This window comes from Calypte anna, chromosome 4A, assembly GCF_003957555.1.
Source record: "Calypte anna isolate BGI_N300 chromosome 4A, bCalAnn1_v1.p, whole genome shotgun sequence".
NCBI classification, from domain to species: domain Eukaryota; kingdom Metazoa; phylum Chordata; class Aves; order Apodiformes; family Trochilidae; genus Calypte; species Calypte anna.
In genome coordinates this window covers 1,670,752-1,801,676 of record NC_044248.1, presented here as the reverse complement: position 1 = coordinate 1,801,676, position 130,925 = coordinate 1,670,752, and the positions used below count along the sequence as shown (strand labels likewise).

General features: G+C 45.0%; 7 protein-coding genes across 11 annotated transcripts; 3 read left to right on the top strand and 4 right to left on the bottom strand.

Annotated features, from left to right (window-relative positions):
* The first annotated feature begins 11,938 nt into the window (after positions 1 to 11,938).
* CCDC158 (coiled-coil domain containing 158) lies at positions 11,939 to 31,543 on the top strand. The gene is made up of 16 exons (XM_030449921.1): positions 11,939 to 11,962; positions 12,150 to 12,259; positions 12,515 to 12,830; positions 13,191 to 13,267; positions 13,832 to 13,930; positions 15,002 to 15,116; positions 16,716 to 16,835; positions 17,961 to 18,158; positions 19,166 to 19,648; positions 20,397 to 20,586; positions 21,433 to 21,585; positions 22,019 to 22,131; positions 22,908 to 23,066; positions 23,896 to 23,988; positions 25,274 to 25,409; positions 31,476 to 31,543. Exons 1-16 carry the CDS (start codon positions 11,939 to 11,941, stop codon positions 31,541 to 31,543), a joined length of 2,454 nt encoding a protein of 817 aa, XP_030305781.1.
* A 4,454-nt stretch (positions 31,544 to 35,997) lies between these two features.
* Positions 35,998 to 37,650, bottom strand: STBD1 (starch binding domain 1). The gene is made up of 2 exons (XM_030450090.1): positions 37,398 to 37,650; positions 35,998 to 37,253 (listed from the first exon to the last, which is right to left on the bottom strand). Exons 1-2 carry the CDS (start codon positions 37,630 to 37,632, stop codon positions 36,469 to 36,471), a joined length of 1,020 nt encoding a protein of 339 aa, XP_030305950.1. The 5' UTR covers positions 37,633 to 37,650; the 3' UTR covers positions 35,998 to 36,468.
* Positions 37,651 to 52,722: 15,072 nt separating this feature from the next.
* SCARB2 (scavenger receptor class B member 2) lies at positions 52,723 to 72,159 on the top strand. 3 transcript variants are annotated; one of them, XM_008497399.2, is made up of 12 exons: positions 52,723 to 52,955; positions 58,163 to 58,320; positions 61,450 to 61,597; positions 63,014 to 63,202; positions 63,782 to 63,873; positions 64,407 to 64,526; positions 65,437 to 65,615; positions 66,157 to 66,275; positions 67,621 to 67,694; positions 68,700 to 68,751; positions 69,388 to 69,546; positions 71,045 to 72,159. In XM_008497399.2, the coding sequence occupies exons 1-12, from the start codon at positions 52,839 to 52,841 to the stop codon at positions 71,084 to 71,086; spliced, it is 1,449 nt and encodes a 482-aa protein (XP_008495621.1). In that variant the 5' UTR covers positions 52,723 to 52,838; the 3' UTR covers positions 71,087 to 72,159. The 3 variants fall into 3 exon arrangements, with proteins under 3 accessions (XP_008495621.1, XP_030305890.1, XP_030305891.1); XM_030450030.1 differs by lacking the exon at positions 71,045 to 72,159 and adding an exon at positions 69,688 to 69,767; XM_030450031.1 differs by lacking the exon at positions 52,723 to 52,955 and adding an exon at positions 53,067 to 53,304.
* A 1,573-nt stretch (positions 72,160 to 73,732) lies between these two features.
* Positions 73,733 to 85,927, top strand: NUP54 (nucleoporin 54). The gene is made up of 12 exons (XM_030450183.1): positions 73,733 to 73,863; positions 78,138 to 78,221; positions 78,357 to 78,491; positions 79,199 to 79,428; positions 80,280 to 80,467; positions 81,435 to 81,631; positions 82,565 to 82,619; positions 83,162 to 83,255; positions 83,722 to 83,829; positions 84,207 to 84,326; positions 84,659 to 84,769; positions 85,117 to 85,927. The coding sequence occupies exons 1-12, from the start codon at positions 73,812 to 73,814 to the stop codon at positions 85,243 to 85,245; spliced, it is 1,503 nt and encodes a 500-aa protein (XP_030306043.1). The 5' UTR covers positions 73,733 to 73,811; the 3' UTR covers positions 85,246 to 85,927.
* Positions 85,928 to 86,819: 892 nt separating this feature from the next.
* Positions 86,820 to 100,951, bottom strand: PPEF2 (protein phosphatase with EF-hand domain 2). Its single transcript, XM_030450182.1, is given in 17 exon segments — positions 86,820 to 86,998; positions 87,603 to 87,690; positions 88,349 to 88,512; positions 89,629 to 89,735; positions 90,244 to 90,386; positions 91,021 to 91,206; positions 91,887 to 92,225; positions 92,993 to 93,142; positions 93,233 to 93,287; positions 93,289 to 93,339; positions 93,341 to 93,516; positions 94,028 to 94,074; positions 94,833 to 94,947; positions 95,815 to 95,990; positions 96,669 to 96,726; positions 97,254 to 97,381; positions 100,891 to 100,951. Coding segments are annotated over 17 exon segments (2,223 nt in total).
* A 3,642-nt stretch (positions 100,952 to 104,593) lies between these two features.
* Positions 104,594 to 115,632, bottom strand: NAAA (N-acylethanolamine acid amidase). 3 transcript variants are annotated; one of them, XM_030450237.1, is made up of 11 exons: positions 115,348 to 115,632; positions 114,441 to 114,605; positions 112,765 to 112,891; positions 112,026 to 112,116; positions 109,704 to 109,780; positions 108,315 to 108,487; positions 107,489 to 107,551; positions 106,892 to 106,958; positions 106,334 to 106,362; positions 105,710 to 105,791; positions 104,594 to 104,954 (listed from the first exon to the last, which is right to left on the bottom strand). In XM_030450237.1, the coding sequence occupies exons 1-10, from the start codon at positions 115,530 to 115,532 to the stop codon at positions 105,716 to 105,718; spliced, it is 1,053 nt and encodes a 350-aa protein (XP_030306097.1). In that variant the 5' UTR covers positions 115,533 to 115,632; the 3' UTR covers positions 104,594 to 104,954; positions 105,710 to 105,715. The 3 variants fall into 3 exon arrangements, with proteins under 3 accessions (XP_030306097.1, XP_030306098.1, XP_030306099.1); XM_030450238.1 differs by having other exon boundaries at positions 104,594 to 104,951; XM_030450239.1 differs by lacking the exons at positions 104,594 to 104,954; positions 106,334 to 106,362 and having other exon boundaries at positions 105,709 to 105,791.
* Positions 115,633 to 116,910: 1,278 nt separating this feature from the next.
* Positions 116,911 to 130,334, bottom strand: SDAD1 (SDA1 domain containing 1). Its single transcript, XM_030449676.1, has 22 exons — positions 130,169 to 130,334; positions 129,950 to 130,054; positions 129,750 to 129,848; positions 129,517 to 129,627; positions 128,983 to 129,054; positions 128,785 to 128,885; positions 128,471 to 128,528; positions 127,573 to 127,647; positions 126,741 to 126,842; positions 126,256 to 126,325; positions 125,456 to 125,559; positions 124,845 to 124,902; positions 124,212 to 124,270; positions 123,781 to 123,857; positions 123,428 to 123,525; positions 122,957 to 123,033; positions 122,444 to 122,576; positions 120,959 to 121,056; positions 120,351 to 120,544; positions 119,813 to 119,897; positions 119,265 to 119,426; positions 116,911 to 117,226 (listed from the first exon to the last, which is right to left on the bottom strand). Exons 1-22 carry the CDS (start codon positions 130,256 to 130,258, stop codon positions 117,176 to 117,178), a joined length of 2,079 nt encoding a protein of 692 aa, XP_030305536.1. The 5' UTR covers positions 130,259 to 130,334; the 3' UTR covers positions 116,911 to 117,175.
* Between the last annotated feature and the right edge of the window lie 591 nt (positions 130,335 to 130,925).

Here is a 130,925-nt window from a genome sequence, read left to right as displayed (position 1 = left end):
AAACCCAAGAGGAATTTCTCAGCTGAAAGTGGAAACCAGGAAACAGCTCTAGGTGCTGCACAAAACCAGAAAGCAAAGCCTTCACATGAGAGCCACTCTCCAACAACAAAATGCTAACACTGAGAGCACAAACCAAGCAGGAGCTACAAGTTAAAGAAAATAACAAACAAACAAACAAAAAAACCCAAAAAACCACCACATTTTTGCAGTGTTGTTTCACTAGAGGCAGGCACAAGTCATGCAGCTCCCAGTGGCACTATGCACACTCCATGCATGTCTGACATTAAGGGGTCTGGTTGTTGTGGAAACCAAATCCCACAGATTAATTAATGTTCAGCTGCCAGAGCCATCTTTCTGCCTTCCTGCCCCCACTTAAAAAAAAAAAAAAAAAGGATGTCACTTTTTAAATCACAGAGGACTGTCAAAGCAATAAGAAACCTTTTCCTCACTAATGCAGAACACTACAAAGCAAAGTGAACAACCTGACTGACGAGTTAGTTAGCCCCTCATGGTTATTAAAGAAAAAAAGGGACTGGTTTTGCTTTATGGGGCTGTGCCAAACTATTTCCAAGTAGGTCCTGCATGGAAGATGACAAAGAAATTTCTAAATTCCCTTTATGATGAAAGAACTGCTGTGGAGGTCCCCCCTTTTTTAACTTTTGCCACATGGATGCACTACTTGCAAATAATTTCTTTCAGGCAAACTATCCAAGTGACTGACAGTCTTCCTGTGAACATGTTGCACAGTGAGTTGCAGGATTTGAGTAGCACTGATTCTGAGTTGTCAGCATTTTCTTCTAGCTGACACTTGGTCTGATCCTTTGAATTGCCCATATATGTCCCAATTTACAGGAGGGAGTAAGATTTGAGACTTAAGCACTTACATGGAGCTAGCAGCTCAGTATGTAAATGCACTCTATGAACAAGCAGAATGCCCCAGACAGATGACACAGAAGAGTAACTAAATCCTATCCCTAAATCCTGTTTTCCAAACAACTCTAGGGCCATGGGTCAAATACTGAATCATAGAAAAATATTTTTGATGTTCATATATTCAATTTGATGCTTTTGAAAATTCATTGCTTTCAGTATCTGCATCTTGAGGTACCCGAGTACTTCTAATAGCCTAGTTCTCAAGAGAATAAAGAATACTTTTTCCCTTTTTTTCCCCTCAAAACATCCTTCTGGGCTATGCTACTAGTTGTTTGTTGATAACATTCAACAGTGAATAATTTAAATAATGAAAAACTTGGAGGCATACCATACTTAATATTTAGCAAGCAAGGAATACCTAGGTTGATAAAATCTCTAATGTAGTATAATATATATACAGAACAAACAGGTGCAAGTGTTTATGCTTCTCTTTCTCAAAATGCACTTCTAATTAGCCAGCATCACCTCATGTGACTTAAACCATTTGCTTTCTTTTCAGAAAAGGTGGTGATGGATTACTGAACATGCTGAGATATGCTCTGACTTTATCCCCACTCACCCCAATGCACAGCAGTGAAATAAACAGAGCCAATTTCTACAAGCCAAGATACTTCCTGTGGCACAAAACTGCACTTTGATAGTTAAACAGTGCTGAGAGCTCTCACGTGTTGCTCAAATACACAGCTCCTGAGCAAATCTAGTCTTCAAAACCAAGCCAAATACAGTGTCAAATATAACATTTCAGTGTTATTTTACAACTCGTGCCTTTTAAAGCCAGCACCACTCCTAACTTGTTTGCATTTCATTTAAAATAAGAACAATACCTTTGAGATGATTAATGGCTCCCCGTGCTCCAGTCCTCCTTTCAGAGTGAATCCCCATGGAGCACCTCCTTGGAGCAGTGCCTCCAGGTAGATGTATCTTCCTTTATGGGTGATGCTGGGCTCTGAAGAGGATATGCTGGTGTTAATATTGTCTAACATCCTTGTCTGTCCTATCACACACCCAGTCAGATACAAAGCCCACTCTCAGGCAATCACAGAACAAGGAGGTTGCAAATGAAACTCCCCAGAAGCCCACCACAAGTCACCCCTCAACATCTGAAACATGAAGAGTCCAAGACAGAAAATTTTTCTTCAGAGCTGGAGTCCAAGGTGATGGGTTGGAAAGGTTCCCCACCAACATTTCAGCATGCTGTTTCTCCTGCAGAACTCTGAGGTTTTACTGGTGTTTCAGCACTGTGCTTTCCCTGTGCCCAGGTAGTCTGGGCTTGATAGTTTGTAAAGATTTATCTTCCTGTCTTCAGTATATCAGACTTGTACTGGTAAAGATGAGGGTAAAAAGAGAAAAAGTTTAAAGATTTAAAAGCCCTAGGCCAGCAAATTGCCAAAATCCAAACGAATGCTTCATTTGTGATTGATTATCAGTCTTTTCTTCCTTTCTGCATGTGATTTACCATTACAATGGCCTTTTTGCCTCAGCCCACTGCACTAAAAGAATGGCAGCGTCTTCTCCCTCTCCAGCTCTCAGTTACTCTGGCTGCTTAGTTCACAATTTTCTGACTTGTCAAAAAAAAAAGAAAAAAAAAAAAAAAAAAAGGCTGGGGGAGGAGGAGGGAAAGCCCATGCCCAAGCCTTATTTAGAGGGCTTTAAAATGTGAAATTAACTCCATGCTTATTGGAATAAAAAGCGCAAAGAAGTCTGCCAGGAAAACTGGAGAAGCAGGTGAAATGAATCCTTTGGGAAAGATGTTAAAACGATAGCTGAGCTCCTTTCATTTTCTGTGCTCTCCCCGATGATCTGCCAGAGCTGCAGCAGAGGCTGCTGCTGTAAGGGAGGGTGAGGAAGAGAGGGGGAGAGCTGGATGGAGGCAGGGAAGGCAGTGCTGCCCGGCTGTGCACATCAGGCATGCAATTATAAAATGCAGAGTGAGAGAGCTGGGGCTCACCCTGCCATTGTGCCCCCGGAAACCACCAGCTTTCTATTGTCCTTGCCAAGGAATTGTGAGAATCCAAACTGCCAGTTGCTGAAAATACAATGGACCTGTTCCAAGTCAGCAGAGTGAGGCACTGCTAATAACTGTCCTCTCATAAAGTGCTTTTCCTCCACGTGTACCAGCTTCCCTGGATGCATTTATTTCCCCCATTTATATTGTCATAAAATGTCAATTCTTTCCCAATATAAGGAATAAGAAACAACACAAAGAACTTAGGATACTTTATTAATGTAGGTAGTTGCTAATGGCTACTGTAGAACTTGTAGCTGTGCTTCTGTTCTTACGTATTTGCAGGTAGGCTCAGGCATTTGACTCGTTGCTTAAACAGGTACAAACTTCATGTATTGCTGAAGGCTTTAAAAACATTTTCTGGTTTTTATCTGCCCTTGAGGAGGATGCTAGAGAACAAAACCCACAGACCCCTCCCTCTCCTGCTGGCATAACAGATAGTAGTGTCTATGCCTCTAAGGTGCCCACTTTTGATGCTAGGGTGCCTGGAAGGTGCAATATTTCTCCTTCAGACTTTAAGAGCTGTGAAGAACTTGTGTTAACAAACACATAAGGAACTGTGGGGGAGAACCTTCAGAGCTGTGACTAAATCCAGAAATCTTTGCTTTTGTTCATGCCCTTCATACTGCTCTAAGATGTTAGACTTTCCCCAGAGAGCTCATACTGAGCTCTGTCCCCTCTGCTTCCCTCCCAGGGGCTGAGTTTTCATTAGCCTCACATCCTGGTCAGGCTCACAGATTGCTTTTATCCAAAACTCACCCTTCAGCCTGACTCAAATCAGATTTCTATAGTTTTACACTCCTAGTGTTTCACTGTAAAAACCCTCATTCCAAGTCACCACAAAGAGCAATTCATTCCTGTCCCTCCACAGGCTTCCAGAGACAGGCTAGGGCTCCAGGAGCTGTCTCCTGGGGTCATCCATCCTCCTATCCTCAGTCATCAGGACTATTTAAGCCAGTGTAAGAGCCCAAGGGATTGATTTGGGTTATATCCACCTCCAATACAGTATGGTGGGCACTACACCTGATGTCTGCAGACACCAGGATTTCAATCAGAAATTTATTTCCCACCATGCCTACAGTAGCTGATAATTAAGAGTTATCAACACAAAGTCTGAGTTTTCCTCCTACTCCAGGACTACAATTCATTTCTGGTGCTGAACACAACATACATTTTGCCAATAGCTCCATCAAATTTGCCATATTCCACACAAAAAAAACCTGCCAGGTGCCCACAGAACCCTGTTGCCATCTGTGTCATTCATACATTTTCCTCAAGAAAACTGTCTGGGCCATCCTGACAACATGAACCTCTTTGGCAATGCCCAAAGCAATCACAGGATTTTTGGAATGCTTGAGTTAGCAGCAACTCCAGCCCACACACATGGGATTTAACTTCCTGCCAGACACAATGCAAACAAAACCAGTGCAAGATAAGGTAAGAGCACACAGCAACTATTGATGCAGAAAGTGGGATTAGCAACATGCAGATGAGCACTGCTGTGCTTTAGCTGAAACCCAGTTCTTCTGTGATGCATACCATTAAAGCAATATTCACCACTCAGTTACATATAAAGATCTCCAAGTATTAAATACAAACCTTTTGTTCTCATTGTGCCTCTGGCCAGAACCTCATATAGCACAAGTATCTCAGCACTGTGTGCTACAAGAAAGGAGCTCCTCTCAGGACAGTGCTGAAATACTCTGTTGGGGGTGCAATAGAGGACACCCGGGTTCAGAAAAGTGCTGTCTGCACAGAATAATATTTTTTGAATTAAGTTTTTGCAGTTGCAATGTAAGAGAAAACAAATTTGTAATAGACCCCTGTCAGAACCCTTCTCATCAACTGCCAAATTGCTAATTACACTTTGAAATTACCACTGACTTCACTTTTCAGAGCTCACAATCAAACCCTACATTTATCATCAGGAAAGGTACATGCCTCCTTGCTGGTGGATGCTCTGATTTTTCCTACATTCCTTCAAATATTTCTTTTTGTAAATGGAGTTCATCAGAACAATACTGCCCCCATCTGCTGGCAATATCAGGTCTCACAGTTTAAATTGACTGATTAAATGCCAACGTTTTACAGTTTAATTACTAGGCACTTGCTATGCTTTTCCCTTTCAGAAAGGAAGCAGAATGTTCACTAAGTATTCAGAGTGGTATTTTGGATCTTACCTGAGTTCCTGAGCTGGCAAGTCACTAGGTCAGATTAAAGGTAAACCTAGAAATCAAAGAAAGGAAATTCAGCTAAGTTTTATAAACTGGGGAATTAAACATTATTCTTATTTCAAGTGTACCTGATGTTAGTTATAACCTTGAAGTTCAGAACAAGCAAATTACACAACTTGTCTCTAAAGAGAAGCTTTTTTTTTTTTTTTTAAATAAAGTAGTCCTCATCTGTACTGAAGGAACTTCTGAGGAGGAGTAACATGCCAAAAGTGCTCAGAGTTGGACAGCACCAGAGCTGATGTGTAACTGATCACCAAGTATGTTGCATTTGGCAGAAAATCCTTATTACAAGCAGGAGGGCAAGAAGTTGAGGATAAGGAGGGGAGCACTGATCCTCTCACATTCCCTCCTGCTTTTGGGGTCTCTAGTATTTCTAGTTATGCACAAGCTGCTTCTAAGTAAGGAAAAGGCTTGAAACAGCCCTGTTTGAGATAATCTGTGTTTTAAACTGGCAAGGTGGACAAAGGGGGATAGAAACGTGAATCTTTGTACCTCTCACAGATACAAAGAGAGGGAAGGGGTGACCTGCTCTTGGTCACACATGAAACACAAAAAGGCTTCTTTTTCCTAGCTCACTGCTTTTAGAACAGAGCAACCTGTCTTTTTCTTCCAGGCAAGGCTCTGTATAAGATGAAGAACTTCAGGAATTTTAAATAATAATAGATGGCCTTCAAGCATCAGTGGTTGTCCCAGCTTCTTCCTCTCCCCCTGAGTCCTAAAGCCATTCACCTAAAGCTGCAGTAGGATGGAACAAACATAAATATTAAAAGAGAACAGCCCAGGATCCCTTGAATTTATTCTATTTAAAAAATCAGAAACAAGTAAATAGAAAATATGGCTTTTCTACACTTACCTCCAATCAGCTTGAGCAGACTGCAACGTCTTCATACACCTAAGTCTGTAAAATGTCAGTCTTGCATCTAGAAGAAGAAATTACAGAAAGAAACACATATTAAGCCTCTGTGTATGGCTTCAAAGGGATTACAACCAACTACCAATGCTCAAAATTTGTTTCTAGACATTCCTAGGGAAGTTTTGCTCAGATTCCAGGTTGGATTGGAGTTCAGGCCACAGAATAAGCCTCCTTTTCTGGACATGAAAACATGTCCATGAGGTAAACATGAAAAATCAGGTAGAAAAAAAGGAAAGAAAGATCCGGGAGCAAAAGGAAGGAACAAAGCTGAGAAACAGAAGTAAGGTGCAAAATCCATGCATATGAACCCTTTTTGTGTTGGAAAAGGCACTTGTTTCTCTGGCACAAAATCACTCTGGCAAATCAAAGCAAACTGAAAAGCAACAAGACAAGGTGAGGAATAGATCTGTCCCTCTAAGGAGAGCAAAAGTGCTGTCACACTAAAGGAGGTAAATTCAGGATATATGAATTCAGAACTGTGGGGTTTCTCTCTACATCTTAATTTTCACCTGGAGAATCATCCTGTCAAATCAGGAAAAAGGATTCAAAACAGTCATCACAATGTATCACCTAAACCTTACATCATATAGGTTGTTACACAAGCACTGTAACAGCAACAACACTGAGGCAGCAGTAACAAACTTTAATTTTCCATATATTACTATAAGCTCTACCAGAGAAATGGCCATTTTGCACTCAGAATACACAAAAGCAGGGATATAAATGCTAAGTCCTCATTCTAGTACTGAATTAATAAAAGATTCCATGCTTACCTGGAAATATCCCACAAAATTATGCAACAGCTAAAGGGGATTCCCTAGATGAGACTCACACATTTTTAAAAAAAATAAGGAAGCACAAAATGCTCAGGGCAGCCATCACCTCATTTAACAGTTGTGTAATATTTATCTCTGTCTCAGCAGGCTGTGTGCACAAATGGGCAGCTTTCAGCTCAGCCATCTGCTGAGACCAGAGGTTTCTGTGCAAATCTATTTGTTGCAATTGTTTCTTGCAAGATGGATTACAGCTAAAGTCACCTGAGGCACCCCAGCCAGATGCTCTTACTGTAAAGCTGGGCATAGCAGAGCTCTGAAGAGGTGGGTATATTTTATAGACATGTTTGATATGTGGAAAATGAAGATACAGGGAGGTTCAGACAGACTAATTTCCTGTGGGGTTTTTTTCCCCCTAAAAAATTAGGTGGTTATTTAACAGTAAATTATTGGCTTAAAGCAATCCTGCAATGGCTGGTGGCCTGGTATTTTAGAAGTAGAGCCTCTACTGGTAGGAATTAGGCCATTACTACCTTCTGAAGCTCCTGCACAGCTCCTAGCATCCTCTGTGCGAGGAAATAATTAGTTTAAACACAGTAAGTTTATATCAGCATCTTGCTCACAAACCTGTGGTGATTCTTAGGCTTTTCTTCCCAGAGATATTCCCCAAATAGGAGCAAAGTTATCATGAAATTACATCCTATAAGAGTTATTCTGATCCTCGGGTGTAACCAGTGTTTCAGGAGTGTCGGAGGGAGTTAGGGTGCTCATGAGCCGGACTGCCACGAAACACCAGACAAAAAAAAAGACCCTCCCACCGCCCTGATGGGGAAAAGCTATCAAGTTTCCCGCTGAACACCTCTTTGCAGCGAAATCAAGCAGTGGATGAGGCGTTTATTGGCTCTCCTTCATACACATGACCAGCTCCAGAGGAGGAGTTTGTTCCCAAGGCTACCGAGTCGGGCAAGGGGGTCGGAGTGAGGAGCAGGTGGTTCCCAACGGCGCTGGAGGGCTTGGGGAGCTGGATACACAGCACAGAACGGCAAAAAAAAGGGGAAGAACGCGAAATGATCACTGCCCCCCTCCTTCCCCAGCCCCAGGGCAAGGAGCAAAACCTCAGTGCTGCGTTTAAAACACAGGAGACACAAACCTCATCAGTACCTGTCCGAGGTAGGTGGTGGCTGACTCCCCAAGGAGTTCCCTTGCTTTGTCTACACGCCAGGCTGTTAGAGCATTGAAATCTGGCTTCAGGAGACGGTATAGCATATTTACTTATAAACTCCTTTGCTTCTTGTTCTATGTGGATAGAAGAAAAAATGTATCCTTTTGCTGCTGCCTGTTTTTCCAGCTGGTGCAGTGAAAAGTCCTCCTTTCCTCGAGCTGTTTTACATCTTTTCTGTGTGTTTTTTGCTGCTGATGCTCTGGCACCTCTGGAGCCTGCTGCTTGAGTTCTGCTTGTTACTTTTCTTCTCTCCGTCTGCACTAGTCCACCTAAAACCAATTCTTTGTAAATTAAGAGTGTGTTCTCTGTTGAGGAATGGTTATCTGTTTTTCTTCTTAGTCAGGTATTTAAATCCATAAACATACAAGTCTGCCTCCCGAGTTTGCTCTGACTTAAGTTCTATAGCTCTGATTTTGGTTTAGGCCGAGTTCTTACACCTGTTCCTGAAAATTTGTAACATGATGTCTGGGATAAGGTGTTGGCTGTCATTTTGTGTAACTTGAAGAGAGGAGCGACCTGTTAATTGCTGTGTATTCACTCCTGAAATGAAGATCTAAAATGGGACAGTCACTTTTAAGGTGACTCTGATGTCTCTCATCAAGAACTGAAAATACCAGTCAGGCAATCACCTCTTCAAAAACATTTCGTGCTGTAAATAAAACGAGGGTTTTGTTCTATTTTCTTAACCGGAGTTTTGTGAAGACTTTTGCCTCAGCGGCCTTCTCTGTCAGGAGGAAGCCTCCTCACCACAACTTCAGTCTTGAGTCAATTCACAGTGACCCTTCCCTAAAAGCTCACACCTTGCTGGTCTAATACCACGAGGAAAATTATCAAGGCCTTCTATACACGAGGATTTTAATCCCCAACCTGGACCACAGCACCACGAACTCCCCATGCAGAGGCCGTGGGGCCGCCTTCCCTCCTCCCGTGCCCCCCGCCATGAGGGGACACCCGGAGCGGCCATTTTGAGGCGTTGAGGGCTGAGCGCTCACGGGGGAAGGGAACCGGCACTGCACGCTCTTTTCCTCCAAAATTACCCCGAGGCCACACCGGGATGAAGCGGCCGGCTCCCGGAGGATTGGGTGTCAGCCGCAGCAGAGCCTTTTCCCGAGGGGGGAGGAGGCTGGAGAAGGGCGGAGGCTGGAAAAGGGCCGAGGCGGCTGGCCTCACCATGATGGAGCAGTGTCTCTGTGGAGGCAATACCGGTTGCACGCCCTCGGAGACAAAAATCCTCTCAGCAGCGAGGTGTCGGAGGTTTATAGCGGCCAGAAGAGCTTCGTGACGGACCTGCGTTAGGTGGGAGAGACCCGTGGAGCGCTCGTTCCGCGGCAGGGTAAGGCAGGTGGCTGCGTGCGGCGGCCATTTTGTGCGCCGCCATTTTGTGTGTGCCCGCTTGTTAATGGCGTTAATGGGTGATTATGGTGTTAATGGGTGTTAATAGGTGATTATGGTGTTTATGGTGTTAATGGGTGTTAATGGTATTAATGGCTGCAGCCGCAGGTCTCTGTCACACCGAAAATGTGGGCAGGAGAGTGATGGGGACCGTCCCGGTTTGGGGAGAATGGTGCCATCTTGGTGGAGCAGTTTATTCAGGGGTTGATGTGTGAGTGCTGATGAGTTCGCGGTCAGGAAGCGGTGGTGGCAGGGTCTGGTGGAATGGCCTCCTCTCCTCTCTGGGCTTGGAGGAAGGGCTCGTAATGGGCTTTTTAGTCATTATGTTGGAGCTGTCACGTTTTCCGTGCTTGGGAAACTGCTATTCTTGATTCTACACTATATTCCCATAAAGACCAGTCACCCAGGAAGATCCAAGCAAGGCAAATAAAACTCCATTAAATACCATCTGGCTCAAACCTACGCCTGAATATGACATTTTCCTTCATTTTTACTTTTTTATTTCCTCCCCCCCCCGAGGAAAAGGTTCACAGAATTTTCCCCCAAGGGCCATAAATAGCAATCGCGCTCCCAACACTCACAAGTTACGATTTCTCTACCTTGGGCTCACTCCAGACTGCAATTTTTATTTTCTTTTGGGCTCAAATGTGCTTCTGAGTTCATTTTTTAAAAGTCCATTTTTAATCAGATGCGGACAGACAACATTTGTGGATCAGATCAAGGCAGTTGTCCATAGGAATCTTGTCTTCAGTGCTCCTTGTAGGAAAATTCTGTATCCAGAGACATCATAGGGACATGGTAGTGTATGTGATTTATCACCTAACTGTTGTTGCAGATCTTCACAGGCAATCTGTTTTACAGTTTTTAACAGTGTTTTACAGTAACTTATAAAAGCCTGCATCTGTGTTCATCCTGGCAGAAGAAAGTGTGTGACTTCAAAAAGGAGAGAAACTCCCTCAATGTCCTTTAATTCCCCCTGCAGTATTAAAATTAGATGGGCAAAGTTAATTTTTATTACCTAAGTTTGATTCTTAATAGTTTAGAAAATAAAAACTTCTTTTTCTTCACAGCTGCTGTTACAATGAGCAAGACTATCCAGGAATTAAGGTAGTACATATGTTTTGTTTGTTGTTGTAGAAATTCTTGTACCTGCTATCAGTTACTGCAGTAAACATCACACTCACTGGAAATGGAAGCCAGCAGATTCCTAGAGTTTATCTGTTATATTGAGGTGACAAGAAAGACATGAACACAGTATTTAAGGATATGGGTGCCAGAGGCACTCTACAATGAATTACATGGATCATTGTGTGCCAGGATAATAGCTTCAATTCTGTCCCCAGTGGAATGAGTTCCAGCAGGCCATGGAATTTCTGCACAAATAGCAGAATATAGTATTACCCTTTGATAATGAGTTTGCAGGGTTATGCTTACTATTAAACTCAGAATCATTCAGCATTGGAAAAGTAATACTTGTGAAATCCAGGGAAAAGTGATATTTTTGCTTAGTATACCTCAGTATCTGGGGAATTAGAATGGAAAGACTCACAGAATCTCATTGTCTGCCCCAACTGTCTATTAGTCCCCTGGATTTGTTTAGTCATTCTTTAATCTTTTTATGCATTTGGGTTATACTCCACAGTAACAGGGCAGTGTTGATAAAACCTCCACCCTTGCCTGTAGGTGATGCCCCTTCTTCCCACTTCCAGAGTAACAGACTCCTCAGGATGCTTTACCCATGCTCTGCAGCTCAGCTGGCATCTGTGGACTCTCATCTGTTTTTTCTCAGTCATATCACTAAATGAAACTCCAGGTTTATCAGGTTTCATTAATACAAAAGCAGAGAGGCAGGGTAACAAGTTCAGTGCCCAGACACAGGGACTTGTTGACAAAAAATTGTCAAAAAATAGTGCTGCATGGGCAGAAATCAACTCTGTGTGTTGTAACTGGGTCATTTGAGAGTGTCAGAGTCCTGCTAGGCACACACAGCCCTGCTGATGCTAAAGCTGCTCTCCCTGCTGACCTTATATTCAAATTTATCTGCCTTTCAGGTGCTGCTTGCCTGTTTCTCTGCCACCAGAATGTTTTCACTTCTTCCATTCTCAGCACAGCAATGGAAAACTTACCCTCTTCTAGTAGCAGTCCACCCAGTAGTGTCTTCTGTGCCAAATACAAACTGATTCTGAGAAAAAAAAAACTGTGTGGTGCTGGCAAAGAGCATGTGGAAAACATTCTGGAAGAATACTTAGAGAAACATGGAGTTGTGCTGGAATGAAGTGAGTTGCAGATTTGGGGCAACTTCTTAAATATAGCTGAGCTTTTGTTAATTTTGTCATTGCTGAGTCTTTGGAGAGTTTCCCCAGTGCTATTCTGAGCAGCCTCTTGGCTGTTCCCACATGTCCCTGACAAACAGAAATAGGTGATGGGTAATAATGTTGGCAGGATTGCTGTAGCAGTGTTCCATGCATGGGCAGTCCACTGCAGCACACTGTGAGTAGCCAGTTAATTAAAAAGTATTAAAAAAAGCCAACCAACCAAACAGAAAACCACAGAAAAGAAAACAAAAAATAACCAGGTAATTCCCATATCCTTGCTGGTTTCAGCCTCAGGTCTCTTAGCTTATGGATTCAGTGTTTTGGTCAGTTTAGCTTGGTTTTTTTGGCTATTTCTCATTTAGACCACTGAGCTCCATGAGCAACAGAAAATCAGTTTCAGACTGATCATTGCTGATTTGCAGACCAAGCTGATGAAAGTGCAGTTGGAAAGAGATGCCCTTCAGGATGCCAGGTATGAAGGCCAAAACAGACACGTTATGGGGAGTACCTAAATGGGCTTTGAGAGGCACAGCAGATCTCCTCAGTGAGAATGTTGCCTTCAGGAGTGAAGTCAATGAGACCATCCCACTTTGGTGTAGGAAACAGCTTATAATATAGCTGTAAAAACCAGCAGTTAGGCAACATAAATATTACACTTAATAGTCAGGATAAAAATCCATGTTACGATTCCTGTTTTATAAAATATTTATTTGGTTTCCACATTCAGACAAAAGGAATCCCAGAGCCAAGAAAATATAAAAATACAGCTAAAAAATACCATGCCAGAGCTGGAAGCTGCCAGCCAGCTGCAGGAGGAGGCTGACAACCAAACTGAGCACCTGAAAAAGATGGTACAGAGCCATGAGGAAGTACTTCTGGAACTGCGTGGCATCCTTAGGGACTATGAAGACAGCACGGGCAAGAAGCTCTGTGAACATGAGGATATTACTACCCTGCACATCCACAACCTGAGCACTGCATTTGCTGATGTCCTGCAAGATTTAGACTCAGAGGTGTCACACCTCAAAGCAAGGGTTGTCCTGGTATGTGAAGAAGGTGCTACTTTTCCTTCCAACATGTATGCTGGTTTTATAGAGAATATTTTTGAAAACTCCATGAGCTCTCACCTAAACTGGCCTAAGGAAATGGTTATGGCATTTGTAGATTTTTAGATTAACATTTGTAGAGGTACAAATGCTGTTTTGCAGTTGAGGTGCCAGGTGCCAGGATGCCAGCCTTTTACACCCTCCAAATTAAGATGGGATTTATTGCTAGAATTTAACCTGTCTTGTGCACATCTTCACAGTTCAACGTGGAGGTAAACAGAAGGAAATTACACTTTGGAAACTGCTTTTTAGGCTTTCTTTTCTTTATGGGTTAGCATTGTCATCTGTTTACCATAGGTGGAAGGAGAACTTGAGTCACTGAAAAAAGATCCACAGACCCAAAACCTACTTCTGCTTCAGCAACCTCAAAATAGGTACCTGTTTTCCATTTATTTATTCATAAAACATAAATAGACATTTTTCACATGCCACGTACAATTCTTTTCTGATTATGATGGTATTGGACAGGTGGAAGTGGCTGGGGGGCAGCAAGAAATGGTTTTGAGAACTTAATTGTTCATTCCAGGTGTTCATTTGCTCTTTACTTTTTTCCTTCCATGTTGACAATTTATTTTATTCACTGCCTTTAAAAAATACCACTTGGGGAGTATCTGTACACCTTACTTTGGTGAAGTGTCACTGGTCACTGAGGTGGAATTCTAGAATTTGTTGGGAAACTAGTTCCACTGTTAAAAGGATGGACTGAAAGTAATCCCTTTAGTGGTTATGTCAGCTTTTTCTTTCTAATTTCACTAAGAGCTTTGTCCTCCCTTGTTCTACAAGCCTTCATTTCCCCAGCTGGCCACCTGAATTATGCAGTACATAATATTTCATTCACAATAGAACATCAAAATTACTACGTTTCTGACTACTGACCTATACCATGACCTCTCTAGTGCCAAGACTAAATTAGAATTAGGGTTTCCTTTTTGCCACAGGGTTGAGCAGCTAATAAGTGAGCATGAACAGGAGGTGGCAGCACTAACTGCTGAATCTAACAATGCAAGTGGTATCCAAAGCCAGATGCAGATCATTCAGTATGTTTTTTGATTCCAGTGTAGAAAATGTTAAATGTAACCTTCATTGGAGAGAAAACTTACCCTGGTAGCACACTCCTGTGCTTTTGGTTTCTTAGTGTCTTTGTTTAAAGAGTTAAGCAGTCCTTGCAAAAATAATGGGATGGAATTAAAAAAGGGAAAAGGTGAAACCATGGCAAAATTGCCATGCATTAGGCAGACTGAGAATCAGGAGACCCAGGCTGGTTCTGTTCTTAGGCTGCTGCAGCTCAGAAGAAAAGCAGGGCCAGCAAACTCAGGGGAAATTCCAACTTGCTCAAGCCTTCAGCTCTGCTCTTGCCACCAGTGTTTGGAATGATGACTCTCCCAAGTTGTGAAGTTTCTGCAGAGTATGTGGTGAGAGTTAAAAGGATGAAAGTTTGTAAGCCAAGAGCTGTGGCTGATTGCAGTGGTGGGTGGATACAAAATTAACTTCCAGCAGCTGAATCCCAAACAAGAGTGGGTGAACAGTTGGGTGGCTTCAGACGTTTACAGAAAGTCATGAATGGTAATTTTAAAGAGTGGCAACCTTATATTTGGGATCAATAGCTATGTCAGTAATGGGACTTTGGTAATAGTAAGTGAGAACAAAAAGCTGCTAACTCTCACCTGCTACTTGATGTCTCAGAAATCAGTGCTCAATAAATAAGGTAAATGAGGACATGGCATACACTGTTGCAGAATTAAAGATGAGGCTTTAATATCAGTGTATGTTAATATCTGACTTACACAGTTGAAACTGAAAAGCTGATGGCAAAATACTTCTCAGTTCTGCTTGTGGAATAGTTGGGATGCATTTAAAGGCAGACTTAGCTTGCTTGGAACTCGTTTGGGAATAAACGAGTTATCATCAGCAATAGGAAGCATCAAGATTTATCTGAGATGGATATTGGAGAGCAAATCTAACCAGTGAGAAGCTGTGATTTTCGTGTGATCCCACTGTGAATGATAATTTTACATTTCAGTGGTCATGCTGATTGTAGTGAAAACAGCCCCAGGTGTGTTATGCTTTCTGGGTTCTTACAGTTTATAATTTCTCCACTCATAACTTAGAGAACAAAGAAGCAGCCCAAATGCAGTGCATGCACATCAGATCAGTCACCTGGAATCTGCAGTTTCTCACCTGGGTTCTGGATTAGGAGAAGCTCAGAGGATGTTTGCAGACAAGGTGTGTATGGATTTGTGTGTTGGAATCAGTGCCAATGAAACTGGGTGTGTGGATAGCTGAGATGTTCTGGATACATGAGGAAAGTCATGTCAAAAGGGATTGCTTCCCAAAAACTGTGTGGACAGGTGAATTTGATGTGGAAAGATAAATTCTTTTACCTTGAACTTTATATCCTTTTTGAGAACAAGTTGTCTTTCTGTCAGACAAAAGAGGTGAACACAAAATAGATTTGTTGAGTGTATTGGGAGCATACCATAAATTATGCCTTCTGGAAAGACATAAAATGATTCTGCTCTACAAACATCACTTACATGTGCAGGAAAAGAACATTGTTTCACTATACCTCTAGAGAATATATCAGCAGAAAACAGACAGTAACAATTACAATAACTGCTTATTAAATGATTTTCCTTAGAAAACAGTTGCTCTCCACCCCCTTTAAAAGCCAGTGGAGCTGACCTATGGAGAAATGCTCAGTGGAGCCAAATCTGTCTCATATTACAAGTCAGGAGGATTTAGGCATCCCTCTCTGACGTGCTCTTGGAAAGGGAAATTCAGTTCACAGGAGGGCCATGAAGTAGGGCAGAGCTGACAGTCTCTGATCCAAAAAGATCTGAGAATGGAATGGCAGGGATGTGCAGGTCAAGCCTGGGGAGCCATGCTGTACATAGACTTGCACTGTAAAGCAGAGCAGGAAAGGCATTGTGTTTTATCCTTTCTGTAGCTTTCCACTCTTACCAATTCCAGGGATTCACATGTATCAAAACTCACACTACTGAGTTCTAAAGTGACTTTACAGCATCGTGACAACTGTGGAGAACCTGCATTATGGTGTTCATCCTCAAGGAAGAGTACTCTATACAGAATGCTTTCCATGGCAGGTCTGTTTGCCTGAATTGTGAGTGAAATGATGCAGTGCCCAGCAGAAGGTCTTATCACATAAATAGCTGTAACTGGGGTGTATGTTCCTTAAGCACATCCCCTTTCATAGTATTTCCCTCCCAACAGGTGTTAAATTGGAAACTGGGAATCAGTTTAAGGCTGGTTTTCACAGTCTGTCAACTCCAAAAGATGTTTGGTTTCTGTCTCTGTAGAAGAGTGTAGTACTGAGTCCAGTGAACATGGCTTTTGAGTAAGAAGTGCAATACACTGAGTTGCTAAGGTAGGCTCCAGTGAGAGACAAGCTGATAGCTGGAGAGCATTTGATCTCAGGCTGTGGAGTCATTCCTGGGAAGGTGTGAGAGAGAATCTAAATAAAGCTTTTACTGTACATCTCCCTTTAAAGCAGGCATTTCTCTGCAGCTTCCCTGATAGGAAAACACCTTAGCAATGACAATATTCAAGGGAGTAGTTAAAACTAAAGTTGGTGTAAGTTGTTCTTGCTGGAGAGTTTCAGCAGTCAGAACATCTGATACTTAGTGGGTATAAATGTAAGTATTCTGTTTGGATGTGCCTGTGTGCAGAGAGCTCAGAGTGCATTCTGCTGAGCCAAAAGATGACAGTTGGACTTGTTTTGAGTAGAAATAGAAGAAATCCAATGTCCTGTTTAAAATAAAATACATTAGGAAAATTTTTAACTAATATTTATCTATATTCTAGGTCAAAGATCTTGAGAAGCAGTTGCACTTAGCTCATTTGGAGATTGCAGCAGCTAAGGCAGAACAGGATCAGCACAGCCAGGAATCTGGGAATCTAAGTCACCAGGTTCATCAGTTGTTGGTAAAAACAAATAATTGGGGTGAAAAAAATCATGTTTCTATAAAAGTCTGTTGTTACTGATGATACTCAGAGCTGCACATTGCTTGTTTCTCAAGTGCAGCAGCCACCTTATAATTAAGTTTGAAGGAAGTTGTGAAACAAAGCTGTGAAGGAAGTTTCCCTAAGGCCTATTCCATTAGCAATGCTAAGAATTAAGATTAACATTGTCATAAATTGAAAATCCTTGAGTCCTGTGCAAATCATATTAAAAGGTGCTTAGCCACCTTCACTTCAACTGACAGTTTAGATCCCTCTGTTAAGGACCTTTGGTCCCTTAACAGGTATTTTGCAAGACATATCCAGGATTTTCCTGACAGCATCAAACATTCATTTGTAACTACTAGAAAATATTCACAAATTGAACATACAGGGGGGAAAAAATGCTGTATAGCCTTGGTTTCATCACAGCTGGCTTCATCTACTATAATTAGCCTTGCTTTTCTTCTTATATAAGATTATTCCATAATGACTGAATTTTGAGCTATTAGTTTGTGGTTTCATTAGGTTTGTTTGCCCAGTTAGTGTCAGAAATGTGTATGTCAGTATGTTAGTAGTATTTACATTTTACATTCTCATATATCATTTCAATTCTGTGCTTTTAGGATTGTGTCTGAGGTGCAGAAGGCTTAAGCTCTGGTGAACATGTGACAATTGACTGCAGAGAATGAAGCCAGCAATTAACAGTTGTAATTAGTGGCAAGGATAGGTATTGATGGAGAGCAGCCTTCCTTGGCATGGGATGCAGTGCTTGGTTGGTTCCATTTGGTGTCAACACAATGCAGTCTTTTTTCAGTTTGTAGTTTATACTGGGTTTGGAATAGATAGAAATGACACAGAAGACTGCAGCACTGAGGTGTTATGTGCTTCAGAATAGTTCTAGCAGCAGTATGGAAAGCTGAAAGTTATTGCTTTGGTGGAACATAATGTGTAGAGGCTGTGTCAGGGTGTCTCAGACAATTTGTTGCCTTCTGCTAAGTGTAAATCCAGACAATAGTCCCTGTAACTGAGTGTTGGTAATGCCAAGAGAAAGAACAACAAAAATGCTAACTGTGATTCAAGGAGGGAGATGACTTTAATTTCTTGTAGGCTGAGCTGCAGAAAAAGGAGATAGAACTAAATCTAGAAAAAGAGCAGAGCAGGAGATTTTGTGATCAGAACACAAACAACAGCATCACCATTGAGCATCTAAGGAGAGAACTGGACAACAAAACCCTGCAGCTGAGGCAGATGGAGAGCAGGGTGATGGAGAGGAGGGCTGAGTGTCAGAGGCAGCTGGAGCTCCAAGTGTGTGAGCAGGATGTGCCCTGGCTGGGAGCTGAGACACAGTGAGTGCTGCCTGTGACTGCAAGGCCTCTGGAGCTCATGTGCCAAAGTTCTCCTTCCAGAGGTGCAGATACATGCCAGTCACATTTAGCTTTTTTTCCCCTATAGATCTGACTCTGCCCAACCTTTGTTTCTCTTTAATGATGAGGAAGTAGAAGCATTATTTTTAATTTTGATGTAGAAGCCTTAGGAGAAAGTAAACATTCTGCTGGTACTGTGTAAGATTCCAGAAAGCCTGATGCTGCCAGGTGTAACAAACAAACTGCTGAAGGGAGGAGTTTTGCTGAGGAGCACTTCTGTTAGAATAATTAGTAAATTAAAGTCATTGATAGAGCATTACTTTATGTAGTGCTTAATTAAATCATTATGAAGTTTGTGTTTATAACCCTAAGGTGAGTGCAGTGCCATGTCAGAAGAATGACTTGTGACAGTTCATAGCCACTGACTGGTAGGCCATGGCCCTTTCTTCAAGATTTCAGCCTCTCAGACAATGTGCTGTAACCCACTTTGTACCACAAGTAAAGATCCTGGATCACAGCATTTTGGGCTTTATGGGGTGCACATTGGTGCCTGTAGGAATAAAATCAGTAATAAATTATCCATGTGCATACTTTTCCCCCCCCCAACTTACAGTGCAGTCTGTTGATTTTTAAGATTTAAAGTTCTTTAGACCCAACTCCTCAATGTTACACCAATGTTGCCCCTGTATTTATTTATTTTACATCAGTTTAGCAATTTTCATTTTCTGTGATTAAAAAAAAACAGTATTCAAATAAATACTTCATTTACTAGAGGTGGAGGAAGAGGAAGGAAAAGCAGGATAATCATGTAGTCATTGTAGACCAGACCATGCTGACCTAATTTTGCTCTAAACCCAGGATATTTAAGGTGAACTGTAGAAGGACAGGAAATTGTAAGTGCAGAAATCAACTCTTACCTTGGGCTGTCCTTACATTGTTATTAATCAGGTGGCTGCAATTAAGGAAAAAAAAGAAAGCATTAGCAAGATCTCCTCTTTGACTCTCCAGCTGGAGTCAGCCAAGGATACACTCCATAAAGTTCAAGAAGATCTTGCAGCCAAACAGATGAGTTTGGAGACTGCTGAGAAAACAGTGTCAGATCTGACAGCTCAGCTGCAGGAGAAAGAGAGAGCCCTTGAGGTTACCAACAGGGAAACTGAGAAGCTCCATTCAGAACTCAGCAGAAGGATGCAGGAGCTCCAGCATCTGAAGAAAGAAGAGGTCTGTTTGCACACTGTGCAGTCAGAGTGTGGGACACTGAAACTGCAGCTGCTGGAGAAGCAAAGGATTATTGAGATTTTCCAAAACCAAATGGCTAACATCACCCAGCTTGTGGGGCACCACAGTCGAGCTGCTGGAGCAATGGAAGTTGAGAAATCTCAGCTTATAAAAGAAATAAATGGCTGGAAACTTGAAGCAGAAGGACTTAAGGTAATCCTGTATTATGTTTTTGTAAGGCAGTTAATGTTTTCTGCTTTTCAATCTGTACCTCAGTATGCTGATTCTGTGGTTTTAAAGCAGGTCAGACAATGCACCTTGAATCCCAGCAGCACCAGGAGAGTTGGTGAGCAGAGAAGAGTAATATTACCACATTATCACCAAAAATGAATAATTCAATGGTGCAAAGCAGTTGCCAGAAGGTTTGTGAAAGCTGGAATGCAGCAAGCTGTTCTGAGTGATACAGCTGTCCACAGGAGAGAACCAGAAATGCAAAGTGTTGCTGACAAGTAACAGGCAGGGAGTGAGCACTTAAAATTCCCAACTGGAGACACTTTAGAACTGGTTATTGGTCAGACAGGAGTTACAGGGTATGGCAGTTTTATGCAGGTCAGCATCTTGAAAAAATTCACTCATTTTTCATCCTCTTCTGTAAGAACACAGTTGAGCCTTAGTAGTGATTATATAGAGGAAGTGATAAGAGGATGGGAGTAATTTTCATGTAAGCCTGGTAAGGTTAAACATGCTGTGAAGCCATCACATCAGATTCTGTTGTAACCTCTCTGCCTGGATTAGCAATTTTCACAGAAGGAATTTGTCTATTTTACTCTGGTTTTCTTTTTCATCCCAAACTGTTCTCTGAGATTTAAAGCAGTGATGATGTCTGCACATCTTTCTGGTTCTTCTGTATAATTATGTGTATTACATGTAATTACTGATACATTTTTGTTAATGTAAATAGGTTGCAAAGGATGAGACAGAAGCCAGACTACATGAAGTGGAGGCCAGACTGAGTGGGCTGGAACTAGAAAAGGTTCAACTGGTGAACACATGCAGTGAGAGGCTTCATGCACTTCATGCTATGAAGCTGGAAAAAGATCAGCTAATGAAGGAGCTCCAGGCTGGTCGGAGTGAGCTGGCTGGTCTGGCAGGTAGGGAACCTCCACTCAGCTCAGCTCCCATGGCTGCTAAATTGGGCTGGTGTTAAAAATAGAGAGCAGCTTGAACCCAAATATGGCTGCTGGTACAGCAGGAGGTTCCTGGCAACAGGGGGTGGGCAGATTGCTAAACCCAGGGTTTGGGATTCTGGCACAAAATGATGGGAAAGCAATCTTTGTAGCAGTCTCTCACTACTCTGAGCAAAAATAATAAACCTCCTGACTCTGGAGACTAAAGAATAAATCACAGAGTAGAAGCTTGACCAGTTTTTCCTGGGTGTTACTTAACAGCACCAGTGGATCCCATTATCTGTCTGTGCTCAGAGGTTTAAGTTCTAACTCCAAGCACTGTTTTCACAACGAGTCTGTGGGGAAGGTGGTTGAGGTAATACTTAAAAAAAAATAAATTAGGGGCTTGACACAAGGCAACCACCAAAACTCAGGGAGATCCTCTGTGAAATTAGGTCAGCTCAAACCTAAGTGGTTTTTAGTGTGGCTGGAGAGAAGAATGACAAGGCAAAATGCTGTCTCACTGATAGCTTTAGCTTCCACAACATGCAGTTGGTTCTAGCAGCGGGAACTCAGAAATGGGGATTTATATCACTTGAACTGTTGTTCTGGTGAGCAACCAAAGAACACATTTGTTTCTGGTGATGCAGAAGCCTTTGCTGACATACAGGACAAGAGTTGTGCATTTATTAGCTGGGGATGTTACTTGATTTATGACTTAGCTATTTGCAAATCTAATACTCCTGTTAAGAGGGCAGGCAGCAGATCCATAATCCTATTCTAGGGGGATATGACTTTTTCTCACTGTAACTTCACCTTTATTCTCACCAGAGGCATTTGAAGATGTGAAGAGGGATTATCTGGACAAAATCAGGGAGGTGGAAAACAATGCAAACAGATTGAAGATGAAATTGAAATCTGCCCAAGCTGAACTGGAACAGACCAGGACTGCTCTGAAGACTGTGGAGGGATCTGATGGGCATGGTAATTAGGGATTGAACTTCCCACCATACTTGTCTTTTTTACATGAGGATTTTTTAAAGTATTTATCCCTCAACAGATACTGTAATAACATTCCAAATATTTTGTGAAATAAATACAGTATTGCAGATGACAACTTATTTTTATTTTGCTGGTTATTGCACCCTGTAAAACTGAGACCATGAGTTGAGTTTTCTCAGGTGATCTTTATGCAGATTTCCAGGGAAAGTCTTGTCTTGTCTTGTGTGTGTGATGGGCCTGGTGCTACCACTTAGGACAAAAGTCCAGTTGATCCTAATGGGTGGTTTGCAGAGGAGTGACTGTAACATCCTGGTGAGTCTGACACATTGCTGATAGCTGACTGCCAGGGTTTTCTGTCAGAACTCAGAATTTATGATCAGTGTTGCTCAGTGAGAATTAACCTTGTGTTTTACAGCTATGAAAGTTGCAGTGGGAATGCAGAAGGAGATCACAGCCAAGAGAGGACAGATAGATGCATTAAAGAGCAAGATTAAATTCTTGGAAGAGGCAATGACAAATGCAGCTAAGGTCACAAAAGCTCTGTGTGAAAGTGTTTCACTGTACCTAAAGAGATGTTTCTTTGGAGAAATGAATGGCCAAAAGCACAGCTGGGATGAGAAGGTCAAAACAGGACTGTGCTTGATACAATGGGAACCTTCCCTGTCCTGCTAAATCAGGCTATAAGGGAGTATCTCCTCCACAGTAAATTAGCATTCTGCTTTGAGGCAGGTTTTAATTCATATTTGTTCTCTGTGAAAGAACAGCAGCAGTTTCAATGAGAGTCAAGCTCTTACACTCCAGTTCTTTTTAAAAATGCTAACTAATATGTTCTGTATCTTTTTGAATTTGTCCCACATTGCTCTCATTCTCTATATTCTGAGACAGTTCTTTGCACTTCTGCTTGTAAAATCTGCTTACCATATCAAGGTCATTCTAGCATTTTCCTTGACAAGTCACTGTTACCAATAGCAGGAGTTTACTGAATGATCATTTGTATCTTTTTGCTGTAACCTTTCCTCCTCTGCTGCCTTTGAATCCTGTGGATCCTGAAGGCTGAAATTTCCAGTTTCAAATGGAATCTAAAATCTGAGATGTTACTTAATCAGGACCAGGCCAATTGTACTTTTCTTTATAAAGACCTATGATCTTGTTAAGAAACCTCATCTTTCTGCAAGATGCAATAGCTAGGCTGCTGAAAGGGTTAACTCAGATCTTTCAAAGTGAAAAAAAATAGCAAAAGAAGTATGTAAAATATGTGTATTTACAGCTTCCCAACTCACACTTTGTTCTCATCTTCAATTCAGGAGAAGCATTACCTCAGAGAAGAAAACAGTAAAGTCAGGCAAGAATTGAGTTACATGACAGCAGAAAACAGTAAGATTGTTGGGGAACTGGAACTCCTGAGATCACAAGACAAACGTGTGAAAGAAAAAATATCTAAGATGGAGACAGCTCTTGATAAGGTAATTTTAAGTAACTTTACAGTTCTGTGAGACCTCTGAGTGCTTTTTCTTGGGAAGAGAAAATGTCTGACCTCTTACCTAGGTTGTATTTAGTATCTCCTGTTCACATGTGCCCTAAGATACTGACCTGGAGAGATGTCTATAGGTGAGTCTGCCATCTGTTTTTCTAATGGCAAAAGGCTTCTGTTTTCATTAAGATAATTCTTAATTCTTTTTTTCCCCTTACTTGCTCAGGGAGATACAAACTGCAGAGGATTTAAAGCAGATTGATCTTCCAGACCTTCCAGTGGCTCTTGGCACAGCTGCTTGCCCTGGCCAGAGAGTTATTCCATGTAACAGGGGCTGCACTGGAACCCAGTGTGGGCACACACTGACTCAACACACTTGTCCCACTTTCTGGGACCTTGGCTGGCCAGCTGGGGAGCCCTCAGGTTGAGGGAAGTTTTCAAGAAGACACCTTTTTAGCTGAGGTTTCTGTTGCTGACATACCTGCCTCTTGAGAGTATGTTCTACTTGTTGCCCTGTTAATCCCAGGTGCCCTGCAAGTCAGCTGCTGCTCTTTCAGAAGGAAGAATCTTTCCAGTTGCTCAGGATTTGATCTTTTCAGGATGTAAATGTGCATATTAGGGCTACTAGTACCATATCACCACTTAGTTGCTTTTGTAAGCCTATCAAGAAAGGTCTCTGGTCACTTTGGAGTATTTCTGTGCTGACAGCAGTAGATAAATCCAGCATCTGTACATGGACCTTGTTGCTAGTCAGAATAAACCACAAAAGAGTGTAATCCACAGAAAGCTGGCAAAACTGCCCCTTCTGTCCTCTCTTCCAGGCATCCATGCAGTTTGCAGAGTATCAGTGCATCATCCAGTGTCAGGAACAAGAAGCTGTGCTCTTCAGGCTGCAGCATACTTTAAATTTAAAAGTAAGTGCCTGGCTGAGAAACAAGGCTGTGAAGCCAGGTGCATTTTCTTTGTGTCCTGACTTTGGGTTTAGCTGTATTTATTGCAAATACTCTTTATTAAAAAAAGTTTGTGTGCTGAAACCCTTTTTGTATAGAATGCCTTTTTGCTGCACAGGCTGTGTCTATAATTTCAGTTATTTTACAGTAAGCTCAACAAAAATATTAAACAGCCACAGGAATATTGGTGCATGTGCTTCAGCTGCTTAGCTTTGGTTTTGGTGACCATTTTCCTGTGGTCCTAGGCAAATAAAAGCTAGAAATGTTCATGGTATTATTATGAAAAATGGATTAAGAGAGACAAGGTCTGTGGGGATGCTTTAGAGATAGAAAGCACTAACAAGTTTTTGGGCACCTACATCCTTCTTCAGGCCTCAAATAAACCCAGCAACATTACAGCTCCATACAGGCTGGAAACAAGGGCTTTGAGTTGAATTTGATTATGCTGATTGGTTCAGAAACATTAAAAAAAAAATCACTCATTTTTAAGAAGCAAAGAGAGATGTTAGCAAGGGGAATGGAAATATGGTCATGAGGCATCTGTGCAGGAAAAGGAAAGCCTGGAGCTGTACAGGGAATAGGGAAGGTGATGCAGTGGGGCTATAAAGTTAGTATCTCTGCTCTAGAGGCCAGAATGAGTATTGCCCAGAGGGTTCAATCTAGCCTCTGTCCTTACTGGTGTGTGGAATAGAGAATACTCTTCACCTTTGCCTGATTTATAACCACAGACTATTAAGGCAGCAGTGAAACTACTACTATAAACACATGGCACACTTGGAACAATAGCTGGTGCAAGGAACTATCAGTTATTTTAGTGACCTGTCCCAGCTGCTGGTTTTGAGTGACAAAAAGGAATGTTATATCCAATATACAAATCTGCATGAGCAGTACAAAAAGTACTTCACATGAACAGCAGCAAAGGTGAGGGAATCTCATTGCAGTGAAACTAATTCTCCACCAAGTGGGGAAAAAGAAGGTACAAGAACAGTGGGATAATTTTATTTTGTGGTTGCCCTGAGATGCCCTCCACTGGAATGGAAGTCTGAAAATCTGTATAACTGCCCCTCCTGCATCCAGTTCTGACAGTAGAAGGGTTGTCTGAGCACACCTAATAAACACTAAAAAGTGTTTTGAGAACTGAGTGCTGCAGATTATAAAAGATTTGGCTAGAAGAGCTGCCCTGCTACAGGGAGCATGCTGTCCATACCCAGTTGTTCTCCTTGGCTCTACTTGTTCTCTTTTTCCCCAGGAGCTGCAGGGCCCAGGCTGCTCATCAGCTGCTGCTCCAGGCAAGCTGCAGCACTCTGTGTCTCTCTGCTGCCTGCATCCCAATGTCCTGCCACCTCCCCTCACCTGGCCCAGCTGCCTCCCTCCTGTGAGTACCTGTGAGTATGGAAACAGAGCTGTTCCAGAGAGGAGAAACAAGGTGACATTTCTAAAACGGAGAGCATCTCCTTTAGCAGTATCCAGGAGTGAATCCTTACCACCAAAGGTGAAATCACTTTCTGCAGCTTCTCATACACCATGGCCTTTCAGATTGTCTGGTTTGGGTTCCATTTGCAAAATACAAGTGGAAACCAACCAGACAATAAGAAATACTATAGATTGGATTAGGAGTTTATCTCACCTGTGTCACCTGTCACATTTATAAACTAGATTTTTTTTAGCTTTTTGCTTGCTGTAAACCACTTATATTTGGCAGAGAAAATAGACTTGCACATAGTCCCTGATAAATTTCATTGTCTGATTCAACTGTGCTAGCTCTTCATACTTACATCTTTCTCCAAGTTGGTCTTCATTGATTTTGAACAGTTTATCCTAAAAGACAGGTCACTATCCTGCCTTCCTTTTGTTTTTATACACCTACATTTAGATTTAAGTTAGATGCTGGTGTTGGAATTTTTCATTACAAAAACACCAACTCTGATCATTCTTGAAAAAAAAAAATCTTTTGGTATTTTCTGTGCAGATTTTGCATAACTTTCCAAAAGGGACCTGGTGCATCTCTCACAGAAACTGGTGGAGGTCTTTTCAAAATCTGTAGGAGGCTGCAAGTTAGTTCAGTTGTTTTCTGGTTTCCTTTCTGATGTGGTGACAGACATTTGCATCAAGAATCAAAGGACAGCTAAGTCTGTGGAATCCCTGCAGCATCAGGCACTCACATCCTTTCTTCTTTGAGTTAATCAATTTGTATTTCTGAGCACAAAGGGAAAAGGACCCATTTTTAATGTAACACCATGGTAAAGACTGAACATGTTGTAGGAGAACTTGATTCAAGGTCTACTTGACTCTTTTTCATCCCTGCATGAGTAATTACTGTACAAAATGAAGCAGCTCCAGCACCCCAGGTGACCCTACCAATCCAGCAGCCTGGCTGCTTACCCAGAATGTAGGAAAGGATTGGATTACACTGACCCATTACAAAGCTGAGGATTTGCACTCCATGCAAGCTCTGCTGAAACTAGTGTGTTCTCATTGGAAATGACCTTTTTTTTTTTTCCCAATGAAAACGTGTTAGCAAAATGTTTCCAGCCAGTTCCATCTGTAGGTGTAGCAAAAGGCAGTGGGAGCTCTCAGTGCTTTGAACTCCTGATGTGCTGAATTGTCTGAAAAATCCAGTTCTGCACCAAAAGAATGATTCTTTGAACCATGCCTTTGCCTCGGGTCTTGATCAGTAAAATGAGAATAATATTGCACTTCATCTCAGAGTAGGGCTGTGGCAATGAAGTGGTTTATATTGGCAGACAACTCAGCTGTTACAAAGTGAATGCCTAGAAAACACAACTGATACTCCAGGATTTCTGTCTCCAGAGCTGAGCTTGTGTGCTGTGTCATATTACCTGGCATCCCAGGTTGAAAGTGAGGAAACAACTGTCACAGAAGCACTGATGGTTGGTTCTGAGTACTGAAAAAGGTAATAATTTCGAAATTAAAGGCTTATTTTAACATTCTTGACTTTGAAACAGTAGTTGTAACCTTTTTATGACATTTATTCCAACTCCAGCTGTTAGCCATGTTCCCCCTCAATAAGCTATGGCAGATGCCTTGCCAGATAAGAGTGCAGTCATAGTCAGAGAGTATTTTGACAGTCTTCAAGTTCCCATGATCTAACCCCCACCATTTCTTAACTAAAATTACAAAAAATCCACTTTTTCTGACTTGGAAGACAAGAGTAGAGGGAGAGAAAAATCCATGACTTAAGATGGGGTTTACTTAAGGATTGAAAACGAGAATCCTTTAATAAATACTTTGTAACTGGTTTTATTTCAGATGACTTCCAAGCTGGGGGTTTTGAAGGAGGAGCCCTTGCAGGATCTGAAAAGGATTCTTCAGGAATTAACAAGCTCAGAGAGTGGCAGTCCCTCCGTGGGTCTTGGCAGAGATGCCAGCAGTGATGGGAGGAGATCCCCTTCAGCAGCCAGGAGGAAGGCAGGGTAAGAGTAATAATGCTCTGTTATTTGTGTTGTGTGCTCTGTACCCCCAGGTGTCCCTCAGTGCTCTCACTGAAAATGAGTCCTGCTGCTTTTTGGGAGTTATTGATCCATTATTGATCCATTTGCTTTCTCTCATCAAGTATCTCTGTACTCTGAGAATTTACAGTGCCTCAGAAAAGACATCAATCCAAGCTTGGAAAAGGCAGGACTTTATGTGATGCTACTCATTTGATACTATCAGGTGAAATATGGGCTAAAAAGTACCTAATATCTAAAGACCCTAAATAGAAGCCCTGTTGTGTCAGTGACCAGAGTGCAGATTGCAGTGGCATTAGTTGTCTAAAGCAGAACTTGTGTCTTTTTTCCATCTTTATAGCTACCTGTTGTTCACAGCAAATCTACCCTCTATTACTTCAGTGGCCTAAATTCACTCCAATAGACTTTTTTTTTTTTTCTGTGAATGGATATAACAGTTGTGGTTCATTTTCTTCTCTGTTACCAAGTCCTGCCACATTGAAATAAATAAACAAGCTTGGTAAAACTGAAACCTCTCAGTCCTGGCACATATCTGCAGTAAGAGTTTTTTCCACACAGGGAGACTCTGCTACTGAAAACATTGTGGGTACTTCAGGGTGGTGAAATGTGCTTTCACTTCTCTGAGTAACCTGCTTCTTAAATGACTCCTTTAAGGTTTGGCTTTGAAGGTTTTTTTTTAATACAGCCCTGAGCTTGTCTGTATTGTTTTATTCATAGTGCTGAAGGCTTGCTGGGAGTCACAGAACAGAGCTGTGATGTTACTTTCATCCCTCTAGGAGTGAGCTCTGGGACTCATTTTCTTTTAACTTACATGTATATCATCTGTGAAGGCTGTGTTACCACAGCTGAGCATAATGCTTCCAAAATGCCAGTTTTGCCATCATTTTGCTTGCAGGGACTCTTCATGCTTCCACACTGCAGGTCTTCAGCCCCAAGATGGTACCAAGCCCTTCACACCCCTTGGTAAGTTTTCTCCATCCACTTCTGAGGATGAATGTGCCCTAGCAATGCTGAACTGGAACCGTACAGAATGTTAAAAAAATATAGTTGAAATACAGTATATTTTATTAGATCATTTACTCAAATACCTCTCAGCAGGTGCTGTTACAAAGTCTGTATTGCACTTACTGCAAATTCTGTTGCAGAGTAGCTCCATGGAGGCTGATAGCAGCACACCTACAGTGAGTATCTTCCATGGTAGTTACTTATGGATAGTGATAGCCTTGTGTAATTAGCAGGGATAATACTGTCAGATTTTTGGTGCCTAACTTGTAGCTCCTGAGTTCTCTGTTCTGGTAGCTAAACATGGATGTGCTTTTGAGAGGAATCAGTGAATTGCAGATTCTCTTGATTTCCTTCCAGGTACTGAGTGCTCAGTACCTTTTGAAAGGCAGTGTCATGTGTTCAGTAACCTAAGCAGAAATATGAGAATATGGCTTTGAGTGTCAGGGTTTGAGGGCCTTAGCTGCCTTCTGCTTTCTTGTCCATAGATGATCTATTCTGTGAATTTTCTCTGAAAATTTCCTACAGATTCTGATATATTTAATTGTTCTCTATTAGAATTTGGGCCACTGTCCTTCAGAGATAGGCTGGATCTCCTGTTTGTCCTGAGGAGTAACTACTATGGGTCCTCTTCTTATATTTCTGAGTATTCAAGAAAATCTCCTGGGTAGTTACTGTCACCCTCCTAACAAACCCACTGCAACATCCAGGGAGTTTTCCAGCTTCCAGAATAGCTGCAAGGAGTGTTTTTTACACAGAGAAGTAATTGAGCAAGGGAGCTTTGTTAGAAACCCTCCGGATTATTTTCAGGATGTGTCAGGAGGGAGTAACAAAACAGAATATGGGAAGAAAAAAGAGAGGAACTGTAGTAAATCTTCCCCTCACAAGTTGCATGCAGCACAGGTGTGCCATACCTGTGCAAATATGCTATTTAATCTGCTGATTCCATATTTCTCTGCATATCTTCTCTCTTTTCCTCCTGACCCTCTTATCTGCCAGAAACCCAAAGCATATCAGTTATTGATAAGGAAGGAAATGGCAGAACACAGGTCCTGTTTCCTCCTAGGCAGGTTCACTTGGCCATCCTTCACCTGACCCTCACTTCAACAGAAACAAGAAATGTTTTATGGCCTCCTGCTGCCTTGGCTACTAATAAGGAATGGAAAGGGTGAAAGAGTGCAACAAAGGGGACCCAACCCTCTACCTGTCACAGAGCTAACATCAAACCTGGCACAGGGGGCTCTCTTCTGGTGTGTGCTCACTGCTCTTTGTTGGATATCTCCTAGGAGGTACATCCATCTTCTCAGCAGCTCCTCATTATGTAGCCTCTCCCAAGAAGCTCTCCCAGAGGCACAGACCCAGAGAAAGGTCTCCAGTACACTTGCTGTTAACTTCTCCACCTGATGACCTGGCAGAGCACAGACTGTCCCCAAGGAAGGCTGGATCTCCAGAGGGTGCAGCCACAGTCCCCCAGATAAGTAAGTCCAGTCCCATGTACTGATCCAAACAGCCTGGCTGGGTCTCTTCCCAGCCAGCACAGTGTGTTAGAAACTCTAACATAATTTAACATAAAATCATATACAAATGAAACATAAATCCAGCCCTTCAGCAGTTCTTTAGAAACAAACCAGTGGAGTCCCCCCATCACCCACTGGTGCAGTGTTCTGCACTCCCTGCCTGTGGTACCTGTACCTCAGACTGCAGTATTTTTCTGTGTTGCTGACAGAATCAGTTGATGTTTCTCAGGGTTAACACTCACAGTGCTCACATGGACAGGCCTGGCATTAATTTTCCATTTCAAGCCCCAGCAGGTGTAATTACAGTATGCAAACTGATTGAACTATTTACTGATGGTTCCTGTGAAAGTGCTGCTTTAGTGGTTCTGGCCCACCTGTGCTTGCTTAGATGACACAACCTTTGCCCTGTCACAGTTCTGTTCAAGCAGAGGGATTTTCTGTTTTCTGTGAGTAAAACGTAGCAGCTGATTATTGTCTGGATCTTCAAAGACTTGGAATTTCTGGTTTTATTCCTGGCTTTATTAATTTACATCTTTCTGTACTTTGGTTTTCCATCTGCAAAATGCAGTGGACATTACAGTACAACACTTGCAGGTCTGCTGGCAGAGGGACTACAAGATGTGTTTGTAAATACTGTTGCAGTGTCACCACTTTTTTTGGGGTAATTTATAGGGAAAATAGAAGTGTGGGTTCAACAGTGTTTCTTAAACAGAAAGACTGTTAAGTATGAATTTCTGTTAATAACCTTCCCTTCTTACTCATTTTCTTTGCTACTGGAAGTTTAATTGTTTGAAATGTTATTTTCTAAGAACTCCCTTTCAGAGGGAATGTTTAAATAATCAATAATTAATTTAATTTTGTAATCTCTAGTAGCATATTGCTGAATAATTCTCTCCCTAGCTCCTCAGCCTGTGGAAACTACTGAGAATAAACCTGGGAGGCTACAGAACAAGATGAGGAGCCAGCAGAACCCGGTGGAATCATTACAGGCAAAAACCCAAGGTGCCAGAATTTACAAAAAATATTCCTATTTTATTTAAAATACCCACATTCTGGAACTGGATGATCTTTAAGGTCTCTTTCAACCCAAACTATTCTGTGATTCTGTTGAAGGAGGAAGCCTTTGATGTACACAGTAAGTAAACCAGGTTCAAAGAGCATTGGATCAAAGGTATTAATTTCACCCCATCCCATAAGAGCAGTTCTGGAATCCATAGCACTTCACCACTACTCCAGCATTTGGTGCTTTGGCTTCACAAAGCAGGTGAGGTGGTGAGGTTTCTCTTTTCTGCTAAGGCACTGCATCTAAGGAACTGTACATTAAAACTTGCACTTGGGAGGGCTTAATAAGTACAGCATAACATTGGGGAGGATGTCAGAAAGCTTCAGGTGTCCTCAGCTGAGGCCTCAATCCTTTTAACAGAGGTGGTGGTCTGATAATTGTTCATGCTGCTCTTTTCAGCCACATCATCAGTGAGCAGAAGGCAGGAGATGAAGATAGAGAAAGCAGAGGAGGAGAACAAGCTGTGAAGGTGCTGCATTGCTTTAGGGGTTACTTGCACCTATGGACATTGTGGTTAAAATACATTTTTAAAGATTTAATAATAAAAGCTCTTCCAGTTTTGTAATTCTTGTCTGGAATCAGGACACTCTTTACAGATTTTACTTTTAAATGAGTGGGAAGTACAGAGAAGTAAAAATCCACCTAAAACCAGACCTTTTCCCTGGCACACACATCAGTAGCTGTGTGCTGGAGGCTCACTGACCACAGAGCACTGCTGACTGCTTCTATACTGACTCTTTTTGTCTTGTAACAGTCAAGTTACAAGGTTTGTTTCAAGTTACGATTTGAGCAGCAGGCTCCACCACCCGTAGTAAGAGGTTTGCTAAAATAGCTGGGCACACTGCTTTCAGTTGGTCTCCAGAATGCTCTCCAGTTGAGTCCCCAATAAAGACAAACTTCCCTTATACTCAGTACCTATAGTGATGTTTTCAAAGGCCATTCCTGAGGTAAGATTTAGGAATAAACAGGAAGGTGTGGTTAGCATAGCTGGCATACAGGCATTGGTTTTAAAACCTCCTGTGTCTTCTGACATGGAGGACTTTGCAGCAGTGGACTGCAATTAAAAAAGAGTATCCAATGCTAAAAACAACTCCAAAGTAATTATTGCCTTGGATTTGTGGCAGAGGGAAGGCCACCCTTGCACTCAAGGGGTTTACCAGGTAGTTTCATCCAAATGAAATGATTTGTAGCTAGGGCTCAGCAAAAGTAGCTCCAGGAGCACAAGCCATGCAGATAAAAGCTTGGTTTTACTGTCTTTAAAGCTACAGAACTATATTCAGAATAGAACAAAGCTATGAGGTGTTTTTTGGTTTGTTTTTTTTTTAGTTTGAGGTCTTCTTGTGTGGGAAGCAGGGATTAGTGAGTTGTTCCTAAGCTGCCCTGAGTTATTGTCAACAGTATTCTGATTTAATTCAATATTTTCCATATTTTCTAGTAATTTCTTTTCCATTGGGTGTGTCATTTTTTACAACAGTGTTGCAAGCTTAGTAAAAAATGAATAAAGGCATCTCCCTTGCCTAGGAAGGGGTTACACTGAAAATGAAAGGATCAGTTCAGGTGGCTTGTGTGTCACAGTTTGGATTTGTTACACATATTTGACCAATTGTACTGAAGTTTTCACAGGAAAAAGGTGAGGTGTGGAGAACAAGAGCATGTGTTCAGCCCGTAGCAGGTTGGACAAGGTCAGTGCAAAGTGCACACTCAGTTGTGTTCAAGGAACCAAGCTAAAAAGAGTCTCAGAAGACTGCAGCCCTGTGAGAATGGAAGGGAGCAGGTGGAGAGGTACAAATAGCCAGAGAGAAGGGAGATGTGCCAAGCAAGGAGGCAGTTCCTAGGGCTGCACAACCCAGACCCAAAAAACAGCTCTGGGCCACCAGCAGAGGGAGAGAATTGTCCCAGGGAGGCAAAAGTGTCCCAGTCTGGTGACAGGTTGGGCTTTGCAGCACAAACAGCACTTTTGTTATTCCATATCCTGCAGGTGGGTGACAGGAGCACTGTCAGGCACATCTTGGCTGCAGCAGGACACCAAGCCCCCAGAGAGAAAACCCTAATGCCAGGCTCATATTTTTGAATGGATCATTTGGAGAGACTCCCAACAGTAAGTTTTAATTCCCAGAGAGAACATGGGATGGGCAGAGGGAAAGCAAACAAACTGCAATGCAAGGCTCTGTGTGGGACTTTAAACTGGGTTATGCCCAGCAGCCACTCCAGCCCCTGGCTGTCTGCTCAGCCTGCCTCCCACCTGCAGCAAACTGCCACACAGAGAGGTAGAAATTGCATTTCACCTGAAAGTAATCAAATTGCCTCATTTGCCAGAGGTTTGTTAGCAGCAGGACCAGCAGGTGAACTTAAAAGGAAGCTTTTTGGCTTTCTGGCTTTGCCAAGCTGAGGGACACATTACTGTTTGCTTTTTGATATCCTCAGCCAGTGGCTGCCAGGCTGTTCCCTCCATGGAGGAAGGAATGTCAAACAGGAGCTTGTTTCTCAGGGAGCTGCACAGTCTCATGGTGTTAGACAGCTATCAACCCATCCTAACATAGCCATTCTTATGCAGCAAGGCAACTTTAATATCCCTTCATTCTTGAGTGAAAAGATCATTCAGGTATGAGAAATCAGCTCTGTGAGCTTGGGGAACACACTAACCAGTTCCTCCTGTAACACTGAAATCCAGAGTTTGTTCTTTCACCACACAATTAACATTAATTTACACAGCACAGGCCCTGCTGGGCAAGTAGGGATGTGAAAGGCATGATTTACACATAGTAAAAGTGCAGTGCAGGTCTTGTAGAAACCTTGCTTGATCATTCAGCAAGGAGATGCAGGTGTGAGGACTCTGCCTTGTCTGTGGGATCAAAGTGCAGGGTGCTTAATTAGAAAAAATGTTCTTAACTTGAGACTTCTCAGGGTTAGTCTGTTTGAAACATGTTCATTATTGCATTAGACAATCTATTCTAGTTTAGGTTAAGTGGCTTTCTAGTGAATATCTTAATCTAATACCACAGTTAATCTTCTCAGACCAGCCTGCAATGGATGTATAAATACACTCAAATGGCAGCAGCTGGTGGACAATGCTTTTCAAGTTGCTTTAGTGGGAAAAAGAATTGTAAACAGCTTGAAACAGTGTGGTTTGCTTTGACTTCAGTGATTTCTGAAGACCAACTTCTATTTCAACTGCAGCTTTGCATATTAAAGTGCATTACTTTATTGTATAAAAAGCTAAGTGCAAAACCATGCAGTTAAGGTACCAAGCTATTAGTTCCAGCACAGTTTTTACCAGTTGAAGCTCTAAGTTAGTGACTGAAACACACAGAAATATTGTGTGTACTCATTGGTGATGCACAGGGACAGAGCTGAAGAGCTTTCTGTTCATACACAGAAAGCAGAGGCATAACTAAACAGCAGAAATATTTGTTTCAGTGAAGCAGCAGCCCCTAGAACAAACTGAGCCTCATGTTAATACTTATTTTTCAGCCCAGGTGTTGCTAACTATGTCCTGCTTGCCTTTTCATTTCATGCAACAAGTAACTTCAGTTCACATTAGCTTCCAGTTGAGAGCTGGGGACTCGTGTGCCCCTCTGCAGGTGTTCAACACCACTGGGGCAGCACCAGCCCCCTGCTGAACTGTCACCTCCCTCCTCTCCTCCCCAGGTCAGTTGCCAGAAGTTACCCCTCTCCCCCCAGACCTGCAGTGCTTCTCACACAGCAGTCCCAGAGGTACTTTCCATCCTGGAAAGCTTGCAGCCAGCCTTGAGTTCAGCCCCTACCCCCAATTCCTGCCTTGTTCTTTTCTACAAAAGCTCTGAAAATGAAACCTTCACCTGAATCCTTAGATTGTCCAAGACAATAGAGCTGCTGCCTGAGCACAGCAGCAGCATCACCTAGGCAGGCTTTCTTGCACTTGAGACCACAAGAAGTCCAACTTGCCAGTGCAGTTGTCCATCTGCCTTGCTTTCCACCCTCCCCTCCTTATTCCCCAAGACTTTCCATAGCTGTTACCCACTCTGAATGGATTTGTCTCATGAAACTGCTGGTACTTAAGTCTCAGTAACAACATTTCAGACACTTGCTCTTCACAGCAGCTCAAATATTGCCCCACCAACCATTAACCATTAGATGCAGGGGGAGCTCTGAAGCTCATTTCCACTTTATCACCAAAATCCATTCCATTCCACAACCTCTGACTGTTCTACAATGCAAAGCAGGAGAGAATTAGCAGAAGGAATTAGTTCAGCAATGTGCTTTTGCAGCAAGTGTGCCTAACCCAAGTGCTGATGAACTTGCAGAACTCCTACAAAACTCTCCTCTTCAGACCAAGGTCACTCCAGGGAAGTGAGGTTCCTCATCACAGAGACATCAGCTTGCTCAAGTGTCATCCTGTGTTTGTAACCACAATTACAATGAGACAAGCAGAGCAGCTTTATATTTATATATAAAAACCAACACCTCAACATCAGCTCGTTGGAGCTGGAAGAACATTATCTGGCTCAATAGAAGGCCACAGCTTGGAATGATTTTTTTCCTTGAAAAGCCATGTGAGTTTAAGCTATTTGCTAACAACACTAGGATACTGTTCCCAGGTAGGCAGAATATGCCACTTCACTGTTTCAGGAAGAATCCTATTCCCAAAGCTGTCACAGCAGTCCAGGTTTTTTTTCAATCCTGCTCCCACCAAAGTAATTCATTAAGCCCAGACAGCCCTTTCTGACCTTTGCTCCCCTCAGCAGGATGATCTGACTAAAAGGGACCTGCCTGCCAGGCCTCTGGGGAGCTGAGGAGCTCAGAGAATGAGGTAGTCAGGGGTTAAACCTTTGTTACTCCAGGGAACTCCAGACACTTTCTGGAGATTCTTTTGCATCAAGACTTCAGGTCAAGCCACTCACTCTATCCAAGTTACTGAAATGAGTCAGTTCACTGGTTGAGCTGTCAGGGACTGTCAGGCTGAAAGTGTTTATTATTTACTTAATACACAAGTTAAAACACTGAAGTTCCTACTACAGTGGAAGTACCCACACTGCCCAGAATGCTCCAAAAGCCCTAAGCCCAAAGATGCATCCCATAGCCCCAGCTCAAAGCAACACAAACACAAGTCCAGGGTCCACCTTTCCCTGGGCAGGGAAGCTGCTTGGAATGCTGCTCATGCCTTCATAGCCTACCTTGCACATCTTCAGAACACATTTGAAGTTCATTTTTTTAGGTTGCCCAATGATCTCCTAAAGGGGATGGCAGAGCAGATCGCAGAGTTTAACCAGGACTGATACAGAATTTAAAGAGCTCTGCACTTACAAAGGTCTTCTACTGAAGAAGGGGTGAAGTTTAGGGGCTCTGTGATTCATCTAAGCTGGTTTGCCATTTAATCAGTAGCTTCCAAAATCCCATTAATGGTGGTGGGACATTAATGGTGTCCCCACCACCGATGAACAGTTTGATCTTCATGTTCAGTCAGTAGGGTCCTGTTCCCACATTCTTCCCAACGTCTCACCTTCCCATTCTCCACCAAGATGAATTTCCACTCTACTCTGGTGTCTACTGGCAGAGCAACGGATGCAGACCAGAAGCCATCCTTGTCATACTTGAGGGGGACATAGCTGTGCCACTGGCCAAGACACTCGTGGTCACCAGTGATACCAATCTGGTGGGATTCAGAGTGGGTGATGTAGTGGACACGGAAAGTCACGTGGATATTTTGGAACATGGGAGGCACAGCTGCAACCCTCTTTGCTTTGGAGTCCCCATCGGGGCAGTCTCCTTGTTCCAGTTCCTTGCTCTCAGAGTCTTCCACGCTGCCGTTCTTACCAGCCTCCCCCCAGGCCAGGTGGTCAGAAATAACCTCCCACTCTTCATGGTCCAAGTCCCTGCTCTCAGCTGGCTGACCAGACTGCTGCTCACTCCTCTCCTTACCAACATCACCGAAGGCTCCCGCCAAGTCCATCACACACCACCCATCACTTGCCTCTCCGGTTTGCGGTCTCCGTTTGCTTGCCTGCCCCTGCAACCCGCCGGCACCTTGCTTGGAGAGCAGCTCCTCCCTCTTCAGAGCTTCTCCCGAAACTCCACCGCTCGGAACATGGTTGAGCTCTTCCCTCCTCGCAGCCACCCCATCCTCTCCTGGCTGCCTAGAGCCGCGCAGGGCTCCAGCTTTGCCCTCCGCCCGCACTTGCCCACCGCTCCCCAGGAGATCTGAGAGCAACAACAAAAAATAAAGACATTTCATTAACCGCAGAAGGCTTTGGGGCGGGCAGTGCCGCTCAGCAGTAGCAGCACACCCCAGCCCTGCCTCCGCCAGACCCCGGGAGCCCCGCCGCTCCCCCGGAACCCCGCTACCTGTGGCCGCCGCCTCTGCCGCCTCCCGTGGGGTCCCCCGTGGGCTTCCTCCGCCGCCTTCCTCGTCTCCTCCGCCGTACCAGAACCATGCCAGGAGCGCGGCCAGCAGCCCCACCACCAGCGCCGGCCACAGCCCCGCTCCCAGCCAGCCCCAGCCGCGGGCCTCGGCCGGGAGAGCGGCGGGGAAGGCGGCAGCTGGGGCGGGCAGAACGGGGGGACCGCGGTCCCGGGCCATGGCCGAGCGCTGGCAGCGGGGCCGCCACCACTCCCACACCCCGCCCACGGACCCGCTTTAAAGCGGGACCCGGTCCCGGTCCCGGCCCCGGGGAGGAGCCGCCTCCCGCCGCGCCCCCGGAGCCTGACGGAGCCGCCCCTGGGGCGAAGGGAGGGGAAAGGCTGAAGTTGGGGGGGGGAAGTTGAAAAGGTCGATTCTTCTCTTCTTACTTCTCCCCATCGCTTTTCTGACACATTTCCCTTTTCCCCCTTCTTTTTCCTCAGTCCCTGCAGGGCAGCCAGGCTGCAAGTGTTTCACACCCCGCGGGTAGTGGGAAAAGTGAAGGGGGGTGACAGCCAGAAGTTGAGGGCTGGATGCTTGAGCTTCCTGGTTTGGGATGAAGCAAGCAGTGGAGCTGTACTAAGTGCAGAAGTTTGTGGAATTCGGTTCTAGAAGTATGGGTGGACTCAGAGCTAAGTGTTCTCAGGGCTGTGCTCAGGGTGACTGCTTTGCTTGTGCTTGTGCTACCCAGGACTCCTTTGGTATCCGTGAGAAGAGAGGTGAATTCACTACTCATTTTGTAACTTCTGCATCACACTCTAATGACTACAATTGGATTTCCTAACGTTGTCCTGCAGTTCTGTCTGCTGTACTAAACCCTGGAAGCTTTTTTTGGACTACCAGGGCTTCAGAGTTCATCTGTGCAGAGAATATTTGCTGTTTAGTTTGATTTACCTTCATGGTACTACCTGATTTTCCTCTTGAAGTGATGACTTCAAATTCTGATTTTGATCATAAAAGGTTAGACAGAAATTGAGTAAATGGGACTTAAAACTTTGTATTTTGAATTAGTAGCTCTGGAGCAACAAACTGTACAAACCTGTATCAGTGCAGTCTGCTGACACTAAAGATTAACACCAGAGGAGGAGTTAGGGCAAGCAGGTCCTTTCAGTTTTGACAGCTGTCCTTTTTTAATCCACTCTCTTTATCCAAAGGAAGGTGTTGTCATGACTTGATTTCTAAAGCCCACTGATGAGATTTTATCTGCTATCTCATTAGAAAAGAGAATGGCTAAGTGGATGTCCCAATAAGTCTTTTTCCAGTGTGTGAACTTCCTAATCTTTCAGTGTCATTTAGAGCAGTGCTATCTCAGCTTAACAGGACAGTAAATGTCATTTGAATTTATAGAAGCACAAGTGTGCAGTCTTCACAGTGAAGCTGCCTGGCTGAGATGGTATATGCTGGCCTGTGCAAATACACAGAATTCATGATCTAAATATTTTTCTTTGCTTTGCTTACCACAGTAACTGAGACACATTAAGACCTCCTCCAACAAAGTGCTGAGCTTGTGCCTAGGTAAAAATATCTATTTTGGTTCTTTGATGTGTGGGATGTGTTCAGGCATGGGCCAAACATCAGATTTTCTGCTCAATAATAGAGTGAAAGAAAAGAGCTGAGAAGCCAGGACCTGCCTGAGCACTTTTCAGTGCATTTGGGTTTGGGTGCAGTCTCTTTTACTACAGTTGATGCTTCAAGGTGCAGCTTAGCCTTGCTACTTAAAACAGACACTTGACTGTAATGAGTTGTGTTGTCTACTGAAGCTCCTTGCCAAGTAGATAATATTTTCACTGTTTACTTACATTCCTCTTCTTATAGCCTTCAAAACAGAGACAGCCCTGTGGACACCACTCTGCTCAGCTGGGATTAGCAGTTAGAGCACCTGCAGACTGCTCTTCTTTGGGTAATTTGTCTGTGCTGCATTTTAAAACTCTCAGTCACCTCCCTGAAACAGACCAGACAAAAATCTTTAGTTACTGTATGATTACACTAAAAGAGCATCCAACTCTCAGCAAAGATGAGTAGGTGGTGTTTGCAGGATTTCTTTTCTTAAATATATTTGATAAAACTGATAAGGAAGAGGCACCAAAGTAGCACATCTTAGAAGTGACTATTACAGACATCCTTAAGGAGCAGTTTATTTTGAAGACACAGAAATGGATGTGATGAAAGGCAGGGTGCTGCTATAAAGTGAAGAGCAGAGGTCTCCTCTGGTTCTATTCATCACACAAGCCTCTCTGTTGCCAGGCTGTTTCACACAAGATCTGCAGAACAGACCAAAGCAAAGCACAGGGATTGCTTGGAGTGAGAGTTATTCCAAGAGTAATTATTACAAGCAATGCATTTGAATGCTTACAAAAAGAGGGAGTCACAAAGGACCGAGGTGCCACCTGACACAAGCTTGCCACATTGCCAGGCAGGAAAGGACAGTTCTGGAACCCAGTTCCCAGCTTTCTTGCCAAGGTTCTTGGCAAATACTAAGGCTGAAGTTGCTGAGTCACTTTCCAAGTGTTTGTAGAGCTGCTGGACAGTGAGAGAAGTCACATCCCAGGATGCTGAGGATCCCTGCAGGTGGTACCATACCCCTGGGTTTTGCTAGCCCTTCCTCTCTAGGAATTCCTGAAATGATCTCATCCCAGGAGACATGGAGACCTGGGGGAATTTCCAAACAAGATCAACAGAAAAGCTCTAGAACTGATTATTTAAAGCTTCCACTGGAACCAAACAAAGCAACAGTACACTAAAGGGGCAAGGAGACAGTTTCTCAGACTCTCAGGGACACGACCAATTTAATTCAAGCTTTTAGTTTATTCATGCAGGCATTGCTGATGTGGCTCTGGTTTGAAGGTTCTGTGAGCCCTAATAATAATCCAGTGTTCATTCAGTCAGTGTGATGGCAGTTGCTGGGCCATATTTTGAAAAGCTGCATAGGCCTTTCCAGAATCACCAGCCAGATCAGGAGGAGCCTCAAACCTGACACCTCTTCCCCTTTCCAGCCCCGTGGGGTGCGTGTTTATTCTTACAGTTCCACGGACACCTCTACAGCCTCAGCTGCCCGAGTCCCTGCCCCAAGCACACCATCTCCTATCAGCTTCCCGGGTTTCAGTCTGGAAGCTGTGCCATCTAGTGTGGTGCCGGGGAACCTCAGCTGCAGCCGAGGAGCCAGCCAGCAGCAGAGCCCGGCTGGATCCGAGCAGCTGCCCGGTTCTGGCAGCCGAATTTAGGGAGCTCTTTGGAGGGCTGGCTCCATGCCCTGATGCCCACAGCTGCTGCAGGAAGGATTGGGGCAGTACTAATCATCAACAAACCTGGAGGGGCTGTGCAGCACCTCAACAGTTACTTTCACAGCATAAAGTGTCAGGATGAACAGGAAATCCAGCTGAAGGAGCCCTGGTCCTGCCTGCAGCTCTACTGTCGGGGAATCTGGGAATTCCACAGCCAACTCCAGAGGGAGAGTTTGGCAGAGGAACCTTTATGGAGGTTTGCAGGGAGCTCTTCCTGAGTGTAAGAACAGCACGTGTGAAAACACCCAGTGGGGCTTTTAGGGAGCTCTGTTGAGGAGGGGAGGAAGAGCAGGCTGCAGGTGAAGCTGCAGGCAGGGAGCAGCTTTCTGACAGTGAGATCTGTCAGTGCTTGCCAGACCTTACACACAGATCCTTGCTGTCACAGAGTGCAAAACACAAGCAGTCATTGTCACCAGCCTGACATGTCTCTTGCTGTCACTGCAAGTGGTGCACAGGGACATTCCCATAGCTCACAGGCCTTGTAGCCATTTCCTCTCCCCAGGCTCAGTGTTTGTGGTACCACAGTGTTTGTGGTATCTTCTTGTCTGGTGGTGGTGTAACAGTGTGAACACCATTGCCTGTTCCTTTGGCATCCATTAAAGAGTTGCCCACATTTTGCTTTTTCCATGTTTTAAGGGCCAAGGTACCATATGTACTTTTAACAGTCTTGGGCTAGCATGATTCCTAAAAAATACAGGAAAATGTGTAGTAATTCTCTTAATCCTATTGTCTATTGATAGAGCAGATACCACCTACCAGTGCTGCCCAGGTGTGCTTTGGTTGTTACCTGGTAGGTACAGGGAAGGGTAACCATGCTCAGCACCACAGATTCTTTTAGTGTTAAGAGTCCTGGACAGAAGATTTTTGCCTACTGCTCTTGCTAAGTTTCCTAACAGAGCCATTTGCTAGGGAGCTGGTTTTCTTTTTCTTTGAAGCCAAAGGAATAGATGGTTTAACTGGAAATGGTGACATTTGCTTGAGAATATAGCTCTGCAGTAAAGGAGGGGGCACAGTGGTGAGGAGGAAGGCAAACAGGGGACAGAGTGAGAAGGCAGAAGCACAGCTGGAGCTGTGGAAGCAAGTACAGAAGAGATTTTGTCCTCCTTCCTCTCCACAGGGAGATGTAGCTCAAAGGCAGAGCTAAAAGGAGATGTGAAAAGGAACTTCATCTTATAAATATCTTAACCAGGACTCACAAAGCTGAGGCTGAAGGAGCTTTCCCTAGAAGGTTAAAAATCTAAAATTCAAGCCTGTGCTGCCATGGAGAGCTGGCAGCACTTGGCAGTTTCTTGACACTTCCTGCCTTGGGTGACCAGGTAAAAAGGTTGGAAGGGCAAATTATTCATAGACTTGGGAGCTTCAGGAAGAAACCCAAACCCTGCCTGCCTTTCAGCACCACCTTTTTCCCTTGCTGAGCTGCCACCACCCGATGCTCTGCTCTGTGCAGCATTTCCCAGCATCCAGCAGATGGCTCATGAGGAGTGTGTCTGACACTAAAAGCTCTTCCTTGCCCGACAGAGATGAGATGGTTTCTCTCGGGTTCTCTCCCAGCTTTTGGAGAGGAAAGTTTTCCACACCACCTTCCAGACGGCTGCATCATGCTGCAGGAAAGCCAGGCACCATCAGAGCCTTTCCTCTGCCCAAAGGATGAAAGCCAAGAGGATGAAAGGGACCTCAGGAGATCAGTTTGGGTATTGATTTTTAACCTCCTCCCCTCCAACACACACAAGGATGGAAAAGATGTTTCTGCCTGGCAGCAGGCACAGGTGCCAGTTAGTTACAAATGTCAATGTTTATCATTCTAGTAGTAAAACCAAAGTATTGTAAAACAGTAAAGCTTCACTACATCTTAAGGGCTTTTTTCTTCATAGACACCAAAATAATTGTAAAAATATGAGGTCCATGGATTCTCTTTAAGAAAAAAAACCAAACAGCCAGCCCCAAAACATTTTCATGGTTGGTGCTTGGTGCTTTTTATCTCCTTCCAGGTTAGAATCAAATCCCTTTTAAGGATTTGAAAAAGGGAGAAATACAAGACACTGCAAGGCAGAATAAAAAGAAACACTGAACCATCAGAAATCTGTTCTTGGAGCATGGAATAAAGGGATCATAGTTGCAGATCTATAGATCTCACTCAATTACAGGTATAACACTGTGCAGTATTTTAACCTGCACTCTTCAGAGACATCCTGAAAAATGCCCAAAAAATGAATGCCTTTGTTGGAAGTTCTGCATGCAGGATCAATATAATGTACAGGACTAGACTGAAACAATCATATGACATTATTCTGTTGTATTATGTTATTCTGTCAGTAATGGGGAGCAGCAGAGACCCCAAAGCATAAAGCAGTGTAATATATTGGGCTGAATTCTGTGAATTGTTAAGTGTCTCAAGGTTCAATGAAGTTGTGGTATCCAGTAGCTCTTAAAAATCATAAATAAAGTGTTCCAGCAAATTCCTGCTGATGGACTCTCCTAATTAACTGACATCCCAGAGACATTATGCTTTGGCTTCCACAGAGATTCTTTGCATTGTCAGGCCTGTAGAAAAATGCAGAATAAAAGATATCCAAATATTTATTTTCCAGCAACTTTTAACACAGAAATTCATCCAAGTCCAAAGTCTGAAGAGCACTGAAAGAACAAATACAAGCTTGAGTTTTGTGGTTAAAGAAAAAGGACACTTGTGTTTGTAGCTGGTGGGTACAATCTTCTGAGCTGGAGAGAGAAAACAGTTGATTCTGAGAAAGAACAAGAAATATGTGTTTAGCTCCTGGAAAAGAACAGCTTCTGAGAGGACACTAAGCAGGCAGCTGGTGTAGAGTTTGGCACCACTTTAGATTCTTTCTTACAGCCTGTTACCTGTGTTAGCAAGCTTTACAGGCAAAAGGCTTTGTTTTCATCTGGAGCATCCCATGTGTGTTCTCTGAGCCCAGCTGGGATGTTTATTTAGGGTGGAAGGAATTTCTTTGTCATCATCAAAGGGGGCTTTAGAGCCATGTCACTGGTGTCATCACCAGGCTCATAGAAATACAGCTTTTACCCCATCTTAAATGTTCCCTGGGATCTACGTGTAACAATCTGCCTTGCTGAGGAAGGATTTAGCTGAACTTTGTCTGAAGTTTATCTAGATGAAGTATCAGGTGAGGCAAGGGCATGTAGAGAAGAGCAGAAATAAGCCACAGAGGGCTCAAGGCAGCCTTGGGGATTTTTTTTGTTGAGCAATTTTCTTCCCCCTCAGCCTGGCTGTATCTTCTTTTGCATGTCATGAATCACTAAAGACAAGTTATTTCATTCTCAGGGGGTTGAGATCTTCAGCAGATGGCTTAGGCCAAACCTTTATAGAATTTCTGGATATGGATGTTCATGCCCCCTTTGTTTAGATGATGCTTTCCTGAAAGCTGCAAACAATTAAGATGTTTTATAAAGCATGATCACATTCAAAAGGAAGCTCTCACTTCCCAGAATTTGCCTTTTTTTTCTGTGTTTCCTGGCTACCTACCATATGGGAACTCTTGACAACTGTCCTAGGAAAGGATTCTCCCAAATTGTCTATAAGCTTTGGTGGTAGAATGTTTATCTTCACAACTCAGACAGTGGTGATCACAGCTCTGCTCTTGCAGACTTGCATGGGGTATCTTGGTTGATATTTCTCCTCCTTGAAATAAGAAGCCAGGAGTAGAAATTAGGCAGCAGGAGGAATCTTTCATGTGCCTTGAAATACAGTTTTGCTGACAGCAAGCCTGCATGCCCTGTTCTGAAACTGTTCCCACAAGTTCCTTAAGAGTTAAGTTCCTTAAATGCTTGCAGGAGGATGTCACTGGCCACTTAGTCATGTGCTGCTTGGGTCTGGTGACAGGAGAAAGCATGAAGTCCTTTCCCACCCACTCATGTTAGAGGAAAAGGCAAGCCCTGAGCCAGTGATTTGTGCTCAGCAGGGCAGCACTTGCTGCAGTGACTCCATCCTGTGACTCGTGTCACACACTACTGCCCACCAGGGGGATGATCTTTTTTTACTTTTTGCTTCCCCAAAGTATTCCCTGCTTTGCTCTGACCATGGGGTCAAGGGTTATATATCCCTACCCCAGGTACTGCAGCCTGACCTTGATGGTTCCCACCTTAAAACACTTACAATTGAGGCTGGGAAGCACACCAAAGTGCAGTGTTTCACTGCTGCCTGGGGTCTGACCAGGAGTGAGGACAGGTGAGCTACATTCTGCAAGGGACACGGGGCTACAAACAGCAAGATGTTTGCCTTCCTGAGGGAGGTGGAGGTGGGCAGGCAGTGCAGGAGGGCTTGGGGCAGCATTGGCTCTCCCCTTTCCCACCAATACTTCTTCCTCAGTGCCACTTCTGTGTTGAAAAAACGGTGCAGATCACTGGATGGGGCACAAACACCAGTAAAGAGCTGTGCTGGGGAGCTGCTGGTCTTTGCTTCCTGCCCTAGAATAAAATAAAACCCTGCCAAGCACGGGCACTCAGCACCTCGTGGTGCCAAAGCTGTGGCACACCCCCAGCAGCCCCCTCATCTCTTTAACTCCCAGCCTGGGCTCTTTGCAGTTTCCTCCATCCTTCCCCTGCACTTGTCACATCAGACCTCTGCCATCCAGGACATTTCCAGGGAAGCAAGTGCCTCTTGTGCCTTTAGCCAGTGTTGCTCTGCCCCAGGACAGGAGCTGGGGGCTGTCACACACAAAGCCTCATTGTCCAAGCTGCTAAACACGAGCTCTTTGTGCCCAGGCTGACTTATAAAGCATTTGTTTACCAGCAGCTGCCCCTGCCTAGCTGGAAGGATGGCTGGGATCTAAGAATGACTCATTCTGGCTTTAATTCTGGGCCTACTGAGTCTGAATTTAAGTGCAACAGACACTGGGAATCAGGCAGAGACCCCCAGTGTGAGCCATTTGGGGCTCTTTCCTCATCTGTGCCAATAAGTGCAGTGAAGTTGAGGACTGAGAGTGCAGGATTTGTGCCTGCTGAGGCTCCAGAGTGCTCAGCTCTGCTGATCTCACTCCCTGATGCTGCCTGCTGCAGGATACTTACAGTTCAGAGTTCTAATTAGAGTTAGTTGATCACTTGAGTAAATAATAATGTGATGCAGGCTGGCAAATTCATCTAATTGCAGCCCTCGATACCTGTGTTTATTCAGGGGACAAGGGAAGATATCAGGCTTAAAACAAAGCAGATGCTGATGCTCTCCCTCAAATGCACAGGCACTGCAATTAGCAGAGACTAAAAAAATCCCTTTCTTATTGTGCAAGACTTCCACTTCTTAGGAAAAGAGTCTGTAGAGGCAGGGTGCATTTCTACACAGCAGCATACATTTTAAGCTCCAGAATCTGCTCTTGAGTTGTTTCAGATCAGTAAGAAGTTGAGCACAGGCTAACAAGAGGAAAAAAACAAGACTCCTGGAGCATTGCAGTGGACCTGTCCTAGTTTTGGTCCTGCTCAATAACTGAGCGTGGGGGCTTAGGTGATGGTCCATCTCCTCTGTGAAATCCCTCCTGGCTTCCTGCTTTGACCTGAGCTTTTGTTGAGCCAGGTGAGTTCTGCTCTGTAGCAGGATGGAGTTACAGATGATGATGATGTTATCACATGGAGGAAATAAGCCATTCCTGAAATCATCCAGACCTCTTTTTAAGGACCCCCAGTGCTGGCCATTGTGTGAGTCTGAGAACTCTGGTGGTGTGTGCTGGCAAGCATCTCTAGAACAGCTTTTCCTTGGACCTGCAGCCAAAGCCCTCGAGTTAGAGGGCTTCAGAAAGAAGTTTATTTTAAGACTGACTTTGCTTTTATTAAGTAGGTTCCCAGGCACCTAACTCAGCCCCAGGCTCTCTCTGTTTTCTCTGCCCTGTCCTTGGGACACGTGCCCCACATGCTCCTCTGGCCTGTCCCCATACTCCCAGGTGACCCAGTGCCTTCACTGCTGTGGCAGATAAAAAAGCTGAGCTGCACCATGACTGCTCCCTTCCCATGACTGCTGAAATGCCAGCACAGCCAGGCTCTCCTTTTTCCTACAGCTGTGAGCAGTGTGGGCACATCTCAGCTGTGCTCTCAGTTCCTCCCTGGCTGCTCCTTGCCCTTGTCCCCTGGGCTCCCCATATAGTCCAGGGCTGTTTGTACTGCTTACCAGCAACAAATGTGGTCAGTCCTGGAGCTGCTTCAGGACTGTATGGAAGACTGGGGGTTTGGAGAAGTCCTGCTGGTCTCTCTGGGCTCCAGCTGGCTGGATCCTCCCATGAGCTGAGGTGTCCTGAGGGGAGAAAGCAGATGGAGAGTGAGACTCGGTGCACCAGGCTGTAAGATCAAGCACTTGGCTGGTGACTGTTGCAATCTCTGCTGGAGGAATATGCAGTTGAGCAGCTCTAACTTGATTTAAGGAAATAAAACATGGGCAGGAGGAGATTCAGTGTTTAGATGGGCTTGGCACCACCTCAGCAGTGTTGTCACCCTGTGGAGGTTATGCCAGAGTCTCCCATGCATCCCAGTGCATGCCCTGCACCTTCCTCTCCTTCCTTCACAGCTTACTGCAAGCCATAGCCTGGCTTACCCAGCCCCTGGGGACATTCTCCCACCCCTCAACACATTTCCTAGCATGGTTCTGTGGCTGTGCTCAGCTGGGAAGTGTCCCAGCTCAGCAGGGAGAGCTCCATCACTGCTGGGTGCCTGGGCTGAAAATCAGATGTGCAGCTGAGTAGGGAGGAGCTGGCATGGGGAGTGCTGGAGGTGGTGGGGAGAAGAAGGAGATGGGGGGTGGTTAGGTCAAAGAGTGGAGCTGAGTGAGGAAAGAAATCTGGGTGAAAAGAGCAGCAAGGAAAAGGTGTCCTGAAGCCATGCTCTGTCCCCCTACACAGGTGGCACTGTGCCACTTCTGTGTCACCAGGCTCTACAGGCAGGAGCAGCTGAGGGGTCAGGGAAGCAGCAACCCAAAGCAGAAGCAGCTGATGGGTGTGGGTTGCTGCCCTTGCTAAATTGGTACAGCTCAGACTGTGAGGAGAGTGGTTGTGTGTGTGTGTGTGTGTGTGTGTGAGTGACTGTAAACCTCACTACACAGCCTATATGCTGCCTGTGAGGTGCAGGTGGGGGTGTTTGTGTGGGTGTCCTACAGCTCCTGAGGACTGGGGCTGTTTAGCTGCAGAGTGTCAAACACATAGAGTCAAACATGACCACATTTCAAAAAGAAGGATGTTTTTGCTGCTGTTCTCTTAACAGTTTCAAGCATTCATCTCCTCAGAAACAAAAAACAAATGCTGTAGACAAATCTCTCCTCTCCTAAGAACTCATCATCCCAAATCTGGAAGTCAGAGTGTTCAAAACACAAATCCCAGCCCTACCTTATGGGCATCCCAAGGGCAAAGTTACCCAGGGAGGAGCTTTGTTCAGACCTTTCTGAGGTTGCTGTTGAACCTAGTAATTTCAGGGAGCCCTGTAGTGAACCACTTCCCTGCCAGCAGTTAATTTCAGCTGTGTGGGAAGAAGAAATTAAAGCTTGAGTACAGTGAAATTTAATTGCTACCCACTGACAAGCCTTTCAGAAATTTCTCAACTCTCATCTGAAATCAGTATCTTATCATTAGATTACTGTACTAATTATGCAGACAGTTCTAGAAACATGCATACTCCATGTGAACTCATTGATGACAAGTGTGTGTTTTACCTGTGCATGAAAGGCAGAAGAACAAAGTCTCTGAAAACATTGTCCATGGATATTGCTGATGCAAACTTGGCTGTTTCCCAGGAGCTCTTCCTCCAGGATTGGGAGTGCACTGTGTGTAAAGCTGCTCCTGCTGTTCTCCTGGGCCCAGCCACCCAGCAGAGCTGCTTTGTGGTGAGCTCTCAGGAAACAAAAATGTCAATGACCTGCAAGTTCCCATCTGCTGAGGAGCTGGGCTGAGCTAAATGGCAGCCAGGGGTGAATTTCCTGCCAGTATGCAAAAGAGAGGTCTGCCCCACCTTCCTAAAAGAACTGTGCCTGATTACTAGAGGATGTCAGTCTCTGTAATATTTACCTCTGAATTTATTCAGTTGTGAATCCCACAGGAAAATAAAGGTAGGATTCAGAAATATGGAGATGGAGATAAACAGCACCACAGGTCCATGGAGGAAAAGGAAATAAACAGCACCACAGGTCCAGGGAGGAAAAGGAAATAAAACAGCACCACAGATCCATGGAGGAAAAGGAAATAAACAGCACCACAGATCCATGGAGGAAAAGGAAATAAAACAGCACCACAGATCCATGGAGGAAAAGGAAATAAACAGCACCACAGATCCATAGAGGAAAACAGACTGCAGACATCATGCAGCAGAGGAGATGAGCTGACAAGTCTACCAGAGTTTTAGGTAAGAGAACCTGGCAGACTATTCATTAAGTAAAACACTCTTCTAGTAACAGTAGGATTCTCAGTGCTGAGCTGAAACTGTTCTTGGTTTTGGAAAGGCTGTTTCATGTCTCTGTATGCCTGCAGGTCAGAGTCCCAAGGGAAGCCACGCCAGGTTTGGATCCAGTTAGACCTGGTGTGAACAGGTCTGTCAGCAGAGACAGAGGGTTGGAGTGCTGCAGCCTGAAGGAAGGACATGCCTGATTCCTATCTTGGGTGGCAAGGACCAGAGATCCATGAAGAGATGTGGATGTGCACAGGGACCATCAAAAATATCCAGCCCTTCCTATCTGCTGTTCCAGCCCTCTCTTGTAGTCAACACAAATGAAAGGACCAAGAGTTACTGAAGTGCAGGAGTAGGATTAAGGATTTCTGGGATCAGTTCTGATGGGGCTGATACTGTGCTGTATAATTTCCTAATTCTTGCCCTGACAAGTCTTTTCCTGCCTTATGTAAATCCCAAGGATCCAAGTAACCAGTGTTACACAAACTGAAGCAGCCCCACTGACAGACTCATATGGAGTAACTTTTCATATTTTGTCAAGATTATCCCAGTGCATGGGACAGGACTATTTAATCCATGTCTTAGTTTTTAAGAAAGGGTTCTCTGGTCATTTTAGCACATGGAAATCATCAGGAGAGGCCCCAAACTATTCCCCTGGGAGCATGAAGCTCATTTTAGTTGTGGAAGACCTACAAGATTATCAGGTCCAACCATGAAGGTTCCTCATGCAAAACCCAGAGCAGCTCAGCAATGTGTGTGAGTGATGGGGCAGAACAAGGCACAGCAGCTTTCTGGGGCAGACTCCATGCCTCACTTGATGGATTCTCCTGCAGCTCTGTTTCTCCAGACCCCAACAACTCAGTGTTCTCTGATTTACCTGCCCTTCACTCCTTGCAGCTCTACATTTCCAAAGGGAACCTTGGCAACACCCATTGTAATGTGCTTCTCTCCCAAAGATCCCAACATCATCCCTGCAGCCCCATCTGCCATCAAGCATGAGGAATGGCACATGACAGGGAAGGGACAATCTGTTCCAGGTATCAGTTTGCCTTTGGCTTTTTGGGTAGTTGTAGGCTGAGGTCCCAGCTTGGCAGTTGGCTGTTTCACAGAGCAGGATTTGCCTGTTATTTTCACTGTATTTATGGTGTTGGTGCAAGTGGCCACCAGAGCTGGGATCCCAGTTGTGATGGGCTCTGTACAACCAGAGGTAAAGAAAGAGAAATAAATGTCCCCAGGGATGAGGATGGAGGTAAGACAAGAGTGGAGCAGATGAGCAGAGTGACTTTCATGAGCTTCTATAAACAACGTGGCAGAGATTCTTGGGAATGGCAAATTAAGCAGTCAAACAGTGAAAGGAGTGGGGACAGGGAAGATTAATGGAAAGGAGTAAGAAAGGAAAAATAATAATTGACTTGAAGACTTCTTTGGGTAAAGACATGCCCATGTTTTCCTGAAAGTGGGCCTTACCTGCTTTTTCCCCTTGTCATGTCACTGGGATTTTGCAAGGGGAAGATTTGCCTCTGCTTGTTCCAGGGATCTGTAATTCTGATCCAGTGTTGTGCCCTGAGCCAGCACTGCACCCACTGCATTCCCATGGGGCACTGCAGAGGGGGAGTCACTCTTCACAGGATTGGTTTAGTGAGCAGCGTCTTGAGTCCCAAAGGTAAAATAATTTGCCAAAAAAAGAAAATTATTTACACTGAGAATGTAGAAAATCAGTGTGGAGAAATGATGTGGCTCTATGCATCACACAGGGAGATTTTTATGAAAAAAGAAACACAAAGCCTGAATGAAGCAAAACTGAAATTCTGCAGAAATCATTGTTTGATCTAGAAATATTCACACCAGCATTCAGCTAAAAGAATTTCAGAGGTGCCATGGGCTGCAAGAATCCTTTATCCATTGGGTTAAAAAGCCAAATTTAGCCTTTGTACCTCCCATTTAAAATATTGCTGGAAACCCTTAAGTATTCCTGCCTTTCTTTTGATTTCCCAGGGTTTCAGTGCTCTGACAAAACAGCATGCTCTTTAACTTCATGAATAAAAAAGAATTCATGGCTGTGAAACGTGGCTATGATAAAAATGGCTTTGCATAGCTAGAGAATTGCTGCCTAATCTTGTTTTTCTGTATTTATCACTGATGTAGAGCCAACAGACCTGGTCAGCTTCTATTGCATTGGGATACCCTCCCTGAAGGCACAAGTGACAGGGCAGTCAAACTGTGTGAGGTGAGATGAGAAGGAGGTCTCTGCTTCACTGCTTCAGCAGGCATGGAAAATATATTTAATATGCTGCAGGAGGAGACAGCTGCTTGTAAAAACTGTCACTGCAGCTGCTCCCTACCAAAGGAAATGTTTATGGTGTTAAGGAAGGTTTGTGGTTTCAGAGAGAATTCCCGTGGAAGAACTTTTTGATGGGAAGAATTCCCTTGCTGTAGTTAAATTAGGGTCCTTCAAAAATGTATTCTAATTGTTTACTCTGTTGCTTGCCTTCTGGAGAGATGATGATGAAACAGAGCTAAGAACACCAGTTTGGAATGGGAAACGAAACAAAAAAATGATTGCCAGAACAATTTTTTTTTTTTCCTGCTGCATGGGTGGAACCACAAAAATTCTTGTTTTCCAGACAACTGTGAAATGTGGCCTCATGACTTTTCATAAGAAAAAGGGTACACACTGCTACTGCAGCTCCACGTACAGGAAATAGTATTTGTAAAGAAAAACACCTCAGCCCATCCAAGCAGGAAACCCACCTGGATCTTTCCCTCCTGCAGGATTCTTTCCCTCCTCCTAGCAGTGCCCCAGGAGGTGATGATGATGGATGGGAAGCTGGACCAGTAGTGCCCATGGTCTTAGAGGAGAAATGGGTGTATCAGTGTCTTCCTGAGGAGTGGATAGCTCTGTTAGTGGACCCTCAGAGTCACAGAAGGGTTTAGGTTGGAAAGGACCTTAAAGCTCATCCAGCCCAGCTTGCTCCAAGCCACATCCAACCTGGATTCCAACACTGCCACGGATGGAGCAGCCACAGCTTCTCTGGGCCAGGGGCTCAGCTCCCTCAAAGTAAAGAATTTCTTCCTTTTGCCTGCCCTAAGCTGAACTGCATTAAACCGTAGTGGAACCTGATCCCTGTGACGCTTACTTCAGCCTCCAGGCCGTTCGTTTTCCTCACAGCTTTTCCCCTCACCATCCTGCTGAAGAACAGCTGCTTTTCCACTGCTTTTTTGTTTATTTTTTTTCTTCCCACGACGCTTTCTGAAGATCCTAGATTCAGGGACAGGCACACACTATCACTACCCCATCCCCAGCACAAGGGAAGGGCAAAACCTCCCTCATCCCATGGCTCTCGACACCGGGAAGCGGCTCCTCAAGGACCTTCAGGGGCGGGAAACGGCTGCGCCCGACCCATAGGCGGCTCCTTTCGGGTCCTCCCGGGCTCCTCCCCGATGCCCTTCGGCTCCTTTCGGGTCCCTTCGGCTCCTCCCCGATGCCCTTCGGGTCCTTCCGGCTCCTTTCGGGTCCGCCCGGGCTCGTCCCCGACGCCTTTCGGCTCCTCCCGGGCTCCTTTCGGCTCGGCTCGGCTCCTCTCGGCTTCTCTCGGGCTCCTCCCTGTCCCTGGGCGGGCGAGGCGGAGCGAAGCGGTCGCCCTTCCCCTCAGCCCGTCCCGGATCCCGGCGGTGGCGGCTGTGTGGGTGCCGGGGTTTGTCCCTTCTCCAGCAGCAGCCATGAAGTCTCTGTGCCTCGTCACGGTGGGGGTCCTGTCCATGACGCTGCTCATCGCCAGCATCTCCTTACTGGTGGCACACGTCTTCCAGAGAGTGGTGGATCTGCAGGTGAAGCAGGTGAGATCGCGGGCTGATCCCCCCCCATCCTCCTGACTGGTTTATTCCCTATCGGAATAATCCTGGGAGGAGGGGGAGGGCGGCGTTTTCTGTCTCCTTTGCACCAACTGTGGGTGAAGCAGTGAAGCCCTCCCTGCCCTGCACCTCCCAGCAGGGCTCCGGCTGCACGGAGCTGGGTGAAAACGGAGTCAATCCGAATCAAGAGATGGCTTCACTGTCCCTGGAGCAGCAGGTGTGGTGAGGAGGCCTCTCCGGAGCAGCAGGGACACCTAATGCCCACCTCCTCTTCTGCCATCCCTCTGCAGTCCCATGGATTTCTCCATGTTCTGCTGCTCCTTTCCTGCCAGAGGTGCCAGGGGCTGGGACACGGGGTGGCTTCCCGGGCTGGGTGGTGACAGCCAGTTAGCTCAGCCTGCTGGTAAGGGCTGTTTGTAGTGTGCTTTGGGGACACCCATCCCAGCCTTCTTGTGAATGCAGAGCCCGTCGCTGTTCATGCTCTGCCAAAGGTTTTGTGGCTCTCACATCCTGGCTCTTTGCATTGATCCAGTGAGGAAAGTCAACTGCCTCACTGTTAGTGTCCCAAACTTCACAGGAGAAATGCTGCTGCTTGGCTGTTTTGTCTTAAAATAGCTGTGAAGCAAGTAAATGAATAATTTATCTACCTAGCCTGAGGAATATATCATCTTCTCTGTCATTCTGACTGAGAAGCCAAGAGAGCTAACAAATGAAGTGATTTGACCCGTGCTGTTGTCTTAACTGGTGACCCAAGTCTGCTGTTCCCTCGTGATGTCCTCACCAATGTACTGTTGGGGTACTGACAGGGAGCATTTCCTAACATAGAAGCTGTATTGTCTTCACAGAATGTTTAGGAAGAGACCTCCAAGCTCATCCAGTCCAACCTTTGACTAACACCAGCCAACTACTAAACCCTGTCCTTAAGGACCAGGTCCAAATGCCTTTTAAATGCCTCCAGGGATGGTGACTCCACCACTGTCCTGGGCCATTCCAATGCCTGACAGCCCTCTTAGTGAAAATATATTTCCTAACAACCAGCCTAAGCCTCCCCTGGCACAGCTTCCATCCATTCCCTCTGCTCCTTTCACAGTTTACTAAGGAGAGGAGGCTTTTTCCCTCCTCCACTTAGCAGTTTTAGGGTGGCAGATAGCTTAAAGCAAGTTGTGACACTTTGAAGCGTGCCTGGAAACTTCAGGGGATAGCCAAAAAAAAAAAAGGTTACCATGAGATAAGGTGTCATGCAGCCTGCCAGCATCATCTGCTCCTCAGAAACTGCTCCCACAGCTCCTCCTGCAGTGTCTGTTCTCAGGTAGGAGCCTCTGCCATGCTGGAGAGTAGCTTGGGTAATGGAGGGTTTATCCTGAAGTCATTTGTTTGGCAGTCTGAAAGCCAGGTGTGAAGTGATGTGTTAATGTATGCAAAGCTGTGTGCAAATCAACCCATATCACTGCAGCATTGCATTGGTGTGTGCAGTTCCATCTCCCTGGGCCTCTCCTCTAAAGGAGTCTCTCACCTTCTGCATCACAACAGAAGTTCTGATTTCAAGCCTACCTCATGCTCTTATTAAAAGAGCAGTAGGGTAAAAAATAAAAGCTTTGGTGGGAGTGTAGAACAGTGAGGAATTAGATGTGATCCTCCTTACACATGTGATCTCCTAGCTGCTTTCTCCTCAGCCCTGGTGGTTGCTTACATAAGGCTGAGTTGGTATTCCCTCAGCAGAGCTTTCAGTAATGCAGGATAAAGTTCCCAGAGCTCAGTCTTGTTCTGCTTACCACTCTTCAGCTCGTGCTGGTGGCCATCTGGATTGCATGGAATCAGGCATCCTGCTCCCTGTGCCAGCCTCTGACTCCTTCCTGGCCTTCTCCAGGAGCCACACACACACGGACTGCAGAAGAACAGCTTTCAGCCCCAAAGCAGTGTGCTCCATTCACTCTGTTGATTCAGCTGCTTTCCACTTGTGCTTTACCCCACATGAGCATCTCCTCATTTCTCTGTGCTCTAGAAAAATGCTTGTCTCTTGTGTAGCCATGGATGCAGTTTAGAGTATCTCATGCAAATAGACACATTTCAATTTGCCTTTGAAATGTGGCTAGACTTGAGCTTTTCCAGCTCTCTGCAGCCCAAGGCATCTGACATGAAATGTTGTCTCAGCACTCTGGCCCTTAATGTTTAGGAGTCAAAAGGCCACAGAGGAGATTTTGTCCCTTGATTTAGTTGATGTGTTGATGTTTTCTTGTTGTTCAGTGTGAAATACTACAGCTCTCAGCACAGTTTGGTGTGGAGGGTTAGATGAAGGATCAGTTGAGATGCTCCCAAGGTGCAGGGTCAGAGAAGTCTGCTGGTGTTGGTTTGAACTGTTACCCCATGACTTCTCTTAAAAGTTGTTATTAAGTTCTGTCCTAGATTAACTCGTGAAACTGTGTCCTGGGATTAGAACATTTTGCAGCTCCAGGGGAAAAAACTGATATTTAATTTCCTGTGTAGATTCCAAATATCTTCAGTACCATTTCCCACCCCTGCTGTCACTGTCAACAACAGTTGTGTTTGGGAGGGGAGGCTTGATTTTTATTTCCTCTGTGTGAAGCCTGGTCAAGACAGGAAAACACTAAAGAATGAGGCAGCTGCAGACTGAGGGCTGGCATGATAAATAAAGTCAGTGGGAAGGATGCTTTGGTACACTTGGAATGGGCTTGGAGTCCATGTGGGAAGGAGAACCTCTGCTGTGCTTCTGAGTCAAGGCAGGGGATGACACTATCCACAGCCTGAGGTTGTGCTCCTGCAGCAGGTACATCCCTGCATCTCTCTGGGACAGGAGCTCTGAGCCTGATGCTTCTCCAGGCTGCTCCTGCAGGGCTGGTGTCTGACTTGAGCTTTCTAAATACTTTTAATCTGTGTCTCTTGTTCTTGCGTGTAGTTGTATCAAAAGGTCTGATTCTCTGGCCTGGTGCAGCACAGCAGCAATAACTACTGAGGAGCTGTATCTTTCACATACTTCAGTTTAAAGAGCAGTCCAGTGATCTGATATCTGATACCTCAGCCAAAGCTGATAAAAAACCCAAACAGTCCCAGTCATGTAACATCAGAGACTGCTCTGGTGGGGAGGAGGGTCAAACTTGAGGGGTGCAGACATATCTTTTGCTCAAAAATACGTGCTTATGTTTTTCTCTCTGGTCCAGGCTGTGTCATATCATGAGATAGACCCAAATATCCCTGGTACCATTTGTTGAAAAACAGAAAAGAGCTTACTGTGTTTTGTTACTCAAGAGTTTCCTGGGACTCTATCTGAATCCAGCCCAGAAGTTCATGGATCTGGGTTTACGACTGGGGCTGTCACTGCACAGAGCTATAGACATGTCATTTCTGTGGGAAACCCAAATGGTGGTGTGCAGATCCAGGGAAAAAAATAATCACTGGATGACTTGGTTTCACTCCCCCTTTTGCTCTGTAGCCCATTTCCCAGGGCATCACTTGTGATTTCAAAATCTCAGTTCAAATCTTTGTATTTAAACCAACCTGCCAGAGAAAAGCTCTTGGGTTTCTCTCTGGCTAGTGCTGTAATCTGGTGCATGGGTGTGTATGTAGATGGTGAGGCAGAAACCCATATTAGATTTAGGGCTGCTGCTTTGTCTTGGGGACCTTCTGGTTTTCAGCTGAGCTCAGGAGAGGGAAACAGCAGACCTGGTCTCCCTGCACATCATAAACATGATCCCTCTGTCATAAAGCATGGGCTGGAGCCTGAAACTGGGATGAATATGACCAGAATGCATTTGTTTTTATTTAAAACATTGCCCATTCAGACTGAATAATAATCTCTTGGTTTAGTTGCTTCATATGAGAGATATATGAGCAAGAGATGGGTGTCCTTAGTAGCTGCCAGGGAACAGGTCAGATTCCAAGGTATGGATGGTTAGGGTCAAGACAGGCAATAGTTTTTGTTTAATTTTGTTTAATTTTGTTTAATGCCTGTTCAACCACTGTTATGTTTAACTGTGTCAAGCTCACACCTGCTGTGTTCAATGCATGTGAGAGGTGTGAGTTGTTGACAGCTTAGGAAAGGAGCAAACATCAGCAGTTCAGAACACCAGCACCTCTGAAATAATTGACTTTGTAATGTGGTTATTTGCAAATGGAGAAGAACTATCATGGCCATCTGTAGGTGAGTTAAATACCTGGCTGCCTCACCCCCAGCCCTTTATGGTGGCATCATGGGAATGCTGTGCCTGAGCTGGGGACAGTTTCTGTTCCTCACCCTACAAACCAACTTCAGGAGGGCTGTGTCTCAATGCAGGGCTGAGCCTCCTTGGCACAGATCAGGAGAAAACAGGATCACAGGCATGAGGCTGCATAGGGAATTGTACATAAGAGGTGCTGCTAGATCCAAAGAAATGCACAAACCTCCTGAAGCATGCTTAAAATACATTATTTTTTGTGATGTGCACAGAATACATGGTTTGAAATTACCAGAGGAGAACGGGCTGTGAATGCAAAGTGCTACCAGCTGGGCTGGCTTCCATTCCTGCTCAGCAATGCTGCTGCATGCTCTTACCCCAGGTTAGGTTTTTGCTGGCACAGGATCACTGTTTAATAGCTGCTAAGCCTTCACTCTGAGAAATGACAGGCAGAAGGATTTGTGGGAAGAAGTGGAACAACAGACCCAACAGAATGTATGGTCCTAATCTGCAAGACATTGTAACACCTGTCTGATCTTGTTGCTATTTAGTGAGATGCTCCAAAGTAAAAAAAGTATTTATAAACATTTATAGAAATGGGGTCTTGGCCCTGAGTGCCTGTGCTTGTTCTGAGGGCACTGAATTCCTGTGGGAAAGCTGGGGAGGGGCTTTTCATCAGAGGGGGTGGTGACAGGACAAGGGGCAATGGTTTGAAACTGACAGAGGGGAGATGTAGGTTAGAAATCAGGAAAGTAATGCTCACCATGAGGGTAGTAACACACAGGGTGCCCAGAGAAGCTGTGGCTGCCCCATCCCTGGCAGTGTCCAAGTCCAGGTTGGATGGGGCTTGGAGCAACCTGGGCTGGTGAGAGGTGTCCCTGCCCATGCAGGGGGTTGGGACTGGATGAGCTTTAAGGTCCCTTCCAACCCCAAACAGTCTGGGATTCTGTGAATTCCTCTCTCTCCTATAAATACCCTACAGCAGCCATCATTAACAGCTCACCTGTCTTTCTGTCGTTTCAGGGAACAGTATTGAAAAATGGCACGGAGACCTTTGAAGCCTGGGAGGATCCTCCTCCACCAGTCTACATGCAGTTCTACTTCTTTAATGTGACAAATCCTTTGGAAGTTCTGCAAGGTGACACTCCTCTTGTGGAGGAAATAGGGCCCTACACCTACCGGTAGGACCATTTTGCTGTCTTATTTCACTAAACCTCCTGTGTGTGAAAGCCAAAAAGTGGGATCCAGAACATTTGGCATCCTATTCTAGGAGAAAACCTAAATGTTAATATGTGAGAAGTTTGTTCAAGGCAGCAGGGTGACACACCACCCAGAGAGTACAACTAGAGTGACATCTGGAGAACCTGCAATCAGTTTTGGATGAAGCCGGTGGCTTCTGTCAGATCTGGGGCAAGATTTTGCTTGTGTGCTACTGATCCTCAGCTGCTGAACACAGAGGAAGTTCCTTGCATCCTAGCCTGCTATCTTATGAGAGTGAAAACAGTGACTGGTTGGGTGATGTCTGGGGAGAGGAGTGTTGCATAAAGCATGACTCATGTTCCCTCAGAAACTACTTCCTAGCTGAAGTTGCACAATTCACATGAACAAAAATGTGGTCAGAAAACCAGATAGAGTGTGGTACCACAGGGGTCTTCCTCAGCCAGCCCTGAATAGAAAATTGACTTAGATTCAGACATAGCTACCATGCTTGCAGACAGCTGGACTTCCTGAGGCCACATGCAGTGTTGGAGCTTATCAGGCTCCTGAACTCTCCTTCTGTGTGGTATGGCTGCACACGGAGAGCCTGAGTCTGCTGCATGGGAAGAGGCTGTGAAGTCACTTTACAACTGGGTTATCCTTCAGAGCTTCATTCTGTCTACTGCATGCAGCAGCACTCCTGGGGCAGGGAGCTTTATACTCTTTGAGGTCACAGGGGGATGAGAACCATAGCAAAGGGCTTGATTTCTCAGTGTCACACATGCTCCTTCAGACCAGTGCCAGAAAGAGTTGTCTTTACCTAAGCTGCAAAATGACCAGAATCTTGTTTAGTGCTTGAAAAAAATACTTTGGAATAGAAGGGAGAGCCTTTATGGGAGCCTTGGTCTCTGCAGTGTGTATTACCACCCTGTTTCTTTCCTCCCACACCACAGCTTTTCTTCCCTCTCTGCAATCAGGCTTTTCCCCATCTCCCCTGTACTCTGCACGGTGTCTCCTTGAGCTTGGGCAAACCACATGGGATAATTTGGCAAATACCTTGTAGGAGATAAACCAAGAGAAAAGATACATAAGTTTTGGAGTTGAGAGGGATGGAGGGGCTGGTGGAGTTGAGAGGGATGGAGGGGCTGGTGGAGCTGAGAGGGATGGAGGGGCTGGTGGAGCAGCTGTCTGGGCTGTGCTGTGCTAGGGGCTGGCTCTGAGCAGCTCTCTCCAGGTTGTTTGTTGTGGTGGGAGGGAAGCTGCCTGTTCAGCCCTGCCTCACTCAGTGGCTCCTGGCTTGTTTGGTTAGCCCAGTTCTGACATGTCTGAGCAGGAGTCCATGGTGCTGTCTGCTCAGCCTGAGAGAAGCAGGAGGAAAGTTAGGAAGTGGAGGGCTCTTTTCCAGCAGATTCTTGAATCCTGGCTGAGCTGTTGCTGTTGGCTGTGCCAGACTGTCAGGGGTGGGTGGAGGGAAAGAGGCACCTGGGAGGATAAAGGAGAAGGGAGGGATGCTGCAGACATACTGCATGCTGGAGCCAGAGAATAAATAACCAAGTTTGTCACACAGCCCCCATGCAGCAAAGGGTTAAAGACTGACTTCAGTTTGGCATGGGGCAGAACACCTGAATTCCCTAGCATGCAGTGCAGGGCTGAGTGTTTTTATAAAACAGGGCACTGGGGGGAAAGGCTGGAGGTGAAGTGGCCCAAAGAAGCAGAGAGAAAAATCTGATGAGCAGCAGAGAGGAGGTGGGGTGAATCAAGAGAATCTCTGTCTACCTCTTGTTTCTGCAGTTCATAGCTTTGAGCACCAGGCATTGTAAACCCAGTTAGTACAGAGGGAGATTCTGTAACAACCATGTAGCACTGCTTGTGTTTTTAAATCCTGGAAGCTGAATTTGCAGCATATTAAATACTTCATTATAAAGTGCAAGCTGCTTATCTGCCCAAGCCCACTGAGTCCCAGAGAACACCTGAATATTGTCCATTTAGAGCTTTTTGTCTTTAACATCTAAAGTCCTCCTGCTCATATCCCTAATCAGGGAGTATTGTTTTCCTCTCCAGCCCCTTTAGAGTTGGAGAGGCTTCTCGGGGTAACTCTGGCCTGTTTTAGGGGCAGCACTTCACAACTGTCCATTCCCATCCCCTCAAGCCAAGCCCCAGAGGCTCTTGCCAAATCAAGCTGGAAGTGTTGCCAGACCAAAATGTTGTGGTGGGGTAGGGCTGCTGAGGAGTGGTAGGGCTGCTGAGGAGTGGTAGGTAGGCTGCTTGTGTGAAGAGAAATGGTTGGTTTCTAACAAAAACAGTTCCAGACAGCTCTGCAGAACTTTTTTTTTTGTTTCTTGTTTGTAAAAGGGTAGTGACAATGGACTGAATTATGGCTATGAGATGCTTTTCAGGGTAATTAAGATCTGACTTCCTCCTCAGGTAGCATTTGATGTTTCTTGCCAATTGCACTTGCTTGTCAGCAGTCCTGGGCTTTATGGTGCTCGTCTGAGTGCTTAAACAGTAACAGAAGCAACCTCCCAGGCCATGGGTAGTTCATAGCAAAAATTCAGTTGAGTTTCTGTCATGTCCAGAATTCCTGCCTGAGAATTAAAGGAGAACAAAAATAAGACTTGTTCTGTGGTCATAAGCCCAGAAGTCCTAGTGCAAAGTACTCTGAAGCCAGCTGAAAGATTCTGGTAGATCTCAGGTCAGGTTAGTGAGACTCAGATGAAGCCTACATCCTCGTGTCCCTAGGACTGAATTTTGCCTGCAGCAAAGGGGAAAAAGTTTCATTTTCAAATTGGACTTCAAAGAAAGTTTCTCTAAATCCTTCCTGTACTGTCTGAAATTCTTCTCTTTCTTTCCTTGGAGGTTTCTTAAGATGAGGCAAAAAAATAGTATGTGGGGTGTCGTTTTTGGAAGCACCCCGTGAAGTCTGATTCAGCTTACACTGACACAAAGGGGGGTTCTGGTTCTGACAACATCAGTAGCAAAAATGGATCTACTCCTAATGAGCTGTCAGTCCTCCCCTTTATGTGCTTAAAGCAGTAGCATAGCCAGGAGTTGATTGCAATTGATCTTATGTGTGCTTGGTTAACCTGATTAGAGAACAAACTCTTGTTTTTCAGGGAATACAGGCCAAGAGTGCATGTTCAGTTTTTGGACAATGGTACCAGGGTTTCTGCTTTGAATCCAAAGACATATGTGTTTGAACCTCAGATGTCAGTGGGAGACCCTAAAGTGGACCTGATCAGAACAGTTAATATTCCTGCAGTGGTGAGTTCTTCTTCATTTCTGCTTGGAAATCATCCTCACCCACTTTGTAACCAGCAGCTTCTTGCTGCAGACTCTCTGTCCCTTTGTGGTAGATAAACATGATTGAAGAACAAGAGAGGCAGCTTGTATCTGGGGCAGATACTGGGTTCAGTTCTGGTTTGGACTGTTTGGAGGGGGGTTCTATGCCTCTTGTAGTCTTCGTGCCTCACTCTTGCCCTGGGAGTTGTCACACATTTCAGAGAAGAGCAGAAATCAGGCTTGTTGTTGGGTTTCAGTGGGTAAGTGAAACCAGGCAATCAGTGGTGTCAGATGCACAGGAGGAACTGTGACTTTTGGATGAGCAAATCTGGAATGCCTGGGGTTATTCTTGTCAAAACTGCAAAGATTGCCTCCAAGTCTGCATCTCAGATTTTCTTAAAAAGTAGAAATTAGAAGGTTTTCAGCTACAGGTGAATGAAAAGGTGCTCTCAGAATAAAACTGAAAATAAAACATGCACCCCAAAACTGTATTAGGTGAAAGTACTCTGCAAAGAAATTCTCCTTTTGGTGACCAGAGGCAGGCCATTATTTTTGGGATGGTCTGAGAATAAGCAGACCTAAAGCTGTCCTACCTTCCAGAGGAAGTCAGACTGTACTAAAATACTTGTTGGTTGTGTAACTAAGCCTCCCCTCCCCAAATTGCTTCATTAACATAAATTCTGGGGTACATTAACTTCTAATTTTCCCCCAGTATTTCCAAAAAGTGTTGTCTGGTTTTATGGATGAGTGCATGAATACACTGTTAGTAGTAGATAGGACTCAGCTTACTAGAAGTTGCAAACTATTTACAGTTCCTCACAGGCATTTGAGTCATGGCAAGTATTACCTCTGGCTCAGACTTCTAACTGTGATGTGCTGCAACAGGCAGTGCTGGAAGAACTACAGGTTGGTTCACTCAGGGAAGATTCCCTTCTTTTTTTTTTGTCTTTTTTTCAAGAAACATTGTAAAATCACTTGGCAGCTAGAAAGGGAATAAACATTGATGTTATTTGCATTTTGGAGAAATGGCTGACTCTTAGATGTAAACCATATCTTCTAAAGGTGAAGGAAGACATGTCTGTGACATACCTGTGGAATTCAGGCTGTTTAGAAAGCAGTTTTGCAAATTTCATGTAAAATCCATTCTGAGGACTATGGCATGGAACTGGGCTGGTCGTGTGCCAGTGCCAGGCTGAACAGGAATCTGCAAGAGAAAAGCCAAAGAACCAACCCCTAAGGCAGCACATCCCTTGGCCCCAGTGGAAACAATAAAACTAAAAGTGCAGTTGAAACGGGGCCAGTGCTGAGATGTGTCTGTGTGCCTGTGTTTGTCTGCAGCTGGTGTTGTTTGTTCTACAGCAAATGTGACTCCTGCTCCTCTCATTCATCCCCTGGCAGGCTGCCATGGAGTGGAGCAGGTTAACCTCTCTGCAGCTTGCCACTGAGGTGCTGCTGGTTCTGTACCAGGAGTCCCTCTTCACAGTTCACACTGTTCATGAGCTGCTGTGGGGCTACAAGGACAAACTCCTGTCCACCATCCACCTCCTGCGTCCTGAGGTTGACCCAGTGTTTGGGTTCTTCAGTAAGGTAACTGCTGCTTCAGGTGGGGAAGGGGGGACACTGCTGCAGCTGAGAAGGATGTGCTTGGAGTGAGGCCAGGAGGCTGCAGGGACAGGAAAAGGAGGTTTCCTCTTCAGTTTGGCTGTATCTAGGCCCTGGCTGGTAGCACAGCTGGGAGTGTTTTATCTGGCTGCCCTTTATCACCTATGGATAAGCTCTCCAAGGGTGGATGGAAATCTATTGCCTGTGCTTGCTGGAGTAACATGAGCTTTGTGGGGCTGGCTGTGCAAACTACAAGAAAAATTCCTCACCAGTTTGTTTACTAAATGATGAAAATGAGACAGTATGTCTGTGCTGGAGCCATCACTGGCTTCCACAGTGTTTCTGGTTGCATGGGGCTCTGGGGACTCCTTGTTCCCTGGGCAATCAAGCCCAGTCACTCAGTTATATTCAAGGTGGGGCTAAATGAATTACACTTATCTCTGGAAGACTCCATCTCCTCAGGTGGATTTGAAGTGATGACAGCTTAAATTCCTGCCCCCCTGTTGTAGCTCCCAGCCAGGTGTTACAGAATGAGTGATTAAAAATTCATCTTTCTGTTGGCAGATGAATGGAACTGATGATGGAGAATATGTTTTCCTAAGTGGGGAAACAGACTACCTCAACTTTTCAAGGATTGTGGAATGGAAAGGAAAAGAGTAAGTCTTCCAGTGTGATCTGGCCTCTGTCAGAATCTGCCCCATTTCACACCTTGGGTGAACATAAGTATTGTTTACAAAAAAGGAAAAGGTCCTCTTATTCTGAGGATGGTGGCAGCTCATAGCAGCTATAGCTTCTGACCAGCCCCCTGGTATTTTGATTTTTGTCATTTAACTATGAAAGGAAGAAGCAGACTGCCTGGGACATCTTGTGCCTGGGTATCTAACTCTTCTTCAGCAGACAGTGTGTGTTACCAAGAAGTCAAAGCTGAGCTACCTAAAGCAACCTTCTCCCATTAAACAAAACATCTGCCAGCAATTACATGTATGGGAGGAACTCTTGCAGACATCATCTTGCTTGCCTGGCACTAGTTTAAGGAGACTACAGATGCAATAAACCCCATTTTAATCCCCTTTTTAGTTGGCAGAGCCAAGGCAAGAGGACTTAGCACTGTACAGATTTGATTCTTGTTTGCTTAGACCATTGCTCAAAGATCTTTTAACCTTAACTGTGTGTGCTTGGTTTTCTTCAGATCATTGAGCTGGTGGACAACAGAGGCATGTAACATGATCAATGGCACAGATGGGACAGCCTTTCACCCACTGATCAGCAAAGATGAGAACATTTACATCTTTTCTTCAGATTTCTGCAGGTAAGGAGAAGAAAATGTCACTCAGACTTTAAATCAGAGCACTTATGTCCATTCCTCTGAACTTTCATGTTAGGCTGGTAGGTTTCCTCCTGTGACTTTATTTAACAGTATGAGTGTTCTGCATTTATTCACAGGATGAAGGATGAGAGAGAGATAGCAAAACTCCCCAAACCAATCTGTATCAAGTTAAGGTTGTGCTATTTTCCAATAAAGTGAAAAATCTGGAAACTGACTGGAAAGAGACTGGTCTGCCCTGTAGGGCTAGTGGAAGGGAGGGGTGGGAGGTTCTATGTGAACCTTGCCCAAGGCTTCTTTCCTCCAACATCTCCCTCTGTGCCCTGCCTTTTTGGAGAACTGGGATTGCCCTCTTCAGACATTCATGACTTGACAAATATCTGCATCTTGTTTGAAATGCAACAAGATGCAGAAAGTCTTTGTGCTTCCCTCCAGCTTGTCTCTTCCCTTGGCCATTTTGCTCTCTGTGAAGAAGAAAACCAATCTGAAATTTTCTGTTGGAATCAACCCAGATGTGTGTTACACTGAGTTCAGGACTTGCAAATTGTCTTCCTTGAGCCTGTTCCTTTTCTTGTCCCTCTCAGCAGCATGGACCAGCACTGTCTCACACAACATGCAATAGCAACCTGGGGACCAGAGTGAGACCCTGAGCTGCTGAAGGCAGGCATCAGGCTCCGTGCAGCAGCACAGCTGGCACAGGATTGTCTGTTTTGTGCAGCCCCAGATGTGTGTGTGAACAAAAGCCTAATAAATTTCATGCAGGGGGTCATTGGAATGGGCTTAAACCAAACCTCCAGCTGACTGTAACCTTAGGCAGCAGGAAAGAGACATCTGCAGCAGGTGTTAGTATGTTCTCAAGACTACCAAATGCAGGTCTGGCTTTTCTCCCTTGCAGATCTCTGTACCTGGTGTATGACAGCTCAGGAGCTGTGGCAGACATCCCAACCTACCGCTTTGTGCCCTCTGCCATGGTGTTTGCCAACACCACAGTGAACCCAGACAATGCTGGCTTCTGTGTGCCACCAGGAAACTGCCCTGGCACTGGTGTCCTCAACGTCAGCATCTGCAAGCAAGGTATGGTACCAGGGGCTGGAAGCAGGAGCTGGAAGGACACCAGGGAGGGACATATTTCTCTTTTCTGTCTGAACTCGAGGAGGACAGTTTGGTGAGGCCTGTTGGGTTGTGACTGTGCTCAGTGAAATCTGCCACCAACAAGTGGTTGTTTGGGTGTGAAATGCATCTGAGGGGATGTTTCTGGCAGGTGCTCTGTGCTCCAGCAACTGCTTAAATCAAGGAATCAGGAGGAAGTGCCAGGATCCACACTGAATAACTTGGGCCATTATCCTCTGCTTTTATCCAGGCAGCTGTCACATCCCAGTAGTTAAATAAAAACAGTGCAAAAGCTTGCAAGCTTCAGACATGAAGCTGTGCTGATGCTGCATGCAGGAAAATTTTCTTGTTCTGAAGATGAAGAGTCAGAGTGTTGAATCTGTAGCTCCAGAGTGGACTTTTCACTGTAAATGGCACAGTGGGGAGAGTTTCAAGGTCCTCAAAAACCTCCTCAGATCCTGCTCTGCTTTTTGAGGTGGTGACTTGCTCTGTTTTCACATTCCAGGTGCTCCAATCTTTATATCAGCTCCACATTTTTACCAAGCAGATCCAAAGTTTATAAAGGACATAGAGGGCATGAATCCAAAAAAGGAATATCACGAGACATTTCTGGACATCAATCCTGTAAGTGCAGCCTTTTTAAAAGATACCAATAAAGATTCAGTGGTTGCTGGGCTTGGTTTAGATAGTATGTGAGGGATGCAGAAGTGTGATGATCATGTCTTTCATGGAAGTTTACAGACTTGTTGGTATTCACACCATGAAATGTCAGACATGAAGGGAGCTTGCAGCTGATGATCTGTGGTTTGCACTTGTGGTTTAACCCTGGCAGGCAGCTAAGCACCACAAAAACCTCAGGTTGAGATAAAGATTCTTTAATAGGATAAAAAAAAGAAAAGGAAACAAAGATTAAACCAAGAAAAATAAGTGATGCAAAAAAATCCCAGCTGGTTGCCACCAGCCAGTCCTTGAGCAGCAGTAGCCCTGTCAGACTTTCCCTTTGGTTTTCCATCCCTGAACATGATGCAGACAGTGTGGGATATCCCTCTGGCCAGTTTGGGTCACCTCTCCTGCCTGTGTCCCCTCCCAGCCTCCTGCTCACTGGCAGAGCACCCTCAGAATCAGACAAGGCCACGAGGCTGTGTAAGCACTGCTCAGCAGTACCTAAAACACCCAAATGTTATCAGCACTGTTTCCATCACAATTCCAAACCCTAGCCTGATACCAGCCTGATACCATGAGGAACATTAATTCTATCCCAGCAAAACCCAGGGCACTGCTGATCTTTACATCCACACACAGGAATGCAGGTGTAGGGAAAGAGCAAAACCACCACCTGCCCAGTGTGCAGCAGGAGAGCAGTCAGACTCATCCATCACATGGTTCTGTGTAGCTAATGTGGGAGGAGATTGCACCATTCCTCTCTTCAGGCCTAGTGCAGATCCTGCTTGGCGTCTGTGTGGTGCCAGGTTCCTCCTGACTTACCCTCTCCTTCTGTACTACCAGAAGCTGCACCTCTCTCCCCAACCCCCCAGCTCTCCTGCCTAAATTCTGCTGCTGGAATGAGGAAAATCTTCCTGTGCCTCCAGTTGCTGTAGTGGTGGCATTGCAGTGAGAGGATTGCATTTCTCATGCTCTCTGTGGCCATACACACCCCCTGACTGTGGGCAGTATCTGGTTTTCATCCCTCAAAAAGAAAGATTGATCTTGTGGCTGAGTCTGTGCCACAATCAAAGCAGAACAAAGAGCTACAGGTGGTGGCTGTTTCCAAAACTACTGGGGAGGGAACGAAGGAAAGGAGAGGAAAGGAAGGAGGGAGGGGGGGGATCTCTCTGAAAACAACAATAAGTGGGTCTTGCCTTGCCTTGCCTTAAGTCCACACCAGTGTAAATGCTAGTTTTATCCTCTCAGTTCCCATTATTTCACTTTTCCTCTTTTTTTTGACACCCTGGTTTCTTCTCTTCCCCAGCTGACAGGGCTTGTCCTGCGAGCAGCCAAGAGGATGCAAATCAACGTTCATGTCAGGAAGTTACCAGAGTTTTTGTAAGTGTTCTCTGTTGCCACTTAGGTATCTCAGATCTGATTTGATATTCACAATTAATTTGCCTGCAGTGTTCACATGGAATGGTGGTTGGAGAGAACAAGGAGGGAGGGCACATTTGATCAGCTGGAGGGAAGTACCCTGCTTGTGACTGCACTGGTGTGATAAAGAGAATTCCTTGTGCAGTAGCTTTGGCAGTCAGTATAACCCTGCAGATGGGAGCAGTGTGCAGTGTGAGTAAAATGCCCCATTTCTTTGTTGCAGGTGGATTCTGCCAGGTTTTCTGTGTGTCCCAGTTTGGGGGGATGTCCCCAAGATGCATCCCAGTTGTGCAGTGCTACCAATGCCTTCATCTCATGTCATTCTGGCACATTGATTTACTCATCACCAATGTTGTGTGATAGCTGTTCTTCAAAATCAGCTTCTGAGCTGATTTTTTAATTTTTTTGCACCACTTGCAATATATATTACAAGTAAAAAAGAAGTATTTTATCTGCCCAGTCCTCCTGGGAGGGCTGGTGATGTTTCTCCAGCATAGCACCACCTTGTTTTCTAGTGCCCAGGAGCTGCTGCATTAGCACTGCTTAGGAGTAAGCTGTTATTTCATCCATGCCAAAAGTTGAGGGTTTTTTTCTGCTACACACATGTTGCTTGGACAGTAGTTTCTTTGTCTTCCAAACATGAGTAACCTTCAACATCAGCTAAGCTTAACATTCCTGCTGATGGGCACAAATCTGTCATTAATGAGCCTCTTATGGACCCTTCTCTTTCTCTCCCTGTCAAGTCCCCAAATCTTCCATTGCTTCCAAAACAGAATTTTTATTCATCTTGGAGACTGAGATTGTTCTGCTTCAACAGGGAGGTGGGAATTTGTAATAAAAGGAGCAGCCTGGAGGTTTTTAGGGACAGCCTCCCTGCTCATTGTTCTGTTATAATGTCTTCAAAACACTCAAAAAGTTGAAAAGTTACAAACCCATGATATCTAATAGTTGCTTTTTTTTACACAGTGAAACAGGCAACATCCGAACACTGATTTTCCCTGTGATGTATATAAATGAGGTAAATATTTTTATTTCCATGCAGCATCATGATTTCTTTATGCTTGCAAAAACAGTGGGTTTGAGCTAACCAGAAAAGAAAATGCTGTTTTTCTTGTTTTACACAGTGGTAGGTAGGAAGCTGTTGCTGTTTCTTAACTACAGTCCTCCTGCTTCTTGTTGACCATAGCATTAAGTTCAGCCCTGCAAAAGATTCTCAGCCAGACACTCCTTTTAATTTCCAAGGTGTTGGCCATGGGGAAGATGTCTGCTCAGATGAAGAGGCAGGAGTTCACAAGATCACATCTTTATGTTTTGAGTAGTCTTTAGTGAATATTCCTGGGCTGCAGTTGGATTGGCTGGGTCCAGGGAGGACTCCAGAGGACTAGTTAATGATACACACCCTTATTCCAAGCCTATATAACATTCCTAAGCTGAGAGTTAAAAAAAATCACTATTTTCTTTTGAAGTGCAGGGTAGATGATCCCTCTGGCCACACAGAGAGCTGAGAATTCTTAAAGGGAAAGTATATCAAGCAATGAAGCAGAGGTGGAGAGCTGGGGCAGTGTTTCCCTACCCCTCACAAAAGTAAAGCAGTCTGATAGAAAGGAAAATCAGAAATAAACTAGTTTTTTTTCCCCATCTCTCTCTTCTCCAGAGTGTTCTGATTGATGAAGTGTCTGCCAACAAACTCAAGCATGTCCTGCTGGAAGCCAATGTAGTGACTGGAATCCCCTTTGTAATCATGGCTCTAGGAATTGTTTTTGGGATTGTTTTTGTTGTGCTTGTGTGCAGGTCCCGGGGAGTCAGTGAAGAGGTAAGCAGCATGTGGATTTGGCCTTGCTTATTCTGTGTCTGCCTGTATTGGATTTTCTTGTTGTTGATTTTGCCTTTTCAGTGTCTTTTCTGCATGCAAACCTTTTTTATATGTTGTTTTTGTTTAAAACGACCTTTCTAGGGAGGGGAAGTTTTAATAGACTCAGAATAAATGCACCAAAACAAAGGAATGGAGCTCATATAAGAAACATGGTAAGGCAGGTTGTATCTTCTGTGCCTAATTCCCTTGCCAGCAGTAGTAAAAAAAAAAATAAATCAGCCTGTCTAGAGGACCCTGAAGGATAAGATGCAGAAATCCACCATATTGGACAGACAGATTTACCCAGAGCCAATCTGGCAGTGTTCTCAGAAGAAACAATTGTGTTGTGCCAGTTATTTTTCAGAATCATAATGCAAATTTATGACCAAAGATGGGATGAATTTTGCAGCCAGCAGCCTGCAGCAGTTTCATCCAGACAGTGCCAGTTTCTACCTCTGTGGCTGAAGAGCTCTGTCATGGCCTGTTGGCATTCAGGCTGCCAGTCATTTTGAAAACTGATGCCCAAATTTCACCCTGGTAGGCAAGGCAGCCAGGTTCAGAAGAGACAAACTGTGGGTCCTCTGGTGAGAGAAACAGACTGGGTACTCTACTGGGCTGTTTTCTCCTTGTAGATGCTGTGGTCTTAGTGTGGTCTTGCTTGCATGGTGTTCCCTAAATACTTTCTAGCAGTGTGAGAAAGCACCCTGGCTCACCCCTGCCTCCAGAGCACCCAGACACACCCTGCACACGCTTTGTCTTAGTGGGTCCTGCTACTGTCACATCTCCAGAGGGACTAGAGGTGTGGCAGCAGTGGTGGCACTTTGGTGGTGAGGTCTGCAGCCTCCTTTCCTCCAGCAGTGGCTCTCAGCAGCAGGTATTTGGCTCCCTGGGCTTCATTCTTTTCATGTTTTCTCTGGGTTCCCCACGCAGGAGGAGTTCCATGAGCAGACACTCTCAGGACTGTGCTTCAGGTTCCTTTACAAGACAGACTGGTACTTTTTCCTTGGAGCTTTTGAGCCTGCCTCTGGCACTGCCAGCTTCAGCTAGAGAGTCTGAACCCTTGCCCTGTCCCCACCTGACATGTACAGCTTGATGCCAGCTCTCCTGAACGTTCCTGAACACTGCAGGGGGGGTTAAAATGACAAAGGGACACCTAAATCCCATGTTCTCTGCATTGCTGGTGTTGCTTTCCCTGCAAACAGTCAGCTGGTTCCAGCTTTCCTTGTGACCCCCTCTCACCAGGGGGGTTATAGAGCTACAGTGAGCCCTGCCCGTGCTGCCAGCCACCTTCTGGAACTTTCCAGTGCAGTGCTGGTTCTCTTTCAGGGAATTGTACTTAGAAGTAGGAACCAAAAGCTTTTTCCTTTCCTGTTTGGAGCCTGACTGGTCAGTCTGCTTCCCCACCACAGAGCCCTCTAATGTGCCACATTTAACTGTGTAATTTTTTTTTTTCTTTCAGGGTACTGCAGATGAAAGGTCCCCACTCATAAGGACATCTTAGTAGATTTTCTTTTAACCTGTGAGCTTGGAGAATAAACTGTTAGAGCTGACCTAATGCCAACCACCACTCCCCAGCATTGCCCACTGTGGAGAAACCATCGTGTCAAGTGTAACTTTTTGTGGGATAGAGATGGAAGAGAAACCTGCACTGTCATCAGGGGAGGAGACTTTCCTTCCCAGCTGAGTTACAGCTTTGAGGCTTCATTTGAAAGCTGCTTGAGATCCTGCTTTTTTCAGCCCCACACTCTCTGTACCTGCACTGACAGCCCTAGAGGAGTGTAACCACTTGATCAGTGACAAACAGCCTGGCTCACCACAGGAATGACACGGGTAAAATTTGGAAATGGCCTTAGGAGTGTGGGCTGCAAAGTACATTCTAGAAACAGGAGGAGGCTGCTGCATCACCCAGCAGCAGCAGAGACTTCTGCAGGCCTGGCCTTGGCTTTTCTGTAAAGTGTTGCCTGCTGCTTACTCCCAGTATGCACTGACTGGTGATGATCAATGCCACTGGTCCTGTCACAAAACTGATCTCTGCAACTAACCCAAAACACTCGAGTGAAACTTGGTGAAGCATCTGTAGTAACCAGATAAAAAGAAGCCAATGAATTTTCCTCACAGACACCTTAACTGTCCTAATTCTGCACAGCATCCCGTTGCATGTTAGCCGTGCGTTTATCCTTCAGGTTTTGGGGTGGGTTTTTTTTCCTTCAACTTAAAAAACAAAACACAATGTTGTTCTTGATGGTGGAGGGTACAAAACTGGTGATCTTTTTTTCCTGGTGTGTGTGTATCAGAGTTACCAGCTGTGTGGTTTAATGGGAATGCACACTTGGCAGTCACTGTTCAGGATCAAAGCACACCTCTGTGTTACAGTATGTGTGGGGCCTTCAGAAGCCCTAACACTTTTTTAACTTGTCAAGTGAAACTTGTTTTAAAAATCACAAAAGTATTTTCTTTTCCCCCAGTGAAAAGAATATTCTGCTTGGGAACTATTTCCATTGGATCTGGATAGTAAAACGTATTTTTAAAATGTATTATTGTCTTCTAAATAGAGACATTGGTTTTTGTATTGTTTTGGTTTGTTGTTGGTTGTTTGGTTTTTCCCCTAGATGATCATATGCTCAGCAGTTTTGTTCATCTGGAGGATGGTGACTGCAGTTATTTATGATCTTTTGTAGCCAAAAGCCACAGCCCAGTGTCCTCACAGCACTGCAGCTGCAGAAGGGCAGAGCTGGTATCCTGGTCAGACATCTCCCTGCCTTGTTGCCTTGAGAGCTCCAAGCTCAGGGAAGCAGAAACTCATCCCAGCTTCCCATAACTCATCATCTCCTTGGAGATGCCTTGGAGCACCCTCTTTATTCAACACTACAGCCTGAAATTGTCACCTTCTCTCCACACCCCCCACCCTGTTGCTGTCGGGGTGTCCAGGCTGACAGTACCACCGTCTGGAACCACTTTGGGAATTCCCTTTGCTCTCCTTGTTCCCAGATGCTGCTCAGGATGCCCGACATCTCTCCTCATTTATGAGGAGAGGCTGAGAGAGCTGGGTGTGTTGAGGCTGGAGAAGAGGAGGCTCAGGGGAGACCTCATCACTCTCTCCAACTCCCTGAAAGGAGGTTGGAGCCAGGTTCAACATTCCAAGTGCCAGCTGCTGCATTTTGGCCACAACAACCCCATGGGGAGCTCCAGAGTGGCAGAAACGGACCTGGAAGGTGACCATGAGCCAGCAGTGTGGCCAAGAATCCCAAGGGCAACGTGGGCTGGTGGCCAAGAGGTCCAGGGAAGGGATTCTGCCCCTGGTGAGGCCACAGCTTGAGTCCTGTGTCCAGTTCTGGGCCCCTCAGCTCAGGAAGGAGATTGAGGTGGTGGAGCAGGTCCAGAGAAGAGCAAGGAGGCTGTGAAGGGATCCAGCAGAATTCCTGTGAGGAAGGGCTGAGGGAGCTGGGGGTGTTGAGGCTGGAGAAGAGGAGGCTCAGGGGAGACCTCATCACTCTCTCCAACTCCCTGAAAGGAGGTTGGAGCCAGGGGGGGGTTGGGCTCTTTTCCCAGGCAACTCTCAGCAAGACAAGAGGGCAGGGTCTCAAGTTGTGCCAGGGGAGGTTTAGGTTGGAGATGAGAAAGAATTTCTTTCTGGAGAGGGTGATCAGGCATTGGAATGGGCTGCCCAGGGAAGTAGTGGATTCTCCGTGTCTGGAGATATTTCCAAAGAGCCTGGATGTGGCACTGAGTGCCATGGGCTGGGAACTGCAGCGGGAGTGGATCAAGGGTTGGACTTGATGAGCTCTGAGGTCCCTTCCAACCCAGCCAGTTCTAGGATTCTATGACACGCTACTGGGACTCACACCCCCCTCAGCTGTTGCCCTTCCCTCTCCCGCTGCTGCTCAGAACCGGTCACACCGGGGAATCTCCGGGGCTGGGAGGTTTTCCCAATGGGAACCACTCTGGGATCCCGCTCCGGCCTTTGCTGAGCTGTACCCACCCCCGCAGCCCGGCTGGGACCGTCCCCCCGCACCTCCCCGTGGCGGGGCAGTGGTACAGCCCGCGGCGCTGCCCCACCGGGGTCGCTAGGGGGCGCTCGCTTACCGGAGGCGGCGGGAAGGGGGGGGGGCGGGGAAGCAAGGCAAGGCAAGGCCGCGCCACCCGGAAGCGCTCGGCGGCAGCGGCCGGAAACCGGTAGCGGTTTGTTTCTGGTCGGACCAGCCGGGTGCTGCACGCCGAGCAAGCTCATGGCCTTCAACTTCGGGGGAACGGCGGGCGCCGGGGCCGCCAATCCGACCGGTGAGCGCTTTCCCGTCCCGTCCCCTCAGCCCCAGCGGCACCGGGAGCGCGCGCGCCCACCGCACCGCGCGACCCCCTCCCCCCCCTTCTCCCTCGCGGCCGTCACGAGGCGCGCGCGTGTCTCCCCGACCTCTCCACCAATGAGATCGCGGCCCCGCGGCGGCGGGACGCGCGCGCCTTCTCCTCAGAGCGGCCCGTAGCCCCTCAGTGCCGGTACCGGCTTCCCCTCAGGGCGGCCCGCAGCCCCTCAGAGCGGTCCGCAGCCCCTCAGAGCCGGTACCGGTACCGGTTCCCCCTCAGAGCCGACCGCAGCCCCTCAGAGCCGGTACCGGTACCAGTTCCCCCTCAGGGCGGTCCGCAGTCCCTCAGAGCTGGTACCGGTTTCCCCTCAGGGCGGCCCGCAGCCCCTCAGAGCCGGTACCGGTTTCCCCTCAGAGCGGCCCGCAGCCCCTCAGAGCCGGTCCCGGTCCCGGTTCCCCGTTCAGGGTGGGCCGGGCGGTGCGGAGCTGCCGTCGGAGGGGCTGTGAGAGGACCGGGTGAGGCAGTCTCCTCTCTTTCTCGGCGGAACGGGTGAGATGCGTGCGACTCGCTGCTTTTTTACTACCTCCTTCGGCCAAACGTTGTCTCCTCTGTACCGGCCGAGTTTTGTCCAGTTTTGGGGTTTGGTTTGGTTTGGTTTTTTAATTCCCTTTGTATGAACCGCGGTGTCGAGTCCGTGTTGGGAGTTTCCCAGGGCTCCGGTTGCTCTTGGGCCATTTGTGATGTAGTGAGGGCGGCGGTGCCTCATTAATGCTGATGGGTGGCTCAGATCATCACTTCAAGATGCTCTTGGAAGTTGATTTTTGAGCAGAGTAAAAGAGAGTGCTTAACTTGAGTAAAGACGTTTGCACTCTTATTGTTTTGCTGCTGTCAGTTGGCTCAGTCTTGATGAAATTGGCTCAGTCTCGATGAAATGCAGTCCAGAGCCTTCTGAACTCTCGCTTGCCAAAATAACTCTTTGTTGACTCTTAAGAGCAGTCACTGAATAAGCCCTTTGGGCAGGGCTTATCTTTGCTGCAGTTAGCCTGGGCTGTGTTCTCTGGGCTTTCACTCACTTTTAGACACAGACTTTCTGGCCCCATCTTACACTAAAATATAATCTCGTTGTTATTTGTAGACTGCTAGAAGGTTTATTGTGCTCACAGACCAATATTAGAGGGAAGTCTGGGATCACACCCCAGGAGTTGCCTTTGTCTGCCTAGCACTAGCCTGTTCTCAGCTATTCCTGGGGAGGGAATGGGGAATCTGCTGTGGTAGCCCATTTTTCTTAGTGCTGAAAAACCTGGATTGATCAGGTAAGACACCAGCAAACGCTGGAATGGACAGATGTTGAGAATACAACTTGAATAAGTCTGCCCTGGATTATTTGTGACATATGGTGCCTCAGCTGCTGGACTTGTATTTTGTGGTTATTCTGCTGTCACTGCTCTTATGTTGATATGGTATAAGCATGAAGATGGTTTGTTTTTGTTATTCTGGAAACTTCTGAAGTAAGCATGCTGCTGTCAGTTACACTTGTGCAGCTGTGCAGCTCTGTCTTAAGATGTTAAAAGTTGCTCTGAATTGGAATGTTCAATCACGTGGATGGTTTTGTGTATAGCTTTGAAATAAGGTGGGTAAAATGATAAGTGCTTTTTATGCTGAAAAATGATGTAGGGAGAAGGGGGTTAAATGTTTGGAAGCTTTCACCTGCCCTCCTTGTGTGCAATAAATAATGTTTAATGCCAATTAATACCTTACTGTTGTTTTTAACTGTGCCTGTCTTGTCCCCTGGACCCACCTTTCACTTAGAACTAATGTTGCCTTGCTCTCTTTCTGCTTCCCGCTTGTCAGGATTTGGTGGGCTTGAAACTACAAACTCCACTGCCAGTGGGTTTAATTTTGGGGGTTTCGGATTAACTGCTAATCCTGCAGTGAATTTTAATATTGGGAATTTCGGTGTTTCCACTACCTCAACTCCACCATTCAATTTTGGTAACAGTCTGGCAAGTGCAGGTAGATAATGCATAAATACTTGTTGTGTAATAAATGTTAATAGCAGGGGTCCAAGAATTACATTCCTGACCAAGAATCTCTCTTAAGTTCTAATCTTCATGTCCAGTGAAGACTGGAAATAAAAGCTCTGGAAGTGGAATGGGTTTGAGAACCATAGGCTGGCTTGTTGTGGGTTTTGCCTATTAAATTCTCAAGAAATAGCTGTTGAGGAAAAAATAGCCACCTACAAAATACAAAAAATGCTGAGTCTCTGAACCAGAAATGAGTTGTGGTAACCTGTCAGCTTGACCCAGTCTAAAGTTGAGCCTCGATTACCTCACAAAACAGCAGCGTCAGTTCCCCGTTTGGATCCCAACGCCACGGTTCCCAACAGGAGATTCTTGGACTACTGCAGTCATGTGTTTCATCTCCCCCTGTGTCTCCTCATTGGCCTTCCCCTGGCTCTCATGAGTGCACTACACCTCAGGTGGTTTCTGTGGAGAAACAGATTGTATACGATCAGCACAAAATGAACAGCCCTGCCTGTTGTCTCTGCTCCTCAAGGGCTGTTCTGCACCCTGAAACACCACCCCTCCCAGGGGCTGCTCCTGGGAAGGTCTTCTGCCTGGTGTCTGTGCTGGGTTTCCATTAAGAAACTCGTTCCATGGAGATCCAGCAGTTCTGAGCCATCAGCTGATATAATTGCAAGTCAAATCTTTGCCATTTCATATAAAAATGCCTGGCTGGGTGGGTTTCTAATGCTCCTCCTCCTGCTGAATTAGCCCCCCGGGGCCTCATTGCCGCTGCTCGTATAGGACTTACATTCATTCCACAGTGTAGCTGCTCCCTGTGTAAACTTACTCTTACCTGCTTTGTGCTCTCAAGGGGTCTGATTTTGGTTTGTTGGGTTGATTTTATGTGGAGGTAATCAGATGGTATTTCTTTTGCTGAATGTTAACTACTCCAGAAGAGAGTTTGGATGCTTGATTTTGTTTAGCAGTTTGCACCCTTGAGATCTTTTTTCAAGAAAGGATAAATAGATTGCTGGGACTACAAAGCTGCCTAAGATTTTTGTAGCCTGAGGTTTCCTACTCACTTGTAGGACTGAAATTCAGAATGTTACAGGGCAAAACTTACTATACCCACTCACTTTAAGATGTTTGCTGAATGCAAATAAAATGTGATTGCTTGTCAACTCTGGCTTAAGCTTTTGTTTTGTTGTGTACTAGGTAAGTGTAGTAGGGTAATAGATCTAAAGAGGGTTTTTTTTTGTTATTGACATGTGAGTTAACAGTGGCAGCATCATTTTGACAAACCCTTTGTAACAGACTGTCTCCATCTGAATGCTTGTAAAAACAGTTGGAAATGGAGAGACTTGGATCTTCAGGGTTAGTCAGGTGTCCACAGGCTGCACCTTGGGACAGTGGTGCAAAGCAATGGTGTGATGACATCCAGCACCTGGGCAGCCTCATGCACCTCTCTCTGCACAGCTGCCCTGTGCCTAAGGGGGAAAATGGGAGTGTGGGTTTCTCTGGCACAGGGGAGCTCAGGCCCTCACTCAGATATCCACCTGCTAACCAGTGACTGGTATTCCTGAAAATCTGCAGAAGGCTGATTGCTTTTGCATCTGTCTTCTCTGATAGTGCTCGAACCTCAAAATGAGATTTAATGGGGAGTATAATAGGCAAACTAGGCTTAAAACAAAACCTTTTACAATTTTACCTGTGTGTAGAAAGAAATAGTTGATGTATGTAGGAACAGCAGTTGCATACACCCTAGCCTCAGGATTTGCTTAATTTGTTATTATTTGTTATTTTTTAATTTCTATTTTTAGTCTTTAAGGCTAGGAATGTTGGAAGAGCTCACAAAACAGCTCTTTTACTAAACACATAGCAACAGCATTGACTAGAAGTGTTGCAGAGAGCATAGCTGAGAAATCTTGTTATTAGTTGTGTCTGTCATTATGGAAAGCACGTGGTGCTGGTGAGGGAACAGGATGTTAGTTACCTGCTGCTTTTTTATTTACTTTCTTAACACACCATAGATGTGTTGGCTTTCCTAGTTCATGTGTCCTCTCCCATTTCCTCAGACAATGAGCTTGATACCCATGATCACTGTGAACTACATGCTTGAAACATTTTACACCCATCTGTCAACATCTCTTCTCACACCACCCCTTGAAGCGTGCCAGTTATTGTCACCTTGTGGGCAGCTGCCACTGACAGTTGGTCTCTGCCTGACTTGCCAACTTTGTTTGATAGGTGCATTTGGAGGATTTGGGACAACCACCACCACTGCAGCACCAGCATTTAGTTTTTCTGCTCCCACCAACACAGGTACCACTGGTAAGAGAGCACAACTCTGGAAGTATGACTTGTTTTAGAATGTCCAGTAGGGCATCAGCCCTTCACAGGAATGTTTTGCATGTCACAGGTACTGTTGTCTCCTGTTTCTCAGTAATTCTTTGCTTGTTTCCCCAGGACTCTTTGGTGCTACCCAGAACAAAGGCTTTGGATTTGGCACGAGTTTTGGCACAGGCACTGGAACTGGCTTGGGCAGTGGGTTGGGAACTGGGCTAGGATTTGGAGGCTTTGGTACCCAGCAGCAGCAGAGCAGTAAGTATTGGCCTCTTGATGTACCCCTGCCTGATCAAGGGAGCATAAAGCTGCAACAGGAGCACAAGTAGTGGGACACAAGTGTAGTGTGACAGGAGGCTGGTAGACTTAGCTCTTGATAACATGGAGGCTTCTCAGAAATTTGGCTTTTGAAGTGCCTGCGTTTTCAGCCGTTGTCTTAAGCTGGACCTCAAGTACATTTCTGAGCTTTATTCTTAAATTTATTCAATATCATATTCACCCTTTTGGTCTGGCAGCAGCAGAAAGGGTACAAAACTGCTGTGGGCAGTCATGGTGTTACTAGAAAGGGGAGAAAAGCAGTGGTGATTTTAGTTTAAATATGAGCTGGATAATGAGCAGCTGCAGGCTGGGAGTCCACTAAATTTGTAATAATAAATCTGTGTAATAAATTCAGATTTAGATGTCAAAGGTGCCAGACAATGTCCTGGGTCAATATAGACATCTCTTCTAAAGAAAAAAATCCTAAGTCTTTTCTTCTAACAGCATTCAGGAGCTTCTGTTAGTGATACAGCTTTGATCTAAAAAGACACTTTTAAAAACATCTGATATTGATTTATTTATTCTGTGCATTTATTTTGCTTCTCAAAATGTGAGAAGACATGATGCCAGTGATAGGTAGATGGTACATATCAGCAAGCACATCTGTCCTGTTTGGTAAACACTTCGTTTTTCTTCATCCAACACAGCACTAGGAGGTGGCTTGTTCAGCCAGCCTGCTCAGACACCTGCCCAGTCAAACCAGCTCATCAATACAGCCAGTGCCCTCTCAGCTCCCACACTCTTGGGTGATGAGAGAGATGCTATTTTGGCAAAATGGAACCAGCTCCAGGCCTTCTGGGGAACAGGCAAAGGGTACTTCAACAATAACATCGCTCCAGTGGAGTTCACACAGGAAAACCCTTTCTGCAGGTTTAAGGTAGGGATTGTTCAGCTGCCCACAAACAGTTCTGAAGCCATTGCTCTGCTTGCTGAGCATCTCATAAGTGTTCAATCAGATTTTGTTGCTGTTAAGAGTATTCTGAAGCAGTATTTTTCCAGGTAATGTACACGATTCCAATGCATGTTTATTGGAAGGTTTGGAGATGTATAGATGCTGGAAATCTGGGTGGTGTTGAGATAAGGAGTGCAAACGTGGATCTTGAAACTGAGCTTGGCTTGTGATAGCATTCAGCTTGGTATGTGTGTGTTGGGAACAAATCTCTGGAAATTAGTTTTGAAGTGTATTTCTATAGGTTGCACCATTAGAGAAACTATTTAAAACAACCTTCAGATCTGAAAGAAACTGTTAACATCCAGAGTAGGAACATCAGGGCTTTGTTCATTGCTTTGCCTACGTTAGTAAAACCCTCTCTGAACCTGCCACCCCCCCCCCATCCCATTTTAAATCCACCAGCCTTCATCTTCCTTTGTCCTTGCCAGTGCCAAAGCTGACTCCCTCCCTTGTAAAACATCATCAGCAGTTCCAGATCTTGCATCTCCTGTCAGCCAGGAATATGCAGATCTTCATCCTCTGCAAAGCTTGCTTCTGCTGACTTTCTTGCTAAGCTTCAGGCTTGAAAGTGGATTTGGGTCAGGCATGGTGATACCCTCCTTTCCCAAGCTGATTCTTTGAAGTGCAAACTTTCTAACCCGAATGTAGGTTAATACCTAATTAAGACTCATTTTGATTAAGCACAGTGTGACACTTTAATGAAATCTTTGCAACAACTGAGTGCCTGCACAACAGATTTTCTGCTTCTGTTGCGTTACCTTTTTGTTTATTTGCAGGCTGTGGGTTACAGTTTAATGCCCAACAACAAAGATGAAGATGGCCTCGTGGTCTTGGTCTTTAACAGAAAAGAAACAGATATTCGAAGCCAGCAGCAGCAGCTTGTAGAATCACTGCACAAAATTCTGGGAGGAAACCAGACCCTCACTGTCAACGTAGAAGGTGTTAAAACGATGCCAGATGACCAGTATGTGAACCAGTGCTGTTGCCTTTTTATGTGGGGTAGTGCATGTTATAAAGGGTTGCTGCTTACTCTTCTCTGTCTTCCTTCCTCCTTGATTTTAGGTCTCTTCATCTTGAATTTGATTTTGTGTCTCTCATTTCTTAGTGCTGCTTTTTCTTAAGGTGTTAAGTGCAGTATCTTTTCCCATATATGTTGCTCACTTTTTTGCTGGAGTGCAGAGCTGAGGACCTCAGGCCAGGACAGAGGTCTTTCTGCAAACCCTGCTCAGCAGCAAAAATTGGAGATGAGGATGCTGACCAATAAATACTTAGTATCTGAGGAGCTGTGAGTTATTTTTCACTTGGCCATGTGTAGGGTGGTAGGACTGAGGTGTATGGTACTGGGGTCTTTGCAGCGTTTCACAGAGCAAATGTTTGTTTTGGTGGGTCAGTCTGCCTGTTTTATGTAGATTGACATCTCTCCTTCTTACTTTCACTCTTCTGTAAAAAGCAAAGCCTTTAGGTTATTTTTAATGTATCACCATATAACACTTGTTAAAACTTGGTGGGGGAAGAATGTAATTTTGTATGGACTTTACAGCCAATAAATCTGTCAGGGTTTAACACTGGCCTGGTGATTAAACCAAATAACAGACGCTCTCTATTAATCTCCCTCTCCTCCTTGATAAAGAAAGGAGAGAGAATAAGGGAGAGAGACTTATGAGTTGGGAACTAAACTACACAACTTTAATGAAACAGGAATGATAAATAGGAAAAAATACTAAATATATACAAATATACAGGAAAATGGAAACCACATTCCTCCCCCCTTTTCTCCCAGTTAAACCCTAGAGCTACCGGTGCTTTATATCTCAAGTGTGAAGGAAAGAGTCAGCTGGAAGAAATGGTAGCTTTGATTTAGGGTTGTTCTTTCTTGTGTTGGTCTCTGTATGCTCCCAGTCTTCTGGGAGGACCCATTCTGTCTGTTTCAGGACAGAAGTGATCATTTACGTGGTTGAACGCTCGCCCAACGGCACTTCCAGGAGAGTCCCTGCAACCACCCTCTACGCCCACTTTGAACAAGCCAACATCAAGTCCTCCCTGCAGCAGCTGGGGGTCAGCCTCTCCATGGCCAGGACAGAGCTTTCCCCAGCACAAGTCAAACAGCTCCTGCAGAACCCTCCTGCTGGTATGTTGTCTGGGGATGCTCGGGAGCTCTTTTGGGTCTCTGGGAAAAATACAAGTGTCAGCACACTGGGAAACAGCTTTTAAAAACAAGGTTTTGTTTCCAAGGTGTTCCAGCATGCTGATGTAGTGATCTGAATTACAGCCAGTTTTCCCACTGTGCAGTGTAGTCATGTTCCATAGGAAGCTGGCTACTCAAGCAGTGAGGTGTGCAAGAGAAGCAGCCACACCTCAAGAGATGAGTTTTGGTCTGCAGAAAATATATTTTATGAGGGATGACTTAGTGTTGTACAGTGAAGAATGTTATGGATAACATACCCTGATCTGATTTGTAGTGAGGTTTGGAGAATGTAGTAATTATCACAAGCTGATATACATGTGCAGTTGGGCTGCTTTTATTTTATATATTTACCAGGTGAAGCAGTTCATGGCAAAACAAGCAACTGTGCTGGCAACAGATAAAATCCTCAGACAAATCCATTTTGGAACCATCATAATACCTACTTGGATTATTTTGCCAACTAGCTTGGTACTTAGATAATTTAATTACTGATTTCTTAAATTATTCTTTTAAAAATTATGATAAGCACCTGAAAGAGGAATATTGACCCAAGTGTAGCATACAGTGGAAACCATAGGACTGTCCCCTGTTTTGTTTTTTTTTTTCTTTCTCATCATCTGTGGGATGTTTTTCCTGTGCTTTGAAACCAGTAGAAGTGTGTGACAGCCTTTTGGACTGAACTTACTGCCACAGTCCAGGACCAAGATTTTTAAGAACTACCATTGTTTAATTAACCTTAATTTGTCCAGCAATAATTCAGGTTTGGCATAATTCACAGGGTTTTTGTATTTCCTAGTGGTTTTCCCATTTAAGAGCTGTAAGATGTGATATCTCTTCAGGTATATCCATACTAAGAACTTGTTTTTTTTCTTTAAGGTGTTGATCCTATTATTTGGGAACAAGCCAAAGTTGATAATCCTGATCCTGACAAGTAAGTCTTAATAGTTTGTCAGAGTAGTAAAAAAAAGATTTGGAAAGGGGAGAAATATATAATATTGTGTAGGTACCTTGTAAGAAACTTAGTAGGGAATAACTTTGTCAGGTGCTGATCTCAAAGAGGGAGGATTACTCGAAATGCCTTTCTAATCCCTTTACTCTTCAGGTGCTTAAGGGTTGTCAGAATAAATTGTTGTGAGTAGTAGTGGCCTCCATTATATGAACTAATTATTGTGGCCTTTTTTTGCAGCCACTCTGCTGGGTTTTTTTCTTTATTCTTGCAGCTGAAAGTGCTGTACCCTTGTAACTTCCAGTGGCTGCAGATAATTTAGGCTGATTTCCTTATGAAAAGGAACAGGTGATTAGGACTGTAGAACTTAGCAAAACAAGAAATAGTTCTGTATTATTTTAATTACTGATTTAATGTATTATTTTAGGCCAAGGTCATCTGTAGCTTTAGATTATATTCAGGATTACTAATGCATACCACATGTTGAATATAAAAATGTGCTGTAAGAAATATTTGTACTCATGTAGGCTTATTCCTGTACCAATGGTGGGTTTCAAGGAACTGTTGAGAAGATTGAAGGTCCAAGATCAGATGACCAAACAGCATCAAACTCGATTAGATGTAAGGTTTCTCATCTTTATCCTGGCTGCCTACTGTTGAGAAAGGATGTGCCTCCCTCTGTGCCTTCTGTGTTAACACCTGGAACTGGGGTTTTGTGACTCTTTATCATTATTTCTTATACATTGCTTACTTAAATCCTTTGGCCAAAGCAGTACATTTTGGCTTTCATTTTTTTTTAGATTCAAGCCTGCAGTGTTGTTACAGGCTAGTTTAAAACACCTGAATTAAGTTGCAGTAGCACAGGTTCTTATTTGGACACCCAGTTTTCTGGTACCTTCTGAAAATCCCAGTTGTATATGAAAATGTATAGAAACCAGAACAGCAGAAGTCTAGCAAAAAGCTTTCTGAAAGCAGCTTTGGCAGGGACACTCAGTTGCTGGGCTGAGTACTGTTTTGAAACTCCTTCTGGCTTCAAATGTAACCAGAAATTCCTCTTGACTTCTGACTGACTCCATCTCCTCTGCAGATAATATCAGAAGATATCAGTGAGCTGCAGAAAAACCAAACCACAACCATGGCAAAAATTGCACAGTACAAAAGGAAGCTGATGGCACTTTCTCACAGAACACTACAGGTAACATGGACGCTGTAAGCAGCTCCTGCTGGCACACAGTTCAGTGCCAGAAGGCAAGCTGGGAGGGGGCAGGATGACCTGGTGCAGTCTTGTGCAGGGACAGTGCTGAGAAGTGAAATTCTGACTTCATCTAAATGGTGTTGCTGTAAGGAAGAGGCAGAGCTGTCAGGGAAAGCTGCAGGTGTGCAGTGTGTCTTACTGCTGTGGGAACATTATCTCTGGACTTACTCAGGAGTCCTGGGATTGCCCTGAGGCTGTGAGAGAACAAATCTGATGAGAGAGGTGCTGGAGGGAGGGCAGAAAGAGGCATGGATGGGTGAGTGGGGGCAAAAGTGGCCAAAGTCTTCTCTAATGAACCTCAAAGGCTTCTTTTGTAGGTGTTAATAAAGCAGGAGATCCAAAGGAAGAGTGGGTATGCCATTCAAGCAGATGAAGAGCAGCTCCGGGTGCAGCTGGATACAATTCAGTGTGAGCTCAATGCACCTACACAGTTCAAGGTGAGCACTTCACACAAACTGGTTTTTCTTCAGAAAAGAACATAAGTTTTCCAAACCACGTGTATATATATTTGCTGTGAGAAGCTTTTGGAAGAGAAGTCCAGCCATGTTACTAGGTTGTAGCATCAGTCTCTTTTCTGCATCACTGATAGATGTTTATGTATTTTTGAGTTTTTAGAAGTATTGGAGTTGCTTGCCCTTTGCATGCCTTCCAAACAAAATAATCTAAAACGGAATAAACAGCACTGCTTGTGACTCGGGGAGTGGTACACGTTTGAGCTCTGACAGAAGTGAATGAGTTGTGTCTGGTACAAGCCTGTTTCACTTCCCAGGGCAGACTGAATGAACTCATGTCCCAGATCAGGATGCAGAACCACTTTGGAGCAGTGCGGGCTGAGGAGCGTTACTACATCAATGCAGACCTCCTAAGGGAGATCAAGCAAGTAAGTACTGCTGGGGAGCATCCTGGGATACTCTCTCAACTTCACAATTTAAGCCATCTCTGCACTGACTTAGGAAATGTGTCTAAAATGCCATGGTTTTGTCACTGTTTGATAATGAAGCCCTTTTTATTGTTTTCAGTGACAGTTCATCAGACTCTTGTGCAAAGCCCCTCTCTGCAGTTAGGGTACAAGTGGAGAAAATGATTATTTTTACCTTTTTTTCCAAAGAAATGATACCAGGCTTTTCAGTGTGCCAAGGCCATCAGTCATGGCAGCTTTGAAGAATATTACTTTAAAATCTAGGAAGTTGAACTGTGCTCATGGTGGTTTTTTTAAACTATCTGCAGCATCTGAAGCAGCAGCAAGAAGGCCTGAGTCACCTGATTAGCATCATCAAGGATGATTTGGAGGACATCAAACTTATAGAACATGGGCTGAACGAGAGCATTCCCATCAGAGGAGGAGTCTTCAGCTGACATGGTGGGTGGTGCTGGGCTTACACAGATCATGGTACTCGAGTTCATGGTTCACCTTCCAAGGCTAAAACTGTTGAGGTAAAATAAAGCTCGTATCTTCTAGGAGCAGTGGTATTCTGGTTGTTATCTTTAGAATTAGCAAAGCCTCCTCTAAGCTTTTGAACTTGACCTTTGGAAGGTTTATATTTTATAAAGCTATATATGCTTTAATAAAAGAAGGAAAACTGAATCCGTTCAGATACTGTTTTACGATAAAACTATATGTACTATTGTACATTTCTTTTCTTTTTTCCTTTTTTTACAACTGCATAGTCTTAGAAATGGAGGCGAATTGTTCCATTTGTGACTTGGTTTGTGGAAAGCTTAGCCCTCTTCCATGTTTTTGTCAAAACAGTCAAGTAACATCATTCTGTAAACAGCTAATTGCAATCATGAGAGATATGTATGTTGCTGTAACTGTGTCAGTCTCCGTAATACCAGTAGTTTACTGGGGCAAGCTGCAGGAATTTGGTGTTTCCAGTTTCTGTCCTTCCTTTGGACCACAAGGATCTGAAGGTTATATTTTCTCTCTTTACATATGTGAATTATACCAAGCTTTGCAGCCCCTCAAGTAAAAACAGAATGTCTAGATGTTGTTTTCTGCCTTTTTTTAATTGGAGAATAATAAATTCAGTCTGACTTTGTAATAACTTGTGCATGGTGTTGGCTCTTTCTCAGCTACATCAGCAAGCAGTGGAACTGCCAACAGCTCCAGGTTAATGCACCTCCCTCTCCTTCAGGCACTGCAGGTAACAGCCTAGCAAACCCCACACCACACAGCTGCTTAGCTGCCTCAGTCCCCAAACTAAAATAAAAAGGTCACTTCCCTTAGAGCAGGTGGCTATTAGGAAGGACATGGACCCAAGGGAGTGGGTCCAGATGGGGGCTGGACCCCCTCTCCTATGGAGCCAGGCTGAGTGAGCTGGGGGTGTTCAGCCTGTAGAAGAGAAGGCTCTGGGGACACCTAACAGGGACCTTCCAGTGACTGAAGGGGCTGCAGTAAGGCTGAGAGAGGCTGCGTGCAAGGGCTGGAGTGACAGGATGAGGGGCAATGGTTTTAAATTAGAGAAGAGTGGATTTAACTGGATGTCAGGAACAAGTTCTGTCCCATGGCCCAGGTTGCCCAGGGAGGGGGTTGAGGCCTCATCCCTGGAGATGTTCAAGGTGAGGCTTGAGGAGGCTCTGAGCACCCTGATCTGGGTGAGGGTGTCCCTGATACTGCAGGGATTGGACTGGGTGACCCTGAGAGGTCCTTTCCAACCCAAATATCCTATGATTACAGATACTAGAGAGAGACTTTCCCTCCCCATGTTGCCTTTTTTTCCTCATTACAGAAGTCACTGAAAATAACAAACAAAAATACATCAGTCTCTGCAATAGGAGTTTGTACAGCAGAAACAACTCAAACACTGTACAGACAGAATAATTTTGTTCATTAGCCACCAAAACAAAACGAAAAAAAAGAATCCATTCATAACATTTGAAAGGTAGAGAAATGGAAATAGATCCTGAGGATGCTGGAGCCTGTGATCCCTCTACTGTGACTGCTTGACGAGGCGGAAGGCCTCCAGGAACTCGTTGAAGTCAATGTTTCCATCCTTATTGAAATCAATGCTGCGAACCAAGTCGTTGATGCCATCCTCCCTCAGCTCACTGTTCATGTGGGAGCTGAACAACTTCCAGGTTTGGTGGAATTCTTCAAACGAGATCAGACCTGTGGAGAAGGAAGGCACAGCCGCCTCAGCGCAAGGTCACCACGGCACTCAGACTGCAAGGAGGGACCCCTGGTCAGGTTTGATGCCTCCTCCCAGCCTTGCTGCCTGCATACCTGAAAGGAAGGACAGAAGTCACTCATCATCTACATTTTGCATGCTGCAACTAAATTTTCTAGTGCACAGAACATGGGCTCAAATACAGCTTAAAGCAAAAAGGAGACATCATACAGCTAGGAGAACAAAACGAGGATAAGACTGTTGTACTTTATCAAAGTGGTTTGGTGAAGATGACTGCAAATAACTGATAACAAGTAATTCAAGATCCTGAGTGCAATGCATTACTGTAATTGCTTCCATCACAATTTTTATTCTGCTGAACCCCTCTGGAACACATTAATTCTCTGCCTGGACTGCACACTCTCCATCAAAATGCATCCTGGTTGTGGAACTGACATTTCAGAAGCTCTTGAGACAACAGCCCCAAAGGAGAGAGGAGAAAGATCCAAGCATTATATCAAAATGCCTTCATCCATACTAGAGGGAGCCCAGAAGCAGACTGGAATACAATGCAGTGACCAAGACCCCCTGCACACACCTGCTTACCTGAATGATCTCTGTCTATGATCCTGAAGATGGTCTCCAGGTTGGATCTGTTTCGATAAATGACTTCCAGCAAGCTCGACTGGATGTGCTGAAAGACAACATGGTCACATTGAGATGGTGTAGGACTGACAGTTGGATTCCATGATTTTGAAGATCCTTTCCAACCATGATGATTCTGTGATTCCTTCTTCCCTTCTGACAACTCTGCTTTCTCTGAACAGTCACTTCAGACCTTCCCATAAATAACAATGTTCACTGCTGCCATGAGCTTGCCAGCAATGCACTTCACATCCCTCTGTGTGGCTTATCAGACAGGTTGGTGATGCGTGGCCTTCTGCAGCTCTGCATTACAGCACAGAGCAGCCTGGCACTGCCAGATGGAGCTTTCCTGGGGTAACAGAGAAGGCAGTGACTCGAGCTGTGGTTTTGGACCATCACAGAATTGGTCTTGCTGGGTGTAATTAAGAAAGCTCAGCTCAGACTGGAATGTAGCTCTACATAAAAGCCTGCATCTGAAGCTGCCTCTGGGCTTTGATGGGAGGTGCATCAGGTGTCTACTTAATGGACTGAACACCTCTGGACTGCTTGAATTCCTGCAAGCTCTTCCATCGACTTCAGTGTGATTTGGGGTTATGCAGGAACCAGAACCACCCGCTCTGCTTTCAAACCATACTTAGTTCCACGTGCTGGGAGATCCCATGAGCTTCTCTAAACCATGCTTTGATGGAAAGGGGCTGAGTCCTCACCTCTTGGCTCCTCTGCTCCATGGCCAAGTCCTCGAGCCAGGACTTGTACTCCAGCATCCCCTCCTCTGTGCTGCGCACCAGCTGCGGCCTCAGCATCCGCCAGGGCAGCCCCAGGTGCAGGACTGACTCCACTGCCATTGCCCAGTTGCTCAGTGTGATCCTTCCTGTGGGAGGGAAAAAGGAGAGCCCTGGAGACCTCTGCCAGATGGGCAGCTGAAAGCTCATGAAGGCAAAGTAAAAAGCTGAGAGCAGCACATGTCTCCAGTCTGCCGTGCTGCACACAGCTACAGCCTTGTTTCTCCATGGCATGCTTGAGCACTTTAAGGCACAGGAAAAGACCCTATGTGGCTGTATGGACATCAGTCACTGCAGGCACAAGTGCACTTTCTGCTTCCCCCAGCCTCAGCAAGCTTCTGATCATCGCAAGAAATCAGTCATGAAACATCTGAACAACAGGAAGACACTAAACTTGGGGTATTTCATTATAAATGTGTGGCCTACAGCCAGGCTCACCCTGCAGATCACAGCCTACACAACTGCACTCCTCAGTCACCCAGGAACATGGAAAAGCCCCTAGTTCAGCAGCTGCTGTAATAGTTGGATTGGACTTCCACATACACTTTTGCTGCCAGGGAAGAAAGCAAGAAAGCAGTTCCACCTACAAGAAAGCAGTTCTGCCAACCACTGTGTCCCTTTTCTCTCTCAGCCCACAAAGAGATCTCAACAACATGTCTGGATTGCTGTGTGAGCAGAGGAGAGTGTGATGAACTTACAGCTCCTTACAGAGGAGCAGAGGCAGCTCCCATGGGGTACATCCCTTTCCTCTTCCCAGAGATTAAAATCTCTCCCAGGACTCCAGGGATGAAGGGGCTCTGCAGACCACCCAGCCCTACCCACGTGGCAGACATGTTCCAGGTCATCTTTCCCAATGCTTCAGCAATACCCCTGTTCCAAAGGCTTCTCCTCATACCAAAACTAAGTTGCTGCACAGCAGGCTAATCACCTCTTGCTTCTCCAACACCCTCTCAGTGTAACAACACCCTGAGCCATTAACAGGTTCACAACACACTGAAAACCAGCACATGGGACCAGCAGCCTGGCAAGGTCTGACACAGTCCCCCCGACTGGCAGTCACTGACAGCTATCAGTGAGGACTCCCCCAGACAGCCACATGCTTGTCCTGGCCACACCAACCTTGTCCTAGCCACACCAAGCTTGTCCTAGCCCCACCAACCCTGTCCTAGGAAGGCATCAGCCCTGTGCCCCCAGCCCAGAGGTACCTGTGTTGTCCTTATCACAGGCCTTGAAGGCGCTGATGAGGGCTGACGTGTGAGCAAAGAGCTTTTCCCGCAAGGCTCGGAAGGCTGACTCCTCCACTCTGCTGATTCTGGAGGAGGCAGAACAGGGAGAAGCACATGAGGGACTTGCCATGAAGCAGAGGAGAAGCTGCACCTTGCCAGGACTCTGACCTGTCCATGGCATGTGCCTGAATCCCTGCACAACTTTCTGCAGCTACAGCTGACTGGCTGACTATTCCTGACAAAGGAGCATTGTCTGGAGCCCAGTTCCCCACAGCTGATGCAGTGAATCCCTGCATCAATTTGTGAAGTAATAAAGAAGGGAACTTTAGTGAGGGTGAAAAGTTAAAACTGGACATTGAAAAGAAAAGCTGGAAAAACAGGCTGTTAAAAAAAACAGTCTCCTTCTGACTTCTATCCTCAACCCTTGAACCTCCCTCACCAATTTCTGCACAAAGTTTGAATCCTCCTTCACCTTTGTTACTTAGTAAATCAAGCTGTGAAAGCTCAGCTCCCAAATGAAATTTTCTTAAAGCTCCCAAAGTTTTCCCTTTTGGAATTCTGACTTGGTGAACACCCAGCAACTGGAAGCCTTGCCTTTGGGTCATAGTGAGAGTGTGGGCTGTCTTGTTTGCTTGGTACTGAACAAAATGGGGGACAAGGTCTGGTCCCAGCTTCACATAGGCTCCCCTGTTGCTGCCAATCTCATAGTAGTTTGAGGCTGAAAATATGGTCAGCACCTAAGCCCAAAAGAGAGAGATTTCAGATCAGTACAGATCCTGTTATACAGCAGCAAAACCAGCACAGCTGATCCCATCTGGAGTCACCAGGCTGTGAAAGCAACATGTTTTAGATGGAAAAGGCAGAGCAAAGTGGTAGCTGTCCTGGAAGCCTTACAAGTCCCTCGAGGACAGCACTGGTGTCACATCAATCTGGCCACACACTGGGCTTCTACAATTTCACTCTGCTCTCCCAAAAAACTTCCACTCTCAGCTGCAGTGAGCAGTCGAAGGTTGCCCTGTTGAAGTCACTGAAGTGACCCTGAATCTTCTGAGAGCAGAACTTTGCTGCAGCAGCTTAGTAACACCCTTTTGTACATCATCTTCAGAAACAGCTGCATCAAGCAGGGACAGTGGCACCAATTGCTTCAGATCTTTTCTCAGCTACCACACACAAGAAGGTGCTTTGCTGCACAACAGATGCCCCCAGTGGAGTAGGTGGCTCCAGACTGAAGACCTAAAACCTCAGCTGGAAACACACCTCAGCAGCTCCCAATAGGGCTGTAAGTACCTAACAAAGCCCCATTCTGAGACAAGCCACCACAGAAACTCTAAGTATCCTTCACCAAAAACCCCACCTGCCCCTCTCACCAACCTTCCTGTTGTGACAGAACTCGTAGCCCTCTTGCTTGCACTCGTGGGAGCGGATGAGGAACTGCAGGTTGTACTTCTCAAGGATCTTCCCTGTCACATCAGGCCCAAAGTAGCAGCCACCACCTCGTACAGTATTCACTCTGCAGCCCTCCTGAGGCATGGGGTCACTCCAGAGAATGTCTAAAATCTGAAAGGATTGGGAAAGTTCACTGAATGAAGGGTACCTGGCAGAGATCACCTATTTAAGTTTCCTAAGCAAAGATAGCTCAGTCTCTGAATCCCTTCCTAGACTGCTGCAGGACAACTGAGATGATTCCTGCATCCCAGCTGAACCCCCATACTGTTCCATGGGACTGTCACAGAGCTGGTCTGTCACAGAGGTGACAGTATGATTGTCCTGGAGCTACAGGCACACCCAGGGTGCCTGGGGGAATAGGGATGTCCATAAATAAGGCCTGATAAAAGCTTTGCCTTTGGTGCCTCTTAAGTTTTCAAAGAGCATTGCCTGTCCTCCCCTGTCCCAAAACACAGGTCCCAGGGCAAGAACACCCAGCAGACCCCAGGGCCATGAGCAGGCTTAGAATTAAACTCCTTTTCTCTCTAGCCGGAACATTCTGCAGCCTCCACTAATGTAAGCTGACTCAGTAACCACTATTTGGATTAAAGTTTAATGTCTTTAACCCTGACCTCAATATCTAAGTAGCTGCTGATCAGGTGTGCAGTGCTGTGATACTGAACATGAAGTGAGGCAAGCGGGGTCTGCACTGCCCCATGTGTTTTGTACTGAGGGATTCCTCATAACAGAGAACCAACTTGCAGCAGACACCCACAGCCCACCCAGCTCAGGGCTCTGCTCAGGCTGCTCACCTGCTTCCCCTCCTCCTGGTGAGTCCAACGTGGCCTGTCCCCATCTGCCAGGGACACCATGCTGGCACAGGTGGGCTCATCCTCCTCAGACTCACTGATGTCCACCACCCGCCGGCACCGTTCCATCTGCTCCTGCACCGTCTGACGGACCCACCTGGACAGCTCCAGCTTCTTGGCCATGCTGGGAGCCTCAGCTGGCTGGGGCTGCACAGGTAGGCTGGGCTCTGCCTTGTTTGCTGCTGGAGGATCAGCCTCTGCTTTGCTCTTCTCAATTATTTCCTGTACTTCAACATTTCTACTCGATTCCTTTCTTTCCTTTCCTCTTAATACAGACATAAACTGGAAGAGGTCAGAGAGAAAAGAGACATGGTCACACTCCTGGGAAACCCACACCTCCAGCTCTGCCATCTTCCACTGTGTAGTGACCTATACCTCCAAACCTCAGTTCCCCCTTGCTGCCATCAAACCAAATTTATTGTGGAAGTTTATTAGAGCCATCCTCACAGATGTGCCATTCTTGGTGTCCAGCTGGGGGACCACATCCATCCTGCCTACAGATTTGTCTCTTCTACATTGACTTTATGCTGCTCAGACACTTCACAAAAGATAAGAGTGCATGGGTTTAATCTGCAATGGGAAATAGGCAGCAGAATGAGGGGAGGATTAATTGCAATGCTCACCATTACGTTTGGAGTAGGATTTCTCTACTAGGAATAGATACCAAAACCCTGCTGGAAATACCTGCTAGGTATTCCCCCTGCTAGGGGGAAATACAGGCTAAGAAACTGGAACAAAGTCTCATTATCACTGTGGGTTTATAGTCAGCACCAGCCCATCTGTTTACCTGTGCCTTTACCCATCACTTCCCTCACTACAATCCTGACATCTTCCAGAAGCCAACAGTGCTCCTTCCCTTCACACCTCCTGCACAGACACAGTTAAACCAAAGTGATGCACTCCAGGCCATCCACTGTACCAAAGTACACTTTGTCTAAGACCATCCTTCAGATTTGTCTCATCAACAGGCAAGTTGGTGCATGGAAATAAGCTCCTCACCACAGATCAGCAACACTCCTGTCTCACAGTGTCTAGGGAATAAAACTTACTTTGTTCCTTTTAATCTTCTCAAGCATGTCCAGGTCAGTGGTGTCAGAGATGCCCCCATGTATAATGAGGACTTTCTGATCAATCAGGGTGGCCAGAGGCAGCCAGCAGAAGACATTATGAATCATCTTCAAGATTTTCTTCCCGTGCACCTAGAGGGGCAGCCAGAAAGGAAAAGATGAAGCACCAGGCCTTCCAAGTCCATGTCTCCTGTGGTAAAGGAGACAGAAACAGATGCTTACCTTGTATTTCTGCATTACTTCCTTGGTGAAACCATAGCTAAAGGAAGAGGAGAAAGGATTGAGTGGGGGTGTGCAGCAACACCCTTGCCACAGCCATCAGCCCTGCAGGAACCCTACCGTAAGTTGACCATCTGGTCCTCGTGGTTCCCACGGTTGAGGTGAACCTCCTTTGGATAGATCAAGAGGAAGGCAAAGAGGATGATGAGGATCTCCAGGGACTGTTTGCCTCTGTCAACAAAGTCCCCGTTGAACACGTAAGATTTGGAAGGGGAGGGAAGGCCATTCTGTAAAAGCAAGGAAGAAGTGGATGTTACAAGAGAGGCCTCCCCATGAGCTACCTGTACCTCCCCCCTCCAGCTGCACAGTCATTTGGTTCAGTAGTTGACTGTGGTGTTAGTCAAAGGTTGGACTGGATGAGCTTGGAGGTCTCTTCCAACCTAAACATTCTGTGATTCTCTCTCCTGTCCCATGCCATCTCATGCAATAGATCCTGACAGATCTTTATCATGTAGGCTCCCACTGGCAAACTGACTGAAAAGTGAAAGCTGGCAGTCAGGAAGGGGTGCCACTGGTATCAGCACTTACAGGAAGTGTCCACTGGCACTTCCCAAATGTCTGTGTGTTTCAGAGTTCTAAGTCAGCAGGGAAAGGAGCTGCTGCTTTGTGAATCCATTTCAAACCAGCTGATGTGGAAGGTCACATGTGAAGGGCTCAGTTTTGCAAACACTTCTCAGCAGGAGCCACAACACCTCTCACAATGCCTGCCCAGCCTCCCTCTCCAAACACAGTGCCTACCTTATAAAATATGAGGAACAAGTCATCCAGCTGGCCGTGCAAGTCCCCTGACAGGCACAAAAAGACAAGTCACAGGATGTTTCACTTTAAAAAACACCAATAAACAACTCCTACGAAGTGCCCCTTCTATAAATTAATGACCACTGACACATTTTGGGAAGTTCAAGGTAGAGGTTTCACTGTGCCCAAAAGAAAAGGACATGATGTAAAGGCTTGAGCCGAAGCCTGAGGACAGCAAAAAACCTACACCAGCTTCTGAAGACTGATTAAAGTCTTACAGTGACACAGCATGGCACAGGAACTGTTTCACTTTGATCAATTATTGGGAGAATCAAGCATTTCATGGAAAACAAATGTCAATCTAAATTCTCACTTAACATGATACTGGAGAGAGAGGTTTGTTTTCCAGAAGCTGGCTGCATTGCTGACATCTGTGCTAAGAACATTAATCCTTGAGTAGGAAAATAATACCTGTCAGTATTCTGTGTCAGAATGCATATGCTGCTGCTAATGAAGACCCAGCCAAAACAGCTCCAGGACTTGGTTGTTTAAATAATCCCAGGTCACAGAACAGGACAAAAAATGTCTGAGTTTTGAGGCTATTCCACATCTGGATGCAGTTTCTGTGCTTTAGAAAAAGGACTCTTTAAGTTTGGGGTGACAGAACCAAGACAAATTAGGTTCCAGTTGAAAAATTCCTTAAATCTTGGTGCTTTGCTTTTGGACTGTGTTTGCATCCCTCACTCAGCAGAGGGGAGAGCATTTATACCTTTCCCATCCCTTCCCCCTACCCACCAGGACCTACCACACACAGTGACCTCCTCACTATAGCAGGTGGAGACATGGGTGATGTTTGGCAGCTGCTTGAGGTGCTTCCTGGTCTCATTCAGGAGGTTTAAGACATAGCGAGCGTGGAGCTGCTACTAGGAGAAAGTGAAGGGATTAAAAGCAGGAAATCAGTGACCTCTGAGCAGCAACTCAGCTCTGGCTGCACAGGCCCTAAGGAGCCAGCACCACAGCCTGGAGGGCAGAAACTCTCACTAGAGAGCAGCACAAATTCCAGCTCAGTGTCACAGGTAAGAAGCTGCTCTCTACATCCTTCTTAGCCTGCTGCACATTAAGCCAGGCCCTGAGCTGTGCCAATCCTGCAGAAATAAGTTTGGTCAAAAGCAGGGTGTCAGTGTTTAACATTACTCAGGACACTTAAGAGACCTTTGTTTCAGCAGTCGTTTTGTTTGGGGAAGGATGTTTCAGCCTGTTTTGCAGTTCAGGCCCTCGCCAGAGAGATGGCAGCAGAACACTGCAGTTGTAGGAGGACTGATCTTGTTATGCTGCTGAATAAGCAATGTCACCAAAATCCTTACTGGTCACATTTTAAATACCAGTCAGAGTTGCATGGCACAAAACTTAATTTTAATCAGCTGTTTTCATCTGGGCTTTCCTATGAATTCTTTATAAATTGAGGAATTGCAACATAAAATACGACAGTGTTTTAACATGGACTGTTTTGGTGTGGAGGCTTGTTTTTAATTTTAAAATTAAATTCAAGTTAATATTGGAGCACACCTCCAAAAAGTCTTCTGTTTTGTCAGAACTGCATTTTCAGAAATGATGAACATTCCTATGGTGGGGGGAGATACTGTATCATTTCCATCCCCCTTTGCTTAACAGCCTGCCAGCTCATTCTACTCCAATCAGCTTATCTTGCCAGGAGGAATAAAACCTAGTTATCTATCCTACACCCTTGCATGGAGAAGGGAGAAGCATGGTTAGTTTTGGATCCTTACTTTTTTCTGTTTGAAAGCTTCCAGCAAGGCAGTGGCATGGTCAGGAAGGAGTGGGAAAGAGAGATGGGGCCCAGTGTAGGAATCTGGCACCTTGATGGATTCATAGTCACAGTATTTTTCCAGCTCTGCCTCTTTGAAGCTTTCCCCAGTTACAAACATTCGACTGATAAAATCCCCTGGATGGTAGATTGGTCAGTTTTTGTTTTTTTTTTTAAATAAAAGAGAAAGAGACAAGAAAATTGAAATCTTATCATCAGTGGCATGCAAAAGCAAATTGTACAATAAAAGAAGTCAACAGAGCTTTGCTGTAAAATGTGCAGGGTGGTCGTGAGGAAAAGGGTGGCAGTGAGAAAGGAAGGAGTGAGGACTTGAGCAGGTTCTGCTCAGCAAAGCAAACAGTTGATTTTTACTCACTACAATCAGAGTGCAAGAGTTAAGCACTAAGAAGTAACACACAAAGCTCTCTGCAGACTCAGGAAGATGCTGTCATGGTTCCCACAGCCCTTCCCCATTCTAAGTGAGAGACTAACTATAAAGTAGGTATCCCAGAGCACAGCTCCCTAAGTTGAATTCTCCCACCTCAGAAATGCACTCTGCAAAGCCTGGGCTCACTGAAAACAGATTTCTAGTGGGGCTCCTAGAAAACATACCAAGCTTCTGTTCCCTCTTTCAGCTCCTAAGGAGCAAGAATTGGCCCCACCTCCCTCACACAGCTCTGACAACTTCCAGACTCCCTGTCCATATTCCTGATTTGCTTGTCCCCCCTTTGCCATCCTGAAGGGCAGTGGATCAGTACAGGGTACAACCTCCCGAGCTGCTGGTGCCACATCTACAAACACCACACAGGAACTTACTCTCTTTATTGCTGCTCGGCGTGAAGTGGTCCATGAGGTAACTGAAGAAGTTGTGAAGCTGCAAGAAGAGCCCATTGTCATTCACTCTTAAAGGAAGCTCTGCAGAGTGGAAACTTAACATCATCTTCTTTCTAGAAGCATCTGTGCCCTTCTCCTTGTTGGCTGGTATATACAGCAGATCACACTATACCAATTCTCATGTTGAGTATCTTATGGCTTTCCCTTCAGCCATGCAGGCAGAAGCCCACCTATAAGCCCTTCCTCTCCCTGCCTGGCAGCAAGGCAACCATAAAAAGGATATTAATCCAAGTTAAGGATAACAAACCAGTTAGGCTTGCCTGTTGTCCTCAGAGTAGGGAAAAACAATGTCAAATGGCCTTTCTGGCTTGCTTTCAGGACTCAGTACTTAGGGGTTTTGAGATGTGAGCAGGCAGGAAATTACAAAGGGGCAGGACACCTGCTCCTCAGCCTGCTGAAGCACTTGTAGGGTTGCCAGCCAGTAGCCAGACAAAAAAGTGAGTCTGTGGCACAGAAACCCTTCTCCATGCTGTATTTTCCTGCATGCTCTTTTCCCTGGGCCCTTACCTTGATCTGGTCCTGCTCACAGGCATACTCGATGGACTGGAAGATCCTCCAGGTGCAGCGCCGGCGCATTTCCAGCCGAGCGACGTAGCGGCGGTACCAGCACTGGATCAATACAGCTGCCTTGAAAGCTGGGGGACAAAGGCAGAGCCAGCCTGCTGAGCTGCAGCTGAGGTACCCTGCTACCTCTCCTCTCCTGACCCTCAAAATTTAAAAGGGGCCTTTCTTTTTTCAGGAGCAAGTTTCCTGGAGAGGTGTTCTGGTGCCTGACTTGTAAGGATAACAACACACCCACTTCTTTTCTCCGCAACCCAAGAGCTTCATCCTCACCCTGCCTGACCAGAGAGCTCTGAAGCAATTCTAACCATCTCTGCTGGCTCCTCAGCTTTAACAACAGCTCATCAGGGCCTAAAGGTCCAGTCATGTTCTTACATATTAACAATTTCATTCCTTTCTCTCTATCTCAATCATTTTCATGTCTGGCTTACAGTCTACGTATACTGGGATTCAGGAAACCAGAGATTCAACTGAGGCCACACAAAGAATTGGGGGAAAACAAAGACACTGAGCCCCTTTTCCAGAATCTTAAAAATATGGGGTTTGTCTACCTTCCTTTAATCCAAATAAATACCTCAGCTTTTGCAGTTCTGACAGACTTAAGAAGGGATCTATTCTAGCAGAAATGTTACCATACCATTACCTTGGAATAAATGAGGGCAAAACAAACATCCACAGGAAAAAGAGGAAAATAGATCTTTAGCCACTTAATGAATAAAATGCCAAGAATTTCCAGGTGCCTGGTTGTGGTTCAGTCCCCAGCCAGCACTGGCACCAGGCTCTTCCCTCCACATAATGGCACATAATTTGCCCTGATCTTTAAAACATAACCATTCCTCTGCATTTCCCCAATTTCTGTGTTTTTCATTAAAAGATTATTTCAGATGGGGTGTGTGTTTATTTAAAGTTTCCCATTTCCTTTGTCAAGTTCTGCCACAGAGCTTTATGTACCTCTAGAAACTTCCATCCTCCTTAGCTGGCCTTCACCTTGCTTTTTGACCATCTGGTGACTTTAAAGCTCTTTGCTCTGTTACTTGGCATCTGTCTTTTGCTTATGTTCTGTCCCCCTTCTTGTTCATTTCTGGAGCCCTACCCCAGAGCCCTGTGCTTAAAACATTTTCTAACAATGCTTTTCTGTGGCATCTTGAGCTGAGGGAGGGATGACTGCTCTATCTACAGGCTGGCCCAAAATCAAATGGAGATGACAAAGAGTTAGCCCTGCTGCAGAAGCTTGTGTTCCCTTGGCATCTGGTTTGTGTAAGAGCACTGCCCTATACACCAAAGCAGAGCAGTGGGGAACATGGGGTGGAAAAGCTTTAGTAAACAGAAGAAAATCCCCCTTGAGACAAGGAAACTACACTGATTCAGTTATGTGATTTTGCATTAATTATATAACATAAACCACTTCCATGTACTGCAGCAAGAAACATTGACCTTTACCTAAAGCAGCTATCCTGATGGTTTAAGTGTTGAGAATAATAATCCTTCCAATTTATGTTACTGTTACAGCACCAGGAGCTGCAGAGCACAAAAAGGGAAGAGCTGTTGGTGTTGTGCAGCTGGGGACCTGAGTCACAGGGAAGTCATGGGCAAAAAGGTAAGACTTGGCTAGCTTTAGTTCAGGAATAACTTCTCTATTCTTTGCCTGAACCTTATGCATTGCTGAGAAAATGCTTCCTGATCAGCTGGGCTATGGGAAGCCAAAAAAAGGTGACTTTTTTCTGCAGTTTGGTGCTCCTGATGTACCCTCTTCAAGCCTCCCCAGTAGCTGCCTTGCTCCCTGCACAGTAATTTGCCTGGCAGGTAACCAGAACCCCAGTCTGGTTAATTACTCTGTAAAATAAATGACTACAGGGGCTAAATGCTCAATCACTGCAGCAGGAGTGAGATGGATTTCATCTCAATCCCAAGCAGAAATTCACAGTTACGACTCCACAGATACCAATGAAAACTAAATTGTTTGAAAAATTAAAACTATACACCAGACTTGTTATCAAGCACCTGGTGAGCATTATATACCCCCACCCACAGCATTTTAAGCTTCAAATGGGCAAGGCATGGGGTTTTTATGATACTTACACAGAGTCTGACTCTGCAAGCCAGGGATTCTAATTAACTAGCTTACCTGGATGACCTTCTTCTGGCAGTGTTTGTACTAGTTTAGGGAAAAAAATAATAAAACAGGGAAGAGAAAGAGATTTACCCTCATTTTATGAGGATCCAAGCAGCAAACCAAACCAGACATCCTTGGATAAGTTACTGAGGCATGCCAAAGGGGCAACTCTCAAACTAAAACCTGCTTGTTGGTGCTAGCAGCACAGCTCACAAACCAGCTTACAGAAGGGACTCTGCACTTTCTTCACTTCCCCTTCCCCATCCCCTTCTTCACTCAGGTGCAGAGCTGGTTTAACAGAGCTCTGCTGGCTGTGCTTTCCCTAAGGAACAGCCCCTGGGGCTTGTACAGGGGGAACAGGACACTATACTTGGGTGGAAAATCCTAAGCAGCTCCACATCTCCAGATCAGCAAATCTGAAGGGTTTTGAGAACCAAAGGCAAGAAATTCAGAGAGGTTTTATTGTCCTGGGAAACTGTTGGTGAGGTATCAGATCTAATGCAGGTTCAAGTAATTAGTTTTATGTTACACTTTGTTATAGACAATCATTATCATAAAATAGCACTGCAGCTTCTTGGGAAAGTCAGTGGTTCTCTGGTGCTACAGCAATAGACAAATCTGATTTTTTAAAAAGGTGGAGCTTATCAACAAAGTAAATTACAAACAAAAAGCCTGAGCTCCACAAACAAATTGCAAACCAAAGACTGAGTCACAATGGCATCCCTGCTTTTCTAGTTTCTAAATGCAATCAGTATTTTGGTTTTCAAAGCTCTGGCAAACAGCTTGCACCACAGCACTCTTCTGCCAGTGCTAATGACAGAATGATTGGGGCAACAAAGGAATCTGTTTATTTCTCACACTTCCTCATGGGTAAAATCTCACTCATAAACTCCCTTTGTTCCACAGCAGACCTAAGCACACACATCCAGAGAACTGATACTATCATATATAGCAGACTTCATAAATACAAATCATTACAGCTGTAAGAGCCATAAAAAGGTCTAGACTGTTAACAGAGATGAGGAACATTACACTGAAGTAACTGGGAGAAAAGCACACTTTTTACTTTTCAGCTTTTCTACCATCTTAAGAACCAGACTTAATTTGGCTTTGCTAATGCTTCTGTTTTATCAGTCCTGCACTACTAGCATGGTCTTTAAAACCAGAGTCCATCAGGAGCAGCAGGGTGATACCATCTCTCCCTGTCAGCACTCAGCACATTAGTAGCAACTTGTTCATCCATCCAACAGAACTGCTTTTTGCTGCTTCATTTCTGGTCAGGTTTTGGGGGTGGATTTTCATCTAGTCCTGGTCTACATAGCCTGGTGGTCTTCTGTCTGACATCTGGGATACATAACCTCAACCTCCAGAAAGCCAGGTATCTCTGGAAAGACACAGATCCACTGCAGCCTCCCAATGGCATGTGCAGGAGCAGACAGGGGAAGATTGTTTTTTCAAAGAACCACTCACCATTTTCAGACTTCTGCAGGGAGTCCTTGTAGTTGGCATTTACAGAACTCCCAGATCCCATGTTCTCCAGCCAGTGCTCCTAAAACGTTGCAGAGTGGCCCAGTATCACCACAACCACAAAAGAGGTGCAGGAAAGACCATTTGGCCAGAAGCAGAACAGCTGCAATGTCCCACAGTGCTGAGAATCTATAATTAAATATATTAACACTTAAACTCAGTGAGCAGGTGACCTGTCTTGGACCCAAGTACATCCTCCACTTCCAGGTTTGTCCAGCTACTTTGCTGTCTTCTGCACAAGAAGAGTTTCTGTCTCACTGTTTCAGATTTCAAGTTAGCTATATAAATAGGAATCATTTCAGCACCTTTCCTATTGTATAATAGCAGAGATTGCAGATATAGGTACTGTAATTTTATAGGTGTATAAATCAGGCATTCATGTACTCTCACAGTGCTTCACGTGCCTAATTTCAGGGTTCTGTTTTTTAGCAAGGTGGCAGGCTTTGAGCCTTCATTTCAGAAGTTATAATAACTTATAATAAATAAGTTATAATAAATAACTCTGATGAAGCTTTGAGAGCTGACTCCATCTATAAATCCTTGTGCTACCTCTCCCTCTTCCTCATGCACAGCTGAAGCACCTGGGTGAAGGTGCTAAAACATTACATGCAGTAATGCACTGGAGAGGAAAGGAAACAAATTGTTTTCCAATGAAAAATCATTAAGTTAATTCATTAACAATCAGTGCATGCAGGCAGATATTCACACATACAGCCATCTGGGGGGGATAACTCTTATTATGGCTGATGAACACACAAATGGAATTTAAATCTATTTGCAGTACCACAGCTAGAGGTGAGGTAAATCTAAAATCATATTGAGCTCTCATAAGAAAATGATCAGCTTTGTTAAACACAGCTTTCCTTCACCTTGGGGATCTGCTCAAGTGTGGGAGCACATCACACCAACAGTTGTTTAGATCTTGGCCAGGATAAAAGGACCAGACTTCTGTAACATCACTGCTGCAGAAAGCTCTGGACAGAGCAAATGGATCCTATTTTAGGATATTTTAAGATATATTTTAAGATCAGTCAAATTCTGAAATCTCTGACTTTGAGGACAACCAGGATGTCACTGTACTAGTTTGCCCTCCTAGAGTAAATACCTCCACGTGTCCCATCTGGACATGGCACTCCCCAGATCTCATCCCTGGAAACAGGAGGGTGAAGCTGCTTCTGTTTCACATGTGCACTGAGCTCTGCACCTGCACAGGGACTGCAGTGCCAGCCTGCAGAATTTCACACAGAAAACTCCCAGCTGCATGTTTACAGGGTTTGGCAGATAAAAAGGAGACTTCCCCTCAAACTCCAGGTGCCAAGTAACTACTACTAAACACAAAACATTATTACAGAGAAATAAGAAGAAAAATGCAACTTACCTTGCCACAGATTCCTAACTTTTGGATTTATTAGGATAAACACAAAGCTCTCCACTTTTTAGATTTTTTTTTTTTCCTATTCAGTACCCAAAGCAATCAGTAGTTTCTGGAAGGATTTGCTAGATTACAAATTCAGAAACTCCTCCTCAGCATGTAAATAACTGGGCCTGCAGCAGGAAGGGCCATGTCTTTCAGAACCTGCAGTGTAGAACCTGTGTGCTGTCCTGCAACAAACCCTTTGATTTACTTACTGCACAGTGGGTTCTGAGCAGCCTTAAGAATCCTCTCTCATGTGATGCTTAAGAAAGGCTACAGAGCTGCAATGGATTAGGATTACTGAAGAGGATTATAAACAAGAAATGCAAAATGTTGGCCTCTCTTATCTTAAGAGTCAGCTCTTCCAGGCTTTCTAGTTGCCTCTTGCTAAATACAAAGCAAGAAGAAACAATTAAAGAAGAAACAGTTAAAGAAGAAACAATTAGAGAAGAAACAATTAAAGAAGAAACAATTAAAGGTTTCACTCCTTCCCTGTGGTGGGCTGAAAAACCTTGTAGCTAAGGGATGGGTCCAGCAGAAACAAAAGAATGGAAGCAGCAAGGAAAATGCATTTAATGTATTTATCTTATTTAATTAGTTAACAATTCTAAGTCATGAAACTGACTGGTCTGGAGAAGGCAAGAAAGCTGGTTTATTTCTCAGTCCTTAAAGTGGACACAGAAAGCAGATGAAACCTGCACCAGGATGCTCAGTCAGCAATTTAAACAACTACAAGAGATCTTCCTATTTCAAAAAGCAGACAAGATCTCACCAAACACCCAAACCCTCCAAAACCAACCAGCTCTACATTTTAATGTTGCCAGCATTGTTAGGATGGTTTTAGTTAATTACTAACAATCCTGTCACTCCACGTTTCTATCACATTTCAGTTCTTACAAAAGCAGCTCAACACAGATCCAATCATCTCATTTGTAAGACATGCCATTTCCCACTCTGTTTGCATTTTTAGCATGTTATCAAACTACAACCAGAAAGTTATGGATCCTTCCAGTCAGGAAAACCAAAAAGTGTTCAAGTAGACATACTGGCTTTATGTTGCTGGCAAACAGGATGCTTGAACATTTATAAACAGATGAAATATAATTAGATTTCTTCAAATCTAGTTTCCTTTCTTATTTAAAGCTCAAAAAAAGCCCCCACAATTTCAATACTCTGCTCTGTGGAGATGGGCAACTTCTGAACAGATGAGAGCACACTTGTCTCCTATTCATTGTACCAAGTATTTTTTACACTCCAGCTGTTTGTACACCTTGCAACAAACACATCTGATTGCAGTTAAATACTGCTGAGAACCCAGCACCCCCCTGCCAGATCAGCAGCCTAACACTGCTGAGGCCAAGATTATGCAAAATTACACCTGTAAGAATTTAAGAATCTTTCTCCTGTTACTTGCAGGTACATCTGCTGTATTTTATGTAACTTACTGTTACATAAAGAACCTGGTAGGATCAGGTGTCAGGGCCCACTCTGTGAATTAAAGCAATGTCCTCCTGAAATCCCAAAGCTATCGTGACCACTGGTATTTACATCTTCCTCCAGGAACTCTTACTTTTTAGATTCCTCCTTCTGGCATACAACTGCCAACACCATTGTACAAACTGGGTCAGAGCACAGCTTGCAGTGCACTTATCCAGGCAAAAGCAGAGGATGCAGGTAAGCAGGTTATGACACTTAGCCAGCCTCAGCACAAGGAGATAAAGGGCCCCCACCTCCTGAAAGGTCTCTCAGGAGCAGTTTGCATAACCCATGCACAAACACCACAGGGAACAGTGGTCAAACCTCAGAACTGCCTTCCTGGAGAGGGGGTTGATGCTTGCAGGCTGGCAGCAGTGAGGAGGCCTTTGGGCAATGCCATGAATCAGGCATTAGTGCTGCAGCTCCTTCCCACTGAGATGTTCTGTTCCACAACAGCCACCCCCATAAAGCCACCACCAGCAGCTGAACCCCAGCTGCAGGGGGATTCACATTCCTCTGCACTGACACTCATCCTGGTGTTGATGAAGGTCCCACAGAACCTCTGAGGACATGACAACCAAACTGATGTGGTTCAAAGGCTGAAATGGTACCAGGACTTATGGTGACCCTGTTCTGCACTAAGGGGATTGTTCTGCAGAGCTCTGCCCTAGCCCAGTCCTCTCTGGGCTCTCATCTCACCTCACAACCCCCTCAACAGCCCAGGGAAAAGCACAATGATAGGAATAACACCACTGGTTTTCATAAATCAACCAAATTAACTGTGTATTTTTATTTAATTACATTCAGACCTACAGGCTACACAAAAATATATTTTTTATTAGTCAGCATATAAATACATTTGAGTTGCACAACTCTTTCCAAAAACATTAAAAGCAATTTTTAGCCACCAACATGATAGAAGACAAATGTAATTACAATAAAATCAACCAAACACCCATTAGTTAATTAACAGTATCACCTGGAACATTTCAAAGAACTATCAAGTTATTAATTATGTGAACCATTCAGGAAGTAAGTCAAAACAAGTGGACTGCTTGTGAGTGACTTTAAAAGCACGTGTAGCCTCAAAAAGCTTCAGCTTCACTCATTTTGTCTGCTGAAATAGAAAGAAATATATAAATGAGTGCACAGGTTTGTGCTGAGAATAAGAATGAAACAAATTCTTCAGAATCTAGATTACTCATGCTAAAATTAAATGTCCAATTAACCCCTACAAATATAATACTAAAAGTTTAAAAAACTACACAAACTGGCATGCAGCTTCTTGTGCTCCTGGCAAGATCAAGAAACCAGAATTTTTGTAATAAACATAACTTAGGATCTTTCTTTGAACACATTATAACTACAATGTGAGACACCCTGTGAGCACATTGATTTTTTCAGCAAGTTGACAACCCAAAACCCTCAAAGGTTCCTTCTTTCCAGGGGCCTGTGAGCAGTTGTCACATTAAGCTGATCTTTCTGTGTACACAGAGCACCAGCCTTTCCTGCTGGGGTTCAGTCACCCTGCTAGGACTTCTGTCAACCACCTGGAGCCATGAGACACATCACAGTGGTGGCCTGGTGAAAATGAGAGCTAAAACATTCCCAGAAAGAACCTCTCTGCCTTTAGGGCATGACACCCACCCCCCTTCTGCTCTGATAAATCTCTTCTACCAAGATAACATCCAAGAGGTTTGCAAAGAAAGTCAATATTTAACTCCTACCACTAAAACACCAAGGGAAGGTCTTTACCCAAGGTCAATAAGCAAACCCAGGGGAGGATCAGGAATTCAGAGGAGTCACCTGAGTGCCACTGCTCAGCTTTATCCCCCAGTGACTCTTCAGCTGACACACCAGCTTGCTACTTACAGCTCTTCACATCCCAGTTCTGATCCAGGTCTGGTACTTCCCTGGAAGTGCAGCACTCATCACTGTGGTATACACTGTGTTACTGGGAGGGGAAGAGGAAAAGACTGAGCAAGTGACATTCCAAAGGCAAGAAGATTTATTTATAAAAACTAGCAAAGCAGCAGAACAAAGGTCATTGGAAATTAATGTTCTGCTTAGGTACAAAGAGTTAGAAGTGGTGAAGAGACTGATAAAATTGAAAGCTGCTGGCACAATTTGGTTTTCTTTCCCCAGTACAGCAAAGAAGCCATATGTGGTGTTAACACAAATCCAAACATTCCAAAGGCACCAAGGACTCAAAGTCCAGCTGCTGCCCTAAGCAATGATTTGTTTCCCTTCTGCAAAGGAACTTCCCCTTAACAGACTGAGCCTAACAAAGTGCAATTCCTTGGCCAGAGTGGCAGCCCACAGAGGAAGGGTGGTGTGGAAGTGAAGACTGTGCCATGTGTAAAAAGCAGAAATCTAAGCTGGAAACCAAATTCAGACAGACACAGAGGAAGATCCTAAGGAAGCCTGTGGTTAACTTTTAAGTGGCCAGAGGCACGGCAGGAGGAACCAGTTAACTTCTCTAAATCTAATACTTACTTGTTTAAGACTGGCTTCACTGACAACACCTGTACAGAAAGTTTGAAGAGTTGTCATTTTGGTAAATGAAGGAGGAATTAAAAGGCTATTGAGAAACAGCAGCAGAATGAAGTTATGCAAAGGAATTGTGTAAAGTCAAAAGATTTCTCTTGCTGCTTTAAGCATCTGACCATTTTATGAAAATATTTTTTAAAACACAATATTGAAGTTCTCAAAGCTGACTGGTAAATATCATTCATGTCTAAAGCTTGATCTGCCTGCTGAAATATTTGTAATTGTACTTGAATAAGGAACTGCACAAAGATGATGGCAATGGGATTCACCTCTTGCACCTTCCACTTGGACTGGTAGGCTACTCTCAAGTGTGGTGCTAAGCAGGTCAGAAATATTTACACAAAGAGTTAGGAGTGTTAAACTCTCCAGACACAGCTGTGCAGTACACCTTCCCCACCATGCCTTCCTTGCATAGCTTTTCAATACCTGACAAAAATGCAACTGCTTGGAACAGGATTTTCAGTCCAGGTCTACATGGCACAACACAGAATTTAAAAGGGATACCTTAAAGAGTGTATCAAAATTTATGTTCTGTTGTCCAGTAGCATTCAGAGCTTTGGTGGCTGCAGTTCTGCCAGAAAACAAACACAGTGCCATTAACACACTTACAGGTTCCAAAGGCTACAAAGCACCAACAGGAACAATTCCTCACTAAATGCCTTTGCATCTTTACTTTGGCCTAAAATACTCCTGAGCTGTGTGACAATCTAGTGTCACATCACTGTTACTGAGTGGGGACCAATAAGGAACCTGCCAGTGTTCTGCATACTACACTGGAGACTGTATGATGTCTGCAATGCCATCAAATACTTTCTCACTGTCAAGTAAATCCTTTAACTCTTACTCAACTTGGCTTCATACAGAAAATTGTGGTACATGCCTTAATCCTTGCAATTTCTCCTTTCTTAAGCCCTTCAATGCCACACAGACTTTCCTCTGGCATGTACTAATATCATTCCTTATCCCTTTCCCTCTTTCCCCTTACAGAAACTGAACAAGCTACCTGCTCAGTGAGCTAACATGCTGAGAGAAGAAAAGACCCAAGTCTACGGTTGTCCAAACTGCAAGTGCTGTCAGCACAGAGCTCCACACTACGTTTACCTCCGATCATCAGAAGGAGGAGGGGTGGTCCAATGGTCATAGTTGGTCTCCACACGAAACCACCTGGAGCAGCACAAACATAAAAGCAAACCAAAGGCAAATCAACAGGTAATAAAGGCCAAAAACTGTCACTTCTGCATTGGCATAAGGCTCAAAAGCCCCTTTCTTATGTCCCTTGCAAGCCCAAGGGGTCCTATGGTGATGCAGATGTCAGCCTTTACCACTAATTACTCAACACAAATGAAAAAAGGAACCTCTGAACCAGTGGCAAAGTTATACTGACTACAAAAAAAGCCAGCTCAAAGCATTAGAGATGCACAAAGAAACCACTATGGGTATGTGTGTGATGCAGTGCTCACAGCATGCAGTACAGGAGCCAGCAGGCTGGCTGGCTGTCACCAAGCCAATGTTTACCACCTGACTGCAGTCATTAAGGTGCTGTTTGTCACCACAGGGGAACTATTTAATATCTCCTTCATGTGTTAAGCTGCTGACTTCACAGAATTGATAGGAGCCAAATTCTGGGGCTTTTGACCTTTCTCCCACACCAGGTCAAAACTAATCTGCAAGTGTTGAATTCACTGGTGCAATACTTGGCAGACAGACAGGAAAAGCCCTCAAGTCTTGTCACCTCTGGAAGAATTAACATCTACAGATGCTTTTTCCACCTTTCTCAAAGAGAAAGGGTTCCCTTGAGGCTTTCAAGCTTCCCTTATCCAGCTGTCAGCCTTTGTAAGAGATGAACCTCTCAAGAAAGCTTTGTCACTAACTCTGCCTGTCTCTCAGGAGGGAATATGAAAAAAAACCACATTTTGTTTCTACTTACGCTCCACCTAAAGGATCCAGAGGCCAGAGATCTGCTGGGCCTCTCCTGTTCCTTGTTATGACCATGCCTTCTTTGGGCAAGACACCTCCTACAATATAGTAAACTTCAGCAATGATAGGAATCCCTGCTAGTCTGAGAACAGCTGACTGAAAGTCCTCTGCTCTGCTCAGGGTCTAAAGCAAAAAAAGAGATCACAGTGAAATGAAGATCACAGAGCACAGTCAAGCATGAAAAAAAACCACTGGGATGTTTTGAAAAGTTGAAAATGTGCAGCTTTTTTTTTTTGAAAGTGACTCTAAAGTGTGGCCTGAAAATACTTCAATTTTCCAGACTGATGAGTATATGAACATGAAATGCAGATGACTGCTAAATGAATTCATTAATCCCAGCTTGGCAAATAGGCCAGGAAAACACAAACACACTCTCTTCAAAAGAGAGCAGCATATCCACACTGCATTCAGTCCTCAGCAGTCTGTGTGTGAACAATGGGAGAGATGAAAGTGGGTGAAAGGGGACAACAACTCCATGGCTTTGTCTTGCCAGGGGTTTAAGAGGACTTAGGTAACACAGGTGTAAGGCAGAGGGTTGCTTACAGCCTGGCTCCTCCTGCCATAACCAGGTGACAACCTTGGCATAAGCCAGCAGTTCCACTGCAGCCAACAAACTACTGCTTCCAGGCACAGGGCCACAACCAACTGAAGTGCATCTTTAAACATGAATGCTGTACAAAAACTAAAGAATATGGAGGACATGGATCAAGTAAAATTGTTCAGGAAGATGGGGAAAGCCCTGGAGAAAAAATACTTCTAACAGCAACTCCACAGCTAGTAGTTTTGAGTCACAGCCTCAAGCCACATCTCAGACTCAAAAAAATACAAGTCTCTAAATCAGCAGGGAGTTTACCTACAAATCATATCACTTGTGCACTGTAATTCATGAATCTGCCAAGCAGCAGACCTGTTGTATCTCAGTGTACCTAAGATGAATAAAATGCACTATACATCCTGCAGCTCACCAGTGAGCTCTGCACTTTTAGTACTGAACATACCAACTGCAGTGCAAAACACTGGGTCAGATATTAACCATCTAAGAGAGAAGTTGTCACTATTTGTTAAATTACCAATCACAGCTACCTGAAATCCTCCCCAAGGAGGAAGTTTTTGCACTTTGGGCATTGATCAGAGATTGCTCCCCTGAAGGACTGCAATTGCCTCTCACACACATCACTGACCAGTTAAGGACAATGTCTATCCCCCTCAGGAAATGTACATACTGATTAATTTATTGAATTTTCTGTGAAACAAGAAGTTGCTACACCAGATTTGCCAGGAGTTTGGAAGTAGAAGTGAGATCACTGTGCGATATGAGCAACCCCCTCTGTGCACTTACATCTCTGACAAGCCAGCTGACGGGGTAATTCCTGTTCAGAAAGGCAGCTACTGCATTTTCCCACCATCTACCACCTGCTGGAAACAAAAAACCAAACACAATTACTTTATGTGCATGTTACATACACTGAAATCTATTTTCTCACCTTCCTTTCTTCTCCCAAGTCCCATTTCTAGGTCTGCAACCTTTCCCTCTACTGCATTACAAAAAAAAAGCAATAAATTTTCACTCTCTAGCTATACCATTATCAAAGGGTCAGAGGTTGGACTGGATGATCTTGGAGGTCTCTTCCAACCTAAACATTCTGTGATTCTGTGAAAGCCATCAAATGTAGGTTTGTACCCAATTGGCAATGCACACACCACATGAAAGCAACTGGAGCCTCTGTACCATCTTAAGCTTCTTACTACTCAGAAACTGCCAGTGCAAGTCATTTCAAGCAAAAACTACTGCATTCCTTTAATGATTTGTAACTTGCAACCTGTTAAGTTGTTAAACCACTTTTATTCATAGCTGAATGATAAGCACTGAGTAGTCAGACGTGACTGAACAGGGACTAGGACTTTGTCAGGCATTTCCAAAAGGACTGCAGGTCAGTCTGTTCATAGATGGTAGTCTACATCTGCCAGCTCAAATATTAGTATTAATCACCTCATTATTCATCTTCTAAAAGAAGAAGAACTACATGGAAATCCCAAAACATCGTGGTGATGTTTGTGATGATTGTGTTTCCTAAAAAATGTGATGATGTTTTTGGAGACAATTAGAGGAACTAAGAAAACCAGAAGTTTATAATTATTCACATGCCAAACCCAGAAGAAGCCAGCAGGAACAACATGCTTGTCACTCCATAGACCTTCACCCTCATTTCAAGTCACCCCCCTCTCCAGCTCCCTTCCCTCAACTTTCAGTTCAGTTGCACCTGGGGGGGTGACAGCTCATCAACTCCTGACTGGCAGAGGGGCTACTGCACACAGCAGTGCTGGATCCCTCTATCAGAATTGGGTTTATGCACCCACTAAACCACCCCTCTGCTGTCTCACATAATCCTTATACTCAGGGTGGAGGCACGCAGCTGAGAAACAACACAACAGGACAGCACTAATTTTGTCCCCAAACTGTGCCCACTCAGATGCAGGCCTTTGGTTTGCAAGACTGTCTAAAACAAGACTTTCCCTAAAGACTCTACACTTCAGACTTTATTTCCAAGCTGCTGTTAGTACGAAAAGCAGCTGGCATCTGAGTATCAGCCCAGGACACTGCAGTTTTGAAAGGACTGAATAACTGCTCTGGCATGAGAAGCAGGCTCCTAAAGAAATGAGTGCCAGCTATGGCAAGAATCTAGTGAATGCAGCAAAGCATATTAATAAAGGACACAGAAATCAAAAGGTGTGTGTGTTCTGGAGCAGAATCCCTGCTACTAAATATAATGAATAATATAAACAGTGAGTAGTGTTTGTGGAACATGCAAAAAAACTTGAGAACAGCAGACTGTCTTATTAAAAGATGAAAAAGTAAGAGTTTCTTACTGCCATCATGTGAAAATCAACATTTACTGTAGATTCTGGTTCTAACTCAGATTACATGGCTTCCAGCTACAAACAGCTAATAAGCAAAAAACCCCTCTGCTTTAAAAAAATTTAAAAAGAGGAAGGGAATGAAATGGAAGCAGCAAAACAAAGCTGTGAGTTGGATGTACCAATAGCTGTGAAAACTTAGGACTGATGAGTGACCCTTCCTCTGCCATCCTGACTGCTAGCCACCCTTCTGCTGTCCAGTTTCAGTTCTGTGGTGACACCTCAGCTTTCCTCTACTTTTGGGTTTCTCCCCAGCTGCCTTTCCAGTCATTCCATGCATTCTCTCAGGCCCTGCTGCCTTTCTTCTAGATCTCAGTCCTATGTTTCTCTTCTCACCCCTCCTTCAAAGCTGCTTGACAGGGACAGAGAGCTAAGGAAAGACTGTTCATTTGCTATACACAACTCTCTTTTTCTCTTACACCTACTCTGCCATCTCCAGTTGTGTATCTTGAGCAGACCAGACTGATTTGTCCCTGTTGGCTTTCTCCAGGGTTCTGTCTCCTTTGCAAGCTCAGATGACACTGTGCTGACAAACAAATGCCTCTCTCCTATGCCACAGCCCAAACCTGGCATCCTGTGTGCTTTCACCCCTCCAGGGCCAGAGAAGCCATGACATTCCAGCTCCTTCCTGGCACCCCTGAGTGTACCTTTCCCTCTGGGAAAATACAAGAGAAAGGTCAGAGCAGAAAACAATCAACTGCAGGGGTGGGCATGACATCAAGAGAGGAAGACAAATATATTTTACCTCGTTCATCACCAGAGACTGTGAACTTGTGGGGGCTTTGTCCAGTCCATAACCCTACATAACCAAAGAACGTGGTGCCTTGATATGCCACCTGAAACCAGGAAACATGCAGGATGTTAGCATTCTGGGACAGAACAGTCCTGAAGAGACATCCTAAAGCAGCAGTACTTTTTTGTGACTTTCACTGCAATAGAACCCTTTATGTTACAGTAAGAATTGCAAAACAAATAAGACTCGAAGGACCAAAATTTGTTAAGTTTCCAAGTGCTACAGAAGTGTTGCTCAAGTTAGTGAGTAGCCAAGCAGCAAAACATCTCTCCATCTGCAAAATAAACTAATGAATATGTAGAAAACCACAGTAACAAGGACTGCACAAGTGAATTTTTGGGAATTTTCATCTAACACATGCACAGTGACTATCAAAACTAACAAGATCTTAAAATAAAAGCCTTAGAATTGGTGCCAGCCAAAACTCATCTCTTTCCTATATTCTCCAGTATTTTCTTTATTTTATAAGATTTCCTTATTTCATAATCTTCCAAATAATCACCTTGAGATACCAGATTATACTGTTCTATTTTTTCCTGGTTTATCACCACAAACTGGATCTCCAGAAAGCAAAGAAAACCAGCATTCATCCCACAGTCCTAGAGAGTGAGTGTGGTGCACTAATAATCCAACAAACTTAGGCTGGGAAAGACATTGCCACAGTAAATACCCCCCCAGCCATGGATCCTACCTGCCCACTTTTGATGAACTGCACATCAATTGTGATCTTGTGCAGTATATCAACAAAATCATAATCCAGGTTCCGACCATGGTAGATGTTTCCTTTGTCATCCTGAGCAACAATACTAGTGCAGAACCTTCAAAAACAAAAAGAAGGAGATTTAGAAAAAGCTCTGACAACCCTTTCAATACTGCAGTCTACTTGGACAACCTCAGAAAGAAAAACTGAGTTTATCTGCTGCAAAGTACTGTATTAATGTAAGCATACAAATAACAGTTTGCATTATATTGCTAATACTTATGCTTCCCAGTCTCATCCTCTACCTTGTTTTAATCAAAAATTGTAAGAAATAAAGTTGACTGTAGTGCTGCACAGCAGATATTACAGACCAACTAGGAAGCAGCATTTCCACTTTGGAAAAATTCCAATATTTCATTTTACTTCTTTTCTAAATTGAGATGAAAAGCTGAAATCTAAAAATATAAACAAGGGATAAGTCAGACTTTCTGGATTTTATTTGGACAGCTATAGCTTACTTCATTTCAAATTGGCTAGCATTTATGTTTTTAATCACAAGATAAAAAGTTCAAACAAAGGCCTTTCAAAATTAAAACATGTCATTAAAGGGTCAGCCATTCCAATAATAGTCTAAACCTTTCTCTAGAAGAGCAAGTGTACTGAGATTCCATTTTTAATATCAGTTTAATTGAAACTGACTTTTGTATTGAATTGGCAAGGAATGAAAAATTCCTTTTCTCTGGAGTTATGAGTTTGTCATTCTAGTGCTGCATAGCACTGTCTTTTATAACTGTCAAGGCAGGAAGTTCTGCTGATAAGTAGTTTGTTCCTGGTTGATGTTTTTGGTATCATTAAAGCTGAGAAACTTAGAATTTTATGGGCCTTACCAGGGCTCTGAATGTTAAGTGTCCTCTGTGAAATACTAAGAAATCCAGCACTTAAGTGACTACCTTATTTGATATTAATCCTCATTAAACAGATCACTTGAGCTGAATACCACAGGTTAAGAAAAATAATGTGTACAAGGAGATGCAGACACCTGTATGGAAATATGCATTTTAGGATCTTTACAGGCAACACCAAGTGTTCATTATTCTCCTGCTCACACTTGTAGGGGAAAAAAAAAATTAAATGGATGTTTTTTTCCACAGGAGGTTTTGTTTGCTCTCATAAAGATATATTAAATTTATATTGTGCAAATAAAAGTTATATTATACAGTCACTGGGAGCATTCACCCAGAAGATGGTTTAAAAGCAATGTTCTGAGATGAATTGTTAATAAAAATAGATTGCAACTACTTCTGGTTTCCTTTCTGGTCAAAGAGAGCAATTTAAACAACAGAAAGATATACTGCATGATCTTCAAAGATTAATTAATACTTGGGATGAATGGCCCTTTCCCATATGATGCTATTTTTATACTTTTATGTAGATTTACATCAAAAAAGCATTGCAGCTACACCTTACCTTTATTAATCAACCACTGCTATGTTTGTTGTTCAACACAGGATACAACCAGCCTGAGGAGAATTAAACTGTCCAGATGAGTGTGTGAGAAGGTGGCACTGGAAGAACAGTGCCAGTCCCTTGCCTTCACCTCCTTTTCCTGGGCTGAAGGAAGGAGTCTCGCCCCTTCCCAGCAGGCTGGGTAAGTCCAGGACACTTACGCTGTGGATTCATAGGCGAGGTTCAGCAGGACTCCATCTCCCAGGCTTATTCCCAGAGCCTGGCACAGCCCCAGGATTTCCCCCATGAAAGGCTGCGGCATGAACAGCTTCAGTTCTGCTGCTAGAGGCCGGATAACCTGGTGGACCCATTTGGGTACAGTTTCACTGCAAAACACGTTCACGTTGTTAGCTGACAGACACACACAGCTCTGCGGACAGGTAAGGGATCTGCCAGGATCCCCAGGGCATGCAAAATGCACTAACACTCAAAAAAAAAAACTAACCCAAGAAACCCAACCACCACACAAACAAAACTCCCCCCCACACCAGAAAAAGCCTGCCCAAACACCCCAAAGAAACAACCCAACCCCCAAAGAAATCCAAAATCCCAGAAAACCCCAAGCATACCAAACCCCCCAAAAAACCCTTAACACCTAATCCGCCCCCCAAAAACCATAAACACTTCCCATAAAACAACCCTAAGCCCCCCAAAAAACTAACCCCCCCCAGAAAAAAAAAAAACAACCCAAAATAAAAACCTGCCCCACCCAAAAAAACCCCTAAACCCCAAAAAAGCCCCAAAACTCCCCAAGAAACAACCCCCCAAAAACCCCGAGCCCCCCCAAGGAAAACCAACCCCCCAAAAAAAACAACCCAACCTCCTCCCCAAAAAACCAACCAAAACCAACCAAACACCCCCAAACCCCCCGATCCTCTGAACTCCCGATGCCGGAGCAGCCGTGCCGCATCCCTGCGCCCTCAGGCCCCGCGGCAGCGGCTCCGGATCAAACCCGACCCCGAGAGGAGCGGGGCTGCCCCTCACTCCGCTCTCCCGGAGAGGAAGGGGCTGTCCGAGGGACACGGCACTTGTCACCCCGCTCCCTCTAAGGGCTCTCCAGGCACTCACCCGATGATCCGTGCCACGGCAGCGCGCAAGAAGCCGGGCTCGAAATGTCGGAGCAGCGGCAGCCAGCGCTGCTCGGGCGGGCTGTCCAGGCTGACGTTACACAGCAGCGGGGCGACTGGAGGGGACGGCGACAACGCTACCGCCCCACACACCAGCGCCAGCAGCCCCCACAGCCGCCACCCCATGGCAGCCCAGCCCTGGGCCACCTCCTCCTCCTTCCCCGGCAGCCGCAGGGGACTGCCCGCCCGGCTGGGAAGGAGCCGGGACAGCGGGAAGGCCCCGATGGCCGAGGGCGGGAACCGCGCTCCTCAGGAGCCCGCCCTGAGGCGGTACCTCAGGGAGCGGCTGGGAACAGACACCCCTCCAGCCTGACACCTCAGCACCGCATGTCCCCTCAGTGCTGCCGGCAAGGTAGGACTTAACGGAATTAAGACATTTTGACCACCTTTTCCCATTGTATATTTAAATTTCCCCGGTGTCCTAGCGAAGAGTTTACACAAGGCTGCTCCAGTTTTATATAGGGTAGAAAGGAGCTGCTGGCTATACACAAGGGAGAGAAAGGGCAGACTACAGACTAGTTCAAACCTCAGACCACAAAATTTTTCCTCACAGCCTCAGAAAGTTTTTGCACTCATAACAGGTGAAAAAAATAAGTGTTTTATACAGCTTTGTACTCTCCAACTGTTCCCTTCACTGTGGTCTCCTCAGCCCCCTCCTCATGCCATTAAAGCTCCTCTGCACCCATCTGCCAAACCTCATCTCCCTCCTGTCATACCCTGGCAGCCCCTGACTGCCCCAAGCAGGAGCACTGAATCTGAACAGAACATTCAAAGTCATTGTTTTCTATCTCCTTGAAGCCTAAGCTTTAAAGGAATTAAGTGAATACAATTGTATACTCACTATAAACATGCCTAAGGTGGGTGAACCCCCGTGTAGGATATAAACATTAACTTGGTTTCTTAAGGAAAACAAACCTCACCAACTACTCTTCCATCTCCTCCTGCCCCACAAGGAAATCTGTTTCATACAGAATTTGACAACAGGGTGGTATCAATAACTCCCTCAAGTTTTCACTAAAACAGGTGCCTGGGCAAGGATAAAGAACCCATCAATAGTCCCTCCACAGATCCACACAATTCTCACATAACACCTCAAAAATCAGACACCATCAAGTCCCACCACAAGATGCACTAATGTAGGAAAATAAAATTCCTTGGTTCTCCTGCATGTGATCCTACCTTTGTTTAAATGGCAACATGAAAACTCCCCCCAAAAACCATTTTTGTTCTTGTTTTCATAAACCAATGACTTTTTTTCCTAGCAGCTGTTCACTTGGACTTACCTGCATTACCAGAACTTGGGTTTATTAGTAAACGGGTAAAAAATAACTACTTAGAAAGTAGTTTACTCTGTAAAATCACAGCCTTAAGACAGGCAGACATTATATACATTATACAATGAACCAGAGTATTCTTTTCCCTTCCAATTACCTATTCACAAGTTCCTTCAAGTAAAATACTTTTTTCAATAAGGCTGTATGTTTTAATACTTACACATACAAAACCATCTGAAAGTAAATTATACTCAATAAAAGATCATTGCTTTCTTCCCTAGAATGCTTTCAAAAGAAATCAAAATTCTGCCTCTGTCCATCCTGTAGATCCAATGTCCAACAACTTGGAAGTGTGCAACCTGCAGTTATGAACACAGCAGATAAACCCACAAGGCACTGCAGTCCCTTTTTTCCTTTGGAATGATGGTACATGGAAACAAGCACTTTCCTAGGGCTATTTCTTCCCTGGTGATTAAGTACTCCATTCCTGTGCTGTTACTTCAGCAGCCGTTTTCTCTTTTTCAGAAGTGCATCCCGAAGAGCCAGCTGAAAAGGAAGAGTGGGACAGGCAGGTAAGGAGAAAATTATTAAGTAAAGGGTCAACAACACTGTCACATCAACAGCCCTTTTCAATTGCTTCAACCTCAGAAAAAAATATAGTTATCAGCTAAAACTGGGCACAAGAACTGGCAAATGCTAACAACTCAATTACCTTAACTCAATAGTACAACTAAAGATTTGGGCTTCAAAGTAAGTTTCAGTACATCATTAGCTGATTTTGTATCATGAACAATATTAGAGTAACAAACTGTTCTTCCACTGACATGGCTTCAGCTAAAAGAGATCAAGGAAAAGCTTCAGCTAAGAGGTAAGTTGGATTAAATAGCATTTTCTGCAAGAGTATTAACAAAGCTTCTTTTCAATGAGGGGAAGAAGGGGATGCTAGAATTCTGACAAGTTCTATATGACTAAAGAATCTTCATTGTGTATGTCAGATGTGTTTTAGTTGTTAGAGGTTTAGCTCTAGACTACAGACAGTCCATTTTATTCTACCAAAGGCAGCAGAACACAGTACTTCAAAAACCACTATAAAGTGACCAAACCATGGTAAAGAGAACTGATGCTGTGGCCCAACTTCAGTGAAAAAAAGTATGGAAAAAAGTCATTTGTTGTTTAGCTGTAACATTTCCACACAGATCAATTGGGAGTAAGGACTGACACCATTCAAGATGGTTTGTTTGAAGAAGTGAGCCAAGTGTGAGAATCATTGCAAAAGGCAGTTTCCTAAAAGTAGCTGGAGTGTTTGTTTGCAACTTTTTTGGTGTGTGCTGAGAGCTGGGTTTATGTGGTCAGCCTCGTTTGAGATGAGGCAGAACAATGGCAAATAAAAAGACTACAGGATATTTGTCCCATTTAGAAGAACCACTCAAGACATATTTCTCCCTGTTGAGCCTTGCATCTCTGAGAGCAAACTGCAGACAAATACACATTATCCTAACAATATGATCCTGGAAACCACTCAAAGCAGAGTGTAACAAAAGCATGGAATGCACTCTAGCACATAAAAACTTAGCAAGAAAACACAATGCCAGAGATGAGATCACTGCATAATTGCATTTTTCTTGGAACACATTCAAAAGGAGTTCCACTTTATAACACCCTGTAAAACCTTACACTGGCCACCAGCATGTTAGACAAAAGGATTTTAAAGGCTCTCTTCTGTGGGTGGCACGGCCCCAGCAGAGCAAAGCCATGTCCCTGCCCACAGCTGGCACAGCTCAGGCATCACCCCCAGAGCCCGGGGCTCCCTGCCCACACTCCCATCTTGCCAGCACCCCTAACCCCAGACAGCTGGGGAGCTATAGGGCTCCCTGCCCACTGCCTTCAGCAAAGTCATCTCCTCAAGTTTCTGCCTTGCCTTTTAGCTGTCCCTGCAGCTACCCTTGGCACAGCTGCCTGCAGGGACGTGGAGTAACTGGACTGCCCAATACACAGGCTACAAACACATATCCTTTCACAAGGGCTGTCCTGAATCCAGCCCTGAGCACACAGCAGAGGGCAGGGCCTTCACCACTGTGAGCACCACACTGTGAAACTCCTGTACCAGGCTAAACTGAAGCCACTTATTTTTTCTAAGCAGTTTCAAATAGGTAATAAATAACTTTTTATGCCTGTGCTTCAAGTACATCTGTGACAATCTGTTAGATGACCTGAAGGCCAGGACAAGCAGGTCCATAAAATGACAGCAACAGGAGAAAGGTCAAAGAAATAATAAGGACAGTGAAGAAACATCAAAATCTTGTCCTGAAAAAACTCCTCCAGATCAGGGAAATATTGCTCTATCATAGGATTATAGTCAGGATTCTAGAATGATGTTCTTGACTTTATAGAATGGAAAACACAGCACATCACTGCCTTCCTAATCTACACAACTTTGCAGCAGGGCTTGGTCCTTGGTGTACATCAGAGACTGACCAAAACATTCTTCACCACCACAAATCCTGATGTACCTTCTCTGGGGCAGGAGGCAAAGGAAACCACTTAGCTCAGTCCTTTCCAGCAACTGAAACAAAGTGGTTTTTACCTGTTTTTCCCTGAAAGAACGCTTGGTCTTTGTCCGGACACTATTGCTGTATCTCATCATCATGAAGTTCTTGTTCTTTTTCTTTTCTTTGTTGGAAGAGCTGGCAAATGGGTTAATTTTTGTTTTCTTTCTCACAAATTCTTTTCTGTCTGTTTTTCCAGCCTAGAATAGACAATGTAATTTAAAACAAAGGCTCATTTTCCTTTCCTTAAAGTTCACATCAGCTGCTGAGGTGAGATGTTTTATAGAAGGAACAAAACACCCAGGTTCAGTATAACTTTCTGTGGATGTTGGATACATTCTTCCATGCTGGCTGTATTTCTCAAGTTACACTGAACACTGGGTGTCTGTATTTTCAGTGTCACCTGTGACCTGCAAGAAGCATTTTGTCACAGCCAAGATGCAACAGCAAAACACTATAGAAGACACTTCTCAAAAATCAGACAGCAGCTGAGGACCCATCTTAGATACAATCCCTCCACCTCCTCCTTCTGCAGGAGACAAACACACACACAAATCAGACAGATAAAAAACACCCAGTTCCTCACCATCGCAGTTGCCAGTCTGGTCTCCTTGTCAGATTTAGGCTTCTTATGCAGATGTTCAATATCTCTGAGTGACAGCAACTCTCCCCTACACACACACAAATCCAACAGAAAGCCATCACACACTAAGCTTCATCTAGCAGAAAAAAAAAAGATGCTCTCCAAACCCTTTGCCTCTCAGTCATCTTAAACCTTTCTTTTCCTACAAACTTTAACTCAAGTGCTTCTTGTTCTCTGAGGTGAATCCTCATGCTTGGGACAACCCCTACAGAAGCTTCTCATTTCTGTTCCTTAAGTCCTGCTTTATACACAAAGTTTAAAACACTCTGGAGATATTGCCATGCTACTACTGCTACAAAACAAACAAATAAACCACAAAAAACCCCAAACCACACCCCAGATGAGCCCTTCTAGGCTGTGTGGCTGTTTGACACCTGTCACCAGGGAATACTGACAAACAGCAGAGATCTGTGCCCTGTTGCAATTAAAAGCTGTGTCACCAGATTACAGAGAAAACACTCATCAGGAGCCCATACCCTACCTGCCCTCTTCCTCTTCATCATCTATTTCAATATTTTTCCTTTTGGCACCTTTGCCAGGTGCTGCATTAAGTTCTTTGGAGAGCTGAGCAAGGCGGATTTTGTGGAACTCCTCCTGGGTCAGCAGCCTGCTGGTACTGACTGCTGCAGCTTTGGCTTTTCTTTCCTCCACAGGCATGCTTTTCACCTTCTCTGCCTTTTGAAAAAAAGTACAAAGAGTCAGAGCTTTGCAAACCATTCCTGTGCCATAATTCACAGCCTTCTTCTCCCAAATAGCCATGTAGGGGCAATATTGTTGGGAAATGCTACAATCAGGTGTTGGGATTCTTTCTATCCAACATGCAGTATCAGGACAGAGCAGGACACCCACACAGTATGTCAGAGCTCAAAAAAGCAATCTTAAATATCAAGATTCTGAAGGAATTTAGCACAGGGACAGAACTCCCTCACCTCTCCCCCTCACCCTAAGAACATGCAGACTGTAGCACAGTGGCTCAACAGTACAGCAACCTCAGTGATCCTGGTCAAGCCACAGCAAGGTCCAGAGCAACAGAATTTGGTCTGTTATTAACAAATTATGTCCTTGGGGTAGAAGACATTTACCACTCACCACTTCTTGCTGCTCCTCATCTGAGGAGTGAGGCACATCAATCCATTCTCCATCTTCATTGCCTTCTTCCTCACTCAGGCTTGCACTTTCCCAGCCATCTGCTCAGGGGAAGAAGTGCACGGGGTTGTTAACACAGGGGTAGAAATAACTTCTGATTGGATCAAACACTCCCACCACCCCTCTGATTAGCTATCAGCTATTATACCCAGGGACGTGGTCACCAAACAAGACAAGCTCTGGGGTCTCAGCCTCAGAACTACAAAGACAAAAGATACTTTACACACCCCAATGGTATTTGTTAATCATTAAGACATACACAGCTGAGGAGCATACACAGCTCCCATGCTTTCCCACTGGCAAGTTCAGCAACCAAATTGGCCTGAAAATTATTTGGAGCTGTGCTGAACTCAGCTGTGATGTTCACACACCCACATCACATACAGTCAGCTACAGATATTACTTTTTTTATAGTGATAACTGCACATGGCAGTGTGAGGTTTGTGCAAACACCTCTACAGCAGGCTGCTTCAAGCACCTGGTCTGTTTTGCCATTACTGGGAGCTGCAGTTGCCTTAATACACTTATTTCTATTGAGCTTTCAACAAACCTGCAACATTGGTGATCAGAGCCTGTACAAGAAACCTATCAGTGTACATCTATTCACTCAAAACCAAGCCAGCCATAGAAAATACCCAAAGGAGACTGCAACAGGTCAGTGTCCCAGAAAGCTGAACCACAGTGCTGTGCTTTGCAAAGCTTAAGTCTCATCTGGTGCTGAAAATCCTAAAACACAGTGCATTTGGGACAGTCTCTGAAGAAACAGGGTAGTTTACAGGTGCTCATCCTCATTACACTGTTCAGTGGCCTTCCCCACTCCCTGCCACCCAAACCAAGAGGGAAGCAATGCAATTTATAGCTTAATTACTTTCCAGAGGCTGCTTACTAGTCACTGTGTTCCCATGCCTAGGCAGCATGACCTATCAGGGTGTTTATTCCTCCAGCAAACCTCCACTGCAACATCCCCACTGCCCTCAGGCTTCATTTGCCAAACTCTTCAGACTTGAAAATTAAGTCCCACCCCATCTTTTTTCCTGGTCAAGGCCAGGTTTCCAGGCTGTGTGGAGCATTTACAGAAGAAGTTAATTAAAGCAGTTAAATATAACTTTAAACTACCTCTGCAGTGCTTTGTGATACACAAAACCTTTTCTTTAGGAAGGTCTAACAAAGTTCCGTAGCTGCAGTGTTTGTCCCTCTGCCTTTCTGTCCCTCAGTGTCTATCAGTCAGACAAAGCAACACCCAGTAACAAACTCCACTGGATAAACTGCATTTATCCAAGGATGTATCTGTGACTCTGAATGGAAAACAGACAAATGCAAGCCACCCAATGTGTGACAGCAGCAAATGAAATGCCAAGTTTCATGTCCAAATAAATTCTTGGTGACAGTAATGCTCAGAAGTCAAAGGGTAAACAAAAAAAGACCAACCTTCCTCTTGGGCTCCTCCCTTTTCCTTTTGGCTCTCAATTTCCAGTACTTCTGCTCCTGGAATATAATCTTTGGCATCCAGTTCTCCATACTCATGAATCCTGGCTTCCAATGAGGCCTCAGTAGGCTTGCCCTGCAAGTTAACATAACAATGCTAAGCAGAGGGCAGTTTTAATGCTCACAAAAAGAAAAAGGGGGAGAGAATGGGTGCAGGTGGAACACAAGTTCTGCCTGCTGAATTAAGGCATGATCTTTAATTATTAAAAAGTTAAACAAATTCTAGGAAGACAGTCAAACCTCTGTAGCATCATTCTTCTGCCACCAAGTCTGATAAATCTGAATTAAGGGACTCTTGAAGTAAGAGTGCATGACACCAAATGCAGCAAGGGAGCAGGCAAGGAAAGAACACAGGCACGACTCCAGCTCCTTCTCAAGAGGCTGTGGCACAAGTTCTCAGTAGTTTTTGAACCCCAGCCTATGTTTATGGCAAAGGCACTGCACAAAACCACTCACTCTGAACTTCTTCTGCAGCATCTCTGGGTTCAGAGAACGGAAGAGGTGTATCAGAGTTCTTGCAGCCATCATCACATCTACCCAGAAACAGAGGCAAGAATAAGTACAGAAAAGCAGAATTCTGAGCAAAGTGCAAGCCCACTCTGATAATCAGTATTTACAACCTGCTCAACCCTTTTCTGAAGTTACACCTCCCTCAGATTCATCCTGTAAGGATCCAGCTCTTCCACAGGGCTAAGTCTTCACTAGCAAACAGTTTCCCTTCTTCAGGTCTGTCAGTTCCCCTGCCCTAACTACCCTGGATTGTTTTGCATCCTATGAATATACACTCAGAATGGAGGAACTCAGACATACTGAAAGCAATACCCAAGCCCCCCAAAAACAGCCAAGACATTACTATTATGATGGCTACAGAAATGGAAGAGCAGATGATACAGGAGGAAACAAGTCACATCCATGTAGGACACTTACTTTTATTTTTATGAGTCTTGTACTGAACAAGGTCATGGAGCAGATCTTCAGTCATGGCTAAAGGACATCTGGCTGTGATTTCTTTTATTGCATTGATCCTAGGAAATTAGAAGAGTTATGTTCTGAACACCTCAGTTGGAAGAGACTCCCACTGGCCCAGTAATAGACTGGATTATCTGGGAGCTGAAAAGCATTTATACATTAAGCAAAATAGAGGAGAATACGAGAAGCAATGCAGTGGTTCTCCAAAGCACAGGATCAATGACAAGAGGAAGGTGAAAGTGGTTTAGAAAAGGAAAATGTTTTTCCATGTTCAGAGGGTTTCACAGTTTTTTCCAAGATTCTGTACCTACCCTACAGTCATGACCTCCCCAGAATTCTTGTCAGTGACAAAGTTGTTGGCAATGGTCATTAACACTGACTGGATAATCTGAAAGCAAGAAAAAAGGTTAAAGAAATTTAATGCCTATTTAATAACATAGTGGAAAAAATTACATATTAAGAGGCCTTTTCACAGAAAAGTAGAGCTCAGGACTTGTTTCTAGAGCCTGCAAATACTTCCTAGACACACTCATGCAGAAATCAAGACAAGTTTTTTTTTTTCCCCTTTACAGAAAACAAACTCTTGTAACTTCCAGAAATATCCCAATTTACCATAAGCTTTTAAAAACAAACAACCAGTCTGACCAGATTCCCTTTTCCCCCTGCTCCCAACTCCACTCAGTTGTACTTCCCCTCTGCCCTGCTCTCCATTTTGCACACCAAAGGCAGGTGAAGTACTGACCTCGGGTGGCACCAGCTGATGGGAAGCTTGTGCAGCAAACAGAAGGATCCTTGTCACTTCTGGAAGAAAAGTGGGAGGAAGATGTCAATGCATATTGCTGCAGTTCAGCCTGGCCAATAAAGGCATTTAAAGGAGCTAACTTAACAAGATGCTCAATTTAAGTCTCACAGCTGTTTCAGTCTGAAGGTCTCTGGGACTGAAAATTATCCATTTCTCCTCCCACCAAGCCTGAGGAACTCATCTGGGCTCCCCCCTCAAGATCCAGCTAAGAGAAGAAGAAATGCTCTAGAGCTACACTGAAGCACCAGTAGAACAAAGCAGCAAAACCCAGTGTTGCTTTCCTCAGCTAGTCAGGAAGTGCAGAGAACTAGGGAGTCAGATTCATCTTATTCCATTGCTGAGCATCTCAAATGCTCAGGTAAGGAGCAATAAGTGCACACAGATTCCATACAAGCCCAAAATGCTTTACACTTCTGGCAGCAAGGGCATTTTATGTCCTTCATCCACACCCTCTGGACTGTTCCTCCTTCCTGCTAAGCTACTGCTACCCAGGAATTTACAGCACCTCTAGAAGCTGACTGCACCTGGGACATGCTGTGCTGCTAGATGTGTTGGGTGCTAGCAGCTACCTACCTCTCTGGTGGGGCTGTAGGAATCTCTGAATGAAGGGGTAGAAATTAAAAACAAAAAGCTGCAAAAATAAAAAAAAATAGATTAGCTTCTTGTCTTTTTAACTTGAGATCACCTTCACCAGCTGATGTGCTGCAAAGCAAATCAAAATTCCATACAGTTAACTCTCCAAATGCCTTGGATTTTATTACATGGCATCTTCTCTTGTCTTGGCACATGGGGAGAAAAGGAAATTCCTTTTATGAAGGAAAAACAAAGCTCTGTGAAACCCAGAGTGGCTCTTGTTAAGACTGCAGAACTCAAATTAGGGCAACTCTGCTGCACAACCCTGCAACGTGGCACTTCCCTTTTAGGGACAGTTTTCTCCCCCAAACAGAAACACATCCCAGTCATTTTCATCTGTACCTGAGAGTGCCCCCCATGAGGAATTCTGGACTCCTTTAAAGAGCCTCCCAGGAGCACACAGGCCTTGGAGAACACATTCTCCTCTCTAATAGGGAGAGCTCAGCTACTCCAAACCAACAGCTTTCTCTAGCTGAGCTCAGTACCACCCAAGTCCACCACCCAAGCTAGGCTGGCTGCCATCAAATCCCGAGATTAATCAGAGCATGTACCTCATGGATCCCAACCAGCCTGGAGATCAGGTCCATGAGCATCATCTTCACTTCAAATCGTTCCTTACAGCTCTCCAGCTGCTTCAGCAGCTTCTCTGCAAAGTCTAGAAGACATAAATTGGTGGTAGGATTAAACAGCATGTACAGAACTCAGCTGGGATTGTGCTAAAAAACAAAAGGCAGTCAGGGCCCTTGCAGAGAAGAAATTAAAGGCAGACAGAGCACTTCTCCCACTGGCTTATTTTTCTTCTCACATGCCTAGAAAGCTGTGCACAGGTTTAGCAGGAAAACCAGCACAACTTCCACAACATCATAAGCACAGGGGCAGTATCTGAAGCTCAATTGGTTTAGATACATTTTCATGTTTATCTGAACAACAAAATCCCTGGAAGTTCACTAGATCAGACAAAGATCAAGTGAAGTGAGATGAGACAACCAGACTAATAACAACAAATATTCTGAAGGGGCCAAGCCAAAGAATCTGTAGTAGATTCCTCCCTGTTCAAAATGGCCTTCCACATAGGAGGTAGAGAGCCACATCCCCAACTGCAGCAACCAGGCAGATGATAAAATATTGCTTCCTCCTTGTCCATCTGTAAGTATTTAATTATCAAAAGCCATCAGGATTGATAACACTTCTCTGCAGTGCCATGGAAGTCTAGGATATAGCACAGTAGTGGTCACATTGGTACCACTTTCCATCTACATCACACTTTATCTGCTTGTCACTGCATTCTCCTGCCAGAATTGCTTCTTAAACATCAGTGCCTGAAAAAAGGCAAAACATAATGCCTGCTTACCTTGGGGGTCATGAATCAAGTGGATAGCAGAGAAGTTGAACACCTCTGGCCTGCTCTTCTTCTTCTGTTTCTGCATGGCAAGAAGAGTAAGAAACTTTATTTTAATTCCCATGAAAAAGCTGCAGGTGCTTGTGCTGCAGGCTGCTGTTAAAGCTGCTCTTCCCCATGCATCTCTTGGAAGGGGCAGTTTAACAAGTAACCTGGCACTCCTTAGCTGCAGAGGGCTTCCTGACACCTGACCCAAGACACCAGGAGCTGCATTCAGAGATCCCTTATCCAGACACCACATAAAGGTACCAAAGTGCCCAGGGCAGAACTAAAGCCACCACCTGCACCCTAAAACATAAAACACTGTCCTGAGCCTGGGCAGTGGGTGCTGGAGCAGCTGAGGCCCTGGGCCTGGCAGAGATGACCCAAGGCAGGCAAGTGAAGAGGATTTCTGCCCGTGGAGGATCACAGGAAGCAGAGCTGTCCCCTCTCCTCACCTTGAGGACCTTCAGGGCTTTCTCCAGCTTCTTCTTGCGCTTGGTGCTCTTCTTGTTGGTCGCGTACCGCACCGTCAGGTCCCTGGCTGTGGGAACATCATCCTGCACGAGGCATGCAAGGGAAACTAGGCTCAGGTGACATCAGGATTCAAATGGAAATCACAGGGAAAGTATTAATCTTTGAGGATTATGTATTTTAACTGAAAACTGTGCCTCACAATAAATCACAGAGCAAGAGCAGCATTTAAAATCCCGTGTCACAGAACCCAACACGTACCTACATGCATGAGAGATCAAAACATTTCATCAGGAGCTTCAGTACAGCAGTTTATAAATCAGGTTAGTTAGAGAATTGTTCACTCACAAATAGTGATATCCTGTATTAGGATTGACTGGTTTCCTGTTAGGTTATCAGCCTTCAAGGTAACTGGATTACATTCCTTAGAATGTAAATGGGAAGTAGAGGAAAAACTGATGACAAAGCAGACTGCTAAAAACTCAGAGAAGCTTCCAACACATTAGGTGAAAGCCTCTCTCTTCCCACAACTGCATGACACAGCTAGACTGACCAGCCCCTGCTTAGGTCTTTAGAGTGAACTGCTCCCTTCACAAGGAAAGGAAAGCAAAGGAGCTCTTAGCACAAGTTTTTAGACAGACAGCAAAGGCATCCTGCTATCAGCTGGGGCCAGCTGCAATGCCTGGAAATCTCTGAAGGAAACAAGATGGAAAGCTAAGCCCCACAGCAGCAGATTGGTAGAGCCAGATTGGTCACTAGGATGGCAGATATGAGAATTTGAAAAACAGAGAGGACAGGATTTAACACCACACCCACCTCAGATTCAGAGTCACTCTCTTGTTTCTCATCTTCATCTTTCCCAAGAAAGAACTTCAAGCTGGCAACTAATACCTGAAAATCAGAGTGTAAGCTTCTGTAGGAGAGGACAGGCAGCCCTACATCCACATCCTGCGCTACACAAGCTCTCCCAGTGGTGTTACAGGCATGGATATCAACTGACAGCAAACCAAGACTAAAGCAGACCATGTTTTACAGACAGTCTGTTTCTGCTGCCCATCCTCAACAGCTCAAGGCACACACAGAGTCAAAATGCAGCTGGGCTTCCACAAGACCTGGGAAAAGTTTTCAAGAAGCACATTTTCTTCCTGTCATTCTGCAAAACAATTTGATTTGCTCCACATCAGTATTACCAGGCAGTCCTGCACAGCTGACACCTGAGACAGTGCTCAGAACTCCAAACTTATTAATTCATATATGGGTTTGTCAGTTGGATTTTTAGTTTGGATTGGCTGGTTTTTACTGAACAGAACAGCTTTGGGCCTTCACAGTGGCAGAAACTTGTCTCAAACTACACATCTTTAAACCCCCCAGCACTGTAGTGCTGATACAGAGGACATAAAACCCAAAATACCCTCAGCCCCAGGCAGGACAGCAGTTTTATCCACATTGAACAAATGAAAGCCTGAGTGCTGATGAAAAGGTGGCAATATTCTGCCAGTCTCTTCTGAGCAGCAGTGCACAGCACACACATCCTCCCCACACCACTCTGCTGCTCTGCAGCTCAGAACCAACACCACCTCCTCCCACAACACCAGCAGCATCCTGAAAGTAAAACAATCAGGACACAGATCATCCCTGAAGCTTGTTAGCAATTAAGCACCACAGGAAAAACACAGCTCAGGCAAACACCCAGCTTCATGGAGTGATTCCTCACCTTGGTTACTTTGGAAAAGCAGGCAGTGGTGATGACATTCACTGTTTTGGCATCATTCCTGGAAGGAAGCAAAACATTAGCTTTTCCCTTATGTTTGGCAGTTTGATGTCATGGCTCAGAAAGTGAAATCCCATGAAAATCCCTGTGAGCCTCCTCACAGGAAGGCTGGGGGGGAAGGCTGGGGAGGAAGGCTGGGGAGGAAGGCTGGGGAGGAAGGCTGGGGAGGAAGGCTGGGGAGGAAGGCTGGGGAGGAAGGCTGGGGAGGAAGGCTGGGGAGGAAGGCTGGGGAATCAGGACCAGGCTGCCACACCTACCAGATATTCCTTGTGTAAAGTTCAATCATCACATCCAGAGAGATCTTGGCAGCAGTGGGATTGCTGTCCCTCAGCATGGTGTACATGAAGTTCTGCAATGTCTACAAGGGGAAAAAAAAAGTTTGGAAGCATCTCCTGCAAGTCTTTGACAACACCAAGGGGTGAAAGGGCAGCAGAACCAAGAGGTGGAACACTTACTGTGTTTACTTTGTTGTTCTTGTGTTTGGCATTGATGTTCTTGATGTCTGAGACAATGTGAGTGTACAGAGTCTGGGAAGGGAGAGATGAGATGAGATGAGATGAGATCCCTGGGAGCCATGCAGGGAACACTGCAGGTACTTTGCTAGTCCTAAAATCAGGGACCAACCCACAGACCCCTGACAACACTTCTGTCTGCTTTTAGTTGTAAAAACACACTTAATTTTTATGTATTCACAAACCAATACAAACACAAAGGCTGGAAAATCAAGTGAGGCTTTACAACCCCCCCTGTTCCTTCCAGACACAGCCTGATGGGCAGTTTAACCACTCTGCTGGCAGAAAGCAAACATTTGGCTTTCAGGGCAGATGATGTGAAACAGAGCTGTAACTAGCAGGTGCTTTACTGGAAGCAGAGCTCCAGGGCAGTGCTGGGCAGGCACGGCAGAGCCCAGAGGGGTCTCCTGGGGGGCAGGGCAGAGCCCGGGGGGAGCTCTCCCGGAGGGGTCTCCCGGGGGGCTGGGCAGTGCTTACTTTGCGCAGCAGCTTATCGTGACAGCGCAGCAGCTGGAAGAAGAGCTCCAGCAAACTCGTTGGGCTTATCAGGTTCTTGTTCCTCAGCAACATCAAAGCCTTACAGAAGGTCTGTAAGAAAAGAAACGGGGAATCGGAACCAACGTTTCATAACCCTCCCCCTCTCGATTTTATTTTTTTTTTCTCTCTCTTAACAAAACACCCGCATTTCAAGCCGCGGGTGCGGGTCTCACCATGCGCAGGTCCGGGTCCAGCACGGTGTGGTGGTAGGAGAGCAGGTCCTTCAGCTGCTGCGGAAAGCTGGCCATGTGCTCGGGGTAGCAGTGGGCAACCTGGGCAGACAGAGAACCCGCCGAACCCTCCGGGTCACCGCCTGAGCCCGGGCAGGTGGGACCGAGACCCCCGCTGGGGGCAGGGGCTGCGGGACCCTCACCTGAGCCAGGAACATCACCAGTTCCGCCAGCTCCTTACTGGGCTTGTCCGGCTGGAAGCTGAAGATCTCCACATGGGACTGGTAGTGGTGGTACTGCTGGAGGAACTGAGCACACACAGGGCCGGCGGCGGTCAGCGGCGACACCGGAACCCCCCGGTATCACCCCCCGGTACCACCCCCCCCCCCGGTCCCGGGGTCCCGGCCCGCTGGGCTCTCTACCTCCTCGGTGTAGGAGGTCGGGTCCCGCTTGATGAGGTTCTGGAGCTGGGGCAGGTTGCTGGGCAGCTTGTTTCCCTGGCGGCCCGACATGGCGACTCCCGGCCCGGTCCAACCGAACCGCCGCCTCCTCGGCCCGGGACACGTGAGCTACCAGCTGGGCGCCGCCATCTTGTCCCGCCCGCTCCCACCGGTGCCGCCTAGGGACAAACTTGTGCGAGGCGCTGGTCCTCAGCACCCCTGGAGCAGCTTGGCTGCTGAGGGCAGGCACAGAAAATAGTCATTATTAGCATCCTGCCGGGGAAAAGGCGGCTGTCAGCACCGCCTCTACACTCCAAAGCTTCACACGAGCGGGGGGGTTGGCTCGCTTCCTCCTCAGCTGCCTGCAAGCAGCCAGGGGACAGCAAGGGCTCAATCACTGCAGCTCACACTCCCATCACTCCTCCCTCCCACCTGCTCACCAGGTACTCCTGCAGGTTATTTCCCTCGGGTCCCTCTTTTCAGGGAAATAATTTCACAGTAAATCTCACATGTGCATAGAGAAGGTGAGGAGTAAATGCTTTTATCCTCAACAAGGACAAAAATATTTCCAAGTTTATTAGTTTACCTTTAAAGCAAAGCAATAGGAATGTCTGGGAGGTTTTGCTTACATCCCTGTGGTGTATTTGCTGGCTCACTTCTCATTTCAATTCTCTTTGAAGGGAAGGGGTTTGTCTCCCTGGAGTTAATGCTGGAGTCAGGGCTCTTTCTTTTCCTTCAG

What these genes read in the sequence shown, in the direction of transcription:
- CCDC158 (XM_030449921.1), top strand. Translation starts at nt 11,939, where the DNA reads ATGGGCAGTCCACTGCAGCACACT. An exon ending in AGAGGCAGCTGGAGCTCCAA is followed by an intron (nt 18,159 to 19,165) that starts GTGTGTGAGCAG and finishes GTTATTAATCAG; the next exon opens with GTGGCTGCAATTAAGGAAAA. An exon ending in TGAGCTGGCTGGTCTGGCAG is followed by an intron (nt 20,587 to 21,432) that starts GTAGGGAACCTC and finishes TATTCTCACCAG; the next exon opens with AGGCATTTGAAGATGTGAAG.
- STBD1 (XM_030450090.1), bottom strand. Translation starts at nt 37,632, where the DNA reads ATGGCCCGGGACCGCGGTCCCCCCGTTCTGCCCGCCCCAGCTGCCGCC. An exon ending in GGCAGAGGCGGCGGCCACAG is followed by an intron (nt 37,254 to 37,397) that starts GTAGCGGGGTTC and finishes TGTTGCTCTCAG; the next exon opens with ATCTCCTGGGGAGCGGTGGG.
- NUP54 (XM_030450183.1), top strand. Translation starts at nt 73,812, where the DNA reads ATGGCCTTCAACTTCGGGGGAACGGCGGGCGCCGGGGCCGCCAATCCG. An exon ending in AGCATCAAACTCGATTAGAT is followed by an intron (nt 83,256 to 83,721) that starts GTAAGGTTTCTC and finishes TCTCCTCTGCAG; the next exon opens with ATAATATCAGAAGATATCAG. An exon ending in TTTCTCACAGAACACTACAG is followed by an intron (nt 83,830 to 84,206) that starts GTAACATGGACG and finishes CTTCTTTTGTAG; the next exon opens with GTGTTAATAAAGCAGGAGAT.
- SDAD1 (XM_030449676.1), bottom strand. Translation starts at nt 130,258, where the DNA reads ATGTCGGGCCGCCAGGGAAACAAGCTGCCCAGCAACCTGCCCCAGCTC. An exon ending in AAGCCCTGAAGGTCCTCAAG is followed by an intron (nt 126,326 to 126,740) that starts GTGAGGAGAGGG and finishes CTTGCCATGCAG; the next exon opens with AAACAGAAGAAGAAGAGCAG. An exon ending in GGCTGGTTGGGATCCATGAG is followed by an intron (nt 124,903 to 125,455) that starts GTACATGCTCTG and finishes TTATTTTTGCAG; the next exon opens with CTTTTTGTTTTTAATTTCTA.
- SCARB2 (XM_008497399.2), top strand. Translation starts at nt 52,839, where the DNA reads ATGAAGTCTCTGTGCCTCGTCACGGTGGGGGTCCTGTCCATGACGCTG. An exon ending in CAGTTAATATTCCTGCAGTG is followed by an intron (nt 61,598 to 63,013) that starts GTGAGTTCTTCT and finishes ATCCCCTGGCAG; the next exon opens with GCTGCCATGGAGTGGAGCAG. An exon ending in AGGAAGTTACCAGAGTTTTT is followed by an intron (nt 67,695 to 68,699) that starts GTAAGTGTTCTC and finishes TTTTTTACACAG; the next exon opens with TGAAACAGGCAACATCCGAA.
- NAAA (XM_030450237.1), bottom strand. Translation starts at nt 115,532, where the DNA reads ATGGGGTGGCGGCTGTGGGGGCTGCTGGCGCTGGTGTGTGGGGCGGTA. An exon ending in GCCGTGGCACGGATCATCGG is followed by an intron (nt 114,606 to 115,347) that starts GTGAGTGCCTGG and finishes CGTGTTTTGCAG; the next exon opens with TGAAACTGTACCCAAATGGG. An exon ending in CTCGCCTATGAATCCACAGC is followed by an intron (nt 112,892 to 114,440) that starts GTAAGTGTCCTG and finishes TTGTTTTTGAAG; the next exon opens with GTTCTGCACTAGTATTGTTG.